The 111,655-nt window shown below is 43.7% G+C and overlaps 2 protein-coding genes and 1 non-coding gene across 3 annotated transcripts; 2 read left to right on the forward strand and 1 right to left on the reverse strand.

Annotated features, from left to right (window-relative positions):
- The first annotated feature begins 20,024 nt into the window (after nucleotides 1-20,024).
- On the forward strand, nucleotides 20,025-62,282 carry LOC145417889 (uncharacterized). The gene is made up of 5 exons (XM_080286503.1): nucleotides 20,025-20,112; nucleotides 28,756-28,979; nucleotides 45,401-45,593; nucleotides 59,029-59,156; nucleotides 59,868-62,282. Exons 2-5 carry the CDS (start codon nucleotides 28,836-28,838, stop codon nucleotides 59,925-59,927), a joined length of 525 nt encoding a protein of 174 aa, XP_080142629.1. The 5' UTR covers nucleotides 20,025-20,112; nucleotides 28,756-28,835; the 3' UTR covers nucleotides 59,928-62,282.
- A 6,394-nt stretch (nucleotides 62,283-68,676) lies between these two features.
- On the forward strand, nucleotides 68,677-68,795 carry LOC145417916 (5S ribosomal RNA). Its single transcript, XR_013900581.1, has one exon. It is a non-coding gene; the product is annotated as a 5S ribosomal RNA (ribosomal RNA).
- Nucleotides 68,796-82,135: 13,340 nt separating this feature from the next.
- On the reverse strand, nucleotides 82,136-91,748 carry LOC145417798 (protein NATD1). The gene is made up of 3 exons (XM_080286413.1): nucleotides 91,529-91,748; nucleotides 83,216-83,331; nucleotides 82,136-82,633 (listed from the first exon to the last, which is right to left on the reverse strand). Exons 1-3 carry the CDS (start codon nucleotides 91,671-91,673, stop codon nucleotides 82,520-82,522), a joined length of 375 nt encoding a protein of 124 aa, XP_080142539.1. The 5' UTR covers nucleotides 91,674-91,748; the 3' UTR covers nucleotides 82,136-82,519.
- Nucleotides 91,749-111,655: the final 19,907 nt, after the last annotated feature.

Genomic DNA, 111,655 nt, shown 5'->3' on the forward strand with positions numbered 1-111,655 from the left:
TATTGCATCTAGGGGAACTGTATATCGAGGTATACCTGTATCATGGAGAGCTGCCAATAGGTGATCAAGGCCACTGCATGAAAGCATGTTGGAGCCTTTATAAATGATATGAATGATACAAGCACCATATTCTATGGTTACTCTTTTGTTACAGCAATTTTTTACCAAATGGAACAAGCTAACGTGGGCTGGACTGGCCCACTGGGTATGAGGACAGTGATACCTGGAGATTTTTAGATATGGCCTAATATGGTACAATACTCTTTTCAACTTAACTTGGCCCAGTTTTTGTCCTTTTGCAGCTTATTTCATGTAGCTCAGTGGTTGAGAATGACAAACTACAGTTCTACATCCTTTCCATTGCACTTTTTCATGACTAGCATCACATACACTAGTGTTAGTCAAGTACTACAACTCAGAATTCAAGAGAGATGGCAATTTTTGGCCAAGTTGGTGTAAAAGCAGCACTGTTATAGCAATGCTGTACGTTGGTCTCCCATCCTGAAATATTATGGATCAAGGCTGCCAAGTCTTAGGCCCATATTCCATGAAGGTTGTAAAAATGGATAAACTGCTTTTTTACAAGAGCTGTGTAAGCTCAGAACAGGATCACTACATTTTGTATATAAAATGAGAGGTGATGAGGTGGGGTTGGGAGGCATATTAAGGAATGAAAATCTCAATGGTGCACCACATGTAAAATGGTAAAAGAAACCATTTAGTACATACCCTACTGGGAGTGTTAAAAAAATACAATGCAAGCCTGATAAATCACCTAAAGTCAGGAAAAAAAATGAATACAGGTACTGGAACTATTATAATTTTTTTTTTCTGGTCTACAATGTATGTCACAAGTTACTTCTTTTTTTAAATTAACCAAAGTCCATTTATCTTCATGAAGTCCATTAAATTTCTGCATAATTACCTAAATATGAACCATTATGGTACCGGTACAGTACCAGGTACCTAACTGCATAGTAAGATACAGTACTTAGTGTTTATCACCACTCCTTGTTCACTTATGGTACAAGTAGCTTCCAGGCAAAATGAATGCATCGCAGTCCTCTAGTATGATAACAACTCTTTACATGATCGTAGCCAAAAGTTACTTCATATGGATGTGGTTACTGATTAATTACTAATTTCACACAGAAGAACTACGTGAGGGAAGCCACTTCAAGCAGCAACTGAGTACCGTACTAATAGTCTTCCCTGTAAGGAAGATTATTATTATCCAGCACCTTCAGTGATGAAACTATTAACAGTAGGTTTCTTCTCAGGCTATAACAAACAAATGCAACTAGTGAACACTGATGGCAAAGATAAATGTTGCCATATCACAACACCTCCTCCCGGCATCTGGTAACCCTGGCACCAGCTGGTGCAGTAGTCACACTTCCAATACACCTGTGGTCATATCAACAGGTGTGTGTGTGTGTGTGTGTGTGTGTGTGTGTGTGTGTGTGCTGGGAGCACAAGTGCACATAAATCCACACCTTTATACGTTCTATCATAATAATAATTCATTATTCAAGAAAGGGATAACACTTGTCTATAATTTAATAATCCTTAAATAAAGATACTGGTAAACAAAAATCTATGGCACAATTACCAGGATTTAAAAAAAAAAATTACCAACCCACTGTTTTTTTGTTTTAGGGGGGCTTTATTGGGTTTTATTGTTTTTTTGGGGGGCTTGTTGTTATTCCTCATATTTATATGTAAATTAGTTAAAATAAGCAATTACAAGGCAATTTAGAATTAAATAAAAGGTTTGGACTGTTATCTGGAGAACAAATACCAGTAGCCTACTTGTTTCAGACATGTTGATACAGGTAGGTCTAGTTGGACCAAGCCTTTGATAATTTGTAGTGTACATGTTAATAAAGGAAATGGACAGGTAAGGCTTGACTACTGCTGAGTCCTGCCTCAGTACTCAGTGTCTCAGTATTTCCTTGGTAGTGAGAGGACCTTAGCAACAAAATGCCTGCTGGTAGAGGGAGAAATTTGGCTCTCTACTGTATTTTGTTTTTCTCATGGAGGGAACTGTTATTGCGGGCTCGTGGCCTTTGGTTCCTTCTTCCTCACAAAAAAAAAAAAAAAAAAAACGAGAGAGATGGGGTAGTGCAGAAGTAGGTGAGAATGAGAGGGCAATAGAAGGAGTATGTATAGTTGTGAGTAAAAGATAGAAGAGCATAAGAGAGTATGGATCACTTGGGTCAAGGATTGTGTGGGTAAGATTGAAAGTTGGAATACAAATGTGGGTGATTGTGTTTGTATATGCACCAACGCAAGATCGTGCAAGCAGTGTGAGAGAAGAGTTCTGGACAAATGTGGAAGTGTGCATAAAAAAGTTTGGAAGGAATGAGAGAGTGTTTTTGATCGGTGATATGAATGGTAAAGTAGGGAATGTGAAGGTGGATGGAATAGTTGGTGAGTGGGGTGTGCCTGCTGAGATAGATGAGAATGGCAGTGCGTTAGTGGACATTTGTGCTGAGAGGGGGTTGGTGATAGCCAATACCCTCTTCAGGCACAAGATGATCCACAGGTATACATGGCGAGTGATGAGAAGGGTGGGTGGTGAACTGAATGAAAGGAAGGCAATGATTGATTATGTGTGTGTGGATGAAAGGATGCGAAAATGTGTAATGGATGCAAAAGCTTATAGAGGTTAAGGGAGTGGACTTTCTGACCACTACTTGGTGGTGGCCAGAATCAAGGTCCAATAAGGATGGAGAAATAGAAGAAGGGAAGGACAGGAAGAAGGAGTATTTGTAAGGAGAGTGGAAAGGTTACAAGAGGATGAGAAAAAGGCAGAGTATAAGAGAGAAGTGGAGGAACGACTGGGCAAATATGAATTGGAGCAGATGGGGGATGTGGAAGGCGTGTGCAGGATATTTACAGAAGAAATATGTGCAGCATGTGATGTGGTGTGTGGGATGAAGAGAAGACGGAGGGGTGTGCAAGGAACAGCGAATGGTGGAATGAAGAGGTAAGACAGGCTGTGGCACAAAAGAAGAAAGCATACAATGAATGGATGAGAAATAGGGGCGTGGAAGAAGTTGAGAGGCGGAAGAGAGTGTTATATGTAGAAAGAAAGAGAGAGGTGAAAAGATTAGTAAGAGAGAGTACGAAGAGAGCGGATGAGGAATTTGGAAGGAACTTGAGTGTAAAGTGGAGGGACTGTAAGAAAATGTTCCGGAAAGAGGTGAAAAGAGTAAGACAGGGTGGAAGTGAAGTTAGCAGGGGAGTGAAAGATAAAAATGGTAGATTATTAGTGGAGAAGGCAGAAAAAGTGAGCATATGGAGAGAACACTTTAAGAAATTGTTGAACATAGAGGATGGAAATAATGCGAGTATAAGTGGCTGGGGAATGGCTGGGAGGAGGAGGAAGGTGAGAAGACAGGAAGAAATCAGTAGGATACAAGTTGTGGAAGCAATGAAGAAAGTTAAATTGGAGAAAGCCCAAGGAATTGATGGAGTGTGTGGTGAAATGCTGAAATATGGGGGAGAGATAGTACTAGAATGGATGTGGAAAATGTGCAGATTGGCCTGGGAGGAAGGTAGAGTCCCGGAGGATTGGAAGTCAGGTATAATTAATCCCTTGTACAAAAGAAAAGGGGAAAAAGAAGTGTGTGATAATCATTGGGGCATCTGTCTTCTTAGTATATATAATAGGAAAAGTGTATGGTAGGATACTTATTGACAGAGTTAGAGAAAGAACAGAGGAATTAGTTAGAGAAGAACAGGGAGGCTTTAGGAAGGGAAGAGGTTGTGTAGATCAGATATTCATTTTTAGATCTTTAGTGGAAAAGTTTCTAGAGAAAGGAAAGATGTTGTATGCAGCTTTCATGGATTTGGAGAAAGCATATGACAGGGTGGATAGACAAGGATTGTGGAAAGTATTAAGAATATATGGAGTAGATGGGAAGTTGTTGAATGCTGTGAAGAGTATGTATGATGGTGCTAAGGCTGCAGTGCGTGTGGATGGTGAACTGAGTGAATTTTTCTCTTTGAAGGTTGGGTTGAAACAGGGATGTGTCATGTCTCCATGGTTGTTCAATCTGTACATGGATGAGGTAATAAAAGAGGTACAAGGTAGGGTAGAGGACGTTGGAGTGGCCCTGGTGAGAGAGGGTAGTGTTTGGAAACTCCCTGTACTGTTGTTTGCAGATGATACTGTGTTGTTGAGTGAGGACGAAGGAGAGCTGCAAGGCTTGGTGGATGAGTTTGGGAGAGTATGTAAGAAACGAAATCTAAAGGTAAATGTAGGGAAGAGTAAAGTGATGGTCTTTGAGAGAGGTGAAGTCAGTGAATGTACAGCGAGGTTGGATGGTGAGGAATTGGAAAATGTGAGTATGTTTAAGTACTTGGGTAGTGTGATGAGTAAGGATGGAGGTTTGGAGGGTGAAGTGCTTGAAAGAGTACAGCAGGGAAGAAAGGTTGCTGGTTCCTTGAAAGCAGTGATAAGAAGCAGGGAAGTGAGCATGGAAGTGAAAAAGTTACTACATGACAGTATTGTGATACCAACTCTAACATATGGAAGTGAAGCTTGGAAGTTGCTGGAAGGACACAAGTCAAGAGTGAGAGCAGTGGAAATGAGTTATTTAAAAGGAGCCTGTGGAGTAACATGGAGAGACAGGCTGACAAATGAGGATATAAAGGAGCATTGTGGTGTGGATGTGGATGTGATAGGAAGCGTTAGGAGGAACTCACTGAGGTGGTTTGGCCATGTGGAGAGGATGGAGGGTGAAAGACTGACGAAGAGAGTGTATGTGAGTGAGGTGGAGGGAGGAAGAGGGAGGGAGAGGCCGAGGATGAGATGGAGGGATGGGGTGGAGAGGTATATGAGAGAGGGGGGTGTGAGTTGGGAGCGAGGCAGTGAAATGGCGGGGGACAGGGTGACGTGGAGGCGATTTGTTTGTGGCCACCTCGAATGGGATTGAGGCGTCTGGCAATAGATAGACAGATAGATAGATGAAGTTGATGTTTTAGAAAATAATAAAAATAGAAAATAATAAACAGAAATCTGCCTGCAAATACTACAACCAAATAATAAGTGCTAAAATAGTAAGAGTAAGAACCCACATCCAAATGTGTCCAAAGAGGAAAGCTCATTATGGGAAAAGGACAGGTAAGTAAGGTATTTAGAAATAATAAATAACTACAATACGGTATTTAGAGCAACATTAGTATGATTTTAGGAATATTTCTGTATTGTCTGCATGTACGACTAAGACTGAAGAGACAGGGTGGCATATGTAAGTTCCCAGGGTCTTATGTTCCCCAGTTTTACATCCTAACTACCCTAACCTGTCCTAAACTAACCTAACCTTACTTAATTAAACATAACCTTACAAACACAAGACTAAATTTTATGCATAAATCATAACTGTAAGAAAAAAAAAAAAAATTATGGCTTTTTTTTTGGGGGGGAGGGGAGGAAGGGTGGGTGGGCTTTTTGGGATAGGTTTTTTAATGCCAACCCTGTAAACTACAGTACTATACTATAATGAGTCTTACATTTAGTGTAAGATAATTATATATGGTAATAAAATAACATTTGATAAAATACAATTACCGTACTGTATGAGAGATGTAGTTCATGCACTGATAATACTGTATAGCTAAGCTATGCTATTTACATTCATAAGATGCATGCATAACTCAATATATCCAAAACTATAAACCAAACTTCTGCAAAGCAGCAAGTATCCAGTGACATCATGTTGCATCAATAAAAGGTACCTGAAATAGTTACCCTTGGGAACCCAAAAGCAACTCTAAGCCTTTGAACATGGTTTTTCCATCATATACTGTACTTACAAAATGCTTCCCGGAATGTACGTAGGCTAGGTGTCATATCTGTATGTAATGTTCTGGATTATGGTACCCAAATCTCAAGCTCCTCTGCACCAATGGCGGTATTAAAGGACTGGCTGTTACCAATACTGTATTGAGTTAATAATGTACTTGTTACAAACAGTAGGCTACCTATAGCTGTACTTCACCAATATAAACACCCTAACCCAATGGCCAACAGTATGGCACCTAACTATTTCAGTGGTGAGGGCTGAATTCAGAGATACCACAGGAATAAGAATGAATAAAAGAAGCACTGATCAAAATTTTCATTACTGGTAGCATTAACCCCTAAAACGCGGATCGTCGCTTTTGCGACGGTCGGCCCAAAGGGCAAGACGGCGGGTCGTCGCGTTTGCGATTTGAGTTAATTTTGAATAACCGCGGGCAAACAGGCTCAAGCTGGTATTGTCTCTCAGTCCCGCCACCCGTGAGCTACTTTTAGCACACTTGACCTTTGTACTACTGACCTCGGTTGTTGCCAAGTCTCATTTTTTTTACCCACGGATGCACCGATGCGCGGCCCTCCCTCGTCGTGCGATATGGCAACGCGCGGATGGCTGATACGTGTCAATCTGCGCCGTCATCTCGCAAGCACTTTTTGCTATTGGGAAACGCTTGTTTCCCCAGTTGTCACACTGTCATTTTTTCGCGCGGTTTGCCCCAGATTAGCGTCAGTCCACGCAAATCTGCCACGGTGACACCATGTCAGGCTCTAGCTCTTCTAGTTCCGTGCCTTCTAGCCCTCCGAAAAAGGGTTTTGTTACCTCTACGCCCTTCAAAACTTTACAAGTGACTACCAAGGGGCTAAGTGACTCGGCCATAGCATCTGAACTGTTGAAAGCCTCTATGGACTACGGCAGTGACGTGGGTGTTTTGTCTAGCCTGGCTGAATCAGAGACACAATCGAGTGCTGATTCAGCCCCTGAAGTGATGATTTCTGTGCCCGAGGAAACTGTGACTGTGCCCAGCACCTCTACAGGGAAGGCCCCGGTGAAAAGGGGCCTCGAATATGGAATGGGAGAGAAAAGGAAGAGGAGCGGAGACAGCAGTGCACCGCCATTGTCCACTACGCCACGCCACACCACCGCAAGCCCGCCACGTTCTCCCAGCCCTCTTCTCTCGTCCTCCTCGTCTGCTGTCCTGTCTCCTGAGTCATCGGAGTCTCCATCACCACCGAGAAAGGGAAGTAGACGAGCAATGTTACGTATGAGAGGTTATCGTAGGCCTAGTGTTCGTGTCAGTAAAGTTAAGTCCCCTAGGCTAACTCCCACTAGGCAACTCAGGAGTCACGCCACTGCGGGTGACCTTGACCCAAGCGATAATCTCCCTCCAACCACCACCACCACCACCACAACACCAACACGGCCTGGGATAACCTCTCCCTTACCTACTATTGCCCAGCCTGCCTCACCCACTCCCACACGACCTGCCTCACCCCCCGCCGCCCCAAGCACCTCCCAGCCTAGGCAGGGAACTTTAGATGCTTTTGTGTGGTCAGAGGGATCAGATTTTGTGCCTGAAGATCTGCCCTTTGACGAAAGTGAGTGTGGACTTCAGGCTGACTTCCCTGTGGACGACGATGGTGAATGTGTTGACTACCTGTTGGCCTTCCTTGACGACGAGGTTATGGAGCACATCTGTACCGAGACCAACAGGTACGAGGGCAATGTGCGCCAATTCGCGAAGAAGAAGGTGAGGCTGCGACGCCATCCACGTCGCGGATGGCATCATGGGTGCCTTTGACGATCCGCGAGCTTTTTGTATTTATTGCCTTGATGTTGCTTATGCCGCACAACTGGAAGCATAAGTTGGAAGAGTACTGGGGTTCCGACGAGCTGTGCCCAACACCAACATTCAATAAATACATGAGCCGCGATCGTTTTAGGCAGCTGATGACTTATCTTCACTTCGCGAATAATGATGAGCCTTCCCAAACTGACCCATTATGGAAAGTGAGGGGAATCCTGAACATGATCAAAGATAAGTTTACGAGGTTCTTGCGCCCTTTCAAGAAAGTCGTGATTGACGAGTCTTTGGTATTGTTCAGGGGCTGTCTTCGGTTCGTCCAGTACATTCCAAGCAAACGCCACCGCTTTGGAATCAAGTTTTTCGTGCTGTGCGACTGCAAGACGGGGTTCATCCTTGACTTCGTCATCTACACCGCCAGCAATGTCGACTTGGATAAGACTGACCCCCTTGGATTCTCTGGTTCTGTGGTGAAAGTGCTTTTGGAAAAGTACTTTGGCGAGAATCATGTCCTGTATACGGACAATTATTATACAGCTCCAAAACTCGCCAAGTACCTTTCTGAACACGGCGTCGGCTCCTGTGGCACTGTCAGAAGTAACAGGGCACATTACCCTGCCTTCCCAGAGGCTGAAAAGTCAAAGCGGGGAGACGTGCACCTGAAGAAATCTGACAAGATGCTTGCGATCAGGTGGCATGATAAGAGAGTCGTGAACATGCTCACCACAGTACACAAGGGTGAAATGCTGGCAACAGGGAAGGTCGACAGAAGGACTGGCGAGCCTGTGATGAAGCCTGATGCTGTAATTGACTATAACGTCAATATGCGGCTGGTGGACAAGTCGGATATGATGATTGGAGAGATTGACTGTCTGAGGAAAAATCGTCGTTGGTACAGGAAGGTGTTCTTGCACTTGATTGACATGTGCATGTTGAACGCCTTCATCCTGTATAAAATCAAGAACAGGAAGCCAGCCAACTACTCTCTCAGAAGATTCTCCAAGACTTGTGTCTACCAGCTGCTTCAGCAGTTATGGCCAGGTGCTTTCAACAGGTCCCAAACGCCACCCTCACACACCTCCAGACCGCCTACAGTGTATGGCCTACCTTCAGCGACACCGCCTGGAGCCACTGCCAGCCACTGCAAAGAGGGGGAAAGCACTGAGGAGGTGTCATGTGTGCAGCCACACTACCAGGCAGGAAAGAACTTTTAGGCGCACCTCCTTGCAGTGCAAAGAGTGCAAAGTTCCCCTCTGTGCTTACCCGTGTTTTTTCGACTACCACAGCCTAAGTAGATTTTGAAAATAAGGGTAAAAATATTGGGAAAAATACTGAGAGTGACAGTGATAATATTGTTTAGTTTTCTTTTACGTGCTGACAGTGACAGCCTGATGAGTGTAAATTAGTGTATGTACTTGGAAAAGCACTGACAGTTACAGTGTTTTTTGTTGTAAATAATTGTACATAGTAATCATATAAGTATTGCGAGTGACAGTCACTCCAGTGTAAAAAGATAAAAGCATATTTTCCTATTCTGTGTTCTGAAAGTAAAAGTTTTTTGTGTATAAAATATTATTTTTATAACACTGGACAGTGACACTGATGAATAAGGCAAAAAAAAAAAAGATACGGTGAAAGTGAGCGATAGAAATGAAGTGCGAGTGGCCGACAGGAGCGAGAATAAAGTGCCTGCCGTAAGGCTGAATAAACTCGCGCCGCGGTGGTCTTCCTCATTCCCAGTCCACAATACTGGCAGTGACATTGATTTTTATTACCGTAATAGTGACAGGCAAACGTTTGCGAAGTCCTATGATGGAAAAAAAGGAGTATACGTGTTTTTTGCCGAGAAAAGGCAAATGTGACAATATTGACGGGAAGATCGCCACCGCGCTGCATGTCGGCCGTGCGCTCCGTCCATTTTAGCCTTATTTTCAGTTCTTATTTACAAATACGGATTCCAAACAACCTGTACGTTGTTGTATAAAGTGTACTGTGACAGATTGAGGCTGTGGTAGAAAGAAAACCGGGTTTCTGGAGGTGTGAGAGTGAAGACTTTGTTACCCAACTTTGCAAGTCTTCACAAGTCCTTGGGTAGTCAACGAAGGCTCAACATGTGGTTCAGGAGATAGCTGAATGTAAGTAATATATGCCATAAAAATTTTAATGCTCTAGGGTTAATCTATGATTTTTGGCTAATATTTTTCCACAGGTACTCCGACCCCGCTACAACCCCGCCACAGGGGGGGGATCGCGCGTACACAGCCGCGTTTTAGGGGTTAATATGGATAACCTACTCATCAGTCTCATATGCCAGTGGGTCAGGTTGACAAAAGGTCAAACTATATCAGTTTTGATTCAGCCCCAGGTCACTGAGATCTGTAACCCATACCTCTTGAATTGCTAGCTATCACAAATATGACTTATTAAAACGCTTAGGCTAAGTGCAATCCAAATTATTGATATTACAAACTTTAGTTCTGTAATAAGCACTAAGAAATATACTTAAAAAATACAGTAATATGTACAAAGTATGAAAATGTATTGGTATTTGGTACTATATAACAATAAACCACAAGAAAGTTGTGAATACAGTAAGACCTCACTGTAACGGACTAATTGGGGCCCAAGCCATTCCGAAAAATGCGAAATTCCGATAAAAGCGACATTCTGACTTCTCCCGGCTAACCCGGACTTTTTCTGATATATCAGACATTAGTCCGGATCACATGAATGGTTTTTAAACTGTTTTGACTACCACTGCAGTACTGTACTGTGTTATAACTTCACTACATTAATCAAATGGTATAATACACAGTATATAATAATACAGTATTGTACTGTACACTGATAAACATGTCTTTCATTTACCTTACTGTGGTGAACATACCTGAAGTGGTCAGGCAGTCCAGACTGCTTCTGGCTTTATCGGACTATTTCCAATACAGTATATAGGAATTTAGTCTGGTAGCTCCTCGAGTCTAATAAAGGCTATTGAAGTCTGTTATATCGATGTTTTACTGTATATACCATAGGTAGCTACAATACACAGCTGACAGCTGACTGAGTACTCTGTTGTCAAACCGCCAACAGCATGAAAAGATATGCTGTGTAACAATACAGTAATCCCTCTAATATCTGAACGCCCAATATCCGAACATCTCCACTAACCGGACATAATCCTCCTGGGATCCAATATTCCCAAAATGGGCCAAAAACTGCAAAAAATTCGAAAAAAATCTGACTTTTTTCCCTCCCATAATTTGAAATTCCCGCCTGGCGCCAAACAGCTGTTACACCATGGTCCCTTCACCCCTTCCTTCCTCCCCCTCCCCCCTCCCCTGTCAGGTTGCCATTTGGTATTTTTCATTACCAAGTGTGGGCCAATTTGGTAATGAAAAATTCGTTTGGTAATGAATTAGAATAATGCATTACCAAATGGATTTTTCACATGTATGAGGATACACAGGATGGAGATGGTGGATTGTTTGCTCTCTCTGATTAATCTGCTACCCTACATAGTGTGAAAATAATCAACATGGTGTTAATTATAAGGAGAGTGATTACATGTATTTCCACTTGTATATATAATTAGTGAAGAATATATGCTAGCTTTACGAATTTGGTAATGAAAAGTTATATTTGACAATGAAAGTTGAGGAGATTGGTAATGTGGCTGTTGCGATCTGGCAACTCTGTTACCCTACCAACATCAACAGTCACAGCTTAACTCCGATGGAGAGCAGATACTCATAACAGTGCAAGCCAGAGGTGCTTGTTTTTTGCGAATAAACAGTGAATAAACTGCAATACCTTGCCACTAGAACACACAGGAATTTACAGTGTTGTGCAGTGTTAAGAAATTAGAATTTAGAGTGCAGAGGATTAACTGTGGACTGCAAACTGGCGGTTCAAACCAGTCCAAGACCAAGGGACTTGTAAGTACCCAGAATGTTTAATATTGTATAAACTCACCTCTAAAACCTCATTTTATGGTTCTTTTGCATTTATTTCAGTCTTTTATGTCCCTTATTGGTGTGATTTGGGTCTTAAATAGGTGCAATGCATGTCCAGAGGGAGTTGTATAGGTGTTTTTCAGAGTTAGGGTCCATAAGTACTAGTCCATAAGCTGGGGCCCAATATCCGGACAGGACCACTATCTGGACCTGCCTATGGCTCTGTTGATCCGGATATTGGAGGGGTTACTGTATTTTACCTTATTTGTTGACCAATCTTTAAGATGCAGCAGTGTCAACTAGCAACATTCCCATTTTATGCCTAATAAGGATATTTTATCAACTTTCACAAACAAGCCATGTTTTATGGATCATGAAAGGCAACTGTTCCATACAGCCAGGGAACATTACTTTTTGTCACTAAAGATGTGACACAATGCCTCATGCACGGGTATAGGTGTACAAAGCTATTGAAGTGTAGGGTGTTTACCAGGGAAGAATAAGAAGAGAATAAAGTGTAGTGATGCATGTGGTTACACCTTTACTACTCCATCATCAGAATAGAAGCCCAGGATTAAGCTCTCAAACATTAAGGGTGTGATCAATTATTTGCTGTTCCTTGAGTGGTATTATGTGAGCAATAACCCTCCATCCATTCCTTGCCTTTAGCTAAATCCTTTTTGAGCCATATCCAGCTGGAGTACTTTAATGCAGGCAGGAAGGATGGGTGACACATCATAACACCCACACTCACAGTACCCTATTGTCTGCTCTTAACCCCTAAAAGACAGGTGTCCACAAATGCTGTCCAAGGGTATTAGGCCCAAAAAGGCGGGTGTCTGCATATGCAGTCACGCCCCCCCCACCCCCAAACCCGTCCCACCCACCCCACTCCCCTACCACCACATTCACACACCACCTGCCACCCACTCCCACCCTCATCCCCCCACCCCAACCCCCCACCCTGCCCCCAAAACCCCCAACATCTTCCAACTCCCTCCCATTGCCCCCTACCACCCCTAACCCCCACCCTCTCACCACCCCAACCCTCCCCACCCCCATCCACCATGCCCCCCACAATCCCCAACCACCCCTACCTTTCCCACCCTCACCCTCATCCACCATGCCTCCCACAATCCCCAATCCCCCAACCACTCCCCCACCACCTACCATCCCCTATCCCCCACCCCCTACTGCCCACCCCCTACCCCCACCACCCCTAAGCCCCAACCCTTCTCCATCCCCCACCCCCACACCCCCCATACCCTCAACCCCCCCACAATCCCCAAACAACCCCACCCCTCCAATGCCCACTGCCACCCCCACCCTTTCCCCCTCACCGCCCACTTACCACCCCCACCCATCATCCCCCACCCCCACCTCCCCCAAGCACCCAGTCCGCATCCCCCCCCCCACCATATCGCACATGCCGATTATGCCCGTCCTGAGCGTGTCAAAACATCCGATGCCTCTTTTAGGGGTTAATCCTCCCCCACACCATGTCCTCTTGCTCTCCTCCTTTTTATTTTAATACCGGTAATTTTAAGTTCAGGTCATCAGTACTATGAAAATAATGCTAGCTACATAGTACACATGAATTTATATTAAAAAAAAAAAAATTCTATGTTTTGATAAAATAATTAGAAGCACTGTATCCCAAGCAGACAGACATGCGATGTCAACTGCATAAGTGAGACCTAGACCTTCCTGCTCAAACATTCATGCCCTAGCTACATGCAATCCTTCTTCTATCTATCTATCTATAGCCTGACGCCCTAATCCCGCAAAGGGTGGCCGCAGACAAAACGCCTCCAAGTCAATCTGTCACCCACCATTTGACTACCCTCCCCCCAACTCACCCTCCCTCCCTCACATACCTCTCAACTCCATCCCTCCACCTCATCCTCGGTCTATCCCTCTCTCTCCCTCCCTCCACCTCACCTACATACAACCTCTTAGTCAGTCTTTCACTCTCCATTCTCTCCACATGTCCAAACCACCTCAGTGTATTTCTCCTAATCTTCTCAACCACATCCACATCCACCCCACAATGTTCCTTCACTTCTTCATTTGTTAACCTGTCCCTCCATGTCACTCCACATGCTCCTCTCAAGTAACTCATTTCCACTGCTCTCACTCTTGACTTGTTCCCCTTGTGCAAGGTCCACGCCTCGCTTCCATACATCAGGGTAGGGATCACAATACTATCATGCAGTGACTTCTTAACTTCCATACTCACCTCCCTATTTCTCATCACTGCTTTCAGTGAACCAACAACCTTCTTTCCCTGCTGTACCCTTTCATGCACTTCATCCCCCAAAGTTCCATCCTTACTCATTACACTACCCAAGTACTTGAATGCACTCACATTCTCCATATCCTCACCATCCAACCTCACTGTACACTCTGTGACTTCATTCCTCTCAAACACCATAACTTTACTTTTGTTTACATTAACTTTCAACTTCCTCCTCCTACACACTGTCCCAAATTCATTCACCAAACCTTGCAACTCCCATTCATCTTCACTCAACAATACTGTATCATCAGCAAACAGCAGCACCGGAATCTTCCAAATCTCACCATCATTCATTAGAGCCACCCCCACATCCACTGCCTTACCTTGCACCTCTTTTACAACCCCATCCATGTATATATTAAACAGCCATGGAGACATCACACAACCCTGTTTCAATCCCACATTGAGATCAAAGAACTCACTCAGCTCACCATCCACTCGCACCGTAGCCCTGGCTCCCTCGTACATACTCTTCACAGCACTCAACAATTTCCCCTCCACTCCATATATTCTTAATACCTTCCACATACCTTGCCTATCTATTCTGTCATAAGCTTTCTCCAAGTCCATGAAGGCAGCATACACTTTCCTTCCCTTCTCTAGATACATCTCCACTAAACATCTTAGAACAAATATCTGATCTACACTCCCTTTTCCCTTTCTAAATCCCCCTTGTTCTTCTCCAACTAGCTCCTCTGTCATATGCCTAACCCTATCAATGAGTATTCTACCATATATTTTACCAGTCACACTAAGAAGGCAAATACCCCTATGGTTACCACATACTTCTCTCTCCCCTTTTCCTTTGTATAAAGGAACAATTATACCTGATTTCCAGTCCTCTGGAACCCTTCCCTCTTCCCAAGCCAATCTACACAACTTCCATATCCACTCCACAACAATCTCATCCCCATACTTAAGCATTTCACCACACACTCCATCAATTCCTGGGGCCTTTCCCAATTTATTCTTCTTCATCGCTTCCACTACTTCCGCCCTACTGATCTCTTCCTCTCTCCTCTCATCTCTTCTTCTCCCAGCCATTCCCCAACCACTTATACTCGCATTGCTCTCACTCTCTACATTCAACAAATCCTCAAAGTGCTCCTTCCATCTCCTCAATTTCTCTCTCTTCTCCACCAACAATCTATTATTCCTATCTTTCACTCCCCTTCTTGCTCTCTCATAATGTTTGAGAGGCATCTGGTAGGTAGCTCAACAAACTTCTTTTTCCCTTCACTGTTTTATTATTCCATAAAGTTAGAAATTATTTTGGGGAGAGTTCACTTTCCCATTAAGAGTATGTGAGAGACAACTCTTTCCTTGGTCTACAAGGGTTGGGACAATGTTGCCTCTACATTAGCATGAACAGAGATCAACTATGACTCTAATCTGAGTGTGAAGTGCACCTACAGAATCTACCAGCATGTACCGTATGTAAATCAGATTATCTAAAATGATCTACCAGACGTCTCACTGACATGTCATAAAAATACCCCCACTAATACCAGTACACCAGTCCTGTACAAGACAGCCTTAGCATGTATTCAATATGGATGGTGGTGTAATTTTTTTTTTTTTTTTTTATGTGAAGAAGAAGGAACCAAAGGCCATGAGCCCACAAAACTGTTCCTTCCAAGAGAAAAACAAAATACAAGAGAGAGCCAAATTCAAGATCCATTCATTTCGAGATGCCTGGGCACACTGCGTTTGAAAGACTGGAGATCATAGGAAGCAGGAAATACGGACAGAGGGAGACAGTTCCAGAGTTGACCTGTTGCATAAATGAAGGACTGGGAATAACGGTTAACTCTTGCATTAGAGAGTTGGACAGAAAAGGGGTGAGAGTTTGCTGCTAGACGGGTGCTATGCGCCTGTCGTAGAAGTGGAGGAATGCATGCAGACAGTTCAGAGGAAAAGTGATCACTGAAGTAGCGATAGAAAAGAGATAAAGATGCAACACTGCGGCGAAGAGACAGAGGTTGAAGGGAGTCAGTAAGAGGGGGAGTTAATGAGACGAAAAGCCTTTGACTCCACCTTGTTGAGAAGAGCTGTATGTGGGGAGCCTTCCCACACATGAGAGTTGTACTCCACACAGGGGCAGATAAAACCCCTGTATAGAGTCAACAATTGTGCAGGGGCAAAGAAGGAACGGAGTCGGCTTAGCACACCCAATCGCTTGGAAGCAGATTTTACAAGAGATGTAATATGATCTTTCCAAGACAAGTCCCAAGCAAATGAAACCCCAAGCATGTTCAAGGATGATGCAGGATTAAGTTGAGTATTATTAAACATAAGTGGGTATACCTGTGGAAGATTTTGTCGGGTTGATAGGTGCAAAAACTGAGTCTTTGATGCATTAAAAACAACCAGATTATTTTAACCCCAATCAGAGATATGAACCTAGTCAGACATTAGGTGTGCCATAGCCTCAACCCTTGCCTGTTGAAGTAACTGCTGAGATGGACGTTGTGGGAATCGAATGGAAAGGTGAAGGGTGGAGTCATCAGCGTATGAGTGGATAGGGTTAGATGTACAGCTTAGAAGGTCATTGATGAATAAAAGGAAGAGAGTTGGTGACAGGACAGAGCCCTGAGGAACACCACTGTTAATAGATCTAGGAGAAGAACGATAGCCGTCTACAACGGCGGCTAAAGAACGACCAGAAAGGAAGCTAGAGATGAAGGCACAGAAAGAAGGATAGAAACCGTAAGAGGGCAGTTTGGAAATTAAAGATTTATGCCAGACTCGATTGAAAGCCTTTGAGATGTCAAATCCAATGGCAAACCTTTCACCAAGTCCCGAAAGGAGGATGACCAGGAGTCTGAAAGGTAGGTGAGAAGGTCGCCTGTGGAGCATCCCTGACGGAACCCATACTGACGATCAGAAAGAAGGTTGTGATAGGAAAGATGCTTTAAAATTTTTCTATTAAGAATAGAATCAAAAACTTTTGAGATACAGGACGTTAAAGCAATTGGGCGATAGTTAGAGGGTTGGGAATGGTCACCCTTCTTTGGGACTGGCTGAATGAGAGCAAACTTCCAGCAAGAAGGAAAGGTACAAGTTGACAGACAAAGGCGGAAGAGTTTGCCTAGGCAGGGTGTAAGCACAGAAGCACAGTTCTTGAGAACAACAGGAGGGACTCCATCAGGCCCATATGCCTTACTAGTACTGAGGCCAGCAATGGCAGAAAATACATCAGCTGAAGAAATTTTAATGTTAGCCATGAGGAAGTCTGAGGGGGGAAGTGATGGAGGAACAGCACCAAAATCATCTAAGGTGGAATTGGAGGAGAGAGTCTTAGCAAAGAGATCTGCTTTATCAGTAGAAGAAATAGCTACAGAGCCATCAGAGTAGTGCCAGTGATAACATGTGGAAGGGTATGGTACTGGTAGGTAGGACTAATGGGCCTTAAAAGCAAGCTGTGAAACCTATGCCCAGAGTCAGACACACACAACACAAACACACACACAAATAAAACTGAGACAGTATTATATCATCCAAACCAAATTGTGTAAGACCTAATCATGAAACAAACAAAATTAGACCTCAATTAACTTCCAGTTTTGCATAGGGGTACCAAAACAAAGAAAATACGAGGAAACCAATGGAGTCAAAATCTTTATAGTACTTATAGTGGTAGTACTAACAGACTACAATAATATCAAGCTAATATACCACAGCTAAATGCAGAACTAAGCAAAAACAAAATACAATACAGTATAATACGGCTACCAATGCAGTGTTTGTGAAGTTACAATCCGAGGTACTGCTTGACTGATACAAGTGAATGAGTGTTTAAATGGTGTAAATATGCAAGTCAAACTGTGACAGTGCCATATACTGCACTGCCTTTATTCAACAACTTGGCAGTGTTCATCACTGTTGTAGCATAGGCCTATGGTGGTACCACTCTTGAGTGGCGGTTTGGGTGGGGCACGAACCTCTGTACAGTGTTCCTACGTGTTCCATACCCGCTATGTGAACGGCTCTGATATATGCAATAGGCATCACAATAAGATAAACACGTAAGAATACAATGGTAACGTGTGTATTATAATATATGAAAGAACAGTAAACATATTATGCGTAAAATATTTATACGGCAATACAGAAACTTGGCATAAATATTTTACAGTGTTGCTTAAAAAAAAGTAGTCACTTTTATTGGCTGTTACCGTATTTCTAGGGTTGGTAATAATGTCACAATTATGATTATAAGATAATGTGCAGGAATATAAGCAAAAATATGCCAATTTCTTAATGAAAAAATAAATTATACATTAAACCCTCGTGAGCGGCAACACTCACACACACCCAGTCCGACCTGGCCAGAGCTTCCTCTATCCTAGGACTGTTTGGGGACACCTCTTAAAAAAAAAAGCACCAAGACTTTTACCTCCTGGGTGGTGTGGAAATAAAGTCAAATTTACAATATGTACATTATAACATAAAAGAATATAACCAAAATGTATCCTAAAATACCACAGACGAGAGAGAGAAAGACAGAGAGAGAGACAGAGAGAGAGAGAGGGGGGGGGGAAGGCAGACCAGGAGCAGTGTTGAGTGCAGCTGAGTGAGAGATGGAGGAGAGGAGGGAAGGAAGGAGGGAGAGAGTGATTGAATGAAAACAAATCATGGCGCCACAACAGTGAGGTCATCTGGCATCATATGTAAAACAATAATATTTTTAAATATTTTCATCATTCATTCATTGCCAGACGCCATGTGTCCCAAACGGGGTGGCCAAGGGCTTAGAGTTAATTGTTTTACAGGGAGGGGCACTAATCCTCCACCAACCCCACTTGACACGTAGGGATGCCAACAGCATCTGGTGTTCCCAGGCGGTCACCCATCCAAGTACTAACCAGACCCAACGTTGCTTGGTTAGTACTTGGATGGGTGACTGCCTGGGAACACCAGGGGCAGTGTTGAGTGCATTGTCAAGCTGAGGGAAAGATGAAGGAAGAGAAGGAAGGAGGGCGAGAATGATTCAATGAAAACAAATCAATGCGCCGCAACACCGAGGTCATCTGGCGCCATATGTAAAACAATAATATAATAAAAAACAAAATAAAGAAATGAAAGCACAAGTTTATAAGACACATAAAAGAAACAAAATTACCTAGGGTGATGCACAATTCCCTCCAGGAGAGAGAGAGAGAGAGAGAGAGAGGCATTGCGGGTATGGAAAACGTGGCAACACTGTACAGAGGTTCGTGCCCCACCCAAATTGCCAGTTAAGAATGGTACCACCGTACATGCTCCAAACACAAGGATAACCAATGCTAATATCACTCTCCAGCTTGCATGTTTATGGTAACAGAACTCATACTCAATCACAGTTATCTATTACTCTCAGTACTTCTGACTACAATTACCAATTACCGGTAATTACCAACATGGACATATTAGAGTATAAAATATTTTAGATGATAACTGAGCAATACAAAATAAATGCTAAAACAATACCATACACCATCAAAATTACTATCCTGTTCACTGGCTTCGCTGATGCTAGTGTCAAACTTTCAAGGAAAATTAAACTGTTAAATCCACCATTAAATAATACAGGGTAGATAATGGATCCAGAAGGCACCTGCTACCTGTTGCTGAACTTGTCCCATCAGATATTTTTCCTGCTGCCACTGATAAGAGCAACACTTAACATAGCAGCACGTTCAGGTGATGAAGCCCTCTTAATGTACCTGAGAAATAATGTCCAGAGCCTGGCACTGGGCACCGCTGGGAAGCCTCGCCCATCCAACATCCTTCCCATGACACACCCTCTAACGAAACACCCTGAACGCAAAATTACCTACACTGTTATCACTTCAGCCTCCACCACTTACCAGAGAAGACCTACAAGTATCTCCAATATCAACTGTGGTCCTATGTATATCTTATTTATCTTTTTGCAACGAAATTATACCTGACACGGGCGCCATCTTAGACACTTTCACACCCAAAACAAGGTGGTTATAAATACACCTCGCGAAACCTAGTGATAATTATCTTTATTAAACTTAGACAGTGTCAAAATTGACCAATCACAATAGCTCATAAATATATGTAGGTTTTATAATCATATGGTATTCTGTATGGTGAAAATACTGAGCCAGAATGGATTATGAATTGATGACCGTTTCATAACCCGCATCTAAGCACGTCATGATCCCAGGATGTTTGGCACTGGCCCGTCCACTCCAATATATTAAACCCGAAAATCCAGCGACCCTTCTTTACTTGGTAAGGCCATTTCTGCCCGGGAAGTGAATAACTGGAAATGGGCGTGATTTGTGCGGTTAAAGCAGTGTATGACAAATGAGAAATGAGGGTTGGTGCGCCTGGGAAGTTACACCCACTTGTACTCCACTTGAGCTTGGTGACATCCTTTATTCCTGCCGCAGCCGACGATCATACTGAACGTTACGAAGCCTGTCCTATTGAAGGGGTTTATAATGGCCATATAAAACACCACTAGTTAATCCTCAGCTTCGTTAAAGTGTCAGAAGATGGCAAGAATTTACTTTAAAATGACGTCCCCTCCATCAGTGGGTCAAACGTCATGCAATAATTCATGCAGATTTCACAGAATTCTGTTTTATCTTTGTACCTTTATTTTGTATTTTTATATGTATTGTCTTGCCTAGATGTAAGTAACCTGGGTAATTATGTAAAACAACACTGCCTTTGTGAGTTTGGATGAGTAAGGTTTTACCCGAATGTATATTGAGGTAAGTTAGATTACGTTCTTTAGGGCTCCTTTCTAGACAAAAGTAATTGATATCTAGCCCAATGCATTGGGGCATTGTTACTCCAGATACCATAATCAGAATTACAAACTACTATACATATATTTTTGTGTATATGTACCATATGTATGGTGTGTAAGAAACGGAATCTAAAGGTGAATGTAGGGAAGAGTAAAGTGATGGTCTTTGAGAGAGGTGAAGTCAGTGAATGTACAGCGAGGTTGGATGGTGAGGAATTGGAAAATGTGAGTACGTTTAAGTACTTGGGTAGTGTGATGAGTAAGGATGGAGGTTTGGAGGGTGAAGTGCGTGAAAGGGTACAGCAGGGAAGAAAGGTTGCTGGTTCCTTGAAAGCAGTGATAAGAAGCAGGGAAGTGAAAAAGTTACTACATGACAATATTGTGATACCAACTCTAACGTATGGAAGTGAAGCTTGGACGTTGCTGGAAGGACACAAGTCAAGAGTGAGCGGTGGAAATGAGTTATTTAAGAGGAGCCTGTGGAGTCACATGGAGAGACAGGCTGACAAATGAGGATATAAAGGAGCGTTGTGGTGTGGATGTGGATGTGATAGGAAACGTTAGGAGGAATACACTGAGGTGGTTTGGCCATGTGGAGAGGATGGAGGGTGAAAGACTGACAAAGAGAGTGTATGTGAGTGAGGTGGAGGGGGGAAGAGGGAGGGGGAGACCGAGGATGAGATGGAGGGATGGGGTGGAGAGGTATATGAGAGAGGGGGGTGTGAGTGGGGAGCGGGGCAGTGAAATGGCGGGGGACAGGGAGACATGGAGCCGATTTGTTTGTGGCCACCCCGAACGGGATCGAGGTGTCTGGCAATAGATAGATAGATAGATGGTATGTATATATTATATATATATATATATACGGTACATATATATGGTCAGTTTGTGGTATCAGTCCCACAACGATTTTTTCGTCCAACTTGGGTGTTGCCAATGGTTTTTGGTGTGATTCGTTTGAATTTGACCTTCATTTCTATCGGAAATCAATAGTTTCTGAGATGACCCATTTTTTGTCATCACAGAAACTACTGGTTTCTGACAGAAATTTAAGTCAAAATCATCAATAATCACACCACAAACCATTGGAAACACCCAGGTTGGATGTTGTTTCAATACTGAAGCCCTGGAAAGATGACAGGTTTTGAAGTAAATAAAATAATCCTAACCTAACCTAATCAACCTAACCTAACCTAACTTAATCAACCTAACCTAACCTAACCTAACCAACCTAACCTAACCTAAACCCCCCCTAACAAGGTCTAACTTACCTTACTGTGGAAATGGTGGGTCAGACTCCACTGGCGGCAAATCCAAAGATGCTCTTCTTGTCGCAACTGAAGTCGTACGAGACAGTGAGGACACTCCACCTGACTTGGAAGGACGCCGTGCCTACGCAGAAGATCGACAGAAGCCTCAAGTTCTTAGTAAAAAGCCTCAAAACTCTCCCAAGGCTTCAGAGCACACCCATTACACGGGAGAGACATGGCGGGACTGACTTTTGAACATGGCAAAGTGCGGGAAACTTCACTCATTGGTGGAAAGAAATTAAATGTGATTGGTTGATGAAGAGGGAGGGATAGCTGTGATTGGCTTTCATAAGTCACATGATTCCAACGCTGTCAAGTTGGTGTAAAACATCATAAAATGCATATATAATGGTTTAAAATTTATGAAATAAAAACTGACAACAATGTAAGAGGGACTGCTGCTCCTACTGTTGGTAAACATGGCTGCACGGCGGGATGGTTCAGGCTCTTTCTGTACTGAAGGAAAAAATCAGTAATCTCGTAAACCGTTCATTTCCGAGAGCATTGACACATCCTGGTGAGTACAGCAGAATGAGATGCATAGGCTGATAGGTAGAATAAGTTCGAGTTTTCTGTGGGACCGATACTATAGTTTGACTATCTGTTTATCTATCTGTCTATTGCCAGACGCCTCAATCCTTTTCAGGGTGGCCACAAACAAATCGCCTCCACATCACCCTGTCCCCTGCCATTTCACTGCCCTGCTCCCAACTCACCCCCCCCTCTCTCATATACCTCTCCACCCCATCCCTCCATCTCATCCTCGGCCTCCCCCCTCCCTCTACCCCCCTCCACCTCACTCACATACACTCTCTTCGTCAGTCCACCCTCCATCCTCTCCACATGGCCAAACCACCTCAGTGTATTCCTCCTAATGCTTCCTATCACATCCACATCCACACCACAATGCTCCTTTATATCCTCATTTGTCAGCCTATCTCTCCATGTGACTCCACAGGCTTCTCTTAAATAACTCATTTCCACTGCTCTCACTCTTGACTTGTGTCCTTCCAACAACGTCCACACTTCACTTCCGTATGTTAAAGTTGGTATCACAATACTGTCATGTAGTAACTTTTTCACTTCCATGCTCACTTCCCTGTTTCTTATAACTGCTTTCAAGGAACCAGCAACCTTTCTTCCCTGCTGTACCCTTTCAAGCACTTCACCCTCCAAACCTCCATCCTTACTCATCACACTACCCAAGTACTTAAACGTACTTACATTTTCCAATTCCTCACCATCCAACTTCGCTGTACAGTCACTGACTTCACCTCTCTCAAAGACCATCACTTTACTCTTCCCTACATTCACCTTTAGATTCCGTTTCTTACACACTCCCAAACTCATCCACCAATCCTTGCAGCTCCCCTTCATCTTCACTGAACAACACAGTATCATCTGCAAACAACAGTACAGGTAGTTTCCAAACTCCACCCTCTCCCACCAGGGCCACTCCAACATCCACTACCCTACCTTGTACCTGTTTTAGTACCCCATCCATGTACAGATTGAACAACCATGGAGACATGACACATCCCTGTTTCAACCCAACCTTCAAAGAGAAAAATTCACTCAGTTCACCATCCACATGCACTTCAGCCTTAGCACCATCATACATACTGTTCACAGCATTCAACAACTTCCCATCTACTCCATATATTCTTAATACTTTCCACAATCCTTTGTCTATCAACCCTGTCATATGCTTTCTCCAAATCCAAGTCCGCATACAACTTCTTTCCCTTCTCTAGAAACTTTTCCACTAAAGATCTAAGAATGAATATCTGATCACAACCTCATCCCTTCCTAAAACCTCCCTGTTCTTCTGCAACTAATTCCTCTGTTCTTTCTCTAACTCTGTCAGTAAGTATCCTACCATACACTTTTCCCGTTATACTAAGAAGACAAATGCCCCTATGGTTACCACGCACTTCTTTTTCCCCTTTTCCTTTGTACAAGAGAATAATTATACCTAACTTCCAATCCTCTGGGACTCTACCTTCCTCTCAGGCCTATCTACACAACTTCCACATCCATTCTACTACTATCTCTCCCCCATGCTTCAGCATTTCACCACACACTTCATCAATTCCTTGGGCTTTCCCCAATTTAACTTTATTAATTGCTTCCACAACTTGTATCCTACTGATTTCATCCTGTCTTCTCACCTCCCTTCTTCTCCCAGCCATTTCCCAGCCACTTATACTTGTATTACTTCCATCCTCTATGTTCAACAATCCCTTAACCCCTTAAACGCGGCCGTGAACAGTCAACCCCCCCCGAATGGCAGGGTTGTATCGCGGTCTGAGTACCTGTAGGGAAATATTAGCCAAAAATCAGAGATTAACCCTAGAACATTATACTTGGTATGGCAGATAGTACTTACATTCAACTTTCTCCAGAGATAGGTGTTGAGCCTTCATGGACTACCCAAGAACTTGTGGAGACTTGCAAAGTTGGGTAACCAAATCTTCACTTTCACACCTCCAGCAACCCGGTTTCCCCTCTACCACAGCCTCATTCTATCACAGTAAACTTTATACTACAACGTAAAGGTGGTTTGGAATCCGTATTTGTACAATAAGCACTGAAAATAAGGCTAAAATCAACGGAGCATACGGGCGACATGCAGCGCGGCTGCGGTCTTCCCGTCACTCAACAAACATTTCCATTTTCACAGCTAAAAACATGTATACTACGTTATTTTCAATCATATTACTTCCCAAAAGATCACCGCAGCGCGCTTTTTATTCTGCCTTACGCCCGTCACTTTATTCTCGTTCCTGTCAGCCGCTTGCACTGACTCAGAAGAGCTAGAACTCGCCATAATGTCACTTTGAAAGCCTGTGGCAAACTGACGCTAAACGGGCAAACCGTGCGAAAAAAAGTTAGTGTTACAACTGGGGAAACAAGCGTTTCCTATTAGCATAAACTGCTTGTGAGAGGAGAGCGCAGATTTACAGTTCTGAGCACTCAGAGCACTGCCATGTATCACAGCCAGGCTGGCCGGGCCGTGGTGGGGGGGGAGGGGGGAAAAAACGCGATACTTGGCAACAACGGAGGTCAGTAGTACAAAGGTAAAGTATGCTAATTGTAGCTAAAGGGTGGTGGTACTGATAGACAATACCAGCTGGAGCCTGCTTGCCCCCGGTTATTCAAAATTTACTAGAATCGCAAATGTGACGATCCTCCGTTATGTCCTTTTTGCCGAGCGTCGCAAATGCGACGATCCGTGTTTAAAGGGTTAAAGTGTTCTCTCCATCTGCTCATTTTTCTCCCTTCTCCACTAGTAATCTACCATTTTTATCTTTCACTCCCCTGCTAACTTCACTTCCACCCTGTCTTACTCTCTTCACCTCTTTCCAGAACATTTTCTTACAGCCCCTCCACTTTGCACTCAAATTCCTTCCAAATTCCTCATCCACTCTCTTCTTACTCTCCCTTACTAATCTTTTCACCTCTCTCTTTCTTTCTACATATAACTCTCTCTTCCACCTCACAACTTCTTTCACGCCCCTATTTCTCATCCATTCATTGTATGCTTTCTTCTTTTGTGCCACAGCCTGTCTCACCATTCATTCCACCATGATGTTCCTTGCACCCCCCTCCGTCTTCTCTTCATCCCACACACCACATCACATGCTGCACATATTTTCTATGTGAATATCTTGCACACACCTTCCATGTCCCCCATCTGCTCCAACTCATATTTGCCCAATCGTTCCTCCACTTCTCTCTTATATTCTGCCTTTTTCTCATCCTCTTGTAACCTTTCCACTCTCCTGCAAATACTCCTTCTTCCCATCCTTCCTTTCTTCTATTTCTCCATCTTATTTGGATCTTTATTCTGGCCACCACCAAGTAGTGGTCAGAAAGTCCACTCCCCCAACCTTTATAAGCTCGTACATCCATTACACATCTTCGCATCCTTTCAGCCACACACACATAATCAGTCATTGCCTTCCTTTCATTCAGTTCACCACCCACCCTTCTCATCACTCGCCATTTATACCTGTAGATCATTTTGTGCCTGAAGAGGGTATTGGCTATCACCAGCCTTCTCCCAGCACAAATGTCCACTAACGCACTGCCATTCTCATCTATCTCAGCAGGCACACCCCACTCACCAACTATTCCATCCACCTTCACATTCCCTACTTTACCATTCATATCACTGATCAAAAACACTCTCTCATTCCTTCCAAACTTTTCCATGCACACTTCCACATTTGTCCAGAACTCTTCTCTCACTCTGCTTGCACGATCTTGTGTTGGCACATACACGCATACAATCTCCCACATTTGTATTCCAACTTTCAATCTTACCCTCACAATCCTTGACCCAACTGATCCATACTCTCTTGTGTTCTTCTTCCATCTTTTACCCACAACTATACACACTCCTTCTTTTGCCCTCTCATTCTCACATACTCCTGCACACATACTCCATCCATACTCCCATTCTCTCACACTCTCACCTCTTCATTTAGTTTCAGTTACTCCACATACATCAACTTTCGCACCGTCAAGCACCTGGACAATCTCTCTCTCTTTCACCTCATCATTCGCACCTCTTACATTCCATGTTGCTATTACCATGTCCTTTGTCCGGTCCTTGGTCATCATCTTTAGTTCTGTCCATGTCCAAGGCCTCTTGTTCGTCTTTTTAGTTAGTTGTTTTCCGGGGTGGGGCACTAACCCTCCGGCAACCCATTTAGTCGCCTCGTACGACAAGCAGGGATACTGGGGGAGTATTCTTGAAAAAGAACCCTACCCCAGGGGGGGTTTGACTATACTGTATATATTTTTATATATATATATATATATATATATTATATATATATATTTGTTGAAAGCAGTGATAAGAAACAGGGAAGTGAGCATGGACGTGAAAAAGTTACTACATGACAGTATTGTTATACCAACTGTAACGTATGGAAGTGAAGCTTGAACCTTGTTGAAGGGACAGAAGTCAAGAGTGAGTGCAGTGGAAATGAGTTATTTGAGAGGAGCCTGTGGAGTCACATGGAGAGACAGGCTGACAAATGAGGATATAAAGGAGCATTGTGGTGTGGATGTGGATGTGATAGGAAGCGTTAGGAGGAACACACTGAGGTGGTTTGGCCATGTGGAGAGGATGGAGGGTGAGAGACTGACAAGGAGAGTGTATGTGAGTGAGGTGGAGGGGGGGAGAGGGAGGGGGAGGCCGAGGATGAGATGGAGGGATGGAGTGGAGAGGTATATGAGAGGGGAGGGTGTGAGTTGGAAGTAGGGCAGTGAAATGGCGGGGGACAGGGCGACGTGGAGGCAATTTGTTTTTGGCCACCTCGTATGAGATTAAGGCATCTGGCAATAGATAGATAGATATGTACATACATATATATATATATATATATATATATATATATATATATATATATATGTATATATATATATGTATATATATATATATATATATATATATATATATATATATATATATATATATATATATTATAAAACCTAGAAATGTTAAAGAATTATTAATAGGGATTGTACTTCTTTCATGTTGATTTTAGATGATGTTTTTCATAAGCAAGTACTGTACTCTTAAAAGCTAAAAGGATTACAAACTCTATGGCTTATGGACTTTATTAGGTACTGTACACTATCAGTATTCATGATAACTTTGGATTTTTTTTTTTTTTTCTCCCCCAGAGAGTTATCCTGGCAGAGAAATTAGCAAAAATGCTACTACAGGTAATGAAAATGCCTCTAATAACTCATGGACTCACTTTTGATGTCATGTTATAAAAAAAAGGTTTGTTTGGCAAAGAAGTTTCATCACAGTGAAAGCGTTCAAAACCGTCTAGAGTAGGTATGTTATGGACTCATAAATGTTATTCATACTATCTATCTATCTATCTATCTATAGCCCGACGCCCTAATCCCGCAAAGGGTGGCCGCAGACAAAACGCCTCCAAGTCACTCTGTCACCCACCATTTGACTCCCCTCCCCCCAACTCACCCCCCCCTCCCTCATATACCTCTCAACTCCATCCCTCCACCTCATCCTCGGTCTACCCCTCCCTCTCCCTCCCTCCACCTCACCTACATACTCCCTCTTAGTCAGTCTTTCATTCTCCATCCTCTCCACATGTCCAAACCACCTCAGTGTATTTCTCCTAATCTTTTCAACCACATCCACATCTACCCCACAACGTTCCTTCACTTCTTCATTCGTCAACCTGTCCCTCCATGTCACTCCACATGCTCCTCTCAAGTAACTCATTTCCACTGCTCTCACTCTTGACTTGTTCCCCTGTTGCAAGGTCCACGCCTCGCTTCCATACGTCAGGGTAGGGATCACAATACCATCATGCAGTGACTTCTTAACTTCCATACTCACCTCCCTATTTCTCATCACTGCTTTCAGTGTGCCAACAACCTTCCTTCCCTGCTGTACCCTTTCACGTACTTCATCCCCCAAAGTTCCATCCTTACTCATCACACTACCCAAGTACTTGAATGCACTCACATTCTCCATATCCTCACCATCCAACCTCACTGCACACTCTGTGACTTCATTCCTCTCAAACACCATAACTTTACTTTTGTTTACATTAACTTTCAGCTTCCTCCTCCTACACACTGTCCCAAATTCATTCACCAAACCTTGCAACTCCCATTCATCTTCACTCAACAATACTGTATCATCAGCAAACAGCAACACCGGAAGCTTCCAAATCTCACCCTCATTCATTAGGGCCACCCCCACATCCACTGCCCTACCTTGTACTAATAGCAAATAATTTTGTTTTGCAGAGAGTAACCATAGCAGTCAAAGGGCTCAAAATTGTTTGAGATTGTGATGGTGTCATGAAGTGAGCTACATATGTGTGGTGATGGAGGGATACCCAGGGAAGCTGCCCAGTGATATCAGCAGCTACACTTACACTGGTGCATCGCAGTCATGTGCGTCTGTTGCCCCTCCTCCACCAGGACCCATCACACACACACCTTCATTTATCCCTCATCCCACCAGTCAGGTCAGTACGGGAAGTTATCATCGCCATCAGCAGCAGCACTGGCATCGTGCTTTTTTTCCCAGTAAAAATTTGGGTGAGGAAAGGTCCTGAAAGCAAGAAAAGAGAATAACATGGTAGAGGGAGAACTGAACAATATGATACTCAGCATATATTAAGTCCCCAATTTATAGAATAGCTAGCATGCAGTCTCATTTAGGCCTAGCCTCTTTATAGATGTCCCAAGACTAGGCCTTCATGGTCCAGTACACTTAAGGGGAAGCCTGCTTCCTTTGATGGCATTACAAAACCTCCAGCCACCTCTTTTGGACCAGATGTATGCAAGACTCTCACTCTTATTGGACTGTTATATCTCCTAGATAATTTTTTTTTTTTTTTTTCAACCCCTTAACCGCAGGGCGTCACTTTCGTGATGCTCGGGAGCAAGGGATCATACTACGGGGCGTCACTTTCGTGATGCTTGGGAGCAAGGGATCATACCGCGGGGCGTTACTTTTGTGATTCTGTGTTATTTTGAATTTGCCCGGGCTTTCAAGTGGTGGCTTGTATCATCTATCAGTACTACCAGTGTCCAGCTACACTCAGTTCTGCTAATGTCACCTGTACTCCCATTCACTGTTGACAATTTAGCCATTTTTCTCCTGTCCTTGACTCCCCCCATCCTTACCTCCCCTCCATTACCCTCTCCTCCCGCCTGACCAGCTGCGCTGTGCTACACAAATGCTGGACGGATTTTTCCACTCATTTTATCCATTGAAATGTGCCTTTTGCCCTATTCTTATACAAAATAATATATAAAAGAAAGAGAAAAGGTAATTGATACTGCCATACATCTGGAATGGGCTAATTATCACCTGGCAACACCTCACATGCACTCGTTTGCTAATTTTCCCTGTTTATTTCCCCTTGAAATATGCCGTATGACCTGTTCTCATAATAAAAATACATATAAGAAAGGAAGGGAGAAGCCTAAGTGATATTTACATTCACCTGGAACTACCTAATTTATTATGTATTGTCTAGATTTCCTGCCAATCATTTCATGGCGTATATATTAGCAGCTGTCACCATGCTGACATTGGCAGCCCTTCACTGCCCCTAGGCAACAACATTCAGTTTACTGTCCTCTTTCAAGGAGAAACCATGTCGGATTCGCGCCTGTCCAATTCTGCCGCTTTTTAGCCCCATGTAAAGGGCCCTGTAACCTCTACTCCTACTAAACCTCGTATGGAAAGGGGTAAAGAGCTAAGTGACTGCTGTGGAATGTGAACTGGCTAATTTATCAATGAAAATGATGGACAGTGACTACGATCTTTCTGGTGACTCTAAAACAGTGCAAGTGGAAATGTAAATAATGTGTAAACAGCAAGTGAAAGCAATGAATGTAAATACTGTATAAGTGAACAGAGGAAAACAGTTTTATAAGTTACTGCAAGTGACAGTGCATAACATAGTGTAAATAAAATAAAAAAATAAATAATGTAAATAAAATAGAGAATGTAAATAGAAATGTAAATGAGTAGTAAAGTAATATAAGAATACGAGTATATATACTAGGAGTAATGAAAGTGAAAGTTTCACTCTAGCATGTAGGAATACACTGAGTTATGAAAGTGACAGTGACAGATTCGCTCTCAGCGCTAGTATACAGGACAAGAAAGTGAATGCTATCTCTATCTATCTATTGCCAGACACCTCAATCCCGTTTGGGGTGGCCACAAACAAATTGCCTCCATGTCGCCCTGTCCCCCGCCATTTCACTGCCCTGCTCCCAACTCAAACCCTCCTCTCTCATATACCTCTCCACCCCATCCCTCCATCTCATCCTTGGCTTCCCCCTCCCTCTACCCCCCTCCACCTCACTCACATACATTCTCTTTGTCAGCCTCTCACCCTCCATCCTCTCCACATGGCCAAACCACCTCAGTGTGTTCCTCATAATGCTTCCTATCATATCCACATCCACACCACAATGCTCCTTTATATCCTCATTCGTCAGCCTGTGTCTCCATGTGACTCCACAGGCTCCTCTTGAATAACTCATTTCCACTGCTGTCACTCTTGACTTGTGTCCTTCCAACAACGTCCAAGCTTCACTTCCATACGTTAGAGTTGGTATCACAATACTGTCATGTAGTAACTTTTTCACCTCCATGCTCACTTCCCTGTTTCTTATCACTGCTTTCAAAGAACCAGCAACCTTTCTTCCCTGCTGTACCCTTTCAAGCACTTCACCCTCCAAACCTCCATCCTTGCTCATCACACTACCCAACCCAAGTACTTAAACGTACTCACATTTTCCAATTCCTCACCATCCAACCTCGCTGTACATTCACTGACTTCACCTCTCTCAAAGACCATCACTTTACTCTTCCCTACATTCACCTTTAGATTCTGTTTCTTACACACTCTCCCAAACTCATCCACCAAGCCTTGCAGCTCCCCTTCGTCTTCACTCAACAACACAGTATCATCTGCAAACAACAGTACAGGGAGTTTCCAAACACTATCCTCTCTCACCAGGGCCACTCCAACATCCACTACCATACCTTGTACCTCTTTTATTACCCCATCCATGAACGGATTGAACAACCATGGAGACATGACACATCCCTGTTTCAACCCAACCTTCAAAGAGAAAAATTCACTTAGTTCACCATCCACACGCACTGGAGCCTTAGCACCATCATGCATACTCTTCACAGCATTCAACAACTTCCCATGGCTGGAGTGAAAATAAACTACTAGTACCGAAAGAAACTTATAGATAAATATTGTATATATGAATAAGTGTAATAAAGTACTAGGAATTTAAAGTGTGAGTGTGTTTATAAATAATAAATGACAGCTCCGCCTCAGAATACCATCGAGGAACCAGCATGGGGGGAAAGCTCGTATGCGCTCGTAATTTACATTGCTTTCTCAGAGTTTTTTTTTTCCAAACTACGTGAAATTCATAGAATAGTGTTTGTAGTTATATCAGGCAGTGGTAACCATATTACGGGGTATTGGGAAGTGTAAAATGGAGACTTTGTTACCCAACTTCAGAAGTCTCCACAAGTCCTACGGTACGGGACTCGACGAAGGCTCAACAAACATCCCAGGAGAAAGCTGAAGGTATGTGCCATATGTATATGTAAGTATAATATTCTAGGACTAATAACTGATTTTTGGCAAATATTTTTAGAAAGTCTGTCGGAGCGCGAATATCCTAGCGGGACATGCAAGTAGAGCCAAAACAACCCCGCGGTTTAGGGGTTAATCCATCCATCTATCATCCAATCCTATGTTGCCCCAAGAGAAGCATAGAAGCCCGGGGCTAGGCAAGTTGGTCCTGACATTTAAGATGAGAGTGAGCAGCCTCATTCATCCCTGAATGGCATTACATGAGCAATAAGCCCAAACCATCTCTTGGATATAAACCTACACAGGCTTAATCCAATTGGAGCCCCTTAATTGCCCACTAAACCGTCAGGCGCCGTAATTTGGTTAAATGGTTACCACCCAGCGTAGTAAATAGTTTCCTGGTGTACAGGAAACCATTTGGCTTGTCACTCAGTGTAGTCACCCACAGGCAGAAGGAAGAAGAAAGAATGAAAGACAGAAGAGGATGGAAGAAAAAGAGAAAAGGGCAAACACCTGAGGTGAGCGCCCCCACCTACCACCAATTTTTTTTTCATAATAAATGTATATATATATATATATATACTGTATATATGAACAAGTCTGAGGATGTATTTTCTTATCCTTCATATCAGAGGATGATTATATGTAACTGAGAAAGGATCTGGAGTGAAGTGGTTCATTAAGATTGTAACCCCTCCAGTTCAGAAAGTTTCCCCTTACCTAAATACAGTAAATTCATGTGGATATAGCAGGAATGAAATATTAAATTACATCATTACAGTAAAGGCCATAAAATGGTAACATCCAGTCCCATGTTACCTCCTGCGAGATGAGGTTAGGCTGATGCAATTCAGAACATTTTTGGGTAGGTGACTGGCCTACACCCTTAGAGGCATTATAAGGTCAAAAAGCCTCCAGCCATCTCTTGGAGATTCAAACCTAATACTGTGCAAATATGTGTGCCTTATGTATGACTGTTCAATTGATCCCTCAAACCACTAGACTACAAGCATACTGGTATTTCCAACCCATAATTTTTCATATCTATTGTAACAGCCCTTTTATTTTGTGCAGGATTATGTAAGGTGGGGAAATCCAGAGAAAGACTAATTTAGTTGGATTATTCACTTAATTTTTGCCATACTGGATCTTTTCAGATTACTGGTCATGTCCATTCAAATTCGTTTCGTTTTTGTTTTTTGAAGGCTCCAGCATGCTTGCATGCATCGGCCTTGGTCACCTAATGGCGGCTCTCCATGCTACTCGCTCCATGGCAGCCTCCCTGTTCAGTCCCGTAACCTTGAGGTCACACTTAATGACGTTGTCCCATGTCTTTTTCGGTCTACCCCACGCAACCCCACCCCCAGTATTAACATTTCTCACTTTCTGCATCCAGTTATCATCCTGCATCCTCTCCACATGCCCAGACCACCTCAGTCTACTTCTCTTGATCACAAAACAAATACATTCCAGTCCCATACAACCTCTCAACTCATCCATCGTAAATCCAGCCCCCCCAGGCCTTCCATGTAGAGGTGCACTTCACATCCACCTAATCATTGTCATTTCTGTACATTTGAGCCTGCAAATATTCTCTTCCTTTACTGCCCAGGTCTCACTACCATACAGTATTGCACTCCTAACACATGCTGCGTACAAAGACCCCTTAGCATATTGGGAGAGCCCTCTCAATATCAGGAGAGGCAACAGCTCCCTGAACTTCCTGCAACCACCTCTCACCCTAGCCACAGAGCTAGCTCCAGCCCCACCTCCAGCACATAGCATGTCCCCCAAATAACAAAACTCTTCCACACGCTCAAGAGACTCGCCAGCAAGTTCAATCCTCTCACACCTGACAGTCTCCACCTGCTCTCCCCGACATGCCACACACATAAAATCAGCATTATCACGCAGTCTACCTCTAATACCACGATATCTCTTATACACCTACTTATCACAAACACTGCACAAGATGAAATTACAGTACTTCCCACCCCCTTATGGCAAATTGCATGTGTCCAGTCTCCTTCTTCTCTGAGTACTACCAACAACCCTAGATATCATCACTTTTGTTTTTTCTGCATTTATCCATAAGCCCTTGTGCCCCATACCATTTCTCCACTTCCTAAATGTTTCCTCCGCCTCACTTTCATTCTCTGCAAGCAACACCAGATCATTAACATACATCTCCCACAGGAGTCCATTTCTGAATTCACATGAGAGGGCTTCATGTACCATGTTAAACAACAAGGGACTCAAAACTGACCCCTGATGCACACCAACATTCATGGAAAGCTTATCACACAAATCTCCATTCACTTTTACTTGGGTGCGAGCACCCACATACATGGCTGTAACCACCCTAACCAGCCACTCCTCCCTCCCAAGCTTTCTCATTACCCACTTCATCACCTCTCTAGGGACTTTGTTAAAGGCCTTCTCCAAATCAACAGTAACAAAGTACAGTTCCCTTTTCTTTCCTATATATTTTTCCTGAAGCTGTCGAATGATGAATATGGCATCAGTGGTCCCCCTGCGTGGCATAAACCCAAACTGCATCTCATCAGTATTCACTCTTTCTCTACTCATATCTTTAGAACTCTCTCTATTACCTTCATTATTTGATCCAAAAGCTTCATACCTCTGTAATTTCCTCTTTCCAGGGCATCACCCTTCCCCTTGTACACGTTTACAGTTACATTCTTCAGCCAATCGTCTGGGCTAACACATTCATATATAATCAGATTTATCAGATCAGTGACTAACCTCACTCTTATATCTCCTGAGGCCTTCAACATTTCAGCAGTCAACCCAGGCACACGTGCTGCTTTCCCCACCTGCATCCTGCCTATTGCCTCACTCACAGTAGCAGCATCAAAGGCCTAGGGCCAAGCACTGGATCAGCTGGCTACAAACCTTCCCTGTCCTAATCAGACTCTTCATTCATCAACCAGCTATAATGCTCTCTCCATGCATCTTTAATATCCCCACTGTTCACCACTGCCCTTCCTTCATCATTCTTTACACACTGCTCACCTATATCCCAACTATCCCTCTTTACCTGCTTTGCCACCGTAGATATCATATTCTTCCATTCCACATGATTTAGGTTATCAGGTAAAAGTTTCTGTGACTCAGACTTCACCTTGTATACCTCTCTTCTAGCCCTATGCTTAGCAGCCAGGTATTCCTCCTTGTTGCCGCCCATTCAAATCATCACATATTTTCTGGTCAGATATTCTGGTACAGTAAAGTACGTCATTCTAGTTAGGATATATTTCTTATCTAGTCAGTTTATTATATGCAGTACAGTAATACCTCTAAATACGATACCCTGGATGCGATACCCCGGCTTAACGATGGGGGTAGAGATACCACCATACCCCGCCTGACGATGGCCAAACCCCAGTTTCACGATGGGTTTTTATTTTATTTTCTGATTTTGATGATATTTTAGTCTATAATTGTGTGTTTAGGTTGATTTATAAACTGTTTTTAGACTTAATGTATTTTAGCCATAGGTGGGTGAACATTGTCATTTTGGGTACAGTTTACAAAGCTTGATTTTTTTCCAGACTTATATTTGATGATTTTCAGATTTTATTTTTTGGTTTTAATGAGTTATTTACAGGTGTTAGGCTTAGGTTAGCTTCCTTGACAGCTGTTAGGCCATTTAGATTGGCTTTAAACTTGTTTTTGGGCTCATTTGGGTGGGTTTTGGGCTTGGTTTGGGGAGAAACCCAAGGCTGGTAAATGCTCCACATTGCTTTACATGTTAAAAGTACCCCAGTATACGATACCCCGCCTAACGATGGGGTTTTACCTAACCAATTACATGGTTAAACCAGGGTATGCCTGTACATTCTTTATACTGTATACATCTTTTGCAGTCAGGTCGTAGTGTCCACCCCCAGCCCCATTTATATTGGTTGTGGGGTGATGCAACCAAAACCATCCAGCACTTACATTTCAAACATCCTTGAACTTTTCTTTATTGAGGAGGAGATTAGAGAGAGGAAAATTGTCCATCTACACCCACCGCAAATTGACTTAGGACCTACACACAGAATTGCTATAGGAAAGTTGTCTGACTTTGCATTGTGTTTCCTCCTCTAACAGGTGAATTTTTGGGGTAAGAAGTAACTGGCACCTCCTCTGGTGTTGGCGGAAGGTGGTGAAACACTCAGCACGTCAGTGCTTGCCTAGAACCGAGAGTGGGAATATATGTTCCCGTCACTCCGAGCTTGCACCTCCCTCTTTTTTCTTATGCATTGCTGTTTGCCCTGTTATTTTCCTAGAGTTGAGTTGTCATGCCTGGAAAGTACTGCTCAAGGGATGAGAGGGTCTGTATCATTGCTTGGAGGCAGGATGATGTCCCTATCAACACGATTTGTGAACATACTGGACGTGCAAAGTCGGCCGTCATGAAGATTCTTGCTGCAGTGCTCGGCCTGCCACCTGATGTCATACCAGAGCACAAGCATGGCGGTGGAAAGAAGAGGACGACTTCCAGAGGTACAGATATGCTTCTGGAGAGGGAAGTAATCAAGAATCCTCGACTGACAGCAGCAGAATTGAAGAGAATGCATCCCCAGCTGTTACAAGACCTCTCAATTCAAACTATCGAACACTGCTTGCAGAAGGAGCTGGGTTTGCCAAGCCGCAGTGCAGCCAAGAAACTGCTTTTCATTGACCACATGAAGAAGCAGCGCATTCATTTTGCCAAGAAATATGCACACTGGACATTGGATGAGTGGAGAAAAGTTATGTTTTCCAATGAAAGCACAATTCAAGTTTTCCAGGTTCGTTCTGCCAAGGTTCATCGCCCTGCCTCCTGTAGTCAATGTGACCCTGCTTACACGGTGCCGACTGTAAACCCCTAAAGACCTATGCCACACAATCGTGCATTTGTGTAATTTGACACACCAGCCTATCCCGCACGATCGTTAAAGACACACAAAAAACTGGGGGAGGGTAACTCCGCCCCTTTGGTGACATATATGGGATCAGACCAATGAGGGCTAGAGTGTCTGGGGTGGTATGGCATGATGGCCCCCTTAGGTGGGGGAGATGTAACCCCCCCCCCCACAACTGTCATTTTACCTCCCTCAGCCCCATTGCATCATCTCCATGTTGTCCCCTCCCAACCAACCGTACCACAACATACCCCCTACAGCAGTGTGTGCATAGCAACCCTTCTCCCCTCTCCCTCCTCCCCTATCCCTGCTCCCCTATCCCTCCATCCTCCTCCCCCCTCCTGCCACACACACTCCACCTCCACTTTTCGCCTGGTTTGTTTTTTTGCTATGGGCGTATACCAGACTGACATTTCATGCCTAGGGAACACTTCACATTGACATTAGTTATGTATATATAATTATTTACAGTAAATAATGCATTTTCTGTACATTTTCTGTTTTTGCCCATGGGGGATTGGTAACTTTTTTGCATTTTGACGGGTGATTGTGCGATAACTATTTGATCACTGTGGCTGAAACATACATTTTCAGGTGTGTAAATTCAGTCTCTTGAAATGTGGAAGAAAAATTTTGACCTCGGTGAAAGACGAAAAATCGACCCTGTTTTGCGGCTGGAGGGACAGACCTGCTGAGCAAATTGCGTACTTTAGGGGTTTAGCACCCACAGTCAGTAATGGTATGGGTGTGTTTCTCAGGTGAAATGGGAAGGGGAGGCCTTTACTTTCTTCCTAAGAATGTGATAATGAATGATGGGCGGTACATTCAGGTTCTGGAAGATCATTTGTTAAACTTTTTCGCTATTCATGGGTTCGACTTTTTCTTGCTCAATTCAGCTTCATGTCACAAGTCAAGAAAGGTGACAAAATGGCTTTAGGATAATCGGATTGAGGTCCTCAATTGGCCTGGCAATAGTCCGGATCTAAATCCGATAGAAAACTGCTGGGTAAAGACGAAGAAAATCATGGCAGAGAAGACACCCAATCTGGACAACCTTGAGAAAGAACTTAAAGATGTTTGGTGGAAAGAAATGTCCTTAAATTACTTTAGAGATGTAAGTGATTCCCTGCCAAAACGCATCCAACTGGTCCTGAAAAACAAGGGAAACATGATTTCATATTAATATGACATTTCATGAACAAACATTGTGATATACTATTATTTCTCTGGTTTGTAATACCTTGTGGGGGAAAGTCCTAAGTCAGTTTGCGGTAGCTGTATCTGTCTATCAATTGCCAGACACCTTAATCCTGTAAGAGGTGGCCACAAACAAATCACCTCCATGTCACCCTGTCCTCCTCCATTTCACTTCCCTGCTCCCAGCTCACATCCCCCTCTCTCATATACCTCTCCACTCCATCCCTCCATCTCATCCTTGGCCTCCCCTTCCCTCTCCCCCCCCCTACACCTGACTTACATTCAGTCTCCTTGTTAGTCACTCACTTTCCGTCCTCTCCACTTGGCCACACCACCTCAGTGTACTTCTCTTGACGCTATCACATCCTCATTCACACCACAACATTCCTTCACTTCCTCATTTGTTGGTTTGTCTCTTCATGTAACTCCACATCCTCCTCTCAAATAACTCGTTTCCACTGCTCTCACTTTTGATTTGTCTCCTTCCAACAAGATCCAAGCTTCATTTCCATACGTTAGAGTTGGTATCACAATGCTGTCATGCAGCGACTTTGACTTCGTTGCTCACTTTCCTGTTTCTTGTCACTGCTTTAAAAAAACCAACCTTTCTTCCATGGTGTACCTTTTCAAGCACTTCACCCTCCAAACTTCCATCCTTACTCATAACACCACCCAAGTACTTAAATACACTCACATTTTCCATTTCCTCAACATTCAACCTCACTGTACATTCATTGACTTCATTTCTCTCGAAGACTATAACTTTGCTTTCGCCTGTAGATTCCTTTTCCTGCTCACTCTCCCAGACTCATTTGCCAAGCCTTGCAGTTCCCCTTCATCTTCACTTAACAGTACAGTATCATTTGCAAACACCAGTACTGGATGTTTCCAAATGCTGCCCTCTCTCATTAAGGTTGCTCCAACATCCACTGCCCTGCCTTGTATCTCTCTTTATAACCTCATCCGTATACAGATTTAACAGCCATGGAGCATTGCACAACCCTGTTTCAGTCCAACATTCGCATAGAAAAATTCACTCTTCACTATCCACACATACTGCAGCCTTAGCACCCTCATGCATACTCTTCCCAGCATTCAGCAATTTCCCATTTACACAATGCATTCTCAATATTTTTTCACATTCCATGTATGTCCACCCTGTCATATGCTTTTTCCAAATCCTTGAAGGCTGCATGCAACTTCTTTCCCCTCTCTAGAAACTTTTCCACTAAAGATTTAAGAATAAATATCATCTACACAACCTCTTCTCTTCCTAGAACCTTCCTGTTCTCCAACTAATTCCTCTGTTATTTCCCTAACTCTATCAATAAGTATCCTGCCATATACTTTTCCTATTACACTCTTAAGACAGATGCCCCATGTGATTACCACACGCTTCTTTTTCCCCTTTTCCTTTGTGCAGCGGAATAATTGTATTTTGGGGAAAACTTTTCTCTTCCATTCAGTTTCACAGGTATGTGAAAGAGCCCAGTGGTAAGTGGGGCCACCCATCATAAACTCGCATGGAGTAGTACATCGCACAGGTGATTTTGAACAGAGTGACGACAACATGATTTCTTGTAATCCATGAAATCATTTACAGTGCCATGTCAGTCTATCAGTCTGTTTATAGCCAGATGCCATAATCCCACAAAGGGTGGCCATTTGACTCAGAGTTAGGTGTTTTACGGGAAGGGGTACTAACTGTCCGCCAACCCACTTGTTGACACATAGGGAACGTATGGATTGGTTATGTGGTTACCCCCCAGCATTGTAAATGGTTTCGTGGTTTACAGGAAACCATTGGTTTGTCAATGTAAAGGTACCTGAAAAGGAAAGAAGAGTAGTAAAAAGTGACAGGAAAGGTGGGAGTAAAAGGAAGAGAGGAAGGCAGACACACAATGGGCCACACTTCCATTCACTCATTATTCAAGCCCCCGGAATCCTGGCTGTATCGGTTACACCAAAAACATTCATCATGTTCTGTAGCTTCACATAAACTTATCCGATAGAGTCAATGCGGACGCTGTCACATTAAAAAAAGGATGCCAAATCCCTGATTATGCACTTCTCCTCGAAATATTCATCCAGCCAGCTAGATCTCTGTCAGTTCTCTAGCTTAATGAACTTCCAAACCTCTCTTCCTCATACACTCATCCACCATATCTCTCCACCTTCTCCTTTGCCTACTTTGCCTTCTCCCTCTATCAAATTTGCTTAGATATACCTGTTTCACCACTCTTATTATCCAGTCTCTCCACATGATCATACCATCTCAGTACACTGTCTTCAATTCTGGTGTCCACAAACTTCCTCACTGCGCATCATTCACAAATTGCATTATTTCATATCCTATCCACGCTCTGTACTCCACGCACATTCCGCAGTCCCATCTCCACTGCTCTCACTCTTGACTTTTCATTTTCATGCCACACCATAGTCTCACATCCATAATGTTAGAGTTGGCACTAACACTCCTTCATGTAACCCTGATGCAGCTGCAACACTCAAGCCTCTGTTTTTTATCAGGGCCTTCATTGCACCAGCTACTTTCCTTCCTTGTTTGTATATGGTAATACCTCTATCACTGTGTGCAGGTATTTGAACTCCCTCACCAATTCCAGTCTCTCACCATTCACTGTAATATTGCACAGGGAGTCACCTTCTCTCCTAGTAACCATCACTTGACTCTTTTCAGCATTTATTCTCAAGGCATGACACCCACAGACATCAGCAAAATTACACTAGTTTACCAGGTTCTTGTCCAGTATTTGGAAGTAGAACTGCATCATCAGCATACAACAAATTTGAGATATTCCATCCATCGCCATTCATTACCAACGCCATCCCCCTCTCCATTACTCGTGTTCTTATTTCTCTCATCATCCCATCCATATACTGTATATATATTGAACAACCATGGGGACACAGCCTTATGGCATGTCCACCTCAATCGTGAACCATTCACTTAGATGCCGATTAACTCTTACACATGCATCACTACCATCATAAAAACTCTTCATGGCACCTAGCAGCTTACCATCTACACCATACCTGCGTAAAACCTTCCACAAGCCTTCTCTGTCCACTTTGTTGTATGCTTTTTCTAGATCCATGAATACCATAAACACCTTATGGTCTTTCTCACAAGCCTTCTCCACTATCTCACTGCAAATATTTGATCCACACATCCTCTGCCACTCCTAAAGCCACCCTGTTCATCACTCACTAGGACTTCTGATGTGTCTTTTACTCTCTCTGAAATAATTTTTCCATATACCTTCCCTACCACATTCAATAAATTTATGCCACGACAATTCTTGCACACGTCACTCACCTTTATTTTTGTACAGGGTTACAATCACAGCCTTTTTCCACTCTCCTGTCACAGTTTCACTCATCCGTGCTACTTCTTACATATCTCCACAATCACTTCGTTCCGCTCTGTCCACTACACTTTGTCATCTTTGCATACATGTCGTCACCCCCAGCTGCTTTCCCATTATTCAACTGCATCACAGCGCTCTTCACCTGTGCGAACGTCACGTCTTATGGCACTGCATTCCTTCTCTGCACACCCCCAAAACCCTCTGTATACATACATACTGTCATGGTTAGTATCAGAAACTTAAAAAGGCATGGTTAGATTCATAGGAAGTGATGAAAAGGGTACTCTGAGGAAGAAACACATACCACAGAGAGACCTGGGATGGGCTTGAGGTAAGAGCTTCTGAGGCTAAGAGGTGGAGAATTAGTGGTCTCCACCACCTGGGATTGACTCCTGAGTAGAGCCTCATCTTTGAAACCCTCAAAGCCATCAGAAACCACTGACACTGCACTTCATTGTCAGCAAAAGTGGTCTACGCTCAGTTGCAGGATTTTTTTTTTTTTCTAAGAGCCACAAAATACTCAGTAACAGCAGGATTGCAGGTTTTCATCTTGGAATGATAATGAAAACTGCTACAGCCAAGTGCATGATAACCAATGGATCAGTGTACAGTACCTAACTTGTTACAAGTGAGGCAGGAGTAACATCAATAGCTGTTTAAGAATTGATCTGCAGTAATTTAATAGTGTGGCAAAAACTGTTGGTGTGAAAAATGCAGGAGCAACACATATGATCTATATAAATACAGGTACAGTGCCTTGTAACATCTGGGATTAGAGAGACTGAGTGGGATTTAGAACAGTCATCAAGTGATAAGTCCCATGAACTTATCACAAAAGGTGTAAGACAAGGTACTGTACACATATATTGAAGGTAAATGAGGTATAGGACATGAATAATCATGTGGTTCATTTCACACTTTAATAGCTTCTTTCTCTTTGATTTCTGGATCCTTCCTCTTCCTACCTTTTATGAAGGATTTAGGGTTGGGATGATGATTATGATTGGTTTGATGTATCAACCATCTAGCCGCATTAGGTGACTGTGGTCACCCTACTAATTATTCTTCATGATGCATCAGGCGACTATAGTCCACAGCCAACAAAAAACTCTACCATACTGCATTCCCTCAAATTTGAGCTGTGCGCCAACAAAGGATATTCTGCCATCTGATGTAGGAAAGAGTAACTAAGCTTGAATAATAAAATAAAACAGACTGATTATCGTGTTTTGTTTGTTTTACCCAAGATGAACCCAAATGATGGCTAGTACTATGACAGATATATATGGTAATACCTCACTACAATGGACTAATTGGGACCCAAGCCATTCCAAAAAATGGGTAACTCCAATAAAAGCGACATCTGGACTTCCCCCTGCTAACCCAGACTTTTTCCAATTTATCAAACATTAGTCCAGATCCTACCAACAGCTTTTCACTGTGTCGTTACCAAGTGTTTTCACTGTCATTGCAGTACTGTACTGTATTATACATTCACAACAATAATCAAATGGTGGGTACCCGAGTTTAGCGTTTGCCTTATTCCGGCCGTACCATGCCGAACCTGATTATTGTCGAAGTTGCAATATTTGTTTACATGTAAATAGCAGTGTTGCTTCTGACTCGCGGCAGTATCCACTCATATTTACCCCTTAGTCCAAGTTATTCTCTCATATAGTACAATAAGCAGTCTGTTGCACAACACATATAATTTTAGCAAGGTTTAGACTCAATAAAGGCCATATTGTACCAAAGGCTTTTCGTCTCATTAACTCTCCTCCTCTTACTGACTCCCTTCAACCTCTGTCTCTTCGCCGCACTGTTGCATCTTTATCTCTTTTCTATCGCTACTTTAATGGTCACTGCTCCTCTGAACTGTCTGCTTGCATTCCTCCACCTCTACGACGGGCGCGTAGCACCCGTCTGGCAGCAAACTCTCATCCCTTTTCTGTCCAACTCTCTAATGCAAGAGTTAACTGTTACTCCCAGTCTTTCATTTATGCAACAGGTCAGCTGCCTATGATCTCCAGTCTTTCAAACGCAGTGTGTCCAGGCATCTCAAAATGATCGGATCTTGAATTTGGCTCTCTATTGTATTTTGTTTTTCTCTTGGAGGGAGCTGTTACTGCGGGCCATGGCCTTTGGTTCCTTCTTCCTCGCATTAAAAAAAAAAAAAAAAAAAAAATGTAACACACACAGGAAGATACTTTCATGGCCACCATCTTCCTTCATCCCACCAGTTCCTTCTTGTGGCAGTATCCCATTTACCTCTTATTTTTTTCAAATGCCACTATAAATAATTATTGCATCATCATTTATTGCATAAATTTAAGCAAGGCATGGACAATGAAACTCATAAGTAATAAAAAAAATTGTTATCTTACAAAACCATTCCAACTCACTTTGCTCACCCAACTCTTCCCCCACCTTGCCAAGTGTTTATCATCATCTGGCACCCGGTGAAGGATCCTTCTGAGCAAATCCATCAACATTATAACCCCTTTATCTTCAGGGTCATTGTCAAGGAACAGTGAATCATCCTCCAGATTGTCTTCACTGGCAGGAGCTGAATCATGGACGGGACCTGGAGGTGTACCTTGTACTTTGCTTGCCATGTACCGTGTGGTTAAGGCTTGGTGTCTTGAATTTAAATTAATGTTAATATTAATGTAGACCACTTTTCTAAGGTTTTAGCATTTAGATAATACAGCCTTTATTGTCACAAATACTTTTCAAATACTGTACTGTACCCTTATTACACCTTATTATTTACTGTCTTACAAAGTAAAGGTGTTCACTTTGTATATTTCACCAATCACTTGTCACCCTCAAACGGTATGTCAGGGGCTTCCAGGGAAATGATGTGGGTCAGACTAAGGCTGGGGGGGAGGGGGGAATAGTGATACTGCCAGCCCACCACCAACCAGTGTATGAACACACAAGCCACGCAGACAGTATGGCCACTCTGGACTGAGGTCAGGTAGTCCAGACCACTTGTAGCTTTATCAGAGTTTTCCTGATACATAAGAATTTAGTCTGGTTGGCTCTTCGACTCCGATAAAAGCGAATTCTGGTCTATTGCAGTCTGTTGTAGTGAGGTTTTACTGTACCTCATAATGGGTTCTGCTGCACAATGAAATATGAACTCTTGTGAAAGGTATGTTGGTTCTCAGGGATGATCATGTTTCTGAAATGTATTTTAGCAAAGTGTGAACAATGCAGGTCACTGTTGATGCAAAACTAGACAATAGCAAATATTATTTTGGTCTTTTTTCTCAGAAAATGACAATTTTCTCTTAGAAAGGGACATTTTTTAGCATCATCAGATTAAGAAATAGAAACTTCATGGTTATTTCCTATTAGAAAAGTAGCAGCAAAGTTATAATTAGCACTTTTACTTTTAAGGGACTTAGGCCGCATCCAGGAGAATGACAGAGCAATGCTAGGTCGTGGCCAAAGAGTTAATGGTTATTACAGTTTTATTCATCTTAGAGAATGTATGTCAGAGTAAATGATTTATAGCCATATTCTAAGTGACATGGGAGACTTTTTGGGATCTTTTCCTTAGTAATTTATTTTGGATATTATGCTTTGATATTCACTTGTAGGCTGTTTATAATATGATACTGACAAACTGTATTTTACATAAGTAACATGCAAAAGGATAATGAGATATAATGTGCATAATAAATTGCTAAGGAATAGATGTTATGAAATCTCTGGTGTTACATAGAATACAACTCTTGATGTTACCAGCATGTTGATATCCATTATGAAGCTGTTTTCTCCTCCACAGACAGAGAAAGACCTTGGGATGACACCAGGCACCAGTGTACAGGAGGAGGGACTTGAAAGTAGCATGACAGGTAGCACCGGGCGCAAGAAGAAGAAAAAACATAAAAGTGGAGAGGATCCGAATGCAAAATCCACCATAATGTCAGAAGAGGAGTTTGTTGATGCAGCAATACCAGTTCTCTCAGAAAGCCAAGGTTCTTGCAGATCTTAGTTCCAGTTTAACCCCCTCAATCTGATGATGTATTTTATATATACATATATATAATCTGTATACTGTATATATCTATATATATATATATATATATATATATATATATATATATATATATATATATATATATATATATATATATATATATATATATGTATATATATATATATATATATATATATATATATATATATACAGGTAAGCCCTTAATTCACGTGAGGTTTACGTTCCCAGACCCATTCGCGTATACATTCTGCCTTTGTGTGCACATAATTACGCATGTCTACTAAGTACAGTATATTGCATCTGAATAATACTGTTTATGCACAACATACACCTTATAAACTAGCATAAAGTATGAAAAACAACAAAAATGTAAGAAATTCAACACTGAAACCTGACAAGCACAGGCGTAGGTGGACACTTCAGCAGTCTGGTGCACAAGCCCTTACTGCCTCCCATATGTTACATTCTGCCTTCTTTATTGTCTAAACAGTCGACTCATTCACCCCAAACATACAGTTCCTAGCCAGTTCACAGGTGTAGGTGGAGACACTTCAGCACAGTCTGGTGCACTAGCCCTCACTGCCTCCCGTATGCTATGTTCTGCCTTCTTTATTGTAAGAACAGTTGACTCGCCCCAGACACACGGTTCAGAGACAATTCACCATGAAGTCAATTCTCCATCAAATCATGGACGATTCCCTGTCATTCCATAAATATACTTATTCAGTGGGTTAGAGCGCTCCGCTTTGACCGTAGGGTTGGAGGATCGAATCCACCCAAGGGTCATTGGTAGACATCAGGAAGGGCATCCGGTCATAAAATGCTACACGCTCCAAACCAAAGTCCTCTATCCAGGGGCAACGCCTTAGCCCTTATCCAAAAAGGGATACCTGGCGTAAAACTCACTATTGATTAATTAATACTTTAATAACTAATTTTCAGGGGGATTTTATAACTCAGTAAAAAACTAGTGTACTGTACTTGCTAAATAAACTGGTATGTAAATAAATGACGGGGAATCGTCCTGATGGAGAATTGTCGCTGACATTCCTCCCTTAAGTTTGTCCAACACTTTAACTTTCTCTGTCAGCAACATCATTTTACGAGTCCGTTTTGGTGTGTTACCACATGCATCACTAGCACCACGCTTAGGCCCCATGTTGGCAGACAAGGCAAGCAATCACTGGAAGGCAGAAAAATAAGCCACAAATAACAATTCACAAGTCACGCATAGTTCGACCGTCGGATTGAAACTGACTGTGTGGTGAGTGGTAGACCGACCTCCCACACACACACACACACACACACACACACACACACACACATACACACACACACACACACACACACACACACACTCACACACACACACACACACACACACACACACACTCACACACACACACACACACACACACACACACACACACTCACACACACACACACACACACACTTATACCGCTCGCTGGTGCAGTGGTAACGCTCTCGCTTGCCAACTGGTGGACGGGAGTTCGCGCCTCGCTCAGGTTGCGAAAAGTTTCACTGACGAAGTGGGTGGTTACTGTCCCCCTTGAGCAAGGGGACGGGTGTGTGAGTGTGTGAAGGTCACAGCCTTGCCCTTAGATCGGACTATATGAGCTCTCAGCTCCCTTCCGGGAGGGTAAAAGCTGACAATCACGACCATCAAGTGATCCTGACCGACCCGGTGAATTAATTACACACACACATATATGTATGCACACGGGCAGCAGGTAGGCATTTTTATATTTTATTTATTTCTCTTGTATATTAAAATTATTTATTTGAATACTGTAATTTTATGTTTTAATTATTGTACAAAAAATTCGTGGATAACCGAAATTGCGTGAAAAAAGTTCGCGTGAATTAAGGGCTTACCTGTATACAGTGGGCTCGCACAGTGTGCGTCACCACAGTGCGCGATTCGCCTTGTGCACGAGTGACCAAAAATCATAACCAAAAACCCTTTAATGCGCGAGTTTACCGCACAGAACGCGAGGCAGAGGCAAGGAGTGGCTCAAAAATGCCATTTTCTACTAGTGCGCGACCACCCCTCATCGAGCGCGTCACGTGTCGTCATGTTGATGCGCCAGACAGAGTCAAGTTGAGCAGCCTAGCGTGATGGAAGGCAGGACTGAGCTCTGTATGTCAAACATTAGCAAGATCCTTGCTGCCGTGGATAAGCTCAAGGAAGAGGTGAAGGAACAGGAAGTGAGCAACCTAAGATGGAGGAACTTCTGGTTGGTATCGACAAACTCTTCTGTTTTGACACAGACAGGCACAGGGAAGAAATAAACAGGAGAAGACAGACGCTCATAACATGCTACACACTGCGGGCTCAAGTTGGTGAAATAGCGGAACCATCGACATCGTCTGCTCCTGTTCCTGTTGAGGATGAAGTGGATGCAATGTCAGAAATGTCAGCATTGGACTTTGAAGGGTTTATGGCCGAAGTGAGTGACTTTGATGCTCCTGGGGAAGGTGATCAAGAGGAGTCTGCGGAAGGAAGTGTTGGTGCGGTGGGGAGTGCGGTGCTGTAAGTGTTGCCGCGCCTCGGAACCCCTGTTATTTAAGGTCATCAGGCCTGTTGTCTACTGTTGTTAAGGTGACTACCCATATTTTTGTTATAGTAGCTATAGCTTTAGTACAATGTCTGAAACATATGACCTTTATTATGTCTCTAAGGGCCAAAAAATGTCCAGGTATGAGGGGGTACCGCCCATATGTAATTATTCCCATAAGATTATGTATTCCCAGTACGCGAATTCCCAGTGCGAGAGCTCATGCACCGCCCAATCTCTCGCGCACTGTGAGCCCACTGTATATACTGTATATATATATGGAGCCTCTGTGGTACAGTGGTAAAGTGTGCGTTGTCGTACACTAGAGAGCGAGGGTTCATGCCCTGCCAGGGTAATAAACTTTGGGAGCGTTCTCCTGGCCATGTACTGCATGGCGGACACAAGGGGTGCTGTAGTTGAACCAGTGTCGCATACTGTAAAGTATGCTTGCACCCAGTCGGCTTGCGCAGGCCGATTACACTTGGTTCACAGACTACACGCACGTCCAAAGCTACTCCAACACTACAATTACACTTACAAGCACTTCTTACCCTACATACAATCTCTACCAGACAGCTTAAGCCACTTGGTAGAGATGCATTGACTGTATTGTCCCCACATCGGTTGGGATAGGCCGGTTCTGCAGTGGATACTCCAACAGCTGATGAAGATGATGATGATGATGATGATGATGATATATACCTGTGTATATACAGTATATATATATATATATATATATATATATATATACAGTACCCTCGCGTCCAACAAGGTAATATTGTCATGCATGGGTCACGTGTTGGACCAAAAACGTGTTGGACTAACAATAGAGCTTATGGGGAAAAATGAATTATGTCAGCAACCCTAGGAAAAGTCACCCTAAATACCTACCATATACCTGTACATATATTGGTACTATTGTAATTATAATTAATGGTACTGTGCTGTGAATGATAACTAACCTTTTAGGATAGTGTTGGTTGGCTTGCTGGGAATGGAAGGTGGTATCCAAGGCTGTAGGTAGTCCTACTGGGTCCCCGGAGGATGGCTGCTGGCGTCACTAGCGGGTAATGGCTGTTGCTCCGCCTCAACCTCCCTCATAAATCCTTCAAAATCACACTCAGAATCACTATCTTCGTCCACAGCCATGGAAGGTCCTGCTTCTGCCTGTCCTAGCACTCTGTAATCCTCAGCAAAGGGCATGCTTCTCGCACTGTTGCCAGAGCCCCGTCTCGTGACTGTGGAAAGTGATTGCTGTCGCTGACTTGGTAGAGAATAAGGAGAAGCAACTTTGTTTATAAACTGGTACACACGCCGATGAGAAGGGTTTCAAAACGATTGATATTTATTCTAAAATATTAATATGTATTCAGTGTCAGGCTAAATGTTCAATGCTGTAGTACGATACATTCTCTGTCGAGTCGCCTGGGTTTTGGTCACACTGTTTTGCCCGTCGTATCCTCGGCAGGAATCCATCCAGATGAATTCCAAATGCCCGTGGTATCGTCGGCAATTTTACCACGTTACCGTTCCGATTTACCATCGTATCCTCGGCAAACCTGGTATGAAGTGCCATGTGATAGCCTTCGGCTGCCAGGATCTTGTCTTGGTTTTTTATTATGATCACGTTGGCTTCATTCATGTCGTAGGCCTTGGCAATGTTAACTTTCCTCTCTCCTTTCTTCTTCCTCTCGATGCTTTCTAGCTTGGTGGCCTGAGGGAGGTGCTGATGCTTCTTGGGGTTCTCAGAAGGCTTCCTAGGCAACGTGAGCAGGGTAAAATGCAATAACAAGGGCAGAAAATGCAGCAAGAAAAGAGCACCTTCCAATGCGAATTATGTGACTGAGTGGCGCTGTGGCGGGAGAAATTTAAACAAAACATCACGTGACAGCAGAAGCGTTTTTAATTGGGTGGCATCACAATCACGTCATGATAGCGGGCGGGGAAGGCTACTTGATCAGAAGTTTTTGTTGGCTGTCATCATCATGGGAATGTCCAGTATGACCGTGTTGGACCAGGGGTGATTGTGCTGGAGGTGAACTCTGCAGATTTGGCCCACTTCTTGGAGCTCTGTGCGTGTTATGCTAACACACTCGTGTTGCAGTAATTGAATCGTATTAAATAATACTAATTATTTGCTCTCCGTGGTGGACGTGAATCGTGCTGGACTAACGCGTGTTGGACGCGAGGGTACTGTATATATATGTGTATATATACTGTATATATATATATATATTCAAAAGATTACAGGTATATAGTATCATTGTGGTAGGTGGGGGCACTCACCATCCACTCACTTGATGTAGTGCTGCTCTCGGGTGTCTACCCTTTTCTCTCCATTCTTCTTTCCTTCCATTTTCTTCTGTCTTTCTTTCCTTCATTCTTTCCTTGTCCTTCTGTCTACGGGTGACTTTACACTCCCTCGTCTGTCTTTCTTTTCTTCCTTCTTTCCTCTTCCTTCAGCCTGTGGGTGACTTTACACTGAGTGACAAGCCAAATGGTTTCCTGTGCATCAGGAAACCATTTACTATGCTGGGTGGTAACCATATAATAAAATTTTGGCGCCTGGTGGTTTAGTGGGTAATTATTGCGCTCCAGTCGGATTGAGCCAGTGAAGGTTTATATCCAAGGGATGGTTGGGGTTGATTGCTCATGTAATGCTACTCAGGGATGAGTGAGGCTGGTCACTCTCTTCTTAAATGTCGTGACCAACTGCCTAGCCCCGGGCTCCTACGCTCCTCATGGGGCAGTGTAGAATTGGATGATGGATGGATGGATATAGTATCAATCTTCACATCTTGTTTCCATCAGATTGTTTATTATCCTAACCCTGTTTCCAGCTGTTAGAAATGAAGTAGACAGGAGCCAGTCTCAGGGTATGGAACACACAAAGGAAGACACCTATCAGTTTAGCACCCAACATACGTGGGCACACAACCATTCAAACTGTGGAATATGAGGTTTCATCCCTCAGATTAAGTTATTTACATCAAAGATGCTTCATTCTATCCAGTATCTCACACTGAGGTGTTACGAGTCATTCCCATGATTTCAAACCAGAAAGGAAATGCAGTCCTTTTCATATTGCATACAGCATTTCATGGTCTGTGTTTGTCCTTAATTCCTTTGATGCTGTACTTACACATTCATTTACAGTATGGTGACAAAAGGCCTGCCATGCCTCTTTGCATACCTATACCTTGTCGCTACCCCATTCTGTTAACATGAAGTATCTTTGTGTGACCATGCCATGTAAGCATGCACTCTTCACCTGTATTCATATATCAGGAAATTTTCACAATTCCTTATTCTTCATTAGTACAGTACTGCAGTAGTATTTCTCATGTTATCCATTCTACGTAAGCTGTATATTTCATTCCTTCATTCATCATCTAATCCAGTGTTGCCTCATGAGGAGCGTAGGAGCCTGGGGCTAGGCAAGTTGGTCCTGACATTTAAGATAAGAGTGACCAGCCTCACTGATCCCTTAGTGGCATTACTTGAGCAATAAACCTCACCCACCTCATGGATTTAAACCTGCACAGGCTCAATCTGATTGGTTATGTGGTTGCCACCTAGCAGAGTAAATGGTTTCCTGGTGTACAGGAGACCATTCAGCATGTCACTCAGTGTAGAGTCACCTGTAGACAGAAGGAAAAGGAAAGAATGAAGGGAAAAAAGACAGAAGAGGTAGGAAGGAAGAGAAGAAAGGGCAGGCACCTGAGAGCAGCACTACATCGAGTGAGTGGATGGTGAGCACCCCCACCTGCCACTACTGAACAAATATTTTTCCCTTGTTGTCTCAGTTTTTTTTGTACATGTAAATTGCCATCATCATTCACTCAGAGATACTAAGTGTGTGAATAGAGTACTAATATGCCCTATGCCATCCTTAGTGTTGAGGTGTCTGTTAAATATCAGTCTTCATAGCACCAACTTCTTTTCTTCTTTCAGCCACCTGCTTTCTACTTACACTACTTTTCTTACATCCCTCTTTTCTGTCAGTATACCCAGATATCCATGCTTGAAATTTTCTCCCAAGTTAGTTATATCTTCCTTCACAGTTACACATCAAATGTCACCTTTTTCATCTTCCATCACTCCTTGGTGCTTTACATGTACTGTACCCTAGGTATTGGCACTCGCATACATTGACAAGGCTCAGAATCATTCTGCAGAGGTCACAGTCATTGTTGGCAAATAATGCACCAGCCCCATGTATCATATGTTTAATTTTCCATCACTCTGCCTGGTGATCAACTGGCAAAAACACCCCAGTCAGAATGACTGTCTACCATGCATATAGGCTCAGTCCTCAAGAGGTGACTGGAGATTTATCAGGCAAGTAATAACATCATTGGAAGTAGGCAGGTCATCTGCCCTTAAATGTTGTGGATTACAGCTGCCAGACTTGAGGCCCCTACACCACATTGGAAGTTGTTGTTGGAACCCCAGGCTACTTTGGACACGAACCTGGTGGACTGTAGGAAAATGATCACTTCAGCAAGTATCTCCTAGAGGTTTTTGTTGGAGTTACATTGAAGGATTGTCTGTGGTGTGATAGTGTGATGTCTGAGATGAGTGTTTTGTGGTGTGAGGGGCTAACATTGCAGTGTGGGCATAATGGATTGTTTTTGAGTTGTGTTTTATGTTGGTACAATATTGTAGCAAGGAAAGGTGGTGACTATTGCAATCTGGTTAGATATACTTGCATCTCTCTGGATGCTGGAGTTTGTTAGGGGTGGAATGTTTGGTGGTGATTCATGAAGGATGCTATTTGATGGAAGGTTTTGGATGGCTGTGGTGGCTGTACGTTTGTGAAGTGTAGTAATGGGTGGAGGATATATTATAATGTAGAGTTGGACATTTGTTTATTTATGTGTGTATTTATTTATTATTGGTGTTATCATTTGTATAATGCAACAAACAGTTACAATGGTAGGATGGGTCTTGAACTGTGTCTCATACTCATATTCATGTGATCCTTACTGGAAGTGTTTTCGTTTCTTGAAATAGATGATCTGCATATATTTGGGGATCGTAGTGCATATGCTAATATTTTAAAGACTGCTTTGTGTTTTTTAAGCTTGTCCATGTTTGTGTTGATTAAAGTTGGGGCCTAGCATGGACTAGCATAATTCATAGTTGTTCTGATGAATTGTTTGTGGACAGTTTTCAGGGATTCTTTCTGCTGTCCAAGGTTATTGTCTGTGAGTGACTTCATGGCATAAAGAGGTAGGCTAAATAGTTGCCATTTTACCATTCATTACCAAAGTCAACTTTTGTGCACATTTTTTTTGTGTGTTGCATTGTACACTAACATATACAAGTCTGTTAATGCACATAAAGTGATGAACTGAATTTGTGATTGTTCCTGTTCGATTTGGTTATCTCCTTTACTATATTTACATACTCGTACTTTACTATTAGTAGTAGTAGGTTGTCAGCTGTCATCCACTCACTTGATGTGGTGTTGCCTACTTCTTCCTAAGGTTACTGTACTGAGTGACAGCCTGATGATTTCCTTTAACCCAGGGAACTATTTACAATACTAAGTGGTAACCATATAATCAAAATGATGGGGTGAAGTGGAGCCTAGTATGGTGCCCCTGTTAACTTAGTGGAAAGATGCAAATGTGACATCCATCCAAAACCAAACCTTCACGCTCTTGCACAAGGGAACATGGGTTCACTGCATAGGATGGCCCTCAGGGGTGATTGTTTACCTGTGGTTAATGGTTCTGCTCAGCCAGACAGACCAGGGTTACTTTACTACTACTGCTACTGCTGCATTATTAGCACAGCACAGTATACCTGTGTTTAACATTTCTCCCTAGCTCTAGACTTATCTCATCCTGCTAAGGAAAGACATGGTAATGAAAGGGTTAATGGTTGGTATATCAAAGCCCTCCAGTTAAAAGAAGTCTCTCCCAAACAGAATATAATCTGGAAATAATGTGACTGAAATACAAGAACATGAATGAATTGAAGGGGTTGAGCCATGTTATGTCTAATGTATGGTTCTACAAGCATTCTGACCATGATTTCAAGTGTTACAGGGAAGATAAAGAGTTGATGATTCCACCCTTCACCTTTCCATTCGCTTCCTGCAGCGTCCATCTCAGCAGTTACTTCAACAAACAAGGGATGAGGCTATGGCACACCTAATGTCTGTCTTGGCTTATATCTCTGACTGGGGTAAAAGTAATCTTGTTATTTTTAATGCATCAAAAACTCAGGTCTTACACCTATCAACCCGACAAAATCTTCCACATCAGTATACCCGCCAATGTTTAAGAATATCCAGCTCAATCCTGCATGATCTTTAAACATTCACTCGGGAATCACCTTGGAAAGATCATATTACATCTGTAAAATCTACTTCAAAGAGATTAGGCGTGCTAAGCTGACTCTATATCTTCTTTACCCCTCCATAGTTGTTGAGTTTATACACGGGTTTTATTCACCGCTGTGTAGAGTACAACTTTCATGTTTGGGGAGGCTCCCCATCAACACCTCTTCTCAACAAGATGGAGTCAAAGGCTCTTCATCTCATCAGCTCTCCTCCTCTTACTGGCTCCCTTCAACCTCTGTCTCTTCACCGCACTGTTGCATCTTTATCTCTTTTCAGTTGCTGCTTCAGTGGTCACTGCTCCTCTGAACTGTCTGCTTGCATCCCTCCATCACCATGATAGGCATGTAGCACCTGTCTAACAACAAACTCTCATCCCATTTCTGTCCAGCTCCTAATGCAAGAGTTATCCATTACTCCCAGTCCTTCATGTATGCAACAGGTCAGCTCTGGAACTGTCTCCCTCAGTCTATATTTCCTACTTCCTATGATCTCCAGCCTTTCAAATGCGTGTGTCCAGGCACCTCGAAATGAACGGATCTTGAATTTAGCTCTCTGTTGTATTATTTTTGTTTTTTCTTGGAGGGAACAGTTTGTGGGCTCCTTGCCTTTGGTTCCTTCTTCCTTGCATTAAAAAGAAATAAAAGAAAGAAAGAAATTTTGTGTGTGTGTGTGTGTGTGTGTGTGTGTGTGTGTGTGTGTGTGTGTGTGTGTGTGTGTGTGTGTGTGTGTGTGTGTGTGTATGTGTGTGTGTGTGTGTGTGTGCAAAATATAGTTGGGGAAGATTTCTGTATGATTTCCTTTACATCATCATCTTCATCATTATCCGGACCTCCTTTCCCACCCAAGGGCGGGGTGAGAAGTAGTAACGTCCAGACAACCAAAGTTTGCCTAGTTCAAGGGGCCATCCTTCCATTCACTTATCATTCAAGCCCTGGGAACCCTGGCTTTATCTGATACCCTAAAAACTTTCACCACATTCTGTAGCTTCACATAAACATATCTGATAGGCATAGTCCAAATGCTGTCACGTTAAATAGGGGTGCCAAATCCCAGATCATGCACGTCTTCTCACAAATTTCCTCCAGCCAGCTCGATCTCTTGTCAGTCCCATAGCCTCACCAACTTCCATACCTCTCTTCCCCACACACTCATTCACCATATCCCTCCACCTTCTCCTTGGCCTACCTCACCTCCTCCCTCCTTCAGATTCGCTTAGATATACCTTTTTCACCACTCGTCGTTATCCATTCTTTCCACTTGACCATAGCATCTCAGTACACTCTTTTCGATTCTGGTGTCCACAGACTTTCTCACTCCGCATCTTTCACGAATCACATTATTTCGTATCCTATCTACTCTCAGTACTCCACATACATTCCTCAGCGGTACCATCTCCACGGCTCTCACTCCTGACGTTTCATTTTCATGCCACACCATAGTCTCATCCATATGTTAAAGTTGGCACTAACATGCCTTCATGTAAGCCTCGTTCAGCTGCAACACTCAAGCCTCTGGTTCTTATCAAGGCCTTCATAGCACCAACTACTTTCTTTCCTTGTGTCATTCTACTTTCCACTTCTTTTGCACATTTTCATCTCTTTTCTGTTACTGAACCCAGCTATTTGAAGTGTCTCACCAATTCCAGTGTCTCTTCATTCACTGTAACATCACACTGGGAGTCACCTCCTCTCTCGATAACCATCACTTTACTATTTTCTACATTTACTCTCAAGGCATGACGCTCACAGACATCAGCTAAACTCTGCACTAGTCTACCAAGTTCTTGTCCGGTATTTTCAAGTAGCATTGCATCATCAGCATACAACAAATTTGAGATATTCCATCCATCATCATATATTACCAATACCATCCCTCTCTCCATTACTCATGTTATTACTTCTCTCAACACCCTATCCATATATACTGTATATTGAACAACCAAGGGGACATAACACAACCTTGTCACACGCCCACATTGATCGTGAACCATTCACTTGGATGCCCATTAACCCTTACACGTGCATCACTACCATAATAAAAACTCTTGACGGCACCAAGCAGCTTACCATCTGCATTGTACATGCGCAAAACCTTCCACAATCCTTCTCTGTCTGCTTTGTCGTATGCTTTTTTCCAGATCCATAAATGCCATAAACACCGTATAGTCCTTCTTACAAGCCTTCTCCACTGTCTCACTGCAAATAATTGATCCACACATCCTCTGCTACTCCTAAAGCCACCCTGTTTATCACTCACTAGGACTTCTGATATCTCTCTTACTTTCTGTATAATAATTCTTCCATATACCTTCCCAGCCACATTCAATAAACTTATGCCATGATAATTCTTGCACTCACTTCGCTGTCCTTTATCTTTGTACAGGAGTGCAATCACAGCCTTTTTCCACTCCGCTGGCACAATTTCACTCATCCATGTCTTCTTACATATTTCCAACAAGCACTTCACTCCACTCTCTCCACTACACTTAATGATCTCTGCATACACCTCATCAACCCCAGCTGCTTTCCCATTTTTCTACTGCTTCACAGCATGAAGAGAAGGGAAGAGAAGATGCTTCACAGCATTCTTCACCTCTGCGAGTGTCACATATCCGGCCACTGCATTACTTCTCTGCACTCCTCCCAAACCAGTCATGTTTACAGTGGCTCTGCTTTCTCTATTCCCATTCATCAGCTTTCAAAATATTCTTTCCATCTGGTCCTTGCTTCATCCCCGTTGGTTAATAATCTACTACAGTACTTACATCCTTCACATTTTCACATTTCTTTCCACTGTCACTTCTACATTTCCACATCACTTTCCAGAATAACTTCCTATTTTTAGAGTAATTTGCATTCATTTTTCTTCCTAGATCATCATTTACCTCTTCAGTTTCCTCTTCACTAGTCTTTTTACGTGCTTCTTGCTCTCAGTATATACAGTTCTTATTTCAATTGAACCCCTCTCCTGTAACTACTCTAGCCACTTCTTCCTCTTTTCCTCCATTGGCCTCTTAACCTTTTCATCCCACCATGCCATACCTTTCGTCTTTGTTGTTACTCTTGCCACACACACCACTTTAGCATTCCTAACCAAGCAATCCTTATATGCATTCCACAGGCTGGTCAGATCCACTTCATTCCAATTCACTGATTCCAGCTCCTCCCCTGCTTTGGTCCTGTATGCATCTGCCGTTTCTTTGATCCTAAGCTTTTTGACGTTCAGTCTTTCTCCCAGACTGCTCCTTTCTCTCCTGATCCACCTCACTCCTCTCAGCTTGATCTTGCATACCACAATCATATGATCCAGCAGACCTCCACATATTCCTTTCACAGCCCTCATATCAGCAACTATTCCCAGCATTGACCTCTCTGCAAGCACATAATCAATCAGGAGCCTTTCAACACGATCCCCGTTCCCTCTGTACCACGTACAGTACATTATGTGCATCTTTGTGATTGAAATACGAGTTACAAATGCACAACCTCCTTTCCTGACACATATCCATTAGTCAGTTCCCATTGTCATTTTCTCCTGGTACTCCATTACAACCCATTCTGTCATCCTCAGGACCAGTGCCTACTCCTCCATTCATATCGCCCATTACGATCACCGTATACCTCCTGGGCACATCTCCCACTGCTTCACCCAGCTCAACCTTAAACCTGTTTTTCTGTGTTATTCCTGTCCTCACATGGTGCATACGCTAGAGTCACTGCCATGTTCACCTTCTCAGACTTAAACTTGACATACAAACATACATACATTTCGAGCTGACCCATTTGTGATCTCGCATTCCACTCTGCCACACCTCATTCATCAACAAAGTAACTCCTTCGCTGCATATTCCTCACCCATTCATGCCCGATCTTACACATTTTACACCCTCCCACTCCTCCATTTCACCCCCTTTCATCTTTGTTTCACACAATGCCATCACGGCACATCTCACATCCCATTCCTTTACATACTGTAAAGAATTTGAAGCCCACAAAAGTTATTTGCAATTGTGTCCTATGAAGCTGATTTACCAGTTTCCCGAAGCTAGTAGACCATTTATATTGAAAAAAGTTTTGGTATTTTTTAATACAGTACCATCATATAACAAGAACTGTGTACTACCAAAAATAAAAGTACAATTGCATTTTGAATGAGCTGTTGTTTTGCTGTTGGTGTTATTGTGGCAGTGGCAGCAGCCCCAGGTTTATCTGAATGTGAACATGGTGGACCGCAGGTTGAAATTGCCCTCTCATGCTGTCCAGCATTCTCCTTTTTGGGGATAGTGAGGCAGTTGAGCTACTTTTGTATAATCAGGCAGCAGAACTGTTCAGTTATAATGGTGCTTCATGTAAAAATGTGAAAGTGTTCCTCACTGACACTAGTGGCTGGGTTCTTATGTAATGTAAAATGTGAAGATGTTATACTTTACTGTTAATGGTGACCTTAGGGGTGCAGTGTGATTATAATATATTGCCAGGTGGTGCGGGTGTAGAAGAGCTGGTGGTGGGATCAACAGTCCCTCCTCCCCCTGATGGTACAGTGGTGGGTGGGCAGTACCTGCTCAACAACACTCTCCTCGACCACATCCTCACTGAGAAGAAGATGGTAAGTATCATCTTTGCCCCCCTACCCTCCTTTCTGGAAACCTGTTAGTCATCATCATCATCATCCATGCTTTGTCATGTCCATCTTGCCATCCATCCATCCATCATCGACCCATTTTGTTGAGTTTTAGTGAAGGATTGTCTGTTGTGAAAGTGTGATGCATTGAGGTGAGCACTTGTGGTGTGGTGTAGGGGCTACATTGCAATGAGGACATAAACACCAGTCAGTGTTGGTCATGTGCCTTGCATGCATAGATGAGTATTCAAGGCATTTCAGTCATGTAATGCCACCTGGGGTGTATTCTGGTCCTCAACCCTTAACTGTTGTTCTGCAGTTGAATGACATTTTATATTTCATTATTATAACCACCAGATGATTTTATTCAGCACTGAAGAGAGACTTTTCGAATTGGAAGAATTAAATATAACTTGTTCTAGTCTGTTCATTTCTAAAGGGTCTTCCTAAGATGAGTAAAATTGTCTTGTGATACCGGGTATAAAAATAAAAAATATTTCTTCAGCTTCACAGAGCTAAGTGGCTTGGACCTAGCCTTGGGCCACACACCTCAAAGAGTGTAAGATGGAAAAGGCTCTTATCATCACTTTACCATGACTTGTAATGCAGTGTGCAGAGACTGTTGTTGCAGTGACCTGCCTCCATCTTTCCCTTTACAACTTCATATCAGCAATAAGAGTTTTCCTTTCTTTTCAGCAAATGCTTCAGTCACCAGATGTCATAGAATATTTGAAGAAGCAGATGAGCAAAAAGTAACCTCCCAGTCACCACACAGAAGTTTTTAATATTAAGCCAGTAGACAGCCATTTACCTGGTTCGCACAGTCGTACCAGTATTGGGAAGTTAGGGCCTGATCAGTACAGCCTGTGGTATCATGGGATGATTAACCCATCCATGCCAGTAATGTAATTTATATTTTATTCTTGCTACCACTGGACAATTTTATTCAGTTTTGGATAGAAATTTCAGCTTGGAGGAGTTAAAACACACCTTTCAGGACTCCCTTACCTACTAGAGTGCTGTCCTAAGCTGAATGAAATAATCTGGTAGAAGCAAGAATATAATACAAAATATACATCATTGGCTGGAAGGGGTTGCTGGGTTATCATTTTTCATGTGAATATTAGTGCTTCAAATGGATATGATAAAAACTGTAATTGTCCCTAGCAAGTGATATACTGCATCTAAAAATTAAAAATATATAAGGTGTTCATGGCATTCATGGATCTGAAAAAGTTTATGACAAAGTCGACAGAGAAGGATTGTGGAAGGTTTTGTGTATGTACGGCATAGATGGTAAGCCGCTAGGTGCCGTCAAGAGTTTTTATGATGGTAGTGAAGCAAGTGTAAGGGTAAATGGGCATCTAAGTGAATGGTTCAGTGTGGGCATGCAACAAGGTTGTGTGATGTCCCCATGGTTGTTCAGTACTGTCTATATATATATATGGATTGGATGATGAGACAAGTAAAAACACGAGTTATGTAGAAGGGGATGATGTTGGTATTGAATGGTGATGGATGGAATATCTCAAATATGTTGTATGCTGATGATGCAGCACTACTTGCAGGTGCCAGACAAGAACTTGATAGACTAGTGCAAAGTTTTGCTTATGTCTGTGAACATCTTGCCGTAAGAGTAAATGTAGAAAAGAGTAAAGTGATGGTTATGGAGAGAGAAGGTAACTCCCAGTGTGATGATACAGTGAATGGAGAGAGACTGGAATTGGTGAGACAGTTCAAATACCTGGATACAGTGATAGAAAAGAGAGGAAAATGTGCAAAAGAAGTAAAAAGTAGAGTGACACAAGGAAAGAAAGTATCTGGTGCAATGAAGGCCTTGATAAGAACCAGAGGCTTGAGTGTTGCAGCTGCACAAGGCTTACATGAAGGAGTATTAGTGCCAATCTTAACATATGGATGTGAGACTGTGGCATGAAAATGAAAAGTCAAGAGTGAGAGCAGTGGAGATGGGACTGCTGAGGAATTTACGTGGAGTACAGAGAGTGAATAGGATTCGAAATAATGTGATTCGTGAAAGATGCGGAGCGAGGAAGTCTGTGGACGCCAGAATTGAAGAGAGTGTACTGAGATGATATGGTCAAGTGGAGAGAATGGATAACAACAGAATGGTGAAGAAGGTATATCTAAGCGAATTTGAAGGAGGGAGAAGGCAAGGTAGGGCAAGGAGAAGATGGAGGGATGTGGTGGTGAGTGTGTGAGGAAGAGATGTTTGGAAGACGATGAGGCTAGGGGACTGAGAAGAGATCGAGCTGGCTGAATGAATACTGTGAGAAGTGCATGATCAGGGATTTGGCACCCCTTTTTTATGTAAGAGCATCTGGATTGAATCCATCAGATATGTTTATGTGAAGCTACAGAATGTGTTGAATGTTTTTGGTGCATCAGATGCCAGAATTCCTGGGGCTTGAATGGTGAGTGAATGGAAGCGTGGACCATTGGACTGGGTAAATTTGGGCTGTCTGGACGTTGCTACTCTTCACCCTGCTGTAGGGTGGGAAAGGAGGTCTGGATGATGATGATACAGTAAAAGCAATGCCATTAATATGGGTTAGGATTAACGGGTACAATGTAGCATCCATAGTTTTTGCATCCATATTTTGCATGACAGTGTAAGCATTATAACACATTTTTTCTCAGCAGTTTACTTTGCCTATTACACCTTGATATCCTCATTTATGTTATTTGTGTAACTTTAGCACCAACATAGTTTTCATTAGTATATATATAGAAGGATAGTAAAATATAATATGCAAAATAAATCAGTGGAGAAGAGATGCTGCAAAGTCTGCTGTATCACTCATAATACAGTCCATGGTGTCACATTGTTTCCTGCAGGATGTGCACCAATACTTATTTTAATTGAGTGTATAGGTAATCCTCACTTACCTCCTTCAGTATGGTGATGTATTTCATTGGTCTATTCTTGCTGCTTCCAGATGATTTTATTCAGCTTTAGAAAGATCTTTCATACTGAATGGTTTAGTGAAAGCTGTACATTAATTATACTAGTTTGAAAAAAAGCCTTCTGAGTAAAATTTTCTGGGGGTAGCAAGAATAAGATGAAAATACATCATTAGAGTAAACTGGTCAACCATCAGTCTTGATTTTCAGTTCCCCTCATTCATATATATACAGTATATATATATATATATATATATATATATATATATCATCATCATCATCCAATCCTACATCGCCCCATGAGGAACGTAGGAGCCTGGGGCTAGGCAAGCTGGTCCTGACATTTAAGATGAGAGTGACCAGCCTCACTCATCCCTGAATGGCATTATGTGAGTAATATACCCCAACCATCCCTTGGATATAAACCTCCACCGGCTCAGTCCGATTGGAGCGCCGTACTTACTCACTAAACCACTAAGCGCCAAAAATTGGTTATATGGTTACCACCCAGTGTAGTAAATGGTTTCCTGGTGTAGCAGACATGGCTCAGTGGGTTAGAGCACTCCGCTCTGACCAAAGGGTCGGAGGATCGAATCCACCCAAGGGTCATTGGTAGACATCAGGAAGGGCATCTGGTCATAAAATGCTACACGGTCCAATCCAAAAGTCCTCTACCCAGGGGCAACGCCTTAGCCCTTCGGGGATACTTGGCGTAAAACCAAAAAAATATATATACAGTATATACCTTTATTTTTTTTTTATTTTATTTTTTTTTTTTATTAAATAACAGAACGGAGGAAGGAAAAACAAATGGGTAAAAAAAAATAATCCATACACCAGATTACTGGTGTCCTCCGTTCATAAAATATCTGTAACAGTTAGACTTGAACAGTTGTGGGTTGAAATTTGGAGGAAAACAACTCTGGGGAAGCGAGTTCCAGAGAGATGCAGTTCGGGGAATGAAAGAATTCTGATAGGCAGAAGTTCTGCAATATGGTTGAGTGACATTCCAGTCATGAGCGCTACCAGATGCCCGTGTAGCACGAGGGAAGGCACGGAGAGGTGGCACCATGGACGCAACTTCATCTGAGCATTTGCCAAAAAAATATCTGTAAAATAATGCAAGGGAGGCAACATTCCTTCTTACTTGCAGGGGAGGTAGTTTATATGTAATGGCAGGGTTGTTAATGATTCTAACGGCTTTATTCTGAATTTTGTCTAGTTGTCTTAATGCAACCTCTCCACAACCATTCCACAATATTCAAGCTGAGAGCGCACATGACTCTTATAAATTATAGCTAACTGCTCATCGGCGAAGAAGTTACGGACTCTGTACAATAATCCAAGTTTCTTTGAAGCGGTTTTAGCAAGTGATCTGACATGAGAGGTCCAGCTGAGGGCACTGTTAAGTGAGACACCAAGAATTTCAATACTTTTGGAGATGGGAATATTAGTAGCATTGAAGGTAATGTACGAATCTGGCAATATCTGTCTATTGGTAAACTGTATATATTTAGTTTTACTAGCATTAAAAGAGACAAGGTTGTTTTGTCCCCATTCACTGATTGTTGATAGATCTTGATTTATGGAGATGGCTGTACTGAGTTGAGAGGTAGAGATATTAGACTTTGTAAATGGATGTCTAAGTGTGAATGAACTATGTAGTGTTGAGTCATCTGCATATGAGTGAATGGGATTGTGAGTGACAGATAAGAGATCATTAATATGAACCAGAAACAGCGTTGGCGCCAGAACTGATCCCTGCGGCACGCTGGCGTTAATTGAGTGGAAATTCGAATATACATCATCTACTTTTACTCTTATTTTCCCGTCACTAAGATAAGAAGAAATCAAAGGAACAAAAGACGTTAGTTCATAGCAAGGGAGTTTGGACAGCAGGGAACGGTGCCATACTCTGTCGAAAGCTTTAGAAATATCAAGAGCTACTGCATGAGTTTCTCCAAAAAGATCAATTGATTGATGGATGGTATGAGTTAAGAGATTGAGTATGTCAATGGTGGATCTTTCGTGACGAAAACCGTATTGTCTATCTATCTATCTATTGCCAGACGCCTCAATCCCGTTTGGGGTGGCCACAAACAAATTGCCTCCAAGTCGCCCTGTCCCCCGCCATTTCACTCCCCTGCTTCCAGCTCACACCCCCCTCTCTCATATACCTCTCCACCCCATCCCTCCATCACATCCTCAGCCTCCCCCTCCCTCTTTCCCCCTCCACCTCACTCACATACACACTCTTCGTCAGTCTTTCACCCTCCATCCTCTCCACATGGCCAAACCACCTCAGTGTGTTCCTCATAATGCTTCCTATCACATCCACATCCACGCCACAACGCTCCTTTATATCCTCATTCGTCAGCCTGTCTCTCCATGTGACTCCACAGGCTCCTCTTAAATAACTCATTTCCACTGCTCTCACTCTTGACTTGCGTCCTTCCAACAACGTCCAAGCTTCACTTCCATACATTAGAGTTGGTATCACAATATTGTCATGTAGTAACTTTTTCACTTCCATGCTCACTTCCCTGTTTCTTATCACTGCTTTCAAAGAACCAGCAACCTTTCTTCCCTGCTGTACCCTTTCAAGCACTTCACCCTCCAAACCTCCATCCTTACTCATCACACTACCCAAGTACTTAAACGTACTCACATTTTCCAATTCCTCACCATCCAACCTCGCTGTACATTCACTGACTTCACCTCTCTCAAAGACCATCACTTTACTCTTCCCTACATTCACCTTTAGATTCCGTTTCTTACACACTCTCCCAAACTCATCCACCAAGCCTTGCAGCTCCCCTTTGTCTTCACTCAACAACACAGTATCATCTGCAAACAACAGTACAGGGAGTTTCCAAACACTATCCTCTCTCACCAGGGCCACTCCAACATCCACTACCCTACCTTGTACCTCTTTTATTACCCCATCTATGTACAGATTGAACAACCATGGAGACATGACACATCCCTGTTTCAACCCAACTTTCAAAGAGAAAAATTCACTTAGTTCACCATCCACATGCACTGCATATATATATGTATGTACAGTATGTATATATATATATATATATATATATATATAAAATTTTGGCGCCTGGTGGTTTAATGGGTAATTAAGGCGCTCCAATCGGATTGAGCCAGTGCAGGTTTATATCCAAGGGATGGTTGGGGTTTATTGCTCACATAATGCCACTCAGGGATGAATGAGTGAGGTCTCTTTCACCTTAAATGTCAGGACCAACTGCCTAGCCCCAGGCTTCTATGCTTCCCATGGGGCAACACAGGATTGGATGATGGATGGATATATATATATATATATATATATATATACTCAGTCCTCATAAACCGCGGCAATTTGGGTCTGGACCACTGCCGCGGTTTATAAATAACTCTTATGTGAAAAATTAATTAGGGTCTGGACTTTGGCCAACCACCTCCCAAAGCACCCTACCTACACCTATGTAGGCACCATCAAACACAAACATACAAATTTAGGAATACAGTATTCAGTGCATGTATTTAATACAAATAAGCAACGTTAAGGGATCTCACCTTAATCCTACGACAATATTGCTTAAGTGAATGAAGTGGGGTGGTGTTGGGAAGAACTTAGAACCTCTCAGCATGAGGTGGGGGTGCTCCCTCATGCTGTTCTCCCTTCTCCAGCTCCTCAGCCTCCCTCAGGAAGCCCTCAAAGTCTGCCTCAGAGATGACTGATGCTACGTCATCCATGTCCTCAGTGTGTGAAGGGCCAGGCTGTGGTTCAGGCTCAGCTTCTGCCCTTACCCGGGCAAAATAGTGGGGGATGAGTTCTTATGTTTCTCATTAACTCGATGATTATGCAAGTCCTTGTAAAAACGCACAGCTTTTTCTAGGTAACCAATACTCTCACTACACCTTCCCTCATCACGTTCAATGGATTTCACAATCTCCTTGGCCAAGTCTACGTAAACAAACAAATCACTGAGATCCTTCATAGAAGGCTCGCCACGTTCCTGCTCATTCACTTCACTCACTTCACGGTTATTCTGCCTTTCCAAGTGCTCGTCGTCTTGTATTACAGCCTCCACGACAGCCTCAGCATCGTCAGCCTTCTCAGTAATCATGTCCATTATGTCACTAGATGACACTTCACCACAGCCTGGCAGATTCCGAGCCAGTTGAACAACAGCCTGTACACTGTCCTCTGCACTCTGAGTTGGCGCGTTGTCACTCGTGCAACATTAAGCTTGCCCCAGGCCTCTAGTAGTGCATCGATAGAGTCCTTGATGTTGAATTTCCTCCAGAATTGGTACACTGACAACACCTCCCGACATTTTCCGGGGTCAGGCTCAACAACATCCACCTCTGTCTCACTGTCGCGCTGTCTGCCATGATCTCTCTCAGCAGCTGCCGCTCCGGTGCATCATCGATGACAGCTGAGGTAAACTGGCGATAAAATAACTGGGTGTAAAACAGCTTCGTATTCGCTGTTATCTCCTGGTCAAGTGGCTGGAGAAGAGAGGTGGTGTTGGGTGGGAGGAACATAACTTTGACGCTGGGGTGATGTGAGGTTAGAGCTTGTGGGTGAGCAGGATCGTTGTCCATGAGTAGCAACACTTTGAACGGCACCTTAACACGCTTGCAATGAGCCTTCGCATCCTCAACAAATCTGTCAAACCAGTCCACAACTAAGCCTGTTGTAGCCCATGCCTTAGCCTGTTGACGCCAATACACCCCTGACTGATCCATGTCTTTGAGGTTGCGGAAGGCGTGGGGTTTTCTTGTCTTATTAATAACAAAAGGCTTCATCTTGAATGTTTCCTTGGCATTGGTACAAAAAATGTCTGTGCAGCACCCCTTGTCGAGCTTCCTTCCCTGGGCCTTTTGGTGTTGATGTGGGATATATGTGGTGCTAGGCAGCTTTTTCCACTGGAGTCCAGTCTTGTCCATGTTGAAAACAATTTCTCCTGTATAACCCCCTCCTCCAAAACTGCCTGGAGGACGGTTGAAAAGTCCTCTGCCACGGCCACGTCAGCAGACGCTCTCTCTCCAGTCGTGTGCACGTTTTTCAGGTGCTTCCTTTTCAGAAAGTTAGACAACCATCCATGGCTAGCATGGAAGGGCTTAGGGGGGTTGATACCGAGCTGCTGACTTGCCAATTTGTGAAAACTCTTAGACATCTCCCTGATGACTGAGCCGTCGACTGGAACATTCTTCCTTGCCTGCCTCAGGACGAACATCTCCAGACATCTTTCTGTCTAAATTACTGCCTCGTCTCTGCACCGTACCCAGCCGTCAATGAGCCCAGTCCCGTAAGCTTTGATGCACTTCCTCAGTTTCTCCCTGGTTTTGTAGATCATCCTTATGGTCAACTCGTTCCTCCCAAATTCTTTCGCCAGGCTTGCAAACTTCTCTTCCTTCTCAACACGACAAATGAGCTCCAAACGTTGACTGTATGACAATGGCAGCTGCTTCTTGATGCCATAGTGCTTAGAGCGCTTCTTTGGGGGTTCGGGAGGGTCCATGGAAGGTAGGAGGTGGGGGGAAAGTGCACAAAAAAAGGCAGGTAGCTCTCGTACCGCACGGCGATGCTCTGTACTGTGTGGGTTGGTGGGCAGAACAACAAGAACATGGCAGCATTAGTATGCACACTTGCCACCAGGGACGGGTGGTGATTGGTTGTTGGGTCGCAGTAATCAAATTGAATGCCAAGGTTTACGATTCTCCTCGGAAAAGGCCCACTTCGGTGCCTAGATCCGCGATTTTCGTGACTTAACAGCGGTTTAAGGGTGCTGGCAGTCTGACAGCCGCTTTGCCTCCGTTTACGAATCCGTGGTTTATAAACACTCGGTTTACGAGGATTGAGTGTATATATATAAGCCTCTGTGGTACAGTGGTAGAGTGTGTGTTTGTATATATATATATATATATATATATATATATTTAAGCCTCTGTGGTACAGTGGTAGAGTGTGCGTTTCGTACACGGGTGAACCAGGGTTTGCGCCCCGCCAGGGTAATAAACTTTGGGAGTGTTCACCCCGCCACGTACTGCATTGGCAGACACAAGGAGTGCTGTGGTTGAATCAGTGTCGCTTACTATAAAGTATGCTTGCACCCAGCCGGCTTGCACGGGCCGATTACACTTGGTTCACAGACTACACACACATCCAAAGCCATTCCAACATTACAATTACACTTACAAGCACTTCTCACCCTACATACAATCTCTACTAGACAGCCTAAGCCACTTGGTAGAGGTACATTGGCTGTATCGTCCCGACTTCGGTTGGGATAGGCCGGTCTTGCAGTGGATACTCAAATGGCTGATGATGATGTGTATATATATATATATATATATATATATATATATATACACACACACACACACACACACACACACACACACACACACACACACACACACACACTGTATAATTATAGTTTATCTTTTACTACCTGCAGTTTTATTTAGCTTGGGAAAGATTTACATGTTTTTAGAGAATTAATGAAGGTAACTTCTAACCCATCCAGTTTGAAAAGTCTCCCAAGCTGAATAAAATAATTTAAAGGTTACAAGAATTGCCAACGGCCATGCCACGTTGAGTACACCGCTTCCCATCCGATCAGCGAAGTTAAGCAACGTTGGGTCTGGTTAGTACTTGGATGGGTGACTGCCTGGGAACACCAGATGCTGTTGGCATCCCTACATCAAATGGGGTTGGTGGAGGATTAGTGCCCCTCACCGTAAAACAATTAACTCTAAGCCCTTGGCCACCCCATTTGGGATACATGGCGTCTGGCAATGGATGGATGGATGGATGGTTACAAGAATAAGCCAGAAAAAGTGGGGGAAGGGAAACCAAATGTAATGAGGTTAGAGTCTAGAGCACATGCAGGCAAAATGCTGCTCGTAAGCGGAAAAAATTACACGAGATGCTTGAGGTAGACTTAAAACACAAAAATACTTATTTCATACTTCAAATTTATCATCAGCCTATGGTGAAGCAACTTTAAAAGACACATTTTTAAATGAGAACTACAGTATATGTAATTTATGTGACTTTTAATTACCTTTAGCCAAAGAAATACTGACATTATTTGTCTTACTGCTCAGGCATGTTTCTGCTTCTTTGCTGCTTACTGGTATGCTCTGCTGTCTGTAGTGTCTCACTGCTGCCCCTGTTTTCTAATCTTTGGAAAATAGTATTTTTGTGCAATAAGAAAACTCCTTCCACTGACAGACATTCAGCCATAAAAGAGTGACCCTAATTTCGTGTGAGAAGAATGTGGGTGCAGTTATTCTCTTTAGCCTGAGGATGTCATATTGTTTTAGCTCCCAAACAGATGAACTGGTATAATGTTAGTTACAGCCTTCATTAACCCCTTCTCCACTAGGGCCTTCTACTAAACAGAATAAACTCTAACTGATCTTGGTTGGAATACAGTTAAAAAGACACCCTCTGGTTGAAGAAGCTTTGGTAATATTTTCTGTTTTGATGGCTGTACAAATCAGTGTAGCTGCTTTTATAGGCTCGTTTTTTCGTGATACTTAACTACATATATGTGTCCATATTTTGTACTGGTAATTTACCAGGATATATTGCTATTTTTTGTAACTTATACTAATTTAATCAAACTGTAAATTGTACAGTATACTCATATTTATACTCTTTATATTATTGCTACCTTAAGTACCAGTATTTAGAGTAACTTCTTAAATATTATTATTATTATTATTATTGTTATTTGTGGTAGGTGGGGGCACACCATCCACTCACTCAATGTAGTTCTGCCCTTGGTTGACTGCCCTTTTCTCCCTTCCTTACTCTTGTCTTTACTTCCTTCATTCTTTCCTCTTCTTTCTGCCTATGGGTGACATTACACTCTCTACACTCTCTCTTCTGTCTTTCATTCTTTCCTCTTCTGCCTATGGGTGACTGTACACTGAGTGACAAGCCAAGTGGTTTCCTGTACACAAGGAAACCATTTTCTGTGCTGGGTGGTAACCATATAACCAAATTATGGCGCCAGGTGGTTTAATGGGCAATTAAGTGATCCAGTCAGATGGAGCCTGTGCAAGTTTCTATCCAAAGAGTTGTTGGGGTTTATTGCCTGCATAATGCCACTCAGGGATGAGTGAGGCTGGTCACTCATCTTAAATGTCAGGACCAAATTGCCTAGCCCTGGGCTGCTACGCTTCTCATGGGGCAACACAGGATTAGATTATGATGATAAATATTATTGTTATTATTATTGTTACTGGTATATCCAGATAATTTTGTTCAGCTCAAGAGAGACCTGTTGTAGTGAAGGAATTACTGAGGGCTATATATATAGTATAATCCTTCCATCTATCCATCCATCATCCAATCCTACGTTGCCTCATGAGGAGCATAGGAGCCTGGGGCTAGGCAAGTTGGTCCTGACATTTAAGATGAGACTGACCAGCCTTACTCATCCCTGAGTAGCATTACATGAGCAATAACCCCAACCATCCCTTGGACGTAAACCTTCACCAGCTCAATCTGATTGGAGTGCCGTAATTACCCACTAAACCACCAGGCGTCATAATTTGGTTATATGGTTACCACCCAACATAGTAAATGGTTTCCTGGTGTACAGGAGACCATTCGGCTTCTCATTCAGTGTTGAGTCACCCACAGGCAGAAGGAAGAGGAAAGAATGAAGAACAGAAAGACAAAAGAGGGAGTGTAAAGTCACCTGTTGGCAGAAGGAGGTGGAAAGAATGAAGTAAAGAAAGACAGCAGAGGATGGAGGGAGGAGAGGAAAGGGCAGACACCCGAGAGCAGCACTTCCAGTTCAAAAAGCCTGTCCTAAGTTGAGTCATTGTTGTTGCTTAAACCTGGTCTGTCCAGTCATATGGACCTGCCAACCACAGTAAGCAACTGCTTCTGTGGGGACGTCATACAGGTACAGGCATACCCCGGTTTAACGATACAGTTGGTTAAGTAAAACCCATCGCTAGGCAGGGTATCGTATCTCAGGGTAGATTTAACATGTAAAGTATAGGGATGCGTTTTTGAGTTGTGGGTTTACCCCCCAGCCAAGTCGTAAAGCCACCCAAATGAGTCCAAAAACAAGTTTCTAGTTTACCTAAACCCTCAAGAGCTTTAACAAAACTAAGTAAAAAAACAGTTAATAACTCACCTAAACCCAAAAATAAAATCTGAAAATCATCAAAAATAAGTCAAAGAAATCAAACTTAGTAAACTGTACCCCAGAATGACAATGGTCACCCCACCTATGACTAAAACATATTAATCTAAGAGTAAAAACAGTTTATAAATCAACTTAAACAAAATTTAAGTCTATAATATCAAATCGGTAAAAAAAAAAAAAAAAAAAAAAAAAGTCATACAGCACAGGTACCGGGGTTTGGCCATTGCACAGCGGGGTAGGGTGGTATAACTACCCCCATCACTATGCCTGGGTATCGCATCTAGGGGTATTGTATCATGGGGTCTGCCTGTACTGGTAAATCCCCAGGCTGAACAGGTTAATAAATTGTTTATACTGTATGTGATACATGACTCATGGTGGAAAATAGTGATGAACATTAAAAACAGTAAACCCTCACCATATCGAACTAATTAGGGGGAAGCCTCGTTTGATGATAAAGCTGAAAGTTTAATAAATACAAGTGTCACCCCCTCCCCCAGGTGGGAATTCAAACACATGATTGAAAATGCTTTAAATGACCACAGTATCATATTCTAGTACTGTAAATGAAATCTATACCCATTTTACACTAACCCCACCCATAATTTTGCCCTTTTGCAGCTTATTTCACATCCTAGTCATAGCATTTCTTCATGACTAGTATTGTATTTCTGTAATCTGTTATTGCAACTCAGCACTCACAATGGGGAGGGGGCAATTTCAACCCAGGTTGAAGTAAAAAGGGTAGGAAACACAGGCATTGTACACTGTACCACCCCATTTATGGTCCCTTATTCAATATAGCTGACAAAGTTTGGTGAGCTCAGAGGCATTTGATAAATCCAAAATCCATTATATCGAAGTTTGATACAGCAAAGATCTACTTGTAATAAAATTGACATATAGAAAAAGGTTGCAGTACTGAACTAACATTTGATCATGGATAGAGCAGAAATTAATGACAGTAAGATAGAGGAGGACTAAATAACATTAAAATGATACATGATTCAGAAAATGAGAGGCAGGTTGGAATATTTTAGATTAAGTTAAAAGTGTCCACATTTGAAAGTAAGGAATGTGTTCAAACGAAGTTTGATAGCATTGTTATTATAGCTTTTCAACAATGCATGTAGGTTAGCTGTTGCTTTAATAGTTTCTGAGATATCCAGTTTTGTTGCTTTTAATTTTGAAGGAATATGATGAACTTTAAAAAAAGACACATAGGTAATTCCTATTACTTTTCCATGAGCTTTCAGGTGATTTCCAGAGGTGTGCTGCAGCTTTAATAGTAGTCAAGATAATACAGTTCTGGTGCTGTACCTGGTGAGGAGTCTACACGTGGTAGCACTGAGCACCCTGGGCAGAGCAGCTGTGACGTCCATCTGGAGGCTAAACCTCCTCATATTTCCCTGCAACTCACTGTGGGAAAGACCCTGGTGAGGCACAAGAGGGTGCTAGATCCCTACACAGTGTACCTACTGTACTGGACTTGTAGGATGGCCACACAGAAGTACAGCAATTGCTTACCTGTGGTTGCAGATCTGCCTGGCCAGACAGACCAGGATTAAGCAACATGAACTGTATTGGACCTGCAGATGGCCCCACAGATGTATTTACATTCCTGTGGTCAACAGATCTGCTTGGCCAGACAGACATGGGTTAAGCAACAAGAACAACCAAAGTCCTCAAAGTCAAGGATCACCTAGACATGAGAGGCACCCAGCTTCTTGCTGCAGCCTCCACAAACCCACAACATCCACTACAGTACATGGCAGCACATCCACCCACACCAAGGAACATCAAAACAACACCCAGCACACGATACCATACACAAATACTGTCATCTCTCCCCCCTTGCCCACCTCAGACCAGCTTCCAGAAGCATATCCACACTCAGATCACTCGCCGCTCCATTCAGTCACTTAAAGACAACACACAACTGCATGCACGGCCTCCTGATATCCACCCTTCTGAATCCTATCTTCCTCGTGAGGACAGGGTCCACCTGGCCAGGCTGAGATGTGGGCACCATCCAGCCCTCTTAAGCTACCAGAAGAGGCTGGATGACTCCGTCGCTGATGCCTGTCCAGGATGCAACACAGCAGCCCTTACTATTAAGCACATTATGGAATACTGCATTGCACACAATCACCTATGCCAACAACACAACATACACTCTTTGAGAGCTCTGTGGGAAAGCCTGGTCTCGGCCATGGCCTTCCTAAGGGACTCGGGGCTGTTCGGCCAGACTGCCTAGGGAACAACTACTATCACTACCTAATGTATATAGGGTACCCCCCTTCTTGGTTATTAACCACCAGTCACCCAACTGTAAAATGGTATAGCATTCTCCAAAAATATGTGTCCACCAGTAATGAGGTGTATAAAAGCCCGCATTGCTTAGAGGCAAAGCGGGGATCCTCTCTTTAGCTCAATGGTAACGTGCGCGCTTATGAAGCACGAGGGCCCAGGATCGAATCTCGGCCAGACCAGTGATTAATCTGTAAAGTTTCAGTCTTGGTTATTACATTCGTTGGCAGCGGTGTGGGATGTGAGGCAAGGCCTTGAGGGCAATGATGTTGTTGACAGCCTTGCATCCCAGAGGTGAGCTGTCCGGTGTGGTCCGCAGTGCCCCCGTTGGTGGCCTCTAATGCGCTACGCTACCACGTGTGTTTGAAACTGATCAAATTAATTACCAAGGGGAAAAAAAAGTGATGTAATGGGGTGTATAAAAGCCCCCATTGCTCAGAGGCAAAGTGGGAATCCTCTCTTTGGCTCAGTGGTAATGTATGCGCCTACAAAGCGTGGGGGCCGGAGGTCGAATCTCGGCCAGGACAGTGTGATTAATTAAAGTTTCATTTTGGTCATTACACACCTCTACATACACAAGAACATCAATTACACTTCTACAATAAAATGAGTATGATTAAAGCAAATATAAAATTGCAACAGCTCATTCTCTTAAAACAAGCCATCATTTGTCACATCTATCTACTGTGAGTGATATGGCAGTGTTAGGCATACTATTAGCTTATGTAGAATTTTGACTGGTCATGGATTAAAAATCTACCCATATCATACAAAGGTCATAATCTATATACTGTATATATTTGTATATGATACAAACATGTGACACCAGACCTGTCAATGATGTAGCAGGTTGTTCTGGAGTGCCAAGGGAGAATGATACTTTATGGCATTTGAAGAACAGGACAGGAAAGAAGGTTATGTATTAGTCATTTATATCCTAAACACAAACAAGTATACAAATCTATCTATCTGTCTAGTCTATAGCCAGATGCCTTATTCCCATAAGAGGTGGCAGAGACAAACTTCATCCATGTTGCCCTGTCCCCTGTCATTTTGCTGCTTCCCCCCCCCTCTCATATACTTTTGCTCCATCTCCATCTCATCCTTGATCTTCTTTTCCCTCTCCCCACCCTCTCTCCACACAAAAACACATGGTATAGAGAGAGTGGAGAGCATATTGAAAGGAGCCTGACTGGTTATTGGTATGTGTTTGTAAAGAGGAGATACTTGGGAGTGTTACTGCAAATACGGGGTGAGAAGATGTGGTGGTTTATCTGACCATATGACGTATCCAGGTTGAAGCTCAGAGATTCTTAGAAGATAATGGGCAAGAAGAAAACTCAAAGTAAAATATCAAAAGGAGAGAAGCAGAGGAACTAAGGAATGGAGGATGAATATGAATGAAGGTAGGGTAGGAGTTAAGATTGCATTTGTAAAATTTGTGGAATGCATACAGGGAGTGTTAGGAATGCTAAAGCTGTGTTTGGTATTGCAAGGGTATCAACTACTAGGAAAAGTACAGCCTGATGGGATATGGAGGTTTAAAGAGAGGTTGGAGAAAAAATAAATCAAGTGGCTAGGACAAATGCAAGAGAGATCTGATGAAAGAAGGAGGGAATATGCTGAGAGTAAGAAATCTATGAAGTTATATCTATCTGTCTTATAGCCAGATGCCATAATCCTATGAGGGGTGGCCGTCTGTCTCAGAGTTAGTTGTTGTATGGGGAGAGGCACTAACCCTCTGCCAACCAAGTTGTAGACATGAAGGGAACACATATGGGTTGGTTATATGGTTACCACCCAGCATTGTAAATGGTTTCCTGGCTTACAGGAAACCATTAGGCTTGTCACTCAATGTAAAGCCAACTGAAAAGGAAAGAAGAGTAATAAAAAGTGTTAGGAAAGATGGGAGAAATAGGAAGAGAGACGGGCAGACAGAAAAAGAATGAGAAAGATGAAGGGAGAAGTAGGCAGCTCTACATCAGGTGAGTGGATGAGAGTTGCCATCACCTACCATGATAATGAGAAAAAAGAAAAAGATATAATACGATCTGGAAGAAAAATTATCGTAAACAACTCTGATAATCTGTAATGTAACAGGGAGAGCTGTAATAATGAAGGAATGAATGTTAGCAAAAATATGAAATGTAAGGGATGAGAGTGGGGGAATGCTAACAAACTGAAGAAAATGATGCAGCAATTGGAAAATATTTTGTAAGACTGATCAATGGGTACAAGTATTTGGAAGGCAGTGTGTCAAGTGAACATGCTTTATTCTGATGGTACATCAAGGAGGAATGTTGTGCCTAAGAATATGACCGCGGTAGAAGTGAAGAGGTTTTGGAATGGGATGGCAACAGGTGTTGTCTATGGAACACTTACTTGCAGAAAGATATATTCTGAGAATCAAAGTCTCAGAATACAAGGGTATTACAGTCTAGTATATTGTTTCAGTACACAACCTTTCCTAATATCCTTGCCATTACTGTACATGTACAGGTGGTGGAGTGATGCCTTCATGTAGCATCACTGGTATGCTCCTGGTAAGACAAACATTCCTCAGCTCCTTCCTCCTGAAAGGAGGATGGTGGACTGTAAGACAAGGTCAGTTTCAGCCTGTAGTCCACTGGGTTCATGTCCAGATGAGTTCGGTCCAAAACAGTGACAACAACAATAACTTTATCTGAACAACCATCCATTCACATCTAAACAAACAAAAGTATCCCAGTATGTTACATGAACCTTCAGTAAATGTAGATACAGAAAACAGATCTACACATACTTAACCAACAAGGTAGTTAAAAATATAGGTTTTAATTCCCTAATTGTAAGAATACTGGTGGTCTATGGACAACTCTGAATACAGTTTAAAAGGGCACACAAAGTGGATCTGGACAGACTGCACTACACTACATTTATACATCATACAGACTAAATAATGTATGCAGTGAACTAAATAATGTATGCAATGAACTTTATTTGCATGTTCTTTGTGTACTGATTCATTATTTACAGCCTCCATCCATGATCTATTCATGCATAGAAGGAAAAAATAAGGGTGTTAATTCAGTCTTATATAGAGTTGCTTTTGATGATAATTGCCACAGAGGTCAAGACTAGCTGATTCTGAGGGCTTCTTAGAGAAGGTGGACAGAGTTAAGGGCCAGTAACCTTAGCCCTTTTCCTCACACCTGTACAGTAACCTTATACACATTCATTAATTTTATCCAGGTTAATTTTTAACTTTTGAGCAGTATGGTAATTTCTACCATAGCTGCATAATAGAAGGCTGATTTTGAAAGGTTTCCAGGAGCTAGAGAGGAGCTGAGGTTAAGTAACTCTAGGCTTCACATCTCAGAAGAGCACCATCACCTCAAGCTCTTTTGGCTATTCTTTTTAGGAAAGTTTTAAACTTTAAAATATGAAAATGCTTTTTAATGTCTCTTAAAATCTGGCCGTACTATGGGGTGGTACTACTACTCTGCGGCCAGGTTGTGTTAGGAAGAATACTGCCACCGTATTCCCTGCGTGTCATAAAAGGCGACTAAAAGGGGCAGGGTGAGGGGACTAGGGACCCCCTCCTCTGTTTTTTAGTTCCTAAAAAGAGACAGGCCAGAGAAAGGGATGGGGGATTGAGATATCCCTGTACCCTGAAGACTGGGTCTATGAATGTGCGTGGATGTAGTACGATTGAGGCTAAAAAGGAGGAGATTGGGAGAATGTTTGTGAGAAGAAAGTTGGATGTGTTAGCTTTGAGTGAAACGAAGATGAAAGGGATGGGTGAGTCTATGTTTGGAAGTGTGAATGGAAGATTGTCTGGTGTTGATAGAGGAAGGGCAAGAGAAGGTGTGGCCTTGTTAGTGAGTCCGGAAGTACAGCAGTGTGTGACTGAATGGAAGGAGGTGTCATCGAGACTGATGTGGGTGAAAGCGAAATTTGAACGTGAGTTGTGGGTGTTTGTGAGAGCATATGGGCCTGGTAGTGAAAGGGATGAAGAAGAGAGGGAGTCTTTCTGTAATGATGTCTGCAGAGTTTTGGAGCGAATGTGAATGTGATAATGATGGGAGATCTGAATGCTAGAGTGGGAAATGTAGCAGCTGGAAGTGTAGTTGGTATGCATGGTATGCCTGGAAAAAATGGAAATGGGGAACGAATGATAGGGATGTGTGTTGAGTGAGAGATGGTGATTGGAAATACGCTGTTCGAGAAGAAAGATATTTATAAGTATACATAGGTGAGACAGGAGGGTGGAATGGTTGTGGATAAATCATTGATGGACTATGTGGTTGTGTCTAGGAATGTGATAGGAAGATTGTTGGATGTGAGAGTTCTGAGAGGGGAGGGTGGAGGTATGTCTGACCACTACCTGGTGGAGGGAAAGTTGAGTAGGTAAGAGATGGGTGAGAGCTAGGAGGGTTAGGTGTGGCAGGGAGGTTTTGAAAGTGAGTGAGTTGGATAAAAGAGAAAATGATAGAGTATCAGGAGAAATTGAAAGATGAGTGGAACGCAGTGAAAGATCAGGAAAATGGCAGTGTGGAGGAAGAATGGCAGTTGTTTAAGAGTGCTGTGTTGGGGCATGCAGAAGAGGTGTGTGGTGTGAGACGTGTGGGTGGTGGTGTAAGAAAAGGAAGTGAATGGTGGTGCGAGGAAGTAAGTATGGCTGTGGCTGAGAAGAGACGTGCATATGAAGTGTGGCTGCAGAGGAAGGATGAGGTGTCATATGAGAGGTATAAGGAAAAGAGGAATAGGGCGAGAAGGGCTGTGCATGATGCTAAAGTGGCAGCAGATGAGAAGTGGGGTAGGCGGCTGACTGAAAATTTTCAACAGTATAAGAAAATGTTCTGGAAGGAAGTTAAAAGGGTGCGAAAGGGAGAGTCTGGGAAGGAAGAGAGAGTAAAAGCAGAGGATGGAAGGATGTTAAACTGAGATGGATGCAGTAAGGAAGAGATGGGCAAAGTATTTTGAAAGATTGTTAAAGGTAGAGGAGGAAAGGGTGACTGAAATTGTGGCGGATGGAGGGGTGCAAGGAATAAATGTGCTGGGAGAGTTGAATGATTCCTTGGTCACGAAGGAGGAAGTGGAGAAGGCAGTAAAGGAGATGAAAACAGAAAAAGCTGCAGGTATGGATGGGTGTGCTGTGGAATGCCTGAAGGGTGGTGGAGTGACTATTGTTGACTGGTTAGTAAGATTGTTGAATGTGTGCTTTGTGAAAGGTATGGTGCCAATTGACTGGGCAAGTGCTTGTGTGGTCCCATTGTATAAAGGCAAGGGTGATAAGTATGAATGTACTAGCTTTAGGGGTATGTCTGTTGAGTGTTGTAGGTAAGGTGTATGGTAGAGTGTTAATTATGAGAGTTAGAGAGGGTACAGAGGGAGTGATAGGTGATGAGCAGTGTGGCTTTAGGAGAGGGAGGGGATGCGTGGATCAGGTGTTCGCTGTGAGACAAGTGTTTGAAAAGTATTTAGCGAAAGGCAAGGATGCGTTTTGGGCATTCATGGATTTAGAGAAAGCGTATGATAGAATTGATAGGGAGGCTTTGTGGACTGTTTTAAGATTGTATGGACTTGATGGTAGGTTACTAAAAGGGGTGAAAAGTTTTTATGTAAATAGTAGAGCGTGTGTAAGAGTGGGAAATGCTGTGAGTGATTGGTTTCCCATGAGAGTGGGGCTGCGACAGGGACGTGTGATGTCGCCTTGGTTGTTTAATATTTATATGGATGGTGTTGTAAGGGAGGTGAATGCAAGAGTTTTAGGTGGAGGTCTGAGTCAGGTGAATGTTGATGGTGGAGAGTAGAATCTGAAGCAACTGCTGTTTGCAGACGATACTGCACTGGTGGCTGATTCAGAGGAGAGATTGAGACAGTTGGTAGAGGAGTTTGGAAGGGTGTGTGAAAGGAGGAAATTGAAAGTAAATGAGAATAAGTAAAGTGATGAAGTGTACGAGGTTGGTAGATGGTAGGGGGATGAATATAGTTTTGAATGGTGAGTTGCTTGAGGAGGTAGAGTGTTTTAAATATTTAGGGTCACATGTTGCTGTGGATGGAAGAATAGATGCAGAAGTGAAGTTTAGAATATATGAAGTACGTAAGGTGCTGAGAGGAATGAAAAAAGTGTTTAGATGTCGTTTGCTTAGAATGGATGTAAAGAGAAGGCTGTATGAAGGTGTTGTGGTACTGACTGCTTTATATGGGGCTGAAACATGGAATATGGTTGTAGCAGAGAGGAAAAGTTTGAATGTAATGGAGATGAGGTGTCTGAGGAGTATGTGTGGAGTTACGCATATGGATTGAGTGCGAAATGATGAAGTGCGAAGGAGAACTGGAGTTGTTCGGGAGATGGCTGGTAGAGTTGAGCAGAGGGTGTTGCGATGGTTTGGGCATATGGAGAGAATGGATAATGAGTGATTGGTGAAAAAGATAACTAGATCTGATGTGAGAGGTGTAAGGCTGAGAGGAAGACCACAAATAGGGTGGACGGACAGTGTGAAGAGAGCGCTCGATGTGAGAGGGATGTCTGTTGAGCAAGGAAGAGTGGCTGTGCATGACAGAAATAAATGGAGAGAACTTGAATGAATGAATGATGACACAGCTCTCAGTACACTGAGGGGATATTCTCCCACATTTGGTCTGATCAGCTAGTCAGGTCAGGCGTAGGTAAGGGGATGGGTCTATTATGATGTGGCAGGGGTAAACCAGCTCTGCCGTCGGGCCCTGCTGCGGATGTCACTGATTGCACTGCGCAGTTGACCGTTGTGCGGTGTGGTACGGTGAGGATCTGTCCCTTCTCCCCTTTGGGGCTAAGATGCGAATGAATGTGTTTGAATGGATGAGTAACTGGGGAGTGTGTTGTCCTGTCTCGGCTAACTCCCTTTCCTTGGGGGAAGCAGCCTAGGTATATAGATAGATTAAAATATCTTCTTTTACAATTTAATTCAACCTTTGCCCTCATACCTGTGTATATAAGTAATGTGTGGTGATTTTGAAAGGAAAATTAGTTTTAGAGAGTTAAGAAAGATGAACTATTGACAAGTTTATCCATTCAGTATTCACACTGCGTGGGTAGTGCAATAAGTATGGATGGAAGTTTGGAGGATAAAGTGCTTGAAAGGGTACAAGAGGAAAAAAGTTGCTGGTTCTTTGAGAACAGTGATAAGAATTAGGGAAGTGAGCATGGAAGTAAAAAAGGTGCTGCATGACAGTATTGTAATACCAACTTAACATATGGAAGCAAAGCTTGGACCTTGTTGGAAGGACACAAGTCAAGAGTAAGAGCAGTGAAAATGAGTTATTTGAAAGGAACATGTGGAGTTACATGGAGAGAGAGAGAGACTGACAAATGAGGAAGTGGTGTGGTGTGGATGTGGATGTTGTAGAGAGTTAGAAGAAATACATTGAAGTGGTTTTGCCATGTGGAGAGGTTGGAAAGCAAGAGACTGATAAGGAGTGTGTATGTGAGTGAGGTGGAGAGGGGGATTGGGAGGGGGATGCTGAGGATGAGGTGGAGGGATGGAGTCGAGAGGTACAGTATATGAGAGAGGGGTGTGTGGTCTGGGGGTAGGGCAGTGAAATGGCAGGGGACAGGGCAACGTAGAGTCAATTTGTTTGTGGCCACTCCTCGTGGGATTAAGGCATCTGGAAATAGATAGATAGATAGATTCACATTGTTTACCCACAATCATTGATGGTAGCCATTCCCCACTCAATGCAGTGCTGCCTATTTCCTTCACTTTTATCGTCCTTTATGTACATCTGCCCTCCTCGTTTCCCATTTCTGTGTCACTTTTTATTTCTCTTCTTTTCACTTCATGGGGCTCTACATTGAGTGACAAGCCTAATGATTTCCTGTAACCCAGAAAGCCATTTACATTGCTGGGTATTAACCAAATAATCAAATAATAGGATGATGTGGAGCCCACTATGGTGACCCCATTAACTGGATGGAAGGATGCAAATGTGATGTCTGTTTGACAACCAAACCTCCACATTCTTCCCCATGCTTCACTGTGATAAGGCAGTATCTGATGCTAGGGAATATCTATTCAGTGCATGGGATGGCCCTGCAGGAGCAGCTGCTTGCCTGTGGTTGGTGGTTCTGCTCAGCTGGACAGGATGGGGTTACTTCGACAACTTAGGACCAGTTATGAAGATGAATTTACCGTACTGTGTGTCAAGCTAGTCTGTTTAACACATTACATCATAGAGTCTGGCATTCACATATCTGTTACTGAAACAACACAGTGTACAGTGCATCTGACCTACTTGTATGATCTGCCCAAAAAATATGTCGGACATCTTCCTGCCACAACTCTTGTCAATGTAAATCATGAGGTTGTCCAGTAACACCTTCACACAGCTCTCTTTCAGCCTCTATGCTTCCTAACACCACCAACTTGCCTCTCTTGAACCACTCCACTTTCCATGTACTTTTAAACCTCTCTCTCTCTTCTGACAGTCCTCTAGTAACCTAGAACAAGAACTTATTAACAGTGCATGGCACAAATAAAAACTGCTGCATGGTTTTAGTATTTTAATAAGAAAAATAAACTTCCTATGTTTTTTTCCACAAAGTGCAATACTGGTAGACTGTCTAAGATTTATATGGTAATTACTTACTAGTAGAAGCATCATTAACAGCTCAGCCTGTACCATTAATCAACTAAGCCTATTATCACCAGCTCCCATCGACTGATGTACAGTAGTCTTTCATGAACATCATAATAATTTTTGACTTTTAAACTTTAGAAGTGAATTTAAGAGTGACTTAGGTGTAACACCTGGCTCCACCACACTCTTGTGCAGATTCTTCATAGCCAGTCTTCCTAAACAACACTGATGTTTGGTCATGCATTACTACATTTCTCATAATGCCATAGTTAATTTCCCATACATATATTTAGCTACAATACAGTAAATCTAGCAGTTTGTGAGGATGTGCTAAGGGATAACTTGACTCTGGTACTGCTGAGTGTTTTCTTGGTAGAATTTCTGTAGGTACCAACATGTTAGCTTCATCTGCTGACTGTTACCCACAAAGTGATCAAATGCTACCTGCAAAATAAAGTGCAAAGGTATCAGTTTTACTTCTTCTATGATGTACAGTACATAGAGTGGAGTGAAGTATTAGACAGAAGGCATGGATAAGTGAGGCTGTGCCAGTGGAGTGGAAGAAGGCTGTGACTAATATTTGTAAAATGAAGGTGATCAAAGAAAATCTGACCACATGCTGTAGAAAAGTTTGGCCACAGTAGATAATCGGTGTCTGGAAAACAATGATGAACAACTGGGTGATTCCTGGAAAAGGAGAAGAACTGTGGATTCTATACTTGCAGAAAAGATGGCAGACTGTTAAGATACAAAATATAATTAAGGTATAATAATAGTTAATCAACACACATTGCAGTGCAGCCCCCAGAACACTTTCTCACCTAATGCACCTCACTATAACACAGGCAATCTTTCAGCATAAGTTCAACGAGCATCTCTCAGCCAAAGTGCCCAGTTCCCAATGGTCTACTGGGTTCATATCCAGATAAACTTGAGGTTGCACCTACCACTGTACTTCTGAACTTAGTTTTACTGAACATTAGACACAATAAACTGGCTGTCATGGTACAGTACCAGTTTCCTTACCTTGGCCAGCACCTTGCCAACACCATGCCCTCGGAAGGCCTCAGGTACCACCGTGTGTTGCAGGTCCACCTTTCTTCTTTCTGGGTCCATAAACTCATACTGCAGGAAGGCTTTATCTGAAACAGAGACCATGTGTTAAACCACAGATCATGCACCTTGTACCATGCGACACGATTATGCATCAAAATCACTAGTATTTTCATCCTAACTCACTTCCCACTATTTCAAGAAGAGAGTTATTACCCAGAAACAGGAAAACAAACACACAAAAATTTGTAAGGCAATCAACAGAGTACTAAGTGACACCAGCAATACATCCATGCACAGCACTCACATGTGTTCAATGTGATGCATGCTAACATATAGGGAAAGTCAGTCCAAAGTAGCATCACACTGCACTCGTTCATAAAATTTAATGCCACTTTCCAGTGGCATGTGTTCAAGTAATGATGACAAGTGACATGTCCAGACTGGTCAGTTGCGATCTCCCTTAACCCTCAGACCATGGGAGATTTAATTGGGCATTAGATGGAGTAAAACACATACCAGTTAGGTTGTCTCTACGGTTCATGGATTAAATCAAGACACTTTCTTAACCCTCAGGCATTGGGAAGTTTTCCAATGCCAAGTTAAGCTGTCTGGTGCAATCCAAAGTAAAACAGATTAGTCATCCCTTGAAATAAAGGGTAATCTTCTCTTCACAAAGAACTATTGCAATTTTAATTTCTTTTGCCTTCTGCCAGATACTGTACTTTTATTCAGATCAGAAAATACCTTTGCAATGAAGGCATTAGTTAACATTTCTTCCTTCCCCTCTACCCTTCAATAAAAAAAGGAATAATAATAAAAATCTATCAATCCATCTATCTACAGCAAGATGCCATTAACCTGTAAGGGGTGGTCGTTTTGAGTTACTGTAGTTGTTTTACGGGGAGGGGCATTAACTTTCTGCCAACCCACTTGATGACACATAGGGAACACATGTGGGTTGGTTATATGGTTACCACCCACCATCGTAAATGGTTTCCTGGCTTACAGGAAACCATTAGGCTTGTCACTCAATGTAAGGCTATCTGAAAAGGAAAGAAGAGTAATAAAAAGTGACAGGGTAGATGAGAGAAACAGCAAGACAGGAAGGTAAACACAGAAAAAGAATGATGAAGGTGAAGGAAGAAGTAGGCAGCACTGCATCAAGTAAGTGGATAATGGTTGCCACCACCAACCATCAATAATAAAAATAATAAGTTATAAAATGATGGTTGTGTCCCATATTCTGAAACTGAAAATCTGGCAATGCTACTATTGCCATTTTACTTTAACCTGGCACACATTTTTGTCCTTTTGCAGCTTATTTCACGTGGTAACTCAATCGTACTTTTGGGGGGACTACCACTATATTCTTAGGCTAATCTATTGTTACATGTCCATATTGAAGATGGAGAGATGGCAATTTTAAGCAAGGTTAGTGAAAAAAAAAAAAACAGTACACTGAGCTACACATTCATTTAAATCCCCACCTGGCAGTAGGCACTAGCCTTCACTGTCCCAGATTATAACCTTGACTTAGACCTAGACCACACTGGGAATATGCAGGTGTTAGAAGGCAGAGGTGAAGGCAGGTTGGTAAATCTGTACCAGAAATCCATATTTTTCCCTAGTCCTCTTCTAGTGCAGTGCAGTAAATGCTCTGTCACTGTGCCTCATATGGGATGCATCCCAAATGGAAGACGTGAGAGAAACATTAACAACGAGTAACTGTGTCCTTTTAATGCCACAACCTGTGCTGTTTGAAGCAAGAAACATTGTCAGCACTTCTCACTTGGACCAGCATGAGTTTACACTCTCACCTGCTCAAGCCAGCTTCCAGTCCAGCCACTTGTTCAGTATCAGATACAACACTGCAAAACTCATGCCCAAAACTGATCGCTGCTAATGTACCTACAACTTTAGGCCTCAGTACTGGAAGGGAGTAACATGTATGATCTGTTACTGTTTACAACCTACACTCAACCCTCGGCTATCACGGGTTCCGCTATAGCGTATCTTGCTATCACGCCTATATAAAAAGCTACCCAAATACCTTTATCACGCACTAAATGCCTGCTATCATGCACCGCAAATGTTCGAAAATTTCAGAAAGGCCAGGCTCCAGTGCTCCACCCAGGCAACAAAAGCTTCACTCCGTGACTGGTCGTGTGACATCAGTGCCAGCCGAGCACTGATTGGCCGCCTGACCAAGTCTCCTGCCCGCCAAACCATTGAAGTGTGCGCCCTCAGACCGTGAACAGTGATAGCGAGAACAATAACCTTTTTTATGATATGACCATGGCCAATGTACCCCCTCCCCATCCCCCTACCATCACCCAACATAATGCTGCGGCACCTGGCAGGGAAATAAAGAAGAGGAAGAACTTATGTTATGCAGATAAACTGGAAATGTGAAACTTATAGAGAATGGTGAGACCAAGCCAAGTGTATGGAAGAAACATAACATCAATGAATCAACTGTGAGGGGTATTTATAAGAATCGTGATCACATCATAAAACATGCTCATTTTTAGACTATTATATATTAATATGTGGTACAAAAAAGGTATCTTAGAGGTAAATATTGAGGTCACGGCACCAATTAGAATTATTACCATAAGTTCTTCAATTCGGCTATCACGGTTTCGGCTATAACGCAGCCATAGCGGGACCAACTGGGAGTGATAGCCGAGGGTTGAGTGTATATATAATAAGGGGTGCTGACAAAGCACCTACATGTGGTGGTTTTATGCACCCTGGGTGGAGCAGCTGCAATATCCACCCAGAAGCAATATCTCACATTTCCCTGCACCTCGCCCTGGGGAAGGACCCTGATACAATCCTAGTGAGGTATTGCCAACCACAGGAAGGTCGGGGGGAAGACCTGTTGGATCCCTACACAGTCTACTTACAGTAATATACCGTGCTAGGAGGTCAACCCTGCAGAAACAGTTCCTTAAGTAAATATTCCAAACTAACTATCTATGGCCAGACACCTTAATCCTGAAAGGGGTGCCCACAAACAAATCGCCTCCATGGTGCCCTGTCCCCTGCCATTTTGCTGCCATCCCCTAGCTCACACACCCCTCTCTCATATACCTCTCCACTCCATCCCTCCATCTCATCCTTGGTCTCCCCCTCCCTCTCCCCTCCCTCCACCTCACTCACATATACTCTCCTCATTAGTCTCTTGCTCTTCATCCCTCTCCACATGGCCAAATCACCTCCCTAATGCTTTGTATCACATCTGCATCCACACCACATCACTCCTTCACTTTCTCATCTGTCAGTCGTCTCTCAATGTAACTCCACATCCTCCTCTCAAATAACTCAATTCCACTGCTCTTACACTTGACTTGTGCCCTTCCAACAAGGTCCAAGCTTTGCTTCCACATGTTGGAGATGGTATCACAATACTGTACTATCATGCAGTGAATTTTTTACTTCCATGCTCACTTTCCTATTTCTTATCACTGCTTTCAAAGAACCAGCAACCTTTCTTCCCTGTTGAACCCTTTAAAGCACTTCATCTTCCAGATTTCCATTCTTACTCATCAGACTACCCAAGTACCTAAATTAAATGCAATCACATTTTCCATTTCCTCACTATCCAACTTCACTGTGCATTCAATGACTTACTTCCTCTCGAAGTCCACAACTTTACTCTTCCCTACATTCATCTTTAGATTCCACTTCTTACACACTCTCCCAAACTCATTCACCATGCCTTGCAGTTCCCTTCTGTCTTCACATAACAATGCAGGATCATCTGCAAACAACAGAACAGGAAGTTTCCGAACACTGCCTTCTCTCATTAGGGCAACTCCAACATCCACTGCCCTATCTTGTATCTCTTTTATAACTCCATCCATAACAGACTGAACAACCATGGAGACATGACATATCCCTGTTTCAATCCAACATTCAGACCAAAAAATTCATTCTCTTCACCATCTATGGTACATGCATTGCAGCCTCAGCACCCCCATACATACTCTTCATGGCATTCAACAGCTTCCCATTTATTCCACATATTCTTAATATTTTTCACATTCCTTGTCTATCCACTATGCCATATGCTTTCTCTAAATCCACAACTGCTTTCCTTTCTCTAGAAACTTTTCCACTAACGACCTTACAATGAATATCTGATCTACACAACCTCTTCCCTTTCTAAAACCTCCCTGTTGTTTTCCAACTAATTCCTCTATTATTTCCCTAACTTTGTCAATTAGCATCCTACCATATACTTTTCCTATTACACTAAGAAGACAAATGCGTCAATGATTACCACAAATTTCTTTTTCCCCTTTTCCTTTGTACTGTGGAATAATTATACTTTCCAATTCTCCAGGACTCTACTTGCCTCCCAGACCAAACTGCACATCTTCCACATCCAATCTATTACTATCTCTCCCCCATGCTTCAGCATTTCACCACACACTCCATCAACTCCTGGGGCTTTGCCCATTTTGATTTTCTTCATTGCTTCCACTACTTCCATCCTACTGATTGCTTCCTCTCTTCTCATCTCCCAGCCACTTCTACTCGCATTACTTTCATTCTCTATGTTTAAGAATTCGTTAAGTGTTCTGTCTATCTGCTCATTTTTTCTCCCTTCACCTGCAATCTACCATTTTTATCTTTCATTCCCCTACCACCGTACCTGCTTTATCACACTGTCTTACTCTTTTTACCTCTTTCCAGAGCATTTTCTTACATTCCCTCCACTTCACATTCAAATTCCTTCCTAGGCTAACTCCTTATCCACTCCCTTTTTACTTTCTCTTATTAATCTCTTCACTTCTTTACATATAACTCTCTATTCCGTCTCTCAACTTCCTCCATGCCACTGCTTCCCGTCCACTTGCTATATGCTTCCTTCTTTTGCACCACAGCTTGTCTCACCTCTTCATTCCACTATGTTGTTCCTTGCACCCCTTTATGTCTTCTCTTCACCCCACACACCACCTCACATACTGCACAGATTACTTATGGGAATACTGTATCTTGCACACACCTTCCACCTCCCCCATCTGCTCTAAATCATAGTTACCCAATCCCTCCTCCACTTTTCTCTTATATTCTGTCTTCTTTTTCATCCTCTTGTAACCTTTCAACTCTCTTTGTATGAACTACTTCCACCTTTCTCTCTTACTTGTTTATCGCATTTTTATCATGACTTTCACCACCATCAAGTGGTGGTCAGAAAGTCCACTCCCTCAACCTCTGTATTATTCCTCATCCAGTACATACCTTCTCATGCTCTCATCCACACACACCATAATTCATCACTCGCCATGTATATCTGTGGGTCATTTGTGCCTAAAGAGGGTATTAGCTATCATCAACCCCCTCCCCACACAAATGTCCACTAGAGCACTACCATTCTCATCCACTTCTGCAGGCACACCCCACTCACCAACTAATCCATTCACCTTCAGATTCCCTACTTTTCCATTCATATCTCCAATCAAAAACACTCTCTCACTCCTCTCAAACTTCTTTAAGCATACCATGACTTCCACCACCATCAAGTGGTAAGAAAGTCCACTCCCTCAACCTCTGTATTCTCCTGCACCTAGTACCAACCCACTTGTTGACACACTCTGCTTGCACGGTCTTCCGTTGGCACATATACACTCAATCCTCGTAAATCGCAGCAATTTGGGTCTGGACCACTGCCGTGATTTACGAATTCCGTGATTTATGAATCATGTATAACTCTTATGAGAAAAATTAATTTGGGTCTGGACTCTGGCCACACCGCCACCACAGCACCCTATCTACACCCATCTAGGCACCATCAAACACAAACATACAAATTTAGGAATATTCAGTGCATGTATTACATAGAAATAAGCAATGTTAAGGGATCTCACTTTAATCCTATGACGAAATTGCTTAAGTGAATGGAGTGGGGTGGTGTTGGGAAGAACTTAGAACATCTCAGCATGAGGTGGGGGTGCTCCCTCATGCTGTTCTCCCATCTCCACCTCCTCTGCCTCCCTCAGGAAGTCCTCAAAGTCTGCCTCAGAGATGACAGATACTAAGTCATCCACGTCCTCAGTGTGTGAAGGGCCAGGCTGTGGTTCAGGCTCAGCTTCTGCCCTTACCCGGTCAAAATAGTGGGTGATGAGTTCCTGATGTCTCTCATTAACTCTGCGATTATGCAAGTCCTTGTAAAAACCCACAACTTTTTCTAGGTAACCAATACTCTCACTACACCTTTCCTCATAATGTTCAGTGGATTTCACGATCTCCTTGGCCAAGTCTATGTCTATCTATCTATCTACTGCCAGACGCCATAATCCCGTAAGGGGTGGCCATTTGACTTTGAGTTATTTGTTTTACAGGGAGGGGCAAACAAGTAATTCACTGACCTCCTTCACAGAAGGCCCACCACGATCCTGCACATTCACTTCACGGTTGGTCTGCCTTTCCAAGTGCTCGTTGTCTTCTATAACAGCCTCCACAACAGCCTCAGGGGCCATGGCAGGTAGGAGGCAGGAGGAAGTTGCACAAAAAAGGCAGGTAGCTCTCGTACTCCATGGCAACGGTCTGTAGTGTGCAGACTGGCGGGACAAGAACAACAACATGGCGGCATTAGTATGCACACTTGCCACCAGGGACGCGCAGTGATTGTTTGTTGGGTTGCGATTTTCAGTTTCAATGCTGCGATTTATGGTTCTCCTCGGAAAAGGCCCACTTGGGTGCCTAGGTCCGCGATTTTCGTGACAACAGTGATTTAAGGTTGCCGGCAGTCTGACAGCCACTTAGCCGCGATTTACGAATCCGTGCTTTATGAACATGTGATTTAGGAGGATTGAGGGTACAAACACAATTGTCCCCACTTGTATTCCTTCTTTCAATCTTACCCACACAATCCTTGAACCAAATGATGCATACTCTCATACATTCTCCTTCCACCTCTTACACAAAATAATACATACACCCTCCTTTGCCCTCTCATTCTCATTTACTCCCACATGTATACCCAATCCAAACTTCCACGATCTCACCATGCTATTTGGTCTCAGTCAATCCGCATATGTCCACTTTGCATGCTCCAGCACCTGGACAATCTTTCTCTTCTTTCACCTATCATTCGCACCCCTCACATTCCACATTGAAATCTATACCATGTCCTTTATATGGTCCTTGGTCATCACCTGTTGGTCTGTCATGGCCAAAAGCATTTTGTTTTTTTTGGTTAGTCGTTTTCCAGGGAAGGGCACTAACCATCCGCCAACCCACTTGTTGACTCATAATGGACATGTATTGGTTGGTTATAAGGTTAACACCCAGCATATTAAATGATTTCCTGGCTTGCAGGAAATCATTTGGTCTGTCACTCATGTAAAATCACCCTGGAGTAGAACAGCACTACACCAAGTGAGTGGAAGATGGGCACCCCCATCGGCCCAGCTACACCCACTTCCTGTAATGAATTATTGAAATTAATATGCTCATTACCGTACTGAACTCAAGAAATACTAAGCACTTCTCTTCAGAATGTATCCTTCACAAATTCTCTTTTATGTACCAGGTATTTAGTAAACATGGTGGAGGTGGAAGATTATCCAGCTCCTATCTCTGTCTTCTAATGCATCTTACATTAAAAAGAACTAAACTAATCTAACCTAACCTAACCCAACTCACCATAACCTAACCTATCCTAATTTTAACAGGTGTATTAGGGGACGAAGACACATGAGCGCAAAAGGGAAATACAACTACATAAACTAAATGGTGACCATATTAATTTCAGCCTCCATTTGCTGGGTGTAATTCCAAAATACCCGTAATGCTGTTACCTATCTGTGGTCGATGGGCCTGCTGTACCAGAGTGGGGTTAAGACACAAAAACAACCTGAAATAAGATAAATGACAGTAACCCCATATTACTGCATTTTTCATAGTTTCATTTTCAGTGTGACGATCTTCTGTAATTGTTTTTCCTGGTACCCCTCCCTCCTTGCATTCTGGGAGTGACCTAACTTGGAATAATTTCACACTGATTTGATCTCGGCCAATAGCTATAACACACATGCTAAAAGGAGAATGTAGGCAAGAAGAAAGTGAAGAAAATGCAAACTGTATATATAAACAATCATCGAATCATTGGGGAAAAAAAAAAAAATAGGAGCTGAACTGAAATATTTATTGATGTAAAAGCTGGGGGGAAAAAATAAAAATACTGAAAGGCAATAGTGAGTTAATGCGAGTAATTCCTAAACGTTGATTTCATTCAAATCCCCAACTCTTAACAAGAGCATAACTTACCATTTCCCAATTTGATATAGAACTCTTTGTTGCCTTCGTCATGAACTACTTCGAGGACTTCAGTGTCAGTTGACATTCCCGCTGATGGAATACTCCTCCAAGCCCTGAACGACGATACGATGCGCTTGTTGAAAGCAACAAACATTCAGACTCAGTACGGTTGTTCCTTTACAACGTAATTGGTAAAAATCTCGTCCTGTTTCAACTGCAGTTAACTGATAACACCAACCATGTCCTGAGTGGCAGCCAGTTAGAGTGCAGGTAAGCCCTCGAACGAAATTTCACATAATTCAACTTACTTCCCCTAGCGGTTAGGTAACAAATGAAATTTTTCGTTCAGTCGAAACAAAGCAGTTCTCGGAAATCTGAGACGATTAAAGGTATCCACGGGTGATAAACTTTTGACAGTTTTAAAAATAATCGTTCATTTCGTTAAATGTTATGCATATTGAAATACCGGCCACAACACCCCCAGGAGACTACGGAGGGGTAGACAGAGCGCGCGGCATGTCCAGTCTATTATGGACATAAGTTGACCCGGAACGCGCGCCCCTATTGCCCGGAATGCGCTCGACGAGACCACCCCAGTCCGAGTGCACAACCTCTCGGGCGAGCTAGCCCTCGCCAGGATTGGGGTGGAGCTGACCCTGCCTACAGTTCCAGACAGCACCCCAGCGACGGCCCAAAGCCGCGCCAAGAAAGAGACGGCCCATAGCTGCTCTGCTAACAAGGAGACAGCCCATAGCCGCTCCAACCAAAGGGCCACGGCCTATAGCCGGGCCCCAATGACTGCCAAAAGCCGCACACAAAAAAAAAGGCCATGGCCTACAGCCGGGCCGCCAACAAGGAGACGGCCCATAGCCACTCTGCCAGGTGCTGCCCACTCCCCCTGCAGAACCAGTGACGGCCCACAGCTGCACCAGGGAGAGACAGGTACACCCCCTCTCCTTCTGCAGTTGCCTTGGAGGGCATGACACAGGAGATGGCCCATAGCCGCTCCTCGTCTGCACATCGTCCTCCATATGGGACTTCGGCGATGGCCCACTGCTGCACCGACAGGCAAGTGACTGCCCATAGCCGCACATTGTCTGCGTTCCCATCAGGGAGTCAGGCCCCGGTGATGGCCCAAAGCCACACCGACAGTGAAGGGATGGCCCATAGCTGCCCTCCATCTGTTGTCCAAGGGAATCCAGCGACGCCCCATAGCCGCCCTCTGTCTGTTCCCCAAGGGAACCCAGCGATGGCCCATAGCTGCACCAGGGAGGGACACCAAAGCCCCTCGCCCTCTGTGACTCTGCGATGCGAGGGTGACCTGCGGTCAGCCCTGCCTGCCTACCGGCAGGAGCGCAGGCCTCCCCTTTGTTCTCCCAGACCGAGGCAACCTCCAGGAGGAGGATTTCTGCCCTGAGGACTGGTGGAGAGGCCCAGTGTTAACTCCAGGGCTCTTCTCCATCCAGTCAGCCCCCGAGGAGGACCTCCACCTGACATACTCTGGCCGGGAGCCACGCCACAGCCCCAACCTGACAGTGCAGCCACAAGAAGGAGACCACAGTCTACGGGCCTCTTACGGCGCCCCCAGGACCCCGGGGCAAGACCTCACCCCTCCCTGACGAAGGCGACGCCCTTCCTCCACCAGGTGCCTGAGGGAGTGCTTCCAAGCCTTTTTTGGCCCAAGTCCCAAGGGCCAGACCTCAGTCCCCAGCCCTGACAGTGAGGGGCCCTTTACAAAGCCCAGCCCAAACCCTCGACGAGAGAAAATGTCCCTGAGAGTGATCCCGTGGCCGCTGGACAAAGGGACTCCTGAAGGGACTCCTACCCCAGGTAGACGACTGTGAGTCCCCCAGGCCGCCCCCTTCCCCCTCGCACGATTAGTGACATTCCCTAACAGTGACAGTGATATATGGCTCTTACAGACTGACAGCGAGAGGCCAAGACTGTATAATATAAGTGAGAAGACTCCCAGCTGAGACCTCCCCAGCCCCATCAATGAGCAGTCCTTCCCCAGGAACAGGTGCAAGGAAGTGCGCCTGCTTGCCCTGTTCGGCCCCAATCCTGAGGGGCAACCTACCCACCGAGGCCCCACAAGGGAAAGGCCTCCCTCTACACTGCCCAGCAGCCCACCTCGGATGACCCAGCCCTTGACGGTGGTCTCCTGCGAGAGAGCACGCCTGACAGGACCCCTCCCACACCTGGACAACACCTGCAGCTGCCCAGTCACTGGTAGCCAAACCCGGGTCCTCTGTGTCTCTGATAGTGTATTTAATCTGTACATTGTATTATGTCCAGCATTGTGTATCTTTGTGGTGACATACGTGTAAGGTTGGTTGACCCGAGTTTTTATGCCCTGTTCCTTAAGTTGCATGCTCTAGACCCGGTCTTGAAGGGAACCCCAGACCAGTCGCTTGTGCACACAGACCAAGGAATTGAGCTCTGAACACGTAGCATAACACTATGTAATGTAAAACAAACTCTGGCATGTTTTGGATGTCTCAGAGTTGGTAACTGTTGTAACCGTGCTCCCTCCAGAATACACCAGAACTGTGGAGAAATGTAGATCATTCTAGAACAATGCAAGCTTATATAAGGATGGGAAAGAGACTAGAGCAGGTTCTGTCGGTTTTTCAGTTCAGTTTGAGTGTAGTGTACTTGTGAATATAGCAAAGTGTTGTTGGCGAACAGCAAAGTGTAAGTGCAGTTAGTAAGTTTATATATCTCGGTATTTGTGAAATCAGTGGAGTTGGCAAGCATTAAGTGTAATTAATTGAAAAATAAAAACAGTGAACTTAAGTAGCCAGTGTTTATTTATGACGCCTGAGCTGATCTTGTGTACCGTGCACCGATAGGCTGACCATAGGAAGAACAACTCATTGGGCAACGTCATTCTTATACTGAACTACTGCAGTTGGAGCCTGTGGCACTGTGGGACGGGAACGTAACACTGGTGTCAGGAGTGTGGATTAAGTACTGCAGGAGGTCTAATCTTCAACTTGGAGCAAGGGGGTAGCCTATGCAGACAAGATCCCGGGCTGGGCAGGAGGACGAGGTGTCATTGGCTGCAGTCATGAGGCTATTACAAACCCAGAATGAAGGCCAGAAAGAACTTAAAGGACAATTACAGGCACAAAATGAAGAAATCAAATAACAATTACGGGCACAAAGTGAAGAACAGAAAGAACGATATGAACAGCTTCAAGAGGCATTACAGGAGCAACAGAGGGAATTACAACTGAGGATGCAAGGACAGCTAGATGCTTTCATGGGGGAAATGAAGGAAGAACAGGAACAATTGAAGGAGGAGGTATACGCTGAGCTACGGCAGGAGGAGTATGAGGTAAGCAATAACGTGGCCTAGTGCAAACAGCATGTAGACGACCAGTTGAAGTCAGTTAGTGAGGAAATAGTGACAGAGTGCAAACAGCATGTGGACAACTAGCTGAAGATTCGTGAGGGAATAGTGCTGGAGTGCAGATCAAGCATGTAGCCGACCATATGAAGATAATTAGTGAGAAAATTAAGGCTGTAGAGGAATATTGCATTGCTAAGCCTCAGGTTAGTGCACAGGGAGCATATGAAAGGGCTGGACAGTGTATAATGAATCTTGACGGATCCCAAGCATCTAAAGGTAGCATTACAGGGTTGAAATATCAGAATGCAGAAGTTTTAAGTCTGGCCCTTAATTATGATGCCCAAGTTTTTAGGCCCCAAACTAGTGAAGTTTATGGCTATAATGGAGGTCCAATTAAAAAGAAACCTCAGGAATTTGATGGTAGAGTATCGTGGGAAGCTTACCATGCACAGTTTGAGTTACTTACGGATCAGAATTGTTGGGATGATAGGCAGAGAGTAGTGCAGCTTGCTACTAGCCTTAAGAGTGCCGCAGTGGGAATTCTGGGCCAGATGTAAGTGTTGGAAAGGAACAGTTATCAGTCCCTAGTAGAAGTGCTGGATTGCAGATATGGAACCACGTACCAGACTGAGGTTTACAAAGCAAGATTCCGGAGCCGTGTATGGGCTCAAGGCAAATCCCTACGGCAGCTTGTTTATGACCTGGAGAGTATGGCATACAGGGCATACCCTGCAGCAGCACCTACCCTGTTGGCTATTCTTCTGAGGGATCAGTACTCCATGCTCTTGAGTTGAAAGTGCAAGGGAAGCAGGCACAACCCGGAAGCATGCAAGAAGCACTAGCCAGGGCTCTAAAATTTGAATCCTACGTCAGGTCTAGTAGATGCAGGTTGTAGTGCAGGATTCAAAGCAAGAAAGGGGCAGGTACAGTATGTGAAACGGATAAATTTGTAGGAAGTTGCTGGTACTGTGAAAAGCCAGGACACAAAAAAGAGGACTGCTACAAGTGGAAGAGGGAACAGGAGAAGACCGGAGGAGGCTGCTGATTCTGTGGGAAGCCAGGACACAAGAAGGAGGATTGTTACAAATGGAAGAAGGAGCAAGAACAGAGCAGTGCAAGGAAATCTTCAACTGTAACAAAAGCGTGTTGGATATGTAGTGAGGTGGGACATTTCAGTTCTGAGTGTCCGAAGAAGAAAAAGGATGATAAGAAAAAGGCTGCACAAGACCAGAAAGAAGCGGAAAACTAGTGGAGGCTGGTGTTAAGGGGCAACCATCAGCCAGGTTTTCCCAAGTAGCCCTACCACCGAGAAAATGCAAGAGAACTGCAATCGACAGTGTGCGAGTAAACGGAAATATAGACGGAAAAAAGTGTTCCTCGATGATTGATTCAGCCTCAGAGCAGAATTTTGTGAGGCCTTATGTGTTACATCATCGGTATCTGCCTGAGTCATCAGAACAACCGTGTGGCATAACTGGGCACCGCGCAGAGCTGAGGGGACCGCTGGATGTCTGGATTGAAGTGGCAGGGCAAGAGACTACTCTTCCAGTCTGCATGGCCGACATGGAGGATCCTTGCCTTCTTGGTCTGGACTATCTGATGTCGATGGGATGTGAGCTGGACTTCTGCTCCATGAAGCTGAAGGTTCGAGGAAGGTTGGTTGCCGTCACCACAGTAAGACGTACCAGTTCTGGTGGCAAGGTGAGGGTGCTCCACACTACAGTTATACCCCCCAAATCAGAACTATTGCTCCAGTGCAAGGTGAGTGGCTCTTTTGACAGCTGTATAGGGGTTGTGGAGCCTGATGTACAGTGCAAGACGAAGGCCTGAGTGATGGTGGGGAGAACTTTGGTGGAAACAAATGCAGGTGAAGCGCCGGTTGTGGTGGCCAGTTTCTCCCTTGAGCCACAGAAGATCAATGAGGGAGAAATTGTGGAACTGTGCCAGGCAGTGGATCCTGAGTGGCATCAGAGGAAGGCCTGTAAAAAGAGCGTAGTCAAGGAAGATGGGTACCTGCTAGACCACTTACAAGACCTATTTTCAAGGAGTTGCCAATGCCTGGATGGCTCACAAGTTTCTGAAGTTGAGGCAGCTGCTGACGAAGTTTGCTTATGTCTTTTCCACCGGAGACCTAGACTTGGGGTGCACTGATCTGGTGGAGTATTGTACCTGTATAGACACTTGGGATCACCGCCAGATTAAACGGTGGAGGATGGTGCCGGCCCAACGGCAAGAAATGGAGAAGGCGATGGAGAATCTCCAAAGTCAAGGAAAGATAGAAAAGTCCAGCAGTCCTTGGGCATCAGCAGTGGTTTTGGTATGGAAGAAAGATGGCTCAGTAAGGTGCTGTGTAGATTACTGAGCCCTGAATGATGTGACAGTGAAGGATGCATACCCCTTTCCGAGAACTGATGACACCCTGGATGATTTGTCAGGTGCCCAGTGGTTCTCCACTCTAGACATGAGGACAGGATATCATCAGGTCAAGGTTGCAGAGAAGGACAAGGAGAAAACAGTCTTTTCATATAAGCGGGGTTAATGGCAGTTTAAAGTTATTCATTTGGCCCATGCAATGCTCCAGCTACTTTTGAGCGTCTAATGGATCGTTTACTTAAAGGCCTGCACTGGCAGACAGCTCTCATCTATCTGGATGATGTAATTGTGTTTGGATGGACTTTCGACCAGGAATTGGAGAGGCTGTCGGAGGTGTTGAACAGGATCCGAGCAGTACACTTCAGACTAAATCCCAAGAAGTGCTACCTGTTTCAAAAGGACGTGAAGTACCTGGGAAACACTGTATACAAGAGCAGCATCCGTACTGACCCAGAGAAGGTGGCAGCTGTGGAAAACTGGCCAGTTCCAAATTCTGTGAGAGAGCTACGGAGTTTCCTTGGCTTGTGTACCTCCTACCGGCATTTTGTCAAGGACTTTGCAATGATAGCTGCACCTCTGCACAAGCTGTTGGGGAAAAGGCAGAAGTTTGCATGGACAGCAGAGATCAGAAGGCCTTTGATGAACTTAAGCATGTGTTGGCAAGCTTTCCAGTATTGCCGTACCCAGACCAGAATCAGCCATTTATCTTGGACTGTGATGCTAGTGACCGTGGTATTGGTGGAGTCCTGTCGCAGAAGAAGGATGACAAAGAGTATGTGGTGGTGTATTACAGCAAGAAGCTCAGCCCACCCGAGTGGAACTGCTGTGTGACCCATAAGGAGCTCTTGGCAGTGATGAAGAGCCTTGATTTCTTCCATCCCTACTTGTATGGGTCCAACTTCATCGACAGGACAGACCATGTAGCACTGAAGTGGCTGAAGACGTTAAAGAATCTGCAAGGACAACTGGCACGCTGTCTTGGAAAGCTGGGCCACCACAACTATGAGGTGCAGCACTTCTGGGTGGGTACATGGCAATGCTGACAGCCTGAGTCGTCGGTATTGTGACCCAGAGTGCCAGCAGTGTAGGAAAAATTAAGATCATAGCAAGAAATGCATCTGTACTGCAGTGACAGGGCCAGCGTCAGATGCAGAAAACCTGAAGAAGATGCAGATGGAGGATGCAGATTTACAACCAGTGCTAGAGTGCCTGCAGAGTGCAGTGCGACCATATTGGGACGAAGTTTCCGGGTTCAGCCCTGTGGCTAAGAGCTGCTGGAGTCAGTGGGACCTTCTTCGTTTGAGCAACGGACTACTGGAGCGTCAGTGGGAGACATCCGATGGCCACAGTAAGTACTGGCAACTGGTGGTCCCGAAAAAAATGAGGTCTGGGATCTTGGGTGAGTCTCTTAACCAGATCACTAGTTGGCACCTGGGAGTGAAGAAAACTCTAAGCCAGCTACAGCAGAGGTTCTACTGGATTGGCACGTGTCAGGATGTTGAAGAGTGGTGTCGGACCTGTGATGTATGTTGCGCCAAAAGGAGACCCAAGAAACGTGGTTGCACCCCTCTTCAGCTGTAGGCCTACCAAGTGGGTTAACCGATGGAAAGAGTCGCTGTGGACATTGCTGGGCCTCTGCCACTCACTGAAAGAGGAAACCAGTATATCTGTGTTGCCATGGACTACTTTGCAATGTGGCCAGAAGCTATGCCATCCCCGATGAAGAGGCTAAGACAGTTGCTCAGTTGTTGGCTGACCAGTTCTTGTCGTTTTGGGATGCCACAAGAGCTACATTCAAACCAGGGTAGGAACTTCGAGTCTGCTGTGTTCCGTGAGTGCTGCAAGTTACTGGGGATCAAGAAGACTAGGACGACCCCACTAAGGCCACAGTTGGATGGGATGGTGGAGAAATTCAGCTGGACCCTGGGACAAGAATTGGACAAGTACTGCATAGATGGACAAATGGAATGGGACCAGAAATTACTTGTGTTGTTGAGGGCATATCGGTCTGCATTCCATGAGTACCGGCTACACCCCTGCAAAACTGATGTTGGGTCACGAGTTATGCTTACCAATTGTCTTGTTAATGGGAAGACCATCTGTTGAAGAGCTGCCTACAGACACCGCCAGCTATGTGAAGCATCTTCGGGAAAGTCTGGCTGAGGTACATCATCAAATGCAAGGAGCCCTTAAGTTTTCAGGAGAGGAGATGAAGTGCAAGTATGATGCCAAGGCAAATGAGGTGAGCTTCAAGGATGGTGACCAAGTTTGGTTATACTGCACGATCCTCAGTGGGTTGCAAAGCCCATTGGACGAGCCTTACATTGTGTTAGACCGCCTATCAGATGTAACATACCGGATTCCAGATTCGGGGAGGCAGGAAATCTCGCTCAAAGGAGGTACACATGAATAGTCTGTGGCAGTACCATGGGCCAGGACAGTACAGCTGGGATGTCTACGAGGAATCATGTTCTCTCGCAGCTGAGGATGTTGAGGAGGACCAAGGAGCTGAAGTCCAGGAGAATGGAGAGTTTCACGAGGGATGCAGTGAATCAGGAAGAGGACCAAGACCTTCGAGGAGAAGTGGACTGTGTGAAGGAGCAAGGACATCATCGGAAGCGGCATAGAAGAAGACCGAAAGGCTGACCATAGGAAGAACAACTCACTGAGCAACGTCTGCTGTTGGAGCCTGTGGCAGTGTGGGACGGGGACGTAACAATACCCTTTATAAACCCCATGAGAAGGTACAGATTGTGATGCTTAGCGGACTGGAGGAAAGTGGAAGTAGCCAGTGTTTTTTTATTTTGATGTTGCAGACATGAATAAAATCTTAATAACTTTAACAGAAGAGGCTGAGGATGCAGGTTACCCTGTCGTTGCTCTAGTTCATGATTTAGGGACTAGTAATCTTAAGGTGCGAAAGGAATTAGGCACTGATCTTGTGGGGACTAAAATGTCGTTTAGGAACCCTGTAACCGATTGGGATATATATGTATTTGCAGATGTACCACATCTAATTAAACTGATTATAAATCATTTTATTGATTCTTGCTTTTATCTGAAGGACGGTAGTTTTGTATCATACTCCTGTATCAGGGAAATGTTAACAGCAACAAAGACCGAGTATGGCTTAGCATATAAACTAAGTGAAATGCATTTAAATGTATCGGGTCAGCAACGACAAAGAGTTAAATATGCACCACAACTTTTGTCAGATACATGCTTTAGTTCAATAACATTGCCTGGAGAAAGGTCTGTTTGTGAATAGATACTGGAAGGAAACTGCTAACTTCAACACTGTGGACGATTGGTTTGATGTAATGAAGTCTTCTCACAAGTTTGGTGACAAGCAGTCACGTAATGCTTTTGGAGCAAATTTATGTGACCAAGTAAATGTTCTACGTAGAATGACTGAAGTAATGACAACAGTAAGAAAATCCACTGTATAAAGGGCTATATACAGTATGTTTCAGAAAGGTGTAATCTTATCTTCTTACTCACTGATAGGCTTGTACAATATGCTTCATAAGTTTTTTAATACTGAATACATTCTTACTAGGAAAGTAAATCAAAATGGCTTGAAATTCTTATCTAGGTGCATACGACAAATGCATGGATCCTATGGCCACCCAAATGCTATCTATCTATCTATCTATTGCCAGTCGCCTTAATCCAGTAAAGGGTGGCCACAAACAAATCGCCTCCATGTCACCCTGTCCCCCGCCATTTCACTCCCCTGCTCCCAGCTCACACCCCCCTCACTCATATATCTCTCCACTCCATCCCTCCATCTCATCCTTGGCCTCCCCCTCCTTCTCCCCTCCTCCATCTCACTCACATACACTCTTCTCGTTAGTCCTTCACTCTCCATCCTCTCCACGTGGCCAAGCCACCTCTGTGTGTTTTTCCTAACGCTTCCTATCACATTCACATCCACACCACAACGGTCCTTCACCTCACCATTTGTCAATCTATCCCTCCATGTGACTCCACATACTCCTTTCAAATAACTCGTTTCCACTGCTCTCACTCTTGACTTCTGTCCCTCCAACAAGGTCCAGGCTTCACTTCCATATGTTAGAGTTTGTATCACTATACTGTCATGTAGTAACATTTTCACTTCCACGCTCATTTCCTTGTTTCTTTTCACTGCTTTCAAGGAACCAGCAACCTTTCTTCCTTGTTGTATCCTTTCAAGCACTTCACGCTCTAAACTTCCACCCTTACTCATCACACTCCCCAAGTACTTAAATGCACTCACATTTTCTACTTCCTCCTCATCCAACCTCACTGTACATTCACTGACTTCACCTCTCTCGAAGACCATAACTTTGCTCTTCCTTATATTCACCTTTAGATTCCGTTTCTTACATACTGTACTCTCCCAGACTCATCCACCAAGCCATGCAGCTCCCCTTCGTCTTCACTTAACAACACAGTATCATCTGCAAACAGCAGAACAGGGAGTTTCTAAACACTGCCCTCTCTCACTAGGGCTGCTCCAACATCCACTGCCCTATACCTTGTATCTCTTTTATAACCCCATCCATATACAGATTGAACAACCATGGAGATATGACACATCCCTTTTTCAATCCAACCTTCAAATAGAAAAAGTCACTCAGTTCGCTATCCACAAGCACTGCAACCTTAGCACCCTCATACACACTCTTCACGGCATTCAGCAACTTCCCATCTACTCGCTAAGGCTCTCAATGTTAAATTCAGGTTAAAGAAGTAATTACTCCTAGGAAAAGATGTTGCGCTCCTACCTGAGAAATCTAATAAAGCTACTGATAACTTTGTCTGTCTACAAGTGATGGCATGATGAAAACAAACAACAAAGGTAAAACCTTCAGTGAAAGAGATCATACAGTCGACCTTTACATTACTAGTAACTGTTTCAAAGATTTGGATGGTGGATATGAGCTAGGAACTGATGTAAAGGATGAGAGTGATGAATATCTGTACCTCGAAAAAATGTAGAACCCCTAGCAAATAAGAATGTAAATCAATTTATGTAGTTATAGAAGAAGAATCTCTTGGATAAATTGGTGGATGTATTGCAAGGAAGTTTTGTGTAAAATACTCTCACTTATGTCAGAAAGCTAGTAAGTTCACCACCAACAAAGACATGGACTGGCGACGTAAACAGAAGTGGACTGCATGTTCCCTCAGAGTTATTTTATTCTCAGTTATCCACAATGAGGGAAGTATTTCAAACTGTGCATGGAGACAGTCTAAAGGAGGGGAAATAATGCTTCAAACGAATTGTGTCTGAAACTGAAAGTGTAGGAGTTGATTTACCAAAGGATGTCATAGCATTCTTTGCCAAAATATCTGTGTTCTTTAGAATTAGGAAGTTAAATAGTGTTATTAGGATAGGAAAAAAAGGCAAGACCTGCAGGAATGAAATTGGAAAATTTATGAAGATGATAATGTGATAGTATGTAGAACAAACTTGGCTATGTTAACCTTTGTAAATCATATATATATAAACTCCTTATGTAAACAAATCTTGTACTTAGGTATTAGTTACATATTAATTCCTCTTTCAGAAAAAAAAAGATACTAAAAATATGCTAAATATACTGGCAGTCAAAGATAGACAATTCATTTAACCCCTTCACACATGATGACTCAAAACGAATCAAAATGGTGTTAGTTTGAAGAGGAACCGATGACGCACTATGACGCGCTTGTCAGTGTTGGTCTGAAGGAATGCCGATTAGGCAATTCTAGACAAAAATATTCACCAAAAATTAAGTCTTAGCATGAAATATGTCAATATTTGGTGCATCATAGGGGAGGGTGTCTATTTCCAGGCCAACACTGTCAAATAGCCGGCATTCTCTCGGTTTTCAGTTTGGGGGAGGGGGGGCGCACACGATTTTTGGCAATTAACTCGAGAACTATGGGACGTATCAGAATTCCAACAACACCGCGTGAAAGCTCGTGAAATTCTGCATCTAAATATATGCTCAGATCTTGCATTATTTGGGCAAAATTTTGTGCTAGAGAGTAGGGCCATTATTTTCACTGTTGAACAATATTATTCTCACTTTATGTCGGTGCATTCACAGTACTTTTACTCATCAATTTTGTGAGTTTTTATTAGCTTATCATATAGTATAAACATATGGGGAGATGATGGTATACAATTTATACCATTATAACCAATTTCTGGGGGAAATAAAATACATGGGAATGTTTTCTTTTGTGTACGAGTCCAGCCTGCCCTCATGGCATTTTCTCTGAGCATGTCACACACACTTACAGAAAACTTGCAGTGCAAGAGGGGGTTATGAGAAAGAGAGGGGAGCAAGCATGTGGAACACGTGACGTCACTGCAGAGAGGGAGCGTAAACTGGTCCATGAGCCGTATGACCTTGTCTGTATGGGTTTTGCACTGACCGCACTCGCACCACACAAAGTAATAGCAATTGTTTATGGATCAGACAGTACCATCCGCCACCCATGCTCACAAATGCTTGGTCTTCAGTGCATGGTATTGCTGGCCAGTGGGGTAGCATGAACCATCCTCCTAAGCACCCACCAGCCAGTGATGCGGTGAGGCTCATTTTTTCCTCGACCATTCTGTGCTCCATTCACTAGGGCCACCACAGTTCTTTAAAAACACTCCATCTTGGCCCTTGGTACACCTGTTGCTCTTGCATTTTAAGTGTTTTTATGTGTTAACTGCCATTCTCCTGGACATTCCAGTGTTTTAGTGTGCTTACCATCATTATGAGTGATGTTAGCAGTGACAGTGTTGACACTGATGTTGCTGGTCCCAGCCATGGCAGAAGTAGACCACGGCAGAGTGAGAAGTGGGTGAAAAGTATTTGTAAAACCAAACGCAACACCGGCCAGGCTTATGTTAGCAGGGCAACCAAGGAGACTAAAATATCCACTGCCTCCGGACCACCCATCCCAACACCCCCCACCCCACCACCAAGCCACTACCACACCACCACCCCAGGAGGACACCACGGCGGGGTTATTGACCCGGAACAAGAGGGTCACCAGGACACTCCTGCCCTGAGTCCCTCTTCCCCGCAACTGTCCCAACACCAAGTAAGCGGGAAGAGACAATGACCCTGCAAGTGGGACAGCCTTCACCAGGTTTGGGGTGGACTGATCCAGAGTCAATCCCAGGCAACACCACGGTATGGCCACTGTATGTGCCGGTGAAGAGGCGGCCACTGTACGCCCTTCAGTTGTTTGTCCCCTGTGACATCGCCATCACGGCCACTGTATGTGAGGGGGAAGAGGCGGCCACTGTACGCCCTTCGGTCACAGCCACCTCTGAGGACAGCCTCGGGGCGTTAGTTATTGAACGTGCCCCGACTGGCAGAGACAGGAGTAGTGTAGCCACGCTCACGGCCACTGTATGTGACAGGGAGGAGGCGGCCACTGTACGCCACCTCATCCACTACCTCCTCCTACTACGGGAGTAACACCGCGCTCACGGCCACTGTACGTGAAGGGGAAGAGGCGGCCACTGTATGCCCTTCAGTTACTTCCCGAAAAGCAGGCAGGCCCACGGCTACTGCCACTGTATGTGCCAGGGTAGACAGACCCACGGCTACGGCCTCTGTACGTACCGGAGAGGGCGCGGCCCCAGTGCACCCCTCTCCTGCCTTTTCCTCCTACGAAAGTAACACCGCACTCACGGCCACTGTATGTGATGGGGAGGAGGCGTCCACTGTATGCCCCTCAGTTACTTCCCGATGGGCAGGCAGGCCCACGGCTACGACCACTGTACGTGCCAGGGTAGACAGACCCATGGCTGCAGCCTCTACATGTACCGGAGAGGGCGCGGCCTCTGTGCACTCCTTTCCTGCCTTTTCCTCCTTCGGGAGCAGCACCGCCAGCACGGCCACTGTACGTGCGTGGGAAGGAGCGGCCACTGTGCGCCCTTCAGCTGCGGGCCCTAGGAGTCATAAAACCGCGCTCACGGCCACTGTACGTGACAGGAAAGAGGTGGCCACTGTACGCCCTTCGTTCGTGACTCTGAAGGTCCTCCCAGAGCAGGAGGTCCCTTGCGCGGCCAACCCGTTTCCTCTCGGCTGCGTGGGACGTCCTTTGTCTCCCTACAGGAGTGGTTCCCAGGAGGTGCTGCCGGAGTGGTGGCGTGGCCCGATCCAGGCCCTGCCACCTACCCGCGGGAGGTCCCTGCCCCTGCTGGACGCCCAACGGAGACAGCGCCGCAGTTCACCCCTGATGGCACTCCACCCTGCAGGCGGCCACAGCCCCCGGACCTCCAGGCCTGACCAGCAGCCCCCAGATCCAGGCAACTCAGGCTCTCTCTCCCCCCAGAGCCAGAGGCGACAGGTCTGCCTCCTGCAGCTGTTCGGCCCTAGTCTCGAGGGCCACCACTCAGGTCGAGGCCCCCAGACCGAAGGGCCTCCCTGCACCCCACTGACGAGGCTCCAGTACGAGTGACTCCTCCCAGTTCGAGGCCCCCAGACCGGAAGGCCTCCCTGCACACCGCCAACAGCTAAGACCCAGGCCGTGACGCCCCTGTGGGGAGTGCATTGCCCCCTGCAGGAAGGCTCCCCGAAGAGCCTCCCCCTCACGCCCGGGCACTGCAGCAGATTATACCCAGGAAACACAGGTATACAGTGACATTAACACTTCGTGTCGTGAACAGTCGAGACAAGAATATATCGTGACAAGTGACAAAGTGAAGGCCAGAATAATACAAGTGACTAAGTTACCACTAACACACTAGGGTCTGATACCCGGCAAAACAGAAAATATTAATAACTATAGACAAGAGAACTTATAGAAATCGTGGGCCAAGACCAGTAGTGCGCGGGAGAATCAAAAGCCTGTGAATAAGTGCTACCGCGATTAAGTGACTTCATCAAGTGTCGCGACCCGCACCCTGTACATTTTATAGTAATATTCACTCCCTTAACACTTGGCCCCGTCTACCCCTAGTGCATCAGACTTGATATATAAAAGATTAGTTCTGCCAATAAACAGAATACGGGTATCACGATATTATAATTCATTATCCATATGTGAGTGAAGAATACTATGTCCTGAGTGTAACTGTGAACATTCGTATTAAAGGCTAACTCTGTGTCCCTGTCAAAAGCATACCCAGTGCCTGTCTGTTCTATATTGTAACGGTGTAGGAATTAAGACAATAGATGTGTTGAGGTGTACTGCCTGGTTTTTATGTCCTGTTCCTTTGTGGGTGCTTTACTTCCGGTCCGGAAAGAGAACCCCGCTCAGTCGCTGGTGTTTTTAGGAGGAGAGGTCAGACTAAAAACACCCAGCATAACAGAGGCTGTTGAATTACGCGTGATAGGCCCACCGTGTACTGATCGGTGTTTTGGCAAGTTACAAGGCCTGTGACTGTGGCAGTGTTTGCTGAGTTCTGGGCCATTGGTGACTACGACCTCCAAAATTCGTACATACAAAACTTGTGTGTAAAGAGGAGGGCAAGAGACAACGTCTGACCCAGCTGCCTCTGGGCCTGTCCGCACGTGCAACCTACAATACACATACAGTACTACCAGAACACGCTGGACAATGTATGCAAGTTGGGGTTCCTCTCCAAGTTCGGCTTGAAGAGGAGAAGGGAGGAAAATGCTGTCAGGAAAGTGAGTGCCACACCAACACTGTAGTGTGATCGGCGAGGCAAGCATACTCCAAGCACAAAGATTGTGGGTGTGCAGCTGGAACGTGTTACTGTTAAGGAGCACATTCAGAGCTTACCCACAGTATCCAGACACTACACCAGGGCCAAATCTCCGTACAGGAAGTGCATGGACTCCAGCCTCAGTATTAACCGCCTCTATGGCAAGTACTTGCAGTGGATGACAGCCAAGCATCCAGAAGAACCCAAGGTAAAAGCTGGTATTTATCAGCGTGTATTTACAACCAGTTTTAACATAGCTTTCCAGCCGCCCAGGGCTGACACCTGCAGCACCTGCGACCAGGTTACAGCTGTCCTCAGGGCTGCAGAAGCTGCCAACGATGCCCCCAAGAACAGGAACTTGAGGAGAGTTTAAAGAAGCACAAGGAGATGGCTGCAGCAGGACAGAAGCTAATGAAGGATTACGCAAAAAATAATGAAAGACGACGTGCGTGTTATCGCCATCGACTTCCAGCAAACTTTGCCTCTACCTCGCCTGTTCACCAGTATTGCGTACTGCAAAATAAAATTATGGGTTTATAATAATCCACGACCTGAAAAAAAAAAAAAAAAAAAAGTTTTTTGTGTGGGACGAGGTGACAAGGGGCAGGGGCTCGGCAGAAATTACAAGCTGCATCAAGAAATGGATCGACAATGAGTACGCCGCAGCAGAGTTTGGCACTCTTGTTGTCTTTAGCGACATCTGTAGGGACCAAAATACGAATATTAACGTCATTCTGAACTACGTAACTCTCATGCATAGTGGCTATTGTTGTGATATTGTTCATTATTTCCTCATTCCTGGCCATAGTTACATGGCGTGTGACCAGGCATTTGGGATCATAAAGGCAATGAAGGCACACGGCGATGTTTACAGCAAGAATGACTACTGCATCATAATCAAGAATGCTGTGTATGCCATGTACCAGGTCATCGAGATAACGATGGATGACATCCTGAATTTTGACAAACTGACGAAATATGTCGTCCAGCGCAAACCCCGTGACCTCTACAAATTCCAGGATGCAGTAAAGTTTGTGTTCCACTTTTTTCGTGAGGGATATCTCCTGGGCAAGGAGTACCATGATGATGCCCCCCTCGGCACTGTTTGCTTGATGCCTGACAAGGGTGCCCACTGCATGTCTAAGTTTCATCTTAGTCGTGTTGCCCTTCTCCCAAAATATGACAGGCCCCTGCAGTTGAAGTCAGACAAGACTGCTGACCTAAAAATCCTTGCAGTCTTCATCAAGCCACCCCACTGTGAGTACCTGCAGCAGCTTTTTCGGGACCAAGAGGAGCTACAACAACAACAGCAGCAGCACTCTGGAGCAACAGCACAGCTACATGAACAGGCAGACGACGACCCAGACAACGACCACTTGGACTACGACGATGCCTGGTTACCACGACCTCGTAAGACAACTCGTAGTTTCCTGGTTGCAGTTGCTTCCTCATGTTTCTCCTACTGTCATTTTTTTTTCTGACCTTTCTTTCATTGTTATTCATTATTCATGTTATTATGATGCACTAGTTGGCTGTTGTGGGGGCTTTGTGCCGGACAGTGACAAGAATAACCATAGATATAAACAAGCCTAGATGCCGCATCGCCCATTCTTCAGCATAGTGGCGATGCGTATGTGTGGCCGCCATCTTGGAACAGTCAAGCGTGTAATAGTGGCGCTTGTTTTAGAGTGAATTCAGACTATGAAAATGAGTGTTGTGATGGTGATGGTTGTTGTTGTTGGGGTGATGGTGGTGGTGGCAATTGTTGTGGTGGTTGTTTTTGTGGTGGTTGTTGTGGTGGTGGTTGTTGTGGTGGTGGTTGTTGTTGTGGTGGTAATTTTTGTTGTTGTTCTTGTTGTGGTGATGGTGGTTGTGGTGGTGGTGGTGGTGGTTTTTGTTGTTGTGGCGGTAGTGGTTGTTGCGGTGGTGGTGGTGGTTGTGGTTGTGGTTATTTTGGTGGTGTTGGTTGTTATGGTTATGGTTGTGGTGGTTATTGTGGTGGTGGTGGTTGTTGTGGTGGTGGTTGTTATGGTTGTTGTGGTGGTGGTTGTTGTTGTGGTTCTTGTTGCTGTGGTTGTTGTTGCAGTGGTGGTGGCAAAGTCTACTAATATTAGTAGACTTAGGGTGGTGGTTGTTGTGGGTGTGGTTGTTGTGGGTGTGGTTGTTGTGGTGGTGATGGTGGTGATGCTAGTGATAGTTGTGGTGGTTGTTGCTCTGGCGGTAGTGGTAGTGGTTGTTGTTGTTGTTGCTGCTGTTGTCGTGGTGGTGGTGATGATGGTGGTGGTTATGATGGCGTCTGTTGTTGTTGTGGTGGTGTGGTGGTGGTTGTGGTTCCTGGTTCATCTGAAACGTGAACTCGGTGGATTGCAGGCTTGTTTCCCTTCTGCAACCCACCATCCTCCTTTTGGGGGATGGGGAAGTACCTGAGGGACGCTTGCATAACCAGACAGTTGAGCCGCTCCTGCTATCGGTGCCACCATTGATATATTCTGATGATTTTTACACGCAAAAGCAGCACAGTGTTTCGGGATTTCCAGGTAAATAGTGGTCAACTTTGTCCACTGCCAGGAACACAACATCGTCTCCCTTGACCGTTCCAAGATTGTGGCCGCGCAGACGCATCAAAAGTAATGTCATGCGGCATATAGGTTTATGTATATCTACAGGAATAACTACATTTCCCTTCCATCACGGTGTTTGTGTGTCTGAAGGTTGATACAAAATTGTACACTGTCATAATAATATTACTAAACCCCTCCTCCCCAAAAAAGCCATCGGTTTACCGGTAGTCATTCTTGTTTACCTGTATATCCTTCCTACCAAATTAGATTATCACGATGGTTTTGTGTCTGAAGGCAGGTAATAATGTTGTACTCAAAATCGTAATGATAATAATAACAATAATAAAAAAAAACATTACCCCTGCACAAAAAAAAAAAAAAAAAAATCAGAGCAAACAATCGGCTAGTTAATACTGTTGTACTGTACCATGAAAGTAGGTGCTTTCAGCTTCATTAAAAAAAAAAAAAAAAAAAAACGGTATTAATTCAATAGTTAGGGCATTTGAATGTTGAAAAACTTTCAACGCAATTTAATTCATTTTTTAAAAGTGTTGCTTGGTACCTTATGGTATTTGAGGCAAGTTGTTTGTCCCATGATTCACGACAGGATATTTGGTGCCAGTTTGTCCCATGATTCACGACAGGATATTTGGTGCCAGTTTGTCCCATGATTCACGACAGGATATTGGGTGCAAGTTGTTTGTTCCATGATTCACGACAGGATATTTGGTGCCAGTTTGTCCCATGATTCACGACAGGATATTGGGTGCAAGTTGTTTGTCCCGATTCACGACAGGATATTGGGTGCAAGTTGTTTGTCCCATGATTCACGACAGGATAATTGGTGCAAGTTGTTTGTCCAATGATTCACGACAGGATATTGGGTGCAAGTTGTTTGTCCCATGATTCACGGCCGGGTATTTGGTGCAAGTTGTTTGTCCCATGATTCACGACGGGATATTTGGTGCAAGTTGTTTATCACATGATTCACAGAAAACGCTGAATTATGTCACCCGCTCAGAAGTCACCTTTCACGAGTACTTTTTTTTCTTGCGAGATGCTAGATATATGAGATTGGTGCGTGCTTTTTCTTTCTTTCTCTCATCATCATCTTTCTTCTTCTTCTTCATTTTCCTCTTCTTTTCTGCAGAGGAACACAACTTCATTTTCTTCTTATTATTCTTGTTCCAGCAAAACAACACAATTTCAGGTAACTATTTTTCTCTCAACTGATATTTGTAGGAAGTACAAGGCATATGAATAGACTCAGTGTTCTCTTTTCCTTGCCTTCCCTGTTAATGCAAATCATGGTTACGGTTGAGACTCGATCGTAAATATGATCCATGAATCCAATCCAATCCCAGTGGTTACAAGAGGTGTTTCTTAAGGTGAATAAAATCGTCTGGAGATAGCAAGATTAAAGGAAATAGAACACCATCTGATTCGAGTGGCTGACAATTTCACTGATGATGATGTCTATGTTTTGTTTTTGCTACCATCAGGCGATTATATTTATCTTAGGATATTATTCTTTTTAGACTGGAGACGTTAGAGACAGCCTTCAGTAACCCCTTCAGTGCAAAAGATCTATCCTAAGCTGAATGCATTTGTCTGGTTGTAGCCATAATTGTAATGGTAGCAGTAGTTGTACTCCCCTTATGTTCATCTAAAATGTGAACCCAGTGGAGTGCAGGCTGAAGGTACCCCTGTCCTGCACCCCATCCTCCTCCTTTCGGAAGATAGGGAGGGAGTTGGGGGACGTTTTTATACATGTGCAGTTCCACCACTCGGTTTTATCGGTGCCATCACGTGAAGGCGTCCCTCTCCAGCACCAGTAACAATAATTAGGTAGAAAATACGTCACCGACAAGAGGGGGTTAGTAAATGTCCCTTAACGCATTTAGCTTGATGACGTATTCTTCCTTTTTATTCATACTGTAGTCAGTTTGTTTTAATATGATGGTACTACGATACTCACATAACTTGAGTAATAGGTCGTGAGTGCCTGAACTTCAACGTGCGGGGGCAGGGTAGCTTAGTGGTAGAGCATCTGACTCGGGACCAGGGGATCGTGAGTTCGAGCCACGCCAGGTAGCTGCCATGCCGGGAGGGGTAGCGCCCTCCTGTCACCTAGCAGGGTTATATGATCCAATAAGGTCTAGCTCGGGGGAAAAAAAATGCTTTATTCA

This window comes from Coenobita brevimanus, chromosome 111 (genome assembly GCF_032717465.1).
Source record: "Coenobita brevimanus isolate Jiangsu-jjx chromosome 111, ASM3271746v2, whole genome shotgun sequence".
In the NCBI taxonomy this organism is placed as follows: domain Eukaryota; kingdom Metazoa; phylum Arthropoda; class Malacostraca; order Decapoda; family Coenobitidae; genus Coenobita; species Coenobita brevimanus.

Bases quoted from the DNA above. Each gene is read 5' to 3' on its own strand.
- LOC145417889 (XM_080286503.1), top strand. From the start codon at position 28,836: ATGGAGGGATACCCAGGGAAGCTGCCCAGTGATATCAGCAGCTACACT. The intron at 28,980-45,400 runs GTCAGTACGGGA...TCTCCTCCACAG, and splicing joins TCCCTCATCCCACCAGTCAG to ACAGAGAAAGACCTTGGGAT. The intron at 59,157-59,867 runs GTAAGTATCATC...CTTTCTTTTCAG, and splicing joins TCCTCACTGAGAAGAAGATG to CAAATGCTTCAGTCACCAGA.
- LOC145417798 (XM_080286413.1), bottom strand. From the start codon at position 91,673: ATGTTTGTTGCTTTCAACAAGCGCATCGTATCGTCGTTCAGGGCTTGG. The intron at 83,332-91,528 runs GTAAGTTATGCT...TCTCTGTTTCAG, and splicing joins CTATATCAAATTGGGAAATG to ATAAAGCCTTCCTGCAGTAT. The intron at 82,634-83,215 runs GTAAGGAAACTG...TTTATTTTGCAG, and splicing joins TTGGCAAGGTGCTGGCCAAG to GTAGCATTTGATCACTTTGT.